Raw genomic sequence first — 144179 nt, 5'->3', positions numbered from 1 at the left:
GCTTTGAAAAGTTTTCGTTGATCATATTAATTTATGATTTTTTCTACTTATAAAATATTTATTGTAAATAAATTTCAAAAGTGTTGTTTTGCTTTTCTGCTCGTACTCTTCAACAGCTAGTGAAAGCGCCGACACTTATTAACTTACAAACATTTCCGCCTTCATGCAAAATCATAATATTGTTGTTAAATCTGTGCAAGCGACAACAAAATGAGTCAAAAATCAAATTTCCTTTTAGTCACAAAAAAACCCAGGAAGTGTATTATAAATACATAAAATTGTAGTTTTGATGCAATTAATGGCCAAAGTTGCAATTTTGCATACGAAGTTTTGTGATTCCGGCCTCTGTTTTTCTAGTTGAATTTCAGTGACTTATTAAATCAAACTCTAAAAATGCAGGAGTTTAGTGGTCAGGAACTAATGTTACTTTACATTCTCAAATATTTCATTTGCTCTAATTTGAGGTCCAGCGAAAATACCTTTTTTTCAAATTTTCTGAACTTTGCTGTGGCTTGGAATACCATATACCAGGGGTGGCCACAATAAGGCCCAAGGGCCAACTCCGGCCCTCAGCAACCTTTTATCCGGCCCGTCAGTTAATTTTAAAGATAATAAAAAAAACTATAAACATATATGATATTAATAAATTATATAATATTTAAATTTATAAACTAATAAGTTTGTAAAAAAAAACAATCGCTTTAAATAATTAAAAATATATTTAAAAAATCCTGCCGGCAATTAATCGCAGGATTAATTTCCGGCAATTACCATTTGCGTTTTTTAATTGTAAATGGCATCTTCAAAATCAAAACAACGAAAAATCGACGAGGAATGTCGTTTATTTAATGATGAATGACAAACTAAATACTTTTTTGTTGAATGTAATTCAGTGCTAGTATGTTTAATATGTAATGAATCGGTTGCAGTGTGCAAAGAATATAATTTAAGGAGGCACTATGATACAAAACATTCAAAAGCTTGTAATCAGTTTGTCAACGAGGTGCGGAAAGAAAAATCAATTAAATTGAAAAATAAGTTATTTGAACAACAAGATTTGTTAAAAAGGGGCAACACTGAAACAGAAAATGCTGCTATTGCAAGTTATGAAGTGAGTCTTCTTTTAGCTAAAAATTGTAAACCATTCAGTGATGGGGAAATAATTAAGGAATCTCTTGAAATTGTGTTCAAAAACATTTGTCCTGAAAAAATGAAAATTTTAAATAATATCTCCCTCCCAAGACAAACAATTACAAGAAGAACATGTGATAGTGCTGATGATTTGAGTGTCATTGGCTGAAAAAATAAAAGCATTTCAGTATTATTCAATAGCTATAGATGAATCAACTGATATATCACTAACTGCTCAATTAGCTATTTTTATTCGTGATATTGATAATGATTTTCTTATTACTGAAGAGCTACTTGACATCTGTCCTATGCAAGGCAAAACAACAGGAGAAGACATTTTTCTTGCCATGAAGAAAGTATTTAAAAAGTTCAACTTGAATTACAACAGATTAATTTCAATTACATCAGATGGTGACAGCTCAATGATTGGAAAAATAATGGGTTTGTTTCCAGACTGGAAAATGAAATGGCAGAAAACAACGTGTCATTAATTAAGCTGCATTGTATTATTCATCAGCAAAATTTAACAGCAAAGACTATGGATGTGGAAAATGTAATGTCTGTAGTAGTTAAAGCAATAAACAGCATTAAGTCCGGTGCATTACAAAGTAGGCAATTTGAGGCTTTTCTTACTGAAAATGACTCTGAATATGGTGTTCTGCTTTATTATACTGAGGTGAGATGGCTTTCTAGAGGTAATATGTTGAAAAGAACTTATGATTTAAGACAAAATATGTTGGATTTTTTCAAAATTATCAACAAAGATTATCCACCAGAGCTAGAAGAAATAGAGTTTATTGAAAAATTTGCATTTCTAGTAGACTTGACCCAACATTACAATATACTTAACAAAGAACTCCAAGGAAAAGATCAATTAATTGGAAAAATGTTCAACCTTATTCTAGCTTTTCAGTTGAAATTAACTTTGTGGGAGCAGCAGTTAAGAACTGGAAATTTCAGTCATTTTCCAACTTTGGGTGAGCTGAATCCTAGAAACACAGCAATATATGTTATCTGTATTGCTGAATTGAAAACGAGATTTTCAAAAATGTTTGCAGATGTTAAGAATCATGCAGACAAAATCCAATTGTTCACAGAGCCATTCTCTGCTGATATTGAAACTGTACCAGAAAAATTCCAAATGGAGTTAATTGATCTTCAATGCAGCGATGTTTTGAGAGAAGCATATAATAAACAAAATTTATTGTTATTTTACAAACATTTTGACCAGAATAAGTACACCAACTGAGTCAACTATGCAAAAATGATGGGTGTCTTGTTTGGTAGCACTTATTTGTGTGAAAGTGTTTTTTCTCGTATGAAATTTGCAAAATCCAAAACAAGATCTGTACTGACAGATACCAACTTGCAGAATACATTAAGAATCGCAACCAGTCAGTTGCCTATTGACATTAAAAATATTGTGAATAAAAAGGCAGGTTCGTGATTACCAATAAACTATAATTTGTGTTATACCTAACAGCCTTGTGACCAGCATATGTTGTTAGCTAGTAAATATGTGTGTTTAAGTGTTATTCCTTTGCAAATCAATATTTTTAAGTAAAATATTTAAAAAAAACTATATTATCAAAAATCTCCGGCCCCATTTAACAGTTGAAAAGCTAACTTTGGCCCTTATCAAAAAAGTTATGGCCACCCCTGTTTTACATGAATGTAGATCTTGCTTGATACGCGGTTCACACATTTTTTATCTCGGATGACAATAAAAGTGGCCTATATTGTTGGGCAGATAAGCAATGTCTAAAAAATAGAGAACCAGTAACAGCTGCCCTCTGATTTTTATTGTTTTGGCTCATCAAATTACACTGGGCGTCCAGATCGAGGAGAATCGCTTAGCTTAAATTGATTAATTTTCAATTGATTTGAGAGCTGTTCATTCAGCTATGAAGCCTTCTCTGAAAACGGAAAAGATGTTTCTGACGTCTTAAATAGCATTGGACTTTGCTTGATTGCGATCATACTCAAAAAGGTGTCGGAGATGTTAGTTTTTTCAGCTTGGAGTTCCGTAAATCTAGATCTATTAAAGAAATTTTTAACGAGCAGGAATATTAAGGTTTCAAAAAATATAAAAGAACAAAAGAAACGCTAAAAAATATTACTTCACTCCAATGATGATGATGATGATCATAATCATCATCATCATCATCAGCATTGTTATTAAACTTCAATAATAATATTCATTAAAATGATAACAATATTGATCTAACTTTTGTAGATGCCATATTGATCTAACTTTTGTAGATGCCACATAAGCCAAAGCGAGAAAAATAATAAGGAGATTCTTCAGGCACCTCTATATGTTTTTAAAGATAGAAAAACTATATCAGCTGTTGCTAATTGCATACAATGTCTTTGGCTTTTCTTATCTCAAAAGTGACGCATTAATTGACACTACCAGTTTCTGAAGGGTTTTCCTGAGCAAGAGTAGAAGAATTTGATGAATCTTGTTCAGGTATATCTTAATGATATGCGTCTATTTTATAATTAGTAAGATATCAACAATTTCCCCAATTAAACTTATGATTGTGATAAAGCTGGTCTGTCAGGTGCAAACGTTAACTGTTAAGGATTGTGGCACACTAACAACATACCTGGCCACTATCAATGCAGAAGGAAACAACTTACCACTTTTTTTTCATATTCAATGGAACGAAGATTCCTGGTGTTTCAAAATTTCCTTTAAATGTATAAGTTGAAATCAAACTATTTGTTCCGAGAAAAAAAAAATTAGTTTGAAAATTTTCTTCACTCAGCACAAAATATTGAAATGATAGCATGCAAAATTTTGCATTTTTATAGCATAAGTAATGTTTTTCTACATTAAATCATCACTCTATACTAAATTCAAGTTAATTAATTCACTTTAAGCATATTGTCATGAATTTCCAATGTTTATTTCTAAGAACGAATTAGTTACACTACAAAATTTAAAGCCTGGAATTCTTAAAAAAGTTTTCAGAGAGAAAGAAAACATAAATATAAAAGCTACAAATAAGAAAAAAGGTTCTGGTTTAAGGATAAATTGATCTGTTATTTTCTTTCAGAAAGGCAAAAAGACAAAACCGATTTTTCTGAATTCTACAAATGTTTGCTGTTGAAATTCACCAAGTATGACTCCAATTTTTCTCCGTATTCTGGGTGGTTGGTTGGCCTTTTAAATCTTTTCCACTGCGTGCTGAAGGAATGATGTAAGGACTCAGTAGCTTGCTTACTGTATCAACCAAGTGGCTCAAGCAACAGAAGCAACAAAATTTTGAATAAGATGAAGCACAGCATGTACTTTTGGAGTCACACTGACCGTTTGCAACTGAAGGAATGATCTCTGAAAGCTTGAAATCTTTTCATCATAGCCAAAATGACACAACAGATTCAAACTTTCTCAGTGTGTCAATGATTGAAACACTTCAAAAGCACAGTGGTTCTCAACAAACCTTTGCAAAACATCAATGTTTTTTAGGAACTTGTGACTTATTGCCAGCAAACTAACTGTCGTGAATAAAGTCTTCAAGATATAATTAGCGTGTGCGAAGGTGTTAATATTTTGTAGGTGCTAATGAGCGAAGGTGTTAATGTTTATAGGTGCTAGTTTATGTAGGTGTTAATGTATGTAATTGCTATTGCATTAAATGTGTGAAAATGATGCAATTGTAAAAGTGTATAAAAAGAGAGTGAAATGTATATATTTTGTAAAATGTATTGGTTCGCAGTCAGATGTAAAAAATATTATCAAGTTCAAAAAGTGACTCTTTAGTGTCTCAGGGAAAGTCTAAATAATTCCCCACACTATTTGGTGGCGACTACTGCCAAGACGAACGAAACCTACGAGTTAGCGAAAAATGGACCAAGAACGAACTTACCAGAGAAAAATCAACATGATAAGAATAAACATTAAAAGCATAGAACGCAACACGATTAATGGCAACAAATCAAGCATAATCTTGGCGTTGGACAAAATAACAAATTTATTGGGAAGATTTGAAATGGCAAAGGATGAGCTGACCAGAAAAATGCTTGACGACGGCGAAAACATCGATTCGGTAGAAGAATAGCTTTCGAAACCAGTAACGGAAGTAGAAACAGCGATTGAAATCAAAAACAAAATGGTGGACAAGTTGGATTCGATAAACAAAAACGAATGCGTCAGAAAATTCGAGTATGAAAAACAAATCATGGAACAGCAGTTAACGATTCAAAAAGAAGCAGAACAAGCCTCATTGAGAAAACTTCAGAGCGAAGAAGAATTGTATCTAAAGAAACTAAAAATGAAAGAAACATTGCGTAAATCACTTGGAAACGAAAACGAAGCTACTCAACAATCCGTCAAGCTTCAAAAATACACAATCACAAAATTTAATAGCGATTATAAAGACTGGTTACAATTTTGGAATCAATTCACGGTAGAAGTTGACAACTCAAACATAACAAACATCAGCAAATTCAACTACTTACTGGAACTCGTCGAAGGAAAGCTAAACCTAATTAACTAAGATACTATTCATAACAATCAAAACACCCAAAATCAACCATTAGTAATTTACACGCTATTTAACGAAAATGAAAAGATGCCATCGCCCAAAAACAAAGCAACAAATATAAAAACGAGAAACCCGAAGGGAGATGTGGAAAAAAAGAGGTGGAGAAAAGAAAAGAGAAGAGAAAAGGGAGAGGAGAAAGAACCTAAGAGATAAGTTACGAGAAGGTTCTGAGAAAGTTACGAAAATTGTTGAAAGTGGGGAAGACAAGTTATAGTCATAAGGGATATACGGGTGGGCATTTAGGATAGGGAGATTTATAGTTGGTTACATGATAAACGACACTACTATACATTGCCGATTCTGGGACATTGATACTTTTCTATACTTAAGGAATTCAAGATGGCGTCGTTTTTTAAATGTGTAATCATGTTCTGGCACATTGACAGTTTTCTCCATAGTTAATGAATTCAAGATGTTGTTATGTTTTTTTTTTTTTAAAATGTTATAAGATTTCCATCTCATTGTTAATATCATGTCGGAACCTGCAAAGATCTTAAAACTGTATCTTTTTTCGTAATTTATTCCATAATGTTAAAGAGTTTATCATAGTCCATAAAATTAAAACAAGGTCTTTTTTTGTAGTGTCCAATGGCCAAGGTGTGAATTCCGTCTTGCAAGATGTGTCTTTTGTCATCGTTAGCGCTGAGAGCGACTTTGTTGATTTCTTCGGTGTAAATGTTATGTTGATGTGATCGAATAACGTTCATGGTTGCAAGCTTTTCATTTCCACTTAATAAGCAGTCTTTATAATCTTGATGAGTGATGCGTTTTTGAATATTCTCCATGGTTTGTTATTTTTAAAAAAAATTTATTCTTTAAAAATTTTACCACAAGGTATTGATAACTTCTTGAAAGTCAAGACCTTCATTCAATTTTTTTAAAACGTAAAGACACAAATGACCGCAATAAGACGTATCACCAAACTGAACTCTTTCACTGTTGTAAAAGACTGGACTTTTTAAATAATCAATGAGCTCTACAAGAGGAGGTTGAGCATAAGAGTCAAAGCTGTATTTTTTGTCTCCATCTTTATACCAACAAACCCAATGAAACCCACCAGTGCTTGAATCTCCCGTATTCACGATTCCACATTTTTTTTTCATTGTCTTTTTTGATAAATCATCCCTCACAAAAACACCTCGAAAGTTTTTCAATTTTAACTGTTTAGCAGCCTTTATCAATTGAAAGTTAGTTAAAGCTTCATTAGGTAAAACAATTCCTTCTACGTCAATCCATTGAAAGTCGATCATTTTTTTAATTTCTTAAAAAGTTTATCCGAATTTTTTAACAAGCGATTTTCATAGAATAGCACCTAAAAAGGGTATGCTATTAAAGGGTGAGTTAGGTCCGAGTAATAATCCAGCTCCAACAGATTGATAACCTTTTCCAGTTTTAATGAAGAGTCCATCACCGCGAACATTTTTAGTCCATGGGGTGATAAACAATCCTTCTCCACCTAAAGTTTTTATCTTCATTCCTTTTCCATTTTTGCTCATGTAAAAAAGACCTCGCCCAGCGATTTCGTCAACCATAGCAGAGCCGGCAGAGGCTCCAACACCTGAAAGCAAACCAGTGGCAAGAGCAGGAACTACCTTTGTGGCAAGAGTGCTACCTATCATACCTAATAACGGTAAAAGAGCTCCGATGAAACCTCCTTCAACTTTAGAGTTGTGTGCAAGTTGTCTTTTACTCAATTTAAGAGTGACCCCTTTTCCAGCTTCATACGCTTTTTTAATTTTGTTCAATTGCGCATTAGTGATAGCGAGAACATGTTTACCGTTCAAGTCTTGATGAGAAAGCTTAATGCTAGTATCGGTTTTTTCATGCATGGCTTTTTTAATTTTATCAGATTGACTCTGCGAGATGTTAATTTTGATGTTTTGATAATTGCTCATTTTTTATGTATTAAAAAATTATTTATTTCACTTCTCGAATATGATATCGTATTGTAATATCCTCTCCACGAAAATCAACCAAATCTCCATTCTGATCAATGCTGCGAGTAACCATTGTTGAAATTTCAAACAGTTTAACAGGAAGATAAATCAAATGCATTGGTCTCTCGATGATTTTATAGCCTGGACTAACATTTGGATAAAAGGAGTAAATGCAATTTAATTGGGTTCCATTAATATAGGATGATCCGATAACGTTGTTAACGATTCTGATGGTGTTAATGCTTGAAATTCTAACGAAATGATCCGACTCGTATTCGGAATTGGAATTTAATTTTCTTTTAGTAAACCCTAAAACTGAAGAGATGCTATTCTCCACATTAAAGTCAATCAAATAATTCAAGCCAAGTTTAATGGTTGATTTTAAAGTATTAAGATTGATTCCAATTTGAAGGTTGCTTGGTGAGTAATTAATTTTATTTGCAATAATATAACTTCCACGTTGAGCTGATTTTATTGTGCTTAAAATAGACCTTTGCAAATACTCATTGATGTCTTTAATGTCATAGCTTCCTGATGGAATGATAATGTTCTCCCAATGAGCTCCATTGTTCATGCTGTATTTGAAAGAATTGTTTTTACTGTTTACATTTGGAATGCTGTTGTAAGTCTCAAGACCGAGAAAAGCCATTTCATAACTTTTTCCTTCGTTAAAAACGATTTTATCCAAAAAATCAGTGGTGATAACACTTGATTTTCCATCTACATCGATGATTATACCTGTCATTTTTAAAATAAGAATTATTTTTTAAATTGTTTTAGAAAAATAAAAAATCGTCAAATCCGCTTCTGTACTTTCCCTCGTTCTTTTTAGAAGAGAGATCAATGACGGCAAATCCGTGAGGTTCATTCCAGCAATGATTGCAAAAAGCTTTAAAATCTTCTATTTTCATATCGCAGGAAACGTGGTCTTGATAAATGTGATTAACGCTTTTTTGGTCTTGTTTAAAGAGGCAAATAAAGTTAGCATTTTCTCTGATGGTATGTCTTGGAATCTCGAAATAGTTTTGAGCGAGATAAAAGCAGTCGACGTTAGAATGTCTTCCTCGGATATAGTATTTTTCACACTTGTTTTGATTGGTTAATTGCAAATCGTCAAAGATCATCAAATTGTTTTTGGTTGAGTCTAAGGATTCAGGTTCAGGCACATCGTCCGCTGTTTCAAAGAATTGACACTCCATATCATCATTGTCGGAATATTTTTTTGAAATTTCCTCAATAACATCTTCAGGGTTTAAATTCAATTTTTCCATTTCATCTTGTACATCATCCGTTAACAAATCAACAATATCCTTTTTAGGAAGTTTATTTTCGAATGAGTTTTTTAATATTTTATATTCTGGTTGAAAAAGAGATTTTCCAAAGACTTGCAAATGATTATAGTCTAGCCATCCAGGTCTTAAAAGTAAATTTAAGAGTAACGTTGTTTTTCCGCAACCGGACTTTCCAACGATGATTCCTCGTATACTTCTTGGTAAAAGCGCGCTGTTGTTTCTTTTGGTTTTTCCAATTTTACACGACAATTTCATCACTTCCATTTTTTATATTTAAAAAGTTTTTATATATGTTAAAATGTACTGCGTTAAGTGTAGAAGAGAGACTGAAACCATTCACTTGAAAAACGAGATCACAAAAAACAACAGACCTATGTTGAAAGGGACTTGCAACTCTTGTGGGATAACAAAATGCAAGTTTGTTTCTTCGCATGCAGTCAATGGAGGAGACTTGGTGGAATCGATCAACAATTTTTCAAAAAAAATAAAGCTTCCATGGGCAAAGTTTCCAGGAGAAATGCACGTTCCAGGTATGAACTTTGCAGGACCTGGAACCAATTTAGACAAAAGACTCACTTCCACGGACATGTATCAAGAGTGGAGTAAACCGGTAGATAGAGTAGACAATACAGCATATCACCACGATTTAGCTTACAAGTATTTTAACGACAAGCAAAACAGAAATTTAGCAGATCAAATGATGCTTGAAGAAATGAACTCCATACAAAATCCGACTCAGAGAGAAATAAGCGAGCGAAAAATCATCGAGCCTATCATCAAAGCCAAAGCCAAATTCGGATTGGGTGTGAGTGATTTGAAATGGACGGATCAACTTGCAGAGGAGCTTCATAAACCGGTGATTCATCATTTTAAAAAAAGAAAAGTGTTTGTGAATGGCATTGATGAAATATGGGCTGCAGATTTGGTGGACATGCAATCGTTTTCAAAATTCAACAACGGCGTAAAATATTTGCTCATGGTGATCGACGTGTTTTCAAAGTATGGATGGATTGTTCCGTTAAAAAGCAAAACAGGTCTTGAAGTGGCAGAATCGTTGAAAAAGATTTTTGGTGAAAGAAAATGCATTAAATTGTGGGTAGACAAAGGAAAAGAGTTTTACAACAGACATGTGAGAGTGTTGGGTGTGCAATTATACTCCACTGAAAACGAGGAAAAAAGTTCTGTTGTCGAGCGATGGAACAGAACGATGAAAGAGAGAATGTTTAAATATTTTTCAGCCAACAATACCAATAAATATATTGACGTATTAGATGAGATGGTGAAAAATTACAACAACACAAAGCACTCTTCTATCAAAATGACTCCAGTGGAAGCTAGCGATGAAAAGAATAAAGGTAGGGTATGGTGGAATCTGTATGGAAAGGATCAAACATTACCAGCAAAACCAAAATTTTCCATAGGTGATCAAGTGAGGATCGTAAAAAAGAAGTCTCATTTTGAAAAAGGGTATACGCCGAGATGGACTGAGGAGGTTTTTACAGTGTCAAAAGTTCAGTATACGAATCCGCCTACGTATAAAATCTCTGACGCTAACGGTGAAGAAATTCAAGGCACCTTTTACGAGCAGGAGATGCAAAAGACGCATCAAGACATATTCAGAATTGAAAAAATCATTCGCAAAACCAAGAGCAAGTCGTTAGTCAAATGGCTAGGATATCCAGACTCGTTTAATTCATGGGTAGATAATAATGAATTGTTAAGTTTGCAAAAATGATCTAAAAATTTATTTTTAATATGTAAAATGCATGCTCCTCACAAGTTTTTTAGAAATGTTACCTCAGCAGAAGTCCACAGTTTGGATTTGCAATTAAAAATTTTGGAAGAGAGGGTTAGAGAGTTGGAGGAAAGAAGACCAAACAACATTATTATATCTACGAAAACGTTAGATCATCCACCTTATTTCAACGTTAATGAACAATATGAGATTTTTGCTCAGAAAGACATTAAATTTGCTGCTCTCTCACATACAATAATAGCTTTATCCATTGGGCTGAATTTAGAGAAAGGTGTTGCAGTGATAACATTAATGAATAAAATTACTGATCAATTGAATTATAGAAAAAACGAAGTTATTATTTCAGAGTCTATAGATGATGTTATTATGGACGTGAATAGCAACAGCAAAGAGGACGTGATTGTTAAAAAAGGAGAAAAACTTTGCAAGATTAACTACATTGATTTAAAATAGTTTTTTTATTAATAAAAAATGGAAATATTGAATGAAAAACTTTATCCAGTTCTTCCATCAGCTCCTGCAGATGAAGGAGGACATGTTTATAGGCTTCAGAAAATAAGCGAGATACAAAAAGAGATAGAGAGTGAAAAAGCAAAAAGAGTTCATCTAAGCAAAAAGTACCATCGCGTGTTCAGGATCATTTCTAATGTGGACAATACGATGCAAACCTTATGCATAGCACTGGGTGCGACTGGAATAGGTCTTTTATCAACCATCGCTGCTGCCCCTGTTGCGATTGCATGTGAAGGTATAGCTATTGGAATGGGGTTTTTATCCATTGTAGGAGTTAACAAAAGTTAACAAAAAACTAGCATTAAAAGCGGAAAAGCATGAAAAGATCAAAGTGTTGGCAGAGTCGAAATTGAATACGATTAGCGAGCACATTTCCAAAGCGTTGATAGACGGAAAAATAAGCGATTCAGAGTTTCAATTGATTCTTGATGAGCTTCAAAAATTTAAATCCTTGATGGAGGAAATACGAACCAAAACCAGAAAGGGGATTGATGAAGTGACTAAAGAAAACTTGATCCAAAAAGGACGAGAAGACGCGATTCAAACGTTTAACAATTTGTTTAAGAAAGGATCAACGTAGTCGTAAAACCAATTTATGTATTTTTTCCACAGATCAACGTAGTCGTAAAAACCAATTTATGTATTTTTTCCACAGATCAACGTAGTCGTAAAAACCAATTTATGTATTTTTTCCACAGATCAACGTAGTCGTAAAAACCAATTTATGTTTTTTTTCCACGTATTTTAAAAAGATGTTTTTCTTTAAAATACAAGACATGAATAAAAGGGATGAAATTGTGAAAGAAATTAATGACAGACGAAAGAGGATTTATCAGAACAGCGTGAATGACAACATTTCAGATATGAATTTTCAAGCTGATGTGAGCAAGCTATTTAAACCCATCATCGAGAGCAATGAAAAGATGATCAAAAGCCTGTCAGTCGATCAAAAAAAAGAAAAGACCTTTCGAAGTGAACAAAGTTGGAGATAAAATGTACATTGGAAAAATGGAGGTTGAAATAGATGGAGATGATATCATTGTCGGTGAAGAAAAGTATAATGGAACAAAAGGTCTTTGGGAACTGATGACTGAATTAACAATACCAAAGAACTATACCAATGAAGATTTGCAAAATTATGAAAAAATTTTAATGGACAGTGATGCTATAAGATCTGATTCGCAACCGCATAAACCGAAATCATCAAGAAGACCAAAGTATCAACAACTTATTGCTCCTATTTGGGAAAAAACGATGCGTATTGAAAAAGGTAAAAAAGGTCGCGGTGTCATTATTCTTCCGAGCGATCCTAATGCGTTGGTGGAAAAGCTTGAATTGAGTATTGCTGCATGGCATGCTGGGAATAAAGAGTCAAGAAATATGGCTGTTGCTATTTGCGATGAGCTGTTGAGACAAGGAGAGATTAATAAAGAGGAATATAAATCGTTAATGAGGGCTATTGATAAAATTATTTAAAAAAATTGTTTTTATTTAAAAAATGCTCATTGTGAACAAAAGAAGATATGTGAAAAAGAACGTTGTTGGTGGAGGTGGTATTGTAGACATGATTAAAAATTTCATAAAAAGAGCAGCTGCGTCAAGTGTGTCAAAAGCAACAGTGAATTTGCTTAAAAATGCTGCAACAAGCAAAATTGGACAAGAAGCAATTACAGCTGCAAAATCTGCTGGGACAGAGTTAGCCCTTTCAGCCATCTCCGCTGCTAGAGATGTGGCTATTGACAAAGGTAAAAAGACCATGGAGAAATTAAAGACTGGTTCATCTATTCAAAGTAAGAAAATGTCTAAAAAGAACGCGATTCGAATTCAAGACCTGGTGAAAATAGGGCAGGGTATGAAAATAGTATGAAGATAGCATTCTGTTGCGATGGCTTGTTATAAACTTGCGATGGCTTGCGATAAGAGACATTTAAATGAATTAAATAATTTTTTTATTATATAAAAAATGATAAGTACTGAGCGATTAAGAGTTACTGAGAACCCAGAGTATGATATTGGTATTGAAAAAGTTGATTTTTTTGAGTATCTTCCAACCAATCTCGATTTAAATTCTTCAGGCACGATTACTTTTGAGATTGACTGTCAATCGATTCAAACAGTACATCAGAGGCTTACATTCTTATTGAAGGAGTGTTGAAAAAGAGTGATGGAACCTTTTACGATGCTAAAGACAACATTGCACTGGTGAACAACGCTTTGATGTATTTGTTTAATGATGTGACTTATGACTTGTCGGGAGAGCAAGTGGAACGAGTGATGTATCCAGGTCCAGCCACCTCCATACTTGGATTGATGAAATATCCTGATGGATTTCAGTTTGCTGATGGATTAAAGCAAATGTGGTATATGGATACGTCAAATCTTGTTGAAAATGAAGGATTTAAAGTTAGACGAGACCATTTGTTTGCAGACACTACATCTGTTGGCGCTTTTTCGTTTAAAATTCCGTTGAAGCACATTTTTGGATTTTGCGAAACCTATGACAAAGTTGTTTATGGGTTTAGGCATACCATCACCTTTACAAAGAAAGAATGTGATGATGCGATTTATAGAGCGGAGAGCGTTAGTGCAGGAATGATCAACCTTAAAAAATTCAGACTTTATATGCCTCGCGTTGAATTAGATATTTCGAAAAAGACTGAATTCATGAATTTAATGGCTCAAAAAATTCCCATTCAAGTGGCTTATAAATCAAACAAATGTGAAAGACAGCTTATTCCAGCCGGTCAAACAGAATTTACCTGGTCGCTTGGAAGAGTCACTGACAAAAGCATTCCAAGATTTATCTTGTTCGGACTTCAGACAAACAGAAATTCCAGTCAAACAGTTAATCCATCACTATTCGACCATTGTGATGTTAGCAATTTTTACGTGACTGTTAATGGAATAAAGTATCCAAATTACAATTACGACTTGAATTTTGGAGAAAAGAGAGTGGTTATGGCTTATTCAGATGCGTTCTCTTTTGATGAAAAATATTACGGCACAAATGAACTTGTTTGTCAATCTGGGTTGAGCTTGCTTGAATATATAAAATTATATCCGTTGTTCTTTGTGGATATCAGCAAGCAAAAAGAAAGAGTGGTGTCGGAAACAGCTGAATTAGTGGTAAACCTTAAATTTCGAACTTCAACTATTGCAAATACCGTTATTTTTGCAGTGGTTATTTCTGACAAACTGCTTAAATTTGTTTCAGACGGAACCAACATGACTGCTGTTTATTAAGATGTCTTTTCAGGAAAAATTGAATTGACTTAAAAAAAATCTTGGTATAATAAAATGAGATATACAACATCGTATTTGAAAAATTTGTTGAATGAAAACGGCGTTAGTAAAACAGCAGATGATTTAATAACGTTGATGATGCTTGCGGTTGAAAATAATTTGATCAGTAAAGATGAGATTTTAGAAAGAGCAAAAGAAAAAAAAGTAAAGCCTCCTCCAAGAGAAAAAAAACCTGTTGATCCAAAATGGGAATGGCTTAGTTTAGTTAAGAAAAAGCCCATCACTGTGAGAATAACCAACATTGAAACGGGTGAGGTGACTGAATACAAATCTCTTTACAAAGCGGAGAAAGCAACTGGTCATGGATGGAGATATTTAGAGCGTCGAGATGGAAAGGTAGACAATGGAATCAAGATTGAATTTTTAAGATCTTTAAGAACCATGGAAAGCTTTTAAAAGAGAATTCTCTTTTTAAAAAAAATTTTCTTCCGTTAGTAAAATGAGATATACATCATCGTATTTGAAAAATTTGCTAAGGGAAAACGGAATCACCAAAACCTCAAACAAATTATTAGGTCTGATGATGCTTGCGATTGAAAATAACTTGATCAGTAAAGATGATCTTTTGGAAAGTGTGAAAGAGTGCAGACCAGTTGATAGTCAAAAATGGGAATGGCTTCGTTCAGCAAGAAAAAATCCAATCACTGTGAGATTGACCAACGTTGAAACGGGTGAGGTGACTGAATACAAGTCTATTTACAAGGCAGTGAAAGGAACTGGACATAAATGTGAATATTTTGCTTATGGAAATGGAAAGGTTGAAAATGGAATCAAGTTTGAAATTCTTTACCCTCGTTGATTTTTTAGCTTTTACCGTGTTAAAAAATCGCAGATTTTCCAGTGATTTAAAATTGAATTCGCTTAAAAAAATCACGGTATAAATAAAGATGGCTTTCATGCGAAAGGATGATTTATTGAATGCTCTTAACGGCATGTATGTGTCGACTCCTGATACGATGAAATCGAAAAGTTTGGATAAATTTTTAAAAAACGTTAGAAAGCTTCCAAAAGAACATCAAACGATTTTCAAGGAAATGGTTGAAGTTGCACCTTTGGAGGATGTGGTTAAGCTTATAAAAGAAGATATTGACCTTCGTAATAAATTCTTTATCGATACCAATTGGAAACTAAATGCAAGTGGTCGTAATCATTGCCGCAAAATCACTGAGCAGATTAGAGAGATTAAAAATAGGTATTCCTCTTAATTGCTTTTTGATTCTTTTTTAAGAATTGAAATCGGTTGCCATGGTTACCATCATACTGATTTTCTAAGAAGAGAATATGCCGACAGTGTACCGAGATTTTTAAAAAAAATTGAATTGACTTAAGTAAAGTCACGGCAGAAATAAAATGAGTTTCCAATCTTCAGAAAAACTTAAAGAGCGAAAAGATGAAAGCGTCGAAAATTTTTTTCTTCCGTTAATAAAAATGGAAGAAAAATCAAAAGTCTCAATGGCATCATTAAGAAGAGATGCTAAAGAAAGAGCTATAAAAGACTATATCAGAATGACTAGGGAAGAGCTTGTTGAAGCAATAAGAACAACAAAACCTGTCATTGGTCAAAAGTCTGTTAATGATCGAAAAGATCGAAATAAAATGACTGTAAAAGAATTAAGAGAGATGGCTAAAGATCGTGATGATATCAAAGGTATCTATAAAATGAAAAAAGCTGATCTCATTGCAGCTTTAAATATTACCATCCTTGGAAGTGGTCCTGCTCCTCAACCTGTAGCTCGTAGACGCACGACTGAGGCAAGACCGTTGCCTGTTAATGCTACTGTGGTTAGGTTTGTTAAGCCAGCTGTAAAAGTTTCTGTAAAACCTACAAAAGTTTCAATAAAGCCGACAAAAGTTTCAATAAAGCCGACAAAAGTAAGGTTTGTTGTTAGTCCTGAAAGACCTGTGCCTATCCTAAGACCTGTGCCTGCACCAAGACCTGTGCCTGCACCAAGACCAAGGTCTAGCGACTTGATTTCATTCGAACCTTCTACTCTCTTGCAAAATCAGGTTACAAGAGATGAACCCTCTATTCTTAACACACCGGTTGTCGATTCAACAAACGTTATTACACCTATGCCGGTTCCAGCACCAAGACCTGGTTTATTTTCAACTCTGACGAGAGTTACAAAAAGTGTAGCGTCCTATGTTAAAACTAAGTTTAATGATATTAAAGAATGGGTAGAACCCTACGTTCCTGAAGTAGTCAAGAATCAGGTAAGCGAATCAGCAAAACAAATCGATAAAATGATACAGTCAATCAAATCACTTGTATTAAAAACAGAGTATAAACAACCTGCACCAAAACCATTTACAGTAAAGTTTAAAATGACTGAACATTCAGCAGAGAGAGCTGTGAGACAATTTTCTTATAGACCTTCTTCTCGATATCAAGACATTGCATCCTTTTTTAATTTGGTGAGAGAGTCTGCCATTCAAACCATGGAAGGGGAAAGAAACACCAGAGTAAGAATTGTTTTAGCGTGTGAAATGAAATCTGTAAGCATCATCACTGGTGAAGAAGTGACTCGGGAAGCAACCTTTTCATCAAGATCAGAGATTATTATAGCAGCTACAGATGTAAGAGAGTTAATGGCTGAAATGGAAGAAAAAGTATTGGAAAATAGTGTTAAATACAATGCTTTAGGATCTAATAGTATCCTATCTAAGATTTTAAGAATGGACATTAACTTTACTGATTATGAGCCTATCAGCGGTTCTTCCTATATTGAACTGTCTAAAGAGCTGAAAGACAAAAAGGCAATCATCAACATGGAAAACGACGACAATCAATGCTTTAAATGGTCAGTCACTCGAGCGTTGAATCTTAAAAATACGCATAACGAAAGAATTGACAATGATCTTATTTTAAAATCGGAAGAGCTGAATTGGGATGGAATAGAGTTTCCTGTCAAGCTTAATAAAATCGATAAGTTTGAAAAGAACAATCCAGATATTAGCATTAACGTCTTTGGATATGAAAATGAAAAACTTTATCCTTTGCAAATATCTCAATTTAAAGATCGAAAGCACTGTGTTGATTTGTTGCTTATTTCAAACGAAGACACTGACCATTACTGTCTTATTAAAAGTTTGAGTCGGTTATTATCTTCACAAACATCAAAACATCAGCACAAAATGTATTATTGCAGAAATTGCTTGCAAGGCTATGACCAGGAAGAAAAGCTTCAACAGCATCAACTTTATTGTTATGACAACGATGCAGTAAGAATCGAACTTCCTAAAGAAGGAACGACCGTTCAGTTTAAAAACTATAACAAGTCTATGAGAGTTCCATACGTTGTATATGCAGACTTTGAAAGTTTCATCAAACCTCTTAACACTTGCACACCGAATTCGAAAGAGTCGTACACCAAACAATATCAAAAGCACGTTCCAAGCTCCTTCTGCTATTACATCAAATGCTTTGACGATAGCCTTTACAAGGGAAAACCAGTCATGTACACAGCTGAAAGCGAAGAGGATGACGTAGCTCAAAAGTTTATATCCATGCTTGAAGCTGACCTTATAAAGATTCTTGACAAGATTGATATAGTAAAAAAGAAAGTGGTAACGGATGAGGATGAAAAGAATTTTGAGACTGCAACTCTATGTCATATTTGTGAAAAAGATCTTAACGGTGACAAAGTGTGGGATCACTGTCATTTAACCGGAAAGTACCGTGGTGCTGCTCATAACAAATGCAACTTGGATTATCAAATTCCAAAATTTATTCCCATCATTTTACATAATTTGTCTGGTTATGATAGTCATTTGTTCATCAGGAAATTAGGTGGAAAATTAAAATGTATACCCAACAATGAAGAAAAATATATCAGCTTCACAAAAAGCATCAAAGTAAGAGAATTTACTGATAAGAAGGGTAAACTTCGTGAAGTATGGAAAGAATTGAGGTTTATTGACAGCTACAGGTTCATGGGTTTCAAGTTAGAAGATCTAGCTAAAAATCTGACTGATGACCAATGCAAAAACGTTGCTCAATATTACTCTGGAGAAAAGTTTGATTTATTAAGAAAAAAAGGTGTTTACCCTTATGACTGGGTAGACTCGATTGAAAAGTTCTCTGAAACGCAATTACCTCCTATTGAAGCATTCTATTCCAAACTGAATGATGAGGAAATAAGCTGTGAAGACTATGCGCATGCGCAAAACGTTTGGAATGTATTTGGATGTAAAACGTTTAAAGATTACCAAGAACTGTACAACAAGTCAGACGTGCTGATACTTGCTGATATCTTTGAAAATTTCAGAGACGTGTGTCGTACATATTACAAGCTTGATCCTGCTTGGTATTACACCTCACCTGGTTTGGGTTGGGATGCCATGTTAAAACTAACTGGAATTCGGTTAGAGCTTCTGTCTGATATTGATATGCTTAATATGATAGAAAAAGGGATACGCGGTGGAATTTGCATGATCAGCAAACGGTATGCAACTGCTAACAACAAATACATGAGTGATTATGATCCTTCACAACCTTCGAAATTCATTCAGTATTTAGACGCTAATAATTTATATGGATGGGCTATGTGTAAGCCTCTTCCTTTTAGAGGATTCAGATGGATGACTGAAGATGAACTTTTAAATTGGAAATCCATGCCTTGTATTCTCGAAGTGGACTTGAATTATCCTGAAAGCCTACACGATTTACACAACGACTATCCTTTAGCTCCTGAAAGACTAAAAATTAATAAAGTGGACAAGCTGGTTCCTAATTTAAACAACAAGGAAAAATATGCTATTCACCATGAAAGCCTAAAACTCTATGAACGACTTGGATTGATCACTACTAAAATTCATCGAGGTGTTACCTTTGAAGAAGAACCTTTTATGAAACAATACATTGATCTCAACACCGCATTAAGAGCAAAAGCTAAAAACGAGTTTGAAAAAGAATTTTTTAAACTCATGAATAACTCTGTCTTTGGAAAAAGTATGGAGAATATTCGAAAGCATGTTGATATTAAACTGGTCACCACTAAAAAAGAAGTCTTAAAATTGTCAAGAAAGTCTAATTATGATAGAAATACCATTTTTGATGAAAACCTTACTGCAGTTCACATGAAAAGAACAAAACTCTTTTACAACAAACCTGTTTACTTGGGACTGAGCGTTCTAGACATAAGCAAAATTCTCATGTTTGAACATCATTACGACTACATGAAACCTAAATACGGAGATCGTGCGAAATTACTCATGACCGATACTGACTCGCTCATCTATGAAATCGAAACGAAAGACTTTTATCAAGACATTTCTGGCGATATTGAAGCTAAATTTGACACGAGCGAATTTCATAAAGATCATCCTGCTGTTCAAAACTTTGGATTTGACGCTGGGTTTAAAAATAAAAAGGTTATAGGCAAGTTTAAGGATGAAGCTGCAGGTAAACAAATTAAAGAGTTTGTTGGACTCCGTCCTAAGCTCTACTCTTACAAAACCTATGAAAAAGAAGAGAAAAGATGCAAAGGGGTTAAAAAGAAAGTCGTTGATAAACGCATCACTCATCAAGATTATAAAGACTGCTTATTAAGTGGAAATGAAAAGCTTGCAACCATGAACGTTATTCGATCACATCAACATAACATTTACACCGAAGAAATCAACAAAGTCGCTCTCAGCGCTAACGATGACAAAAGACACATCTTGCAAGACGGAATTCACACCTTGGCCATTGGACACTACAAAAAAAGACCTTGTTTTAATTTTATGGACTATGATAAACTCTTTAACATTATGGAATAAATTACGAAAAAAGATACAGTTTTAAGATCTTTGCAGGTTCCGACATGATATTAACAATGAGATGGAAATCTTATAACATTTTAAAAAAAAAAAAACATAACAACATCTTGAATTCATTAACTATGGAGAAAACTGTCAATGTGCCAGAACATGATTACACATTTAAAAAACGACGCCATCTTGAATTCCTTAAGTATAGAAAAGTATCAATGTCCCAGAATCGGCAATGTATAGTAGTAACGACAAAAGAAGGAACAGAAGAATTAGTAAGAAAATTTTTTTTATATAGTGTAAAGTGGAGAATATTATTTGTTGATAACGAAAAAGATTTGTTATTCATAAAGAAAATAGGGAAGAACTATATCGCGCGCCAAGAATAGTACGCGCGTATTATAACACAAGTCAGAGTGCTACCATTACACCGAACCAAGATGCATCCATACATCTATACACCCTATCCTCCTAAAATACGAACCAATTAAACCCCATTCCTCGTAAAGAAAACCCCGACACACAAATATAGAAGCGATACCTTATATAAGAAAAACCCCGCCTCACAGTACAAACATTGAAAACTATGCAGAAACTACAAACGGCTCAATCATTCGTGTATTCATTGATGGATAAACCTGGACAAGTTCGTGAAATACTCACACAAAACGATGATGGATGGGAAGAATGGGGACTGGAGCAACTTGTAGAAAAGTTACAAAAGTACATTGAAAGGAATCCGTTGAACTCAACTTTTAACTCAAGTGACGAACAAACACAGGGCGATAAAAAAGAACGCTAACGTGCAGTCAAGGTCCTATGAACATCAAAGTACTACATTCAAACAAGACAATCGCGGTCTTTATGACAAAGAAATCATGGCAAGTAGTGGTAAGCATGGATGTTTCTACTGTGGGTAAAATCACAAAAGCGAAGATTGTACAAAAGTGCTAACTGTTGCAAGACGCAGGGAAATTTTAACAAGCAAAAGATTATGTTACAACTGCATTGGTTACGAACACTCTGCGGCAAATTGTAAATTAAGAGAATGCATAAAGTGCAACAAAAACATCACACGTCTATTTGTCAAGATGGGAACGCAACAATGAATGGTTAAATGGAAAATAAAAAAGAAACCATGGGAGCGGTGCTTAATGCAAGTACAACTATTCACCCAACAGCGAAATGGTGAAAAAGCAAGGATAATGTTGGATACGGGTACTGGAAGTTCCTATATATGTACGAACTTGATGACAAAACTGAAGCTGAAACCTACACGAAAGGAATGTAAAAGCATTGAACAGCTCTATGGAGCGGTGGACAAGCGTGTGGAAATATATAACGTTACGTTAGAATCTACAACGATACCGAAATTTCGAATTAAAGTCGAATGCACCAACGCAGAAAAAGAAACACTCACCTTTTTATCCAATCCGATGATTAAGGATGTTAAGAAGCATTTTGCAAAACTGAGGAGACTGAAATTTAGCAATGACGAAGGGAGTGACGAACTTCAACCTGTTCACATTATACTCGGTGCTGCTGATTATCAACGTATAAAAACCACAGAGCCGGTAGTTCTCGGAAAAAATCCGGATAAAGATCCAGGAGCCGAATTAACTACGTTGGGATGGACTCTTTCTGGGAGACAAACACAATTGAGTTCTGGTATTGAGAAAAGTTTCTTATTGAATACTGGTCGGGATGAGTTCGAGCAAATGTGTAGTTTAGAAGTACTTGGATTATCAGACAAAAACAGTGAGTCAATGTTCCACCAAGGCTTCAGCGAAAAACTGTATCAAACCGACGAAGGTTACTATGAAACCAGAATGCCGTGGGAAAAAGGTGTTGTTCAACTGCCAAACAACAGAAATCTGGCTCTTAAAAGATCGGGAAGTGTAACAACTCGATTGAAAAAACTTAAAAAACTAGATCAGTATAATGATATAATGATGGAACAGATCAATAAAGGAATATTGGAAATGGCACCAGAAAAACCTACTGGTTCCTCATCAAGCGGTAATCAAAGAAAATGCTGAGTCAACGAAAATGAAAATTGTTTACGATTGTTTAGCTACGAAAGACGCTCAATCACCTTCATTAAATGACTGTCTAGAAGTGGGACCATCGCACTATGCATCGCTAAGCGGAAATAGGATTTTGTACATATTTTTTAGTGATTTTTCATATTTAAACTTTTTAAGTTTTTTCTTTTTGCATTCAATTTTTAATTCTCTATAAAAAAAAATCATTTTTAGTTTTTTTAAACTTTTGACATCTTAAGGGTTTTTTTAAGGTTTTAAAAAACTCGCTTATTTGTTAAAATCCTTTCAAAATATATGATAAGTGTTGAATTTCTATATTATTTTTATGCGAAATTAAAATAATAATGTATTTAATTTAATGTAAAACAAGAAATAGAAAAAAAAGGTATTTGAATAGCATTTTTTTGCTGATTTTTTGATTTCTTAAACATTGATTAATTTAAGCATGTGGTCACAGAGGTCGCCTCGTTTTTTTTAAATAAAATATAGCTACTGCAAATCGACTTTACTGCCATGCAAAAAAATTGAGGCGACCTCTGTGACCTCATGCTTTAAAATCATTTTTACTACTGTGAGTTTTATTAAAAACCGACTAAATTCTGTGAAGTAAATGAAAATTCCGAAGTTCAATAACATACGGTAAGTTTTTATTTGATTCAGTTTTACCTTGCGATGGTTTTTATAAATTATCAAAATGGCTTGATTCACTCATCGTCAACTTTTAACACATACATTTCCAGAGCAGGTGAAATATTCAGAAACTGAAGTAAAATATAGTCTCTTCAGCATGATCAAACATTCAGTTTCTAGAGAGTTTGAGTATCTTTTGGAGTATGAAGATAATTCTATTAAAGTTTTAGCACAGGAGGAACGTGATAACATGTTATTTGCAAAGTGGGTGGTGATGGTCAGAGTGACCAATCTGAGTTTCAGAATGCAGTAACTATGAAGAAAGGTGTGGATGATTACACTGTGTATAGTAAAGTGTTTGTACTGTTGGAGATTAGAAGTGGAAAAAAGATACTATGGAAAAATTGTAATCCAAATAGTCCAGATGCAACCCGTCATCTTATGTTTTGTTTTTCCAAAGAGACTGCTAGTTTTATTCAAGAGAAGTTTGAACATTTACAAAATGAAATTTTGTCTTTAGAGAATATTAAAAGTAAACTTATACTTCATGACAATACTTTTGTTATAAATTCAAGTTTGTCAACTATTTATACCACAATAAATGATGGTAAAACACTTAATGCTGTGGTATCAAAAATGCTTTAAAAAATATTGCATCTCAGTGCTGTCATGTATGTCAAGCAAGTCCTAAGGAGTTTAATTTGGAAACCATTTGGAATAAAGATAAAAATGCAGACAAAAATATATTGAAACTTGGAATATATTGAAATCTTCAATTGTGGATATTCAGCATGGAGTTAGTTTTTTTTTAATACTGCTTGCAAACTTCCAGCAGTGAAACAAGGAAGAAAAATAGCAGCAAAAAATGGCCAAGAATTTATTGAAAACAAAAAAAAAACTCCAGCACTTATTCAAAATACAATTAAAAATAAGGGTATCTTTTGTCAGGAAGGGAAGTTGTACATCCAACACTGGCAATGTTGCACGAAAATTCTTTAATAATCCATCTGTGACTGGAAGAATACCACTGATGAAACTATTTAGGGACCTGCTCATTGATATGAATAGTACAACAGCAAGACCGGATGTGAAAATTTTCAAGCAGAAATCTGAATGTCTGTTTGGTCTCATTTCTAATGATCAGTTTTTAAAAACCATTCCAATGTCACAGTCTTTGCATAGAATGGTAGTTCATGGTGTTTCTTTTATTAAATATTTTAAGTATCCAATAGGTTCTTTGTCTGAGAGTGCCATTGAAGCCAGGAACAAAGCCAACAAAACTGCATGAGTACGTCATGCACGTTTAACTTCTTTTGCTGAAAATACTAGGGATACAGCTAATTATTTATTTATGACATCTGATATGTACCTATACTGTAAGAAAAACAAAATGCAAGAGGTATTAAGGCTATACTGCAAGAAGATTAAGCTGATAACTGTTCTTAAGGTAAATATTGGAGAAAGCTATGTATATCTTAAATTTAAATATTTAATGTTATCGTTTAATTTTATTAATAATACATTTTAGGTGCTGGTGGTAGCCAATCTGATATTTTTGAGATCTTTTCACATAATCAACACAGCATGTTTTTTTATGCTTGAAAAAAAAACAAAAAACTAATTGTTAGAAAAGTTGAAGCATAAGAATCCCAAACTTTTATGTTTGAGGAAAAGTTGCATCAATTGGCCTCAAATTGACTCAATTTTGCCATGTTTTTGTTTTCCTCAAAGATGTGTCTAAAGTCCTATTTCTACTTAGTGATGCATAGTGCAATTCTTGAAGGCTTGTTGTAGATATTAAATTTGCTCCACATAAAGATTGCTGAGACATGTTTAGAATGAAAATTTTAATTATATTTCAATTATATACATTTATTACAGTGAATACAGTTTTTTCTTGAATGTAAAATTGTTAAAATTAGAATTTGATAGATAATTTCTATAATAAATAGTTTATATCTTAAACTATACTATTTTTTACAATAACAAAACTTTTTAAAATTTTAGTGTTTGTTGTTAAATAATTTTAGGAAGTCAAAGAGTAATGGTTCATATTAAGAAAAGAAATCAAGGAAGCATCATTAAACCATGCAGCTGTAATTGATAAGCAACTTTTAAAAAAAGGCTATTCTCATAGCCACATATTGTTAAAAACCTATTTTAGCATCAGAACCTTTATTCTGCATTTGAGGGGAATGGAACTTCTGGAGTATTTGTTTCACTTTTATTTATAATAAAATAATTCTGCTATTTCCTTTTTTATTTAACATGAAAATATAAGTTGGAGACTAAAAATGCCTGTAACCCCTAAAAAAGATAAATTGATATATCAGATTTAGAGTTTAAAATATCAAAAACTATCGGTTTTATATCTTTTTAATCAAAAATCGAATTAGTCCGGATAAACCAACTAAAAAACCGGAATGAAACCGGTTTTAAAAAAGACCGGACTTTTTTTTATAAATATATGTATAAACAAACAATATCTCATAATTGATGCTTTGTTAAAAAAATTACTTCAAAATGTTAAATAGTTCTCTAGTTATAAGGCTATTTCCTTTTTTTCTATCAGCGCGACGCATAGTGCATCGCTGCAACCGTTAATATTTGACATACTCATACGAAATCGGATGAATAAACTCTGCGTTATAGCTGATGTAAAGAAGGCGTTTCTACAAATTAAAATACACGAAATGGATAGAGACGCACAACGCTTAAATTGGTATACTCTTTGGTGCCTAATAGAAGGGGGGGGGGGGGTTGGAAAATTTCGAGTTTTTTTAAATACTTAAAGCAATAACTAAGTAATGTTTTTGTTAATTATTAACATATATATTAGTGTCTGAAAACAAGTAAATATATAATAAAGAAGTACTAAAGTCCAAAGAAGAAATATCAACAGAAGTCCAGTTCAAATAAATTTCTCTCTTTACATATTTTGTAAAATATCAAATATGTTACCCTCGTCCTCTTGCTCTACGTCAGTATTATCATGAGCCTCTTTTATTCGTTTCTTGACGCTTTTTCGAGCCTCGTAAAAAGCTGGTTTCATTTTTTTTAGATGTGGCTTAAAAATAACACTAGTTTCATTTTCCTCAAACACCTTCTGCAGTGCATCTAAAAACGTTGCGTCCTTATTAATCAATGGATCATCTGAAACTTTTGTCAGTGATGGAAGGACATTGTCTTCTCCTGTGAACTTTCATTTCTGTGGAGGGGCATTTGGTCCCCATTTATAATAGGAGGATCAACCCCATATTTCTCGATAAAGAACTTTCGAACTGCCCAGACATTTTGGAGATAATCACGAAGTCTTATCAGAAGATCTTCTTTCTTGATTGAATAGCGTTTGTTTGGCTTTCTTAAGCTGACTCCGTATTCATTTTCCCAGGATTTAATCCATTTATTACTAAATTTGAGTTTCTCTTGTTCAGGAACTGAGTTTTGAATGAGCCATTTGCCATAAAGTTGCTGTGCTTTCAGCTTGAACAAACGTCGCGGCAAACGTCCCTTCAACGATTCTCTCACGTCTACGAACCAGTAAAATTATGCTACTCTTACTTCTGGGGCCTTCACTTTACGACCAGCACCAGCTCCTCGCAATTTTTTCGGTGGACAAGAGGAAGGATCTTGCACACTGCATTGGGTAACTAAGAACTAAAAGGTACATAGATTATGCATAAATATTATTTAATCGTAAAGTAAATATTTAATCGAAAGTATTGAATATTTTGTACCTTAGTATCAAAATAATTACTTTAATTGTCTGATTTTTTTAGAAATCATTTCATTTCTTTAAAGCCATTAAAACTTTGTTTCATAGTCTAGTTTTTCTTTCAAAACTCTATTTATTTTCTTTAATATTTCTGTGAGGAGGGAAAACTAAAATAAAAACGACGATCGATAGAAAAACATACACAAGATGATTCACCAACTCTTCACATAAATAAGTGATAAAGCGTTAGAAGAAAAGTTAAATACAACTTGTGGACAAACGTAAACACGAAGACGCGTAAATGATAAAGCGATAATAAGAAAAGCTAAAAAACAACGATCGGAAAAGACACATACAAGATGACTCGTCCACTATTCACATAAATAAATGATAAAGCAAAAAGAATTAAGTTAAAAACAACAACTGAGAAAAGACGTAAACGTGGAGACTCGTAAACGATAAAGCGACAATTAGAAAAGTCAAAAACAAAGATCAGAAAAGACTTATACACGATGATTCACCAATCTATCACGTAAGTAGACGATAAAACGGAAAGAAGAAAAGTTAAATACAACTGAGAAAAGACGTAAACACGAAGACTCATAAACCTGCCATATAAATAAATGAAAAGATATCGCAACAGGAAAACAAGCAAAAACTATAAAAGCTCAAAAAAAGAAGGACTCAAAGAGTTAAGTGGAGAGAGAGTTAAGAGAAGAAGAATTAGAGTTTTTAAGTGACGTTTTTGGGAGAAGAGAAAGAGTTTTTGAAGAAGAGATTTAAAAGAGAATTTTAAGAGAAAGAGTTTAAAGAGATTTAAAGAGGATTTTTAAAGAAGAAAAAGAATTTTGTGGTAAGAAGAGTATTTTGATGAATAAACAGTTTAGTAAGCAGTTGAATAAAAGAAGAAAAGAAGATTTTAATATTGATTGTTGGAGAATAACCAGAAGATTTAATTAAAGAAGAGATATTTGTAGTAAAAGAAGATATAAAAGAAAGAGGAGTAATTGAAATAAAAAGTATTGAACACTGCAAGAAGCGTAAGAGAATATTATTTGTATTATATAAAAGTTATAAGAGTAAGAGTGCTACCATTACACATTAATAGAACATTTGTTGATTTTTATTATATTATAGAATATACTGAGGACGGCGATTATAAGTTTAGCTCTTTTAGATTAAACCTTGCCCATTCCTAACCAAACTATCCCTAAACCTCGCCCTAACCTAACCAAGTACTTCCCAGACCACTAACCTCGTTCCCAACCTCCATATACCTAATCCAAACATAACACCAAACCCAAACTTCCCCTTCCCCTTCCCCTTTACTGCAACAGAAGAAAACAGAATTATAATAAAAATAATAATAAAAAAACCACCCTCACATTTCTGTAAAAAGCCTTATAAAATGTACATTGATCATCGCTAGGAGCTCCGATCGCCGCCATCTTGGGAGGCCAATTTTGGCTTCAATTTTTTTTGAAAAAGGCAATTGAATACGCTATCCAGTTATATTTTGAGATCAGTGGTTGGACATAATAATAGTAGTGTTAATTTATTTAATGTTATATTGCAAGTAATTTATTTTATTAACAAAAAAATGATATAAATTTAATTAAACAATGGTAAAAAATTAATATTTAATCACATGCCCCCGGTTTTTTATCACAGCTTTGCATCTATTTGGCATTGAGTTAATCAAATTTTGACAACGTTCTAAAGGAATGTTGTTCCAAGCATTCTGGACAACTTGCCGTAACTCCTGCTGATTTTTTGGTTTTTGACAATAAACTGCCTCTTTTACATCCGTCCAAAGGTTTTCGATCGGATTGAGATCCGGTGACTGTGCAGGCCATTCCATAACTGCAACCCTATTCTCGATGAACTAACTTTTTACCCTGCGACTGGTATGCTTTGGGTCGTTGTCCTGCATATAAACCCATCTTAGGGGCATATCTTCTTCTGCATAGGGCAACATGGTATTTTGTAATATTTGAAGGTATATGTCTTGGTCCATAACATCATCAATCTTATAGATTGGACCTACGCCATGATAAGAAAAACAACCCCAAATATTTATTTTTGCTCCGCCATGTTTTACAGTTTTTATGGTGTATTGCGGTTTGTATGCAGAGTTAGGTGGCCTCCTTACATACATCCTGCGTCCACTTGACCCAAATAAAACAATTTTGCTTTCATCAGACCACAAAATATTACGCCATTTTGAAACAGGCCAATCTCCATGCGTTTTTGCAAAATGTAATCTTGCTACCACATGCCTTTTTTTCAAAAGAGGAACTTTTCTTGGGCTTCTGGCGACTAACTTACTTTGTACTTACCGCCTACGTACTGTTCTCGAAGAAACGCTTAAATTTAAATCTTCTTTAATATGGCGGGAAGTTACAAAAGGATCGGCAACAGCAGCACGTTTTATCAATCTGTCTTCATGTTCAGTCGTTTTTTGTTTTCGACCCCTTGTTTCGCCTACATTTTTCCATTTTAGAGCATTTCTAATCATCATAGGAGAACAACTTAATGTCTAATAAATTTGTATGTTTTCCTTCTTGTTTTAATTTAATAATTATTTGTCTCTTTTCTGCACTACAATTCTTTGCACGACCCATAATTTCTATTTATAAAATAAATTTATACAATTGTTTTATATACTTCATTAAATTAACACTAAAATTAATCTTATCTTTAATTAGTCTTATTAAAACCAAATAAACAAAAAGCTAATATAAATAAATTGATGGGAAACAACAGATATGTTATTTTAACCTGCAAATCTAGATATGTTCGTATATAAAATTCGGGACTTCCCTAAAGTAATTTGAACACTGTTACCAACATTTTTTACTCCCATTTCATTATTCAGTGTTTGTATTACTGTTATGCCTAAATTTATTAATTCATATTTAAATTTACATAAAATTATTATCACAAATCATTGTTTTTCTAACCACTACTATTATTTTGTCCACAACTGTATACTACGGTCTTTCTCCTAAGAAGGTCTGACGCTTTGCATATAAATATGCTCTTGCCTGAAGCTGATTAATTCCCCAATCATGGATAGAGTTAAAAATTGCAGGGTGTGATTGTGTGCAGCATTCTTGATGAGACATCCAAAACTTTCTATTTGTTTTCCTCAACCAGCAAGTTTAGCCCGCTGCACTAGCTTTAATCAGCATAATATTAATTTGTTTTTTGACTACTTAAGTAATGTTTTGACAAGGTTGAAAGTGATCTCTAAGGATCTGCGTCTTTTTATTTTTTATTCGAAACGAGACGAGCATTAGTGACTACGGCTTTGGCGGTAAATGCAATTGGCAATGTGTGCCTCCATATAAATTTTCTGAAATATATCAAACAATTTGCCACTCACACGTTGCTCAAACAACCGTCTAGTTTTGATTGACAACTACAGCTCTCATCTTGATGCACCAGTTTTTGATTTTTGAAAAGAAAATAGGATCACGCTTTTATCCTTTACGTAAAGGCTATGGCTACATTACGTAAAGGCTTATGGCTACAGTGTGCTGTACAGCACACTGTAGCCATAAGCCATAACCAATTGATAGAAGTGTTTACGATCCTTTTAAAAAGTTTGTTAACTCAGCGTGTGATGCGTGGATAACTGTAAACAAACGACCTATGATTATCTTTAATGTATCTGGTATAGTAAGAACAGCACTTCCTAATGCTACAACTCCATGAAACATAACGAGTGGCTTCCAAGTAATGGGAGTTTACCCATTTAACAAAGATATTTTTTCAGGAAGTGACCTTTTGCTGTCGTATACATCAGATAGACCAGATCATGATGTTGGTGTTTCTCCACTGCAGATTACAACACTTCCAAAGAAACAAATCTCAATAAATCGATTGCCTCTCTGTCTACTTCAAAGGAAGAAAATTTTCCAGATTTAAATTAAATATTAGGTGCCACTCCTAACCCTTTAACTTTACCAACTCCTGTATTAGTAAGACCTTTTGAAAAAGCTAAGCCTAGAAAACAGAGAATAAATAGGCCTAAAAATCAGAAATGAGTTTCTGCTATATTAACAGATGCCCTGTTAAGAAAGCATTGGAATATGAACAGAAGATATCAATAGAAAGGGCTTTGAAACAAAATAAAACACATACTAAAAAACTAATCTCTACCAAAGTAAGTGATTCAAATAATTCTAAAACTAGCAAGATTCAATCTTGTCAAACTAAGAGAAAGAAACCGACAAGAAAGATGAGGAAGATGACATTGTAGGTGAAAATGAAGATGCTTTGTGTCTTACATGCCTCAAACCATTCTCAAACAGTCTTCCAGGTGCAGAGTAGATTCAGTATTCAATCTGCCATCAGTGGTTACATAAAAAAAAGAACTCAAGGGTCTATTTTATGACTGTTTATACTGTAATGATCTTTTAGTTCCATTAGATGAAGACAGCGACTAATCTGTGACCAAATATTATTAGATGAAGACAGCGACTAATCTGTGACCAAATCTATGTAACCATATTAAATGCCATAATAAAATAACAATTATTCACTTATATATATTTGTTTTCACTGTATACCCCTTTTTTTACCTCATAGTTAACTAGAAATTATTTTGAGGGCCGATCTGCCCCAATCCATGGGGCAACTTACCCCAAGAAAGGGGCACATTAGCCCAAAGAGTATCACCATAAATGGAGCATTTTAAAATTATTCACAAACTTATATAAGTTTTTGATAATACATCTTTTTCTTTTATATAGTTTTAGCAACCTTCTTCCATAAAGAAACAAAATAAAACACGAAATGCGAAAAAGTTAGAAATTAAAGAAAAAAAAGTGGGTCAACGTGCCCCGGTCTACCCTACTAATGACTCTGTAAAGTTTTAGTTCAAATGTGGTTTTATGCATGAATAGAAAAAAATAGCATATTTTTTCACTCCAATCAAGTGGGAAAAAAATTCAATCAAGTGGGACAAAAAACTGTAATTATTGTAAGAGATCTTAATATAAAAAAGCTTTTAACTTGCTTATTGCCGACTATGAGTTAACTCGTATATAGACGATAATTCGTCTGACTTTTTTTTCCCGTGAACTTTGGGAAGTCAGACGAGAAAACTTTGGTTTTTGCGCTAATGCAATTTTTCATCTACCGGAACAAATATGTTCCTGCGGCTTTTCTTTGATCTTAATGAAATCCCAGTGAAAAAGCGCACATGGGATACGCGTGGATTTTTCCATGTGTAACCCATGTGGGGATTATTATTTTGTCCCATGTGGATTTCGTATGGTAAATCCCACATGGGTTTTATATGGTAAATCCCACACGGGTTTTATATGGTAAATCCTACATGGGATATAGGTGGAAAATACTACATGTTATACATCTTAAATGCCACATATATTTTAATCCAAACGGTATAAAAGTAGTCAATACCCGATAAATGAAAGTCCGTATGCTTCTATGATAATTTTTAAAAATCCTTTAATTTAAAATTAATCATCAAAGCTTTCTAAAGCATATATATATATATATTAAGATAAATATATTAATATATATATATATATATATATATATAAATATATATATATAAATATATATATATATATATATATATATATATATATACATATATATATATATGTATATATATATATATATATATATATATATATATATATATATATATACATATATAAAACATTAAAACAATAAATTTGATACAAAATTTCACTTTAAAACGAATATCATTAAGATTGTGATAATAATAGCATAAGGAAACTAATATTTATGTATTATTATCATTATATTATAAATAAATAGTTATTTAAGTCATTTTATAAAATAATTTGTTTTTATAAAATGAATTAAAAAAACTGTTTTTATTATATTTTAGTTTTTTAATTCATTTTATATAATAAAAATATGGAAATAAATACAAATTATAAAAATCATGTAAGAATCATTTATTATTTCTAAATACTATATTAATGTTAGTCTACAAAGTTAAAATCAATTTAGAGCATCACTACGAGTTCTTTTGCGATTCGCACGTCCACCTCTGTCTCTCGAATTTATAAAATAGGTGGTCAAAGCTTGCTCAATCGATAGGTTCTCAGCATTACAATGCTTTTTTCTTACACTTTCTAAAGAGAAATATGACAGAATGATTACTTTTTTTACCTAAATCATAGGGTCATCTATGCATAATGATGTCAGATGACCCGGTTTATTGAACACCATCCCCCTTTATCAAACTCGGTCAATTTTTTACCATCTCCCATTGAAAATGATGTCAGTTTTTGTTATCATATTATGATGGTATATATGAATTTTTAATAAAAATGCTTATACAATCAATTTTTTTCTGGTTGAATTATACATTTATTCTCAAAAGTACTCAATTGAAGTAAAAAACAAGAGATAAATTGTTCTTTCAGATAAGCAAACTTATTTCTGAATTTAAATTGTTTTTCCAATGATCTTTTTTGTAGTTTTAATTAGCAAAAGCAGGAAGTTTTTATACCACATTGTTGATGTAAATAACTCTAAAACATGCGCATAGATAACATAAATTTAAATGTTGTACTTTTTTTTTTAATTCAATTTTTTAATTGACATTGTTTTTGTTTTAACATTCCCTCCCCATTGTCAATTATTTTCAAACTTTTTAGCTCACACTGCCCCTCTATTTACTGGCATCGATTATGGAGGACCCCACAGCCTAAATATTAGATATATATATATATTACTTTTACTTTATTTACGACACCTTTTGATATGCAACAAAACCTTACAAAGCTTACAATAATTCAGTTAAGATTCAATCTGAGTTATTGAAACGTAATAAATTTAACATCAAAAGAAAAGTAAAGCTGTCATCATTTAAAATGTAAAGGGTGTTGTCAAAATATGTTAAAAATATAATTAAGTTACCTTTCACTAGATCCTCAATCAAATTCATGGCCATTTTGCCATTTTTGTCAGATCTGTTTGTCTCTTTTGCCATTTCAGTATTTATTTCAATAACTGAGCCATTGTACCTATATATATATATATATATATATATATATATATATATATATATATATATATATATATATATATATATATATATATATATATATATATATATATATATATATATATATAGAGAGAGAGAGAGAGAGAGAGAGAGAGAGAGAGAGGGAGAGAGGGAGAGAGGGAGAGAGGGAGAGAGGGAGAGAGGAGAGAGAGAGAAAGTAAGTTATAAGTTAAGCTAATGTTTTTAAAAGTTTCAACTTACAAAGTTTTTTCTGATCTCAATGTCTTTTAATCTATCCACCAGCACTTCAAATTCCTCTCGAGACGAAATAACATTGAAAGTTATTTGATTTGAAATGGGCGTATTTCTTTCTTGAAGCAAACCTTTCACTTCCATCATAATATTTTTTAATTGTTTAATTTCATACTCAATACTTATTAGGCGGCGTTTAACATCATTGATTTCACTACTGGTATTGGTTGACACACATTTAACTAGATTACCTTAAAAAAAATTTTTCTGAAGAGTCTATTGTAAGTGATTTCTAATCACATATAATAATATATAAATATACAAATAATAAATAATTATAAATATATACATATATACCTTCTATTGCAGGATATGCATTGCATGATTTTTCTTGTGAATGTAGCTTAGAAATTTGATGGTTAGCGGATATAGAGCTTGAATTAGAACTGAAAATAATATTGTAAAAAATAAACAACAGAATAGATAATAATCAAAATAATTATTAAGAATTAATTACCTATTAAGATGTTTTAATGGAGGCAACGTTTTATTTGTTGTAAAAGGAAACTCTGTAATATAAAAACATAAACCATCATTATCATCATCATGATCATCATCATGATCATCATGATCATCATGATCATCATGATCATCATCATGATCATCATGATCATCATGATCATCATCATCATCATCATCATCATCATCATCATCATCATCATTTATTGTAATTTTTTTACCAGAGGTAACTTGAGAAAAGCTCAAAGAACTTTCATTAGAATCTAAATTGGAAAAGTTCAATTACATATCAAATATGTTGTTATGTCTACTTAACTGCCTAAATAAAATAAAAAATAAAACAGAAAATATTAAAAATTACTTGACATTTCTGATGAAATAGGGCAAAATAAACTATTGGCTTTATTTTTTTGTCCTTTTGAATTTTCTGAAGTCGATCCACTATAGTAAATTCGTATATTTTTAATTTTATTTAGTTCTCATTGTTTCAGTAAAAAAAATGTAAAATAGTATAAAATTATCTAGTAACTGAATGTAAAAGTAGTAAATATTTAAATGAAATTCTGTAATAATATATACCGGATTTAAAAACTAAAACTAAAAATATTGTATTACCATTCATAACGAGAAGTTAAAAATTTTTTTCTACTTTCTGGTGCTCTTTCCTCAAAAGAAGAAGAGTCTTCAGCCTGTTTGGCTCTTATTTTTGCTGTTTTTTCATTATCTAAATTTTTGAAATATAATTATAAAATAAAACATTACTAACAAATTGCAAAAAAAACTATTGACTACTTATTGTAAAAAACGATTGTTAAAAAATATAACGTCTATAATATATACAAATAAAAATTTAATTAAATTAATTACTGACCAACTGCTTCTCCAAGTATACGCACACCAACCAAGCTCCAATCATCACTGGGAATTTCACATTTGGTTCTCACCCTATTAATTTTTGTTCCTTTGTATGGGGGCCACCAACATCGTGTCTCTCCAACTAGCCAACTTTCGCACACATAATCTACACTGCCATCTTCCTCTATAAATTCCACTATGTAAAACGATGTCATCTTAAAAAATCTTTAATATTTTATTTTATCTATAATAGAATCATTTCATTTATTAACTTTATTTAATAAAATTTATTAACTGAGAAGTCTCTCAACTTCTAAATATTTATCAGGGCATTAGCCAGGAAAATATTTTATACTGCATTTTTGCGATATTGGGAATTTTTATTGTTATTGTTCCCCAAAACATTAGGAATTTTTATTGAAATTTTAAGTCATTGAGTTTTGGGAATTTTAAACCCATAGGGAATTCCGCGGTATATGTGGCACCATTGGGCTAGCTAACACCCTGTTTATGTAATTTTTTTAAATATATTGATAAATGTTAATAAATTTTATAAATATTGCTGTTTATAGAAATTTCAGGTTATTAAGTGATAAGATCAATAAAACAATTTTTTAAATACAAATAAATTGCTGCTGATATTAATAACAACATCAAATTTTATTATATATATTGAGGCATAAAACTAACCACAAGCTTATTTTCCAAAATAGTCAATTGATGGAAAAGGAAAGATTATTAAAGTATTGTCACACTGTGAAAAAGCAACACATTTCCGAATTACTTTAGATTTTATAACATGTCCTGTTGGTGGTAAATACACTCCAATATGTAACAAATTAAAAGATTGTGGATAAGAATAAAAATCTCTACATCTTTCCATTAAAAAACCAGCCCCAATCATTGTATTACTATCTAATGATTCAAGCTGCATAATTCCTTTTTCTGTTAAAAAAAATTGATCATTTGGATTTTTTGACCATGCTAACACTCTACAAGTTTGTGAATAATTCAAAATTCCAAGCTCATTAACTCGATTTATGGCCTGACTTAAAAGGTTTGAAGTGCCACGAAATCTTTTTCTTAAAACACCATAGTAACTTTCTGCCCAAAATGCAGACCAAAAGCCAAGATTGCCATACTTCTCGATATATTCAGGAATATGAAGAAGCACATGGACATTATAGACTAAATGATGCTGACCATATAAAGTTTTCATTCCAGAAACATAGCTAATTAATGCTTCATTACCAACATGTATCATACTCTTCCAATTATCACAAGAAAAAGCATAAATAGCTAAGTGTAAAAGCATAAAATGATGGTATTCTGTTGAAGGCAGTACAGATTTAAGGGCTACAGGACCTACAAACAAAAGGAAAATTCTAAATTCAACGGCTTTCCATAACCTTATTTCATCAATCGATCGTGGGCGCCTAGAAAATTCTGATGGCAGACATTTTCCTAAAATACAAATAAAATTAGACAGCAAATTTTTACTTGATGAGATCAGTCGACTTTTTCCTCTAATCTCGCAACACCAAATGAGTAACAATCGACGCACATTTCCAAGATATATCAGGTGCATTGGATCAGGTGGGAAACATGTTACCATTAGAACTAATGTGACTAAGGGAGACTCTCTCAGTTGGTGTCCGTTTTTTTCCAAATTTAAAAACTGTTGATCAGTTCGATGCACACCAATAGTTTCAGAAAAAACAACTTTTTTAAATTCGTTACAGTAAGAACCTTCATCTTGACAATAATCACAAGAAAAGTATCCTCCACATTGTTTTGTACCTTTACAAAAAGACCTGGCTGGTGCATCGCAAACAAAGAAAAGAATTTTAATTCTTATTTTTGGATAAATGGTTTTTATATTTTCAGACACTTGATTAAAATCAGTAAGGAATGGCAAAAAAAAAATCAACTAATGAATCTGGCTTTGAAGAACCAATGTGTATACCTGCAACAAATGGTGTTTGATCTAAGGATTCATTTATTTTACAAAGTATAGGCCACATTGATTTGTTTGTTGAGTTTTGAAGCTTAACACCATCTACATTTATTGCTAGTGATACAAGAGTTTCTCCACCATCAACATAAACTTCCTGTTTTAATTTTTTATACTGAGATCCTTCAGGAATAAATTCAGCATTTAGCCCAGCATTAATTCTATTTTCTATATTATCTTGTATTCCAAAATAGTGATACAATTTGTTTGCATTGGTATAACTTTTATTAGAACATTTGATCTTGCTAAGTAAAGTAGTAGCGCAAATGGGTAAATTATTATCAGGACCAATAATTTTTAACAATGCTGAAAATGCATTTTTTGATATGTTATATTGTATATACCATAAAATAAGTTTGTCTTGTAATGAAAGCTGTTCTAAGTTAGAAATTTTTAAGTTAGAATTTTGGTAATCATCTTGACCTAAATTGTCTAAACTTTGGAAAAAATCTTCATCATTTGAAAAAGTAAACTTTTCAGTATTTTCATAGTGAGTTGCCTCATTTGTAAAATCAACAGCGGAATCGTCAACTTGAGATGTAGTAGGTAAATCTGCAGAGCAGTCAAAAGGCATATTATCTTCACTTTTTCCGACTTTATTGACAAAATAATATTTCTTTTGTGACTCCTATAAAATATAATGTAAAATCTCACATTATTAAAAATAACTGACATTATTTAAGATCATTTAAAAAGAGTAAAAGAGAAAAAAGTATTCATTGCATCGTTTTTGTGTATGACATGTATTACATATCATGTTCAACAATAATAAACATTCTTACTGAGTAAGAATTAGTACTAATTAACAAATTTGAACAAATAAATAAAAAATAGTGAAAAAAACAATTAAAAAATAAGAAGTTTAATTTGAACTTTAACTAAAACTTGAATTTAAATTAATTGGTACTAATTTGTTCAAGCATAACCTTAAAAAACAAGTTTATATAATAAATTATATGTATGACTAGTTCTACATATAGCTAACTATCAGGATATCAGGTTATATGTATAACTATATGCATTTTGAATCATATTATTTTATTTATATATTACTTTAGATCATATTACTTTAAAAACTGGACCCAGTGTCTTTATTCCCAATAACACTGTGGCACTCCAGATTAAAAATAGAAAAGTTTCTATAAAAACTCTGTTTTTGTTCCTCAATGTAGTTCGTAAGTCCCTGAAGTCTTAAGGACCTTATTATATCTAAAGTTAAAAGTTTAAGAGCCTAAAAAAAGTTACAAAAACCCATCTCCCCCTATTTTTTTTCTTTTTTTTTAATAAAGAAAATTGGAAATTCTTTAACTTCCAAATCTGCATTTCTTTGTGGGACACTGCAGTATCCCATGCATGCATGCTTGGTTTTTGACAACTTTTAAACTTGCATCAATTAATTGTTAGCAGATAATATACTCAAGAACTATATTCAAATAACTATTATATTATCCTAATAATACGTTAATTTGCACAAATCTTAATCTTATTTCTATAAAGAAAGATAAACATTCGTGGTACTTACATACTTGCTTGCCATTCTCTAAAATAATATAAAATATCTTTACACAATAGAAATGCAACCTCGCCGCAATGTCGATTTTAAAACTAAAAATTTTTTTTTTAGTTTCTGGCTTTCAAATTATAATTTGAAAGGTTTCTTGTGGGTTTCTTGTTGGATTTAACGTGGGATTTAACATTTCTTGTGGGATTTAACGTTTCTTGTGAGATTTAACGTCCCTGGTATCGATTAACGTTTCTTGTGGGATATAACGTGGGTTTCTTGTGGGATTTACATGAGACTTATAATTCCCATGTTAATCCCACAAGAAACCCACGTGGGATTTCCCATGTGAGTAAATACCATATGATTCCCACATGTAACCCATGTGGGATTACCCACATGGGTTTAAAGTGACAAATTTCCATACGGATACCACACGGGAAAATCCGTCCCACGTAAATCCCATCAATCCCACACGAAACCCACACAGTACCCATGTGGGACGCGGTTTTTTTTTTCACTGGGATATCGTAAAGTTTCGGGGGGGGGGGTTAATCATTGGTTGCGCCAAAGTTTAGTTAATTAAATTATCAGTGCTATTCAGAAGCAGTATAACAAAAGAAAAAGATAATTTAAAGTATGGTTTTAAAATAGTTTGTGATTTATTTTTTATTAAGTCTTTAAAGGATTACCAAAAAGAAGCTTTAATAGCTCTCAGCAATAGCATAGATTGTTTTGTTTGCCAACCAACAGGCTGTGAAAAAAATTAATTTGAAAGTAAAAAATACGGGTTTACAAAATATGTTCAACGTATATTTATATTTGGCAAAATGGTTGATAATTGGTTGAAAATAGTTGATTTTTAAAAAGTTTATTACCCCCGTCCTTAAACATGTAAACCGTAATTATATTTCGCCATTATTCGTTTTTTTAAATAACCAAAGTTTTCTCGTCTGACTTCCCAAAGTTCACGGGAAAAAAAATCTATACCGAAGTTTGTTATTTGACGTCAGGTATGAGATAAGTAAAAGGATCAGAAAACCAAATACAATATAACTTGAATAATTAACAAAGCAATTAAAAATTATCTAGATTAAGTATTTTACTAATAGATATACATTTTGGAGTTTTATACTATTAACTTATAAAAATTAGTTAACAACTAAAAAAAGAAAACCAACGAAATTTTTATAACTTACAATTAACCTATTAAAATGTCGCTGGTAGCCAAACTCGACAAAATTTATTTCATATCATTTTTTTCAAAATCATTTATTAAAAAATTAATTTACCTACCTATCCTACCTATTTATTTATTTGTATTATTTATTTATCTATCGTTTGTTAAAAAATTAATTTACAAAACCGGATATCTGGTTTTATTATACAATTTTTATTTTATGCATCTTTTTATCCTACAGTACAAACTTCTATTTCTTCTTTAGTAGAGAAGTTTAGGGTTTAGGGCTTAAAGGTAAAGTAACTGCAGCCTCATTGTATGAGGCTGGTCTTCTTGAAGCTTTCTTACCCTAAAGTAGAATCTGCAGTTTATCCTCAATCTTAACCTTCTTCGCATTCTGCTAAATAAGCTTAACAGCACGTGATTACATGCTGTTAAGCTTACTTAGCAGAATGTCTTCTCTATTGCTTCAAACTGAGCCGCACCAGTCTAATAATCTAATCCAGGAACACCATGGAGATGTGCTTCTTCTTTGTGGTTTATAAAAAACAATCTACCTTTAGATTTATCTTTTGAACCTGTGTGATCTATGATGATTTTCCCATCAAAATACGCAATAATAGGATTACTTATCTCCCTGATTTTTGGTGTTAACATGGAGACTTTCTCTATGGAAGCTTAAAATAGACGTCAGCAAAACTAAGTTAACTGTCTGTTGTATCTGATATAAAGTCAAAGTTTAAAGTGGGTGATTTATACTTAACGCCAATTGTCATACTCTCCTGCTTTCGTTTTTCAGAACTCTCCACATCAGGTTCAAATCTTCCATCCAAAATGCAATTTTATACTTTATGGCATAGGAAAATGACAGATAAGAAAGCTTAGATAAGTCGTGTAATTGTGTTAAAGTAAATATTGACTTTTAAGGACTATCAGTTTGTTTACCATTCTCAACAAACAGTCAAAAATACCGTGAAAAGAACGAAATTTAAACTTTGCTATTAATTAAATTAATCGACGGGTATTTAAATTGATCTAAAAATATATATAATGCAAACCCTCGTTATATCAATTTAAAAATATAAAAACAACCCTGTCCATGAAAATGTATTACTGAAAATTTTGACATGAATGCAAAAATGGCTCGGGCTTATTTACACTTGATATACAACTTAACAACACCCCCGTATTCTACTGTTCTCCTTAATAATTAGAATTCACATAGCAACTACTATGTTTTTCAAAAGGGCAACCTCGATAAAATGAACACTTGGTTGAGTTGGTAAACGATATTCAGATTTAAAACAGAAAAAACTATTGTGCAAAGTATTAAAGAAAATGGCACTACCATTACTTCCTGGGCTGTCATTCGATCATAAAGTAAATATATAGTTGTTCTTTACTATATATAGTTTTCATTTTGAATAATTTTTTTGATTCTTTTGTAATTTAAATGTTTAAGTTACTTTTCATTTTTCTTATCATAATTTTTAAATTTAGCTAGGAAAAGATTGTTTTCGCAAATCTCATTGTTTTGACTACAAGGATGATGTTGCTTTACATTTGGCTGAATCAAAGTCTGGAATAGGTTGAGTTTAATTCTTTCATTTACTTAATATGTGATTTTACATTACTATTCTTTAAAAACTTTAAGATTGTTCCCCTCCTAATACTTTTAGAATTAGTTTAGCTTAACTCTTGAATTTTAATATTATAGGAAATTCTATTAACTAATAACTTTTCTTAGGTAAAATGGACGCATGTTTCCATGAAAGTTAACCATTGTACCAAGCAGCATTATAAATTCAATAGTTCTACATTTTTAAAATTTCTTCTGTAAATATTTTCAGCAGGTCTATGTAGCTTATCTCAAATAGCAAATAAATTTATTAGCAGATTTTGTCCTTTTTATCTTTTTATGGAAATAAAAGAGTAAGGTTATGAATTACTTATTTTTTATTTGATAAGCTTTTAAACAATCCTTTTTAATATTATTTGATAGTTGTAGTTTTTTTCCTCTTTTTGATAAACATCAATTAATAATACTTTTTATCTAAACAGAAATTGAACTTCATAAATTTACAATGGTAATAAACCAAAATGGTAAATTTACACTGCTATTAGGGTATTACCAAAATAAATTTGGATTTTCTTTGCTTGAAATGGTTTTAAATTTTTTTTTCAGTGGCTTTATTTTTAGCTAATTTAAAGTCAGTAAGCTAGAAGATTATCATGATACTTATTTACCCTTCCTTACAAGAAATTAGATAAATGCAGATTTCTATTCAACTTTTAAAAATCAAATTAAAATAGTATATCCATGAATTTTTTTGGGCTGAATTTGTAAAATGAATGATTTTTGTAAATATCAAAATTTTTCTTGGTAAACATCAAAATTTATTTTAAGAGTAATATACAAAATGAAGTCCAAGTATAAAATATTTTGAACTTTAAAGTATAGTTTTTTTTTACAAAACTTAGGAGAGTTTCACATGGTTATGCATTTACACATTTTAAAAATTTATTATCTTAAATTTTTAGGGGGAAATAATAAACAAAAGACAAAATACAGCATATATCCTAAAGGCTCTGTACCTTCTACTCCAGTGTGGGTTGCTTTTGATAAGCAAGTTCTTTGTTTTGATGCTTACTTTCAAGAAGTAGTTCATGAAAAACGAGAGGAGAAGTACCGTTTCAGAAAATGTAAAATATATTTTTACTTGGAAGATGATACAATACAAGTTATAGAATCAAAAATTGAAAATAGTGGTATTCCTCAAGGAACTTTGATAAGGCGTCATCGTATTCCATTGCCACCACCAAATAATGATACATTTTATACTGTTGAAAATTTTAACATTGGAAAAGAAGTTATGCTGTATTCTCGATTGTTTCATATAACAGTGAGTTTGTGTTCATTTTTCTGTTTCTCTTTTCACAAACAGAAAATCATGTATGATTATATTAAATAGTGTGATTATCTTAATGATGTTTTATGAAAAATGCTTAAAGTTTGTTTTAAATTAAAAGACATTTTGCCTAGATCTATATGCATTTTAATTAGTGGTTAATGCTTAACTTCTGCATGTACATGTATAATATGTATATATATTATGGTGTTAGCCAGAAAAGTTTAATTTTCTTAATTCTTAATTTTTAATAATAAAAGTTCTTAATTTTCTGGTTCCTACCTATCAAATAGTTTTCTACTAGTTATTTACACAACTTATTTGAAGGTATTTTAGAGGTCCCCCAAAGTATCTGAGCTTTAGCCTGCTAAATACCAGTATTTAAGAAACTACTGAAATTCCCATTTTCAACACAGAATTCAAATCATCAAAATTTTGCTTGGCTTTTGCTTTACTTATTTAAAAGTTATGATGTGAAGTTATATTTACTTATTTTACTGCAAAAATCATTATTTCTATTTCTTGTTTAGATTGTACTTATACTAGTAGACAATCTATTTCTTTCATCAAAAGTTTAGTTTTTGACTTAAAATAGAAGTTTAACCTTCTAAAGAAATTTAATGTTGTTTAATGTTGCTTACTGAGTTACTGACTAAGTAATTCAAATGGCTGTGAAGTTAGTTACTCAAACAAAGAGCCATGTATTATTGATTGGGCATCCATTTGAACATTTAACTATGGCTTGCCTGCCATCTGGAGATGATGTTATGCAAAACTTTTTAAATTATTATCTTTCATAAAGATGTACCATAAATGAGAAGGGTTTATGAATAGTTGCTGCTATTTTGACTGAAATCAAATTTTGCTACCTGCCAAAAGGTTCACATGATTAAGAAACTTACAGATCTGTATATGGAGTATACAAAGTTGATTAAACATAAAATGAAACAATCAAAAAGGTTTGGAAAATCATACAATTCAGTGAAAAGCTAGACATGCTGTTTGACATCAGTCATACAGTTACTGAACAGTTAATACATATTGAAAAAGATAACAGTTTTTGAAATGCAGACAGAATCTAGAAGTGATGTCATTGGAGTTGACAACAAGAAAGTAAATAGAAATAAAAGAATGTTTGAAAGAAAATACAGGGAAGTTGAACATGACTAACACAAAATAGACAGAGCAATTTAGTTACATTCAATGAAAAAGACATTTTCAAGAAGATAAATAAACTAAGACAGATAAGATGATGAAAAGTACTGTACAAAGGTCAATGAGCTTGGGAAGGCTAAGTGCAAAACAGTACTGGTACTCAACATAACAGCTACATTAGGCCATATTAGGCCATTATAAAGGTTGGCACAAAAGTTTCTACACAATAAAAAAATTTTAATTAATTTGGTTTTTATTTTTATTTTGCACTACCCTTTTGCATTTTTGTTAAATCTGTAAATCTTTTCTGTTTGATATTTATGCGATTTTGATGCAAGATGGATCAAATTGTCATGCATCAAAGACTGCATTGGCATGGATTAGCCCTTTCATGCTCCAATTATTTTCCCATAACTAACATAACCCATAAAAAATCATCTACAAAATGATAGTGGTACTATGAAATGTTAAAGTAGTCTTTTTCTACAGCCTTTTTCAACTCTCCTTTATAAAATAATATTGTTTTTAATTGGTTAGAATGCACTATTTGCATTGGGGAAGCTTAGTTTAATTTGTTGTTATAAAACAACCCAGCGCATGAAAGGATTAATGAGAACCTCACAAATGTTTGGACAAATAGGCCAGGAAACTCTCCAAACCTAAATCCTCTGGAAAATTGCTTGTCTTAATTAAAGGATAAAGGTATATAAAGAAACTATAGTTTGATCAAAGACCAGCTAATTTCCAGGATGAAAAATTAATGGGAAAACATACCTGCTCAATATATCCAAAATTTGTGTGCAAGTTTTTGTTGTAAAATTTTGGTCTACTTAATAAGTAGTGCCTATCATATAGGTTAATAATATACTTAAGACTTTGTTTTAGTATGATCATGAAAGCAGATCAAATTTTATTGCTTAAGAAAAAATTTTCTCAGTTTTTATTTCAAGACACAAGTATGTAGAAACTTTTGCATCACCCTGTATAAGTGTTTGAAAAGCAACAATAATGACATCTATGATAAATGAAGGAGTTAAAAGTTGCAAGTCTTTGCTTGTGTTAAAAAGTAGTATTCATTGCCCTCATCAACATTTTCAAAAGCTGTCAGCATAGAATACCAAACTTAACTCAACCACAATATAATCTGTTGTACCCTGAAAAGGAAAACGCATGCTAGGGGTTAGTGACAATGATGTCATCAAAGTTGATTATTTGCCAGTACTAACAATTTCAGCTGCAGATAGCTCAACTAGACCTCTTGGAGTTCTAGCATTACCATTAGGAACCAGATGAGACACATCACAGGCAGTTATCAACCAACTTCAGTCTTGGAATTGTGATTCACTGGTATCTTGAGTTGCTGGAACTGGCAGAATACATGGTGGGCTTACCTATTGAAACAGCAGTGCAAAGGCCAGCTGGATAGTAAAAGGACTTTATAAACTAAAAATCAAACTGCTATATTCTGGAAATGAAAAATAAATTAAACTTATATGATTCAAGCTTTCTGGCATTCAAAAATTTAACAGATTTTTCATTCAAAGTTTCCTGCAAAACTGATTCACATGCAAATCAGCCAAGAATGCACCAATAACAACCTGGAGTTGCTAGATAATTTGAAGCAGTATGTAGTCAAAGCAATTCAAACTACTGACAGACCTGCCCTCTGGTATTGCTAATTTACATATCTCTAGCATGCTCTTCAATACAGTAAGACTTGATGACAGTTTTCTGTCTGTATCTTGTAAGCAAACTCTGCTTGCAGTTAATAAGCTACTGAGTGTAATGTTGCTCTGATTGAGAATTACAATAATCTTGCCACTGACAAAACAAAGAAACGGTGGTTGAAAAACATTGTAAGAGACTTATCAAACTGACCACTGATGAACTACTAAATATATAGATAATGTGAAAAAAAAAAAACAGCTACAAAAACCTTTTCCATTTTGAATTTGCTAAATGTAGCAAAAATAGCATTTTTCTTGTACTTTGAATGCTTTTTTCTCCTCCTACAATTACTATCTAATAATGATGTGTACATAAATAGAAACAGTAATGGTGTGTTGTTCAGTGTTAACAGGCTTAGCTAGGTAATAGTAAATTCTGTATTTGAAATTTTGTATTGAAAATGGGGATTTCGATCATTTTTTAAACATTAGTATTTAGCTTTTTCTTGAAGACATATCAATTTTGAAAACTTTTATCCCATAATCACTCTTGTTAACGCAACCATGTCTTTTTATATTCCTACCTTATTCTTTTAAAGTAAGTTGATAATAGTGTTTTTTATATAAAATTTCTTGTTGAATAGTGTGTCATTTCTATAAAATATTGAATTTGATAAAAATGTTTTGGAAATTCCTTTAAATTATTGGTAATTCTTACTATGGCAAAAAAGTATAAAAAAGAATTATAATAAAAATATCATCTGCTACCACAAAATGTTTGATTATGTAAAAGTTTCATAAAATCACTTTTATTGATTTTCAGCATTAATAGATGTTGTTTTTGTTTAACAACATCTATTAATGCCAAAAAATGTTTATCTGTTTAGTAGATGAAGTAGTGTGATATCTATTTTGAATTATTACTTATTGCTAAGAAAGTTTATACAAATTTTATGGTCAAATATAACATTTTAAAATAAATGTCAGCTAAAGTTATTAACCAAATATTTAATTGGTCCTATTTTAAAGCTTAGCCCTGAGTTATTCACCTACTGGACACCCTGAGTTAGCCCTGAGTTATTCACCTACTTATGCAAAGCTTATCGTTTAATTTCAAGAAAGTACTTTTAATCCATTTTCATAAAAGATTATATTCAACTAAACTACAGAAAGATAAACAAGTAAAAAAAAAACATTTAGCATGTTACCTCCCTTACATCCAGTTAATAACTAGTGTTATTTAAATTTAGAGTTGTGATAATTTTACTTGCAACTTTTTACGCAAACTTGGAGTGCAAATTAAACCAAAAGATTCAACTCCTGAAGATCCCTACGAAAAACATCGTCAACAAATGCAAGCCAGTATGCAGCCATTAAGACCTTATGAAAAAGAAGACACCTTATTCAAGTTTTTAGAGAATGACAGTAGAGTTCTTCGCTTCTACTGTTTCTGGGATGATTCTAAGTCACTTTTCGGCGACCAAAGAGATTTTGTGCTCCACTATTTTTTAGCAGATGATACTGTAGAGATTAGGGAGATAGTTCCACCAAATTCTGGAAGAGATGCAGTTCCCTTGTTTTTAAGGCGCCAAAAGTTGCCTAAGGTTTTTAATAATTTTTTGATTTAAAATACAAAACTAATATTTTACATACACAATTCATACCATTTAATTAATTTATTCAATATATAATTATAGAATTTCATTCATTAGTTCATATAAAGTTTCATATTTGACTGGTAAATCCAAATTACTATCTAATTGCTATTTTCTAACTTATTTAAAGGTTCCAGTTGGTACACTTCAACCTGGACAAACAAATAAACGGACTGTGCTTAATGTTTTTGGCCCAATGGGTCAAGGTGGTCGATATATACTAGATAGTTTAAAAACAGGTGCTATACATGCAGACTATTATCATGACAGTGATCTAAAAATTGGAGTTGTGTTAAATGTTTGGGGAAGAAAGTTCATAATTCATGACTGTGATGAATTTACTCAAGAGTACTATAAGTTCAAGTATGGTATTAGTAAGTGATTTTATTCAATGTTATGAAAATATAAAACATATTTCTGAGATATTGGTTAATCAGGCATAAAGGATGTTTTCATAGGTGCTTAAAAAAAAACAATTTTTAGTTTAGACCATGTTAACATTGTACAATCCCTTAAAGGCATCATGCTTATGGAAATTTTTATCTAAAAATGGCACTTAAGCATTTTTAAATCTACATGAATCAAATTTACTTTATATTGTAGATGACTTCACTCCTCTAAACTGCAAATTTGAAAAGAAAGATTTAAAACACAGAGAGATCCCTTTATATAATGGGTTTGGTTCAGAAGAAGATTCATTGGCTAATTGTTTAACTTTGATTCCCCGACCACCCAAAAAAGATTTTATAAAATTTATGGAGAAAGACAGGTCAGAGATTTCAGAAATTCTCTGTAAAATTTCCTATTTCCTATATTAATCAAATTTTTCTGTCTTATTTTATATCTGATTAGTTAATACTTTTTATTATGTCTGTAAGGACATATAATGACAATTTTCTTAGATGAAGGTTGTCATATACATTTAATGCCTTTTTTCTTGGATGTAGGTCATCAACACATTATATGTTCATAAAGACATATAATGATAATTAATGTTGTAAAATAGGACTGGTATCTAAAAATTACAGTTATCTTAAAAGAAATTTTAAAATTAGAAAAAAGTAATTTATGGTATTTAAGATGATACAGTTTGGTTTTCTATAAAATTCAAAAAGAAATTAAATCATAAGGAGCATAACAAGGTTTATGCCATTAAACTTTGAGCCATATTCAGTAGTTGAAAGAACTGCTTTAAGACATATCATATTATTTGCAAATCTTCAAAATGCAAAACCTACCATGCAACATTTTTGCAAACATGTGTTTAAATTTTGAGCAAATATCATATAAAGTAAACATTTCTACGATAGCATTTATTTTCACAAAAGATTTTTAGAGCAAAAGAATGATTTAAAATTAATATTTTGGCCACTGTATTCTATGTCTGCAAACTTTGAATTACTTTCATTTGTGCTGAAAAATAAACAACTTTCAGGAGCTGATTCATAATTTGCAATACTCTAGATCAAGTGATGGTTGGTGTCTTCAAAGCAAGTGCCAATATTTTGTGTTCATTTTAATGGGAATAACATTAAATTGTGATCTGTGGTGATTGTTCTAAATGGCATGATGTTGGCTGCTTTTCTTATACACAGCAAATAAAAAATTTATGATGCCTTTAAAAACTCTGGTGGAATAAGATCTATGTTGCATAAATTTTGATGGTTGGCATTAAAATATTGTTACAAAGCTGTAGAGCAACTACATAATATGCAAAAAATCTCAAAATGCAAATGAAAATAGTTTAGTTTAATATTGCCCTACAAGATAGAGTTATAGATTATTTAAAATATTATTTATTACTATTAAAAGAAGAATCATTAATAGATATTGTTGCTAATTGAATTAACAGAAATTTGACAACCACTGAGTGTCATTTATCACATGAATTTGCAATTTTTCTAGAACCAAAATTTAAAATAGTGTTTTGATATTTTCTGTGCATGCTTTTGGATCCAAGATTTCAAAGATTATTTTTTGTTGCCAATAATCTTAAAGTAATTAGAGATTACTATAAGAGTATTGGCAATCAACCTTTTGCTGAGGAAATCAAAGTAAGAACATCAGATGAGTGTGAAATTGATTTGATTTCTAAACATGTCACAATGATACAGTCATTCTAAACAAAACATGGCAAGTATACAAAGATTATTATATTTCAACAACTTAATTTAACTCAGAACAACTTAACTTTATAAGTAAAAGTTTTGTTACAAAATCATTCATAAAATTCAAGACAATCTCTTATTATCTTTATCTGAGCCATTCAGTGCACAAATTGAACTCCACTTTTTGAAAAATCTTTAATTAAAATGTAAAGCATTTATTGTTGTCATAACTTTTTGTAACTCACCTGAATAAAAAATTTTTATTTTATGGAGTTAATCAATTTGTTCACTGAATGGCTCATCTGTTACAACCATTTTCTACCTCAAAATCTTGTATTTACAGCATTTATTTTTTCAAATTGTTTTGTATTAACAAAAATACGGATTTAATTTTTATTCACAATGAGGTTTTTTTCAAATTTTTTAAATTTAAACAGTATGGGAAAAAAGAATTTTTAAATTGATTGGTTCTAATATACCAAATAGATTTAAAAAAGCAATTTCAGTGGCAAAATGCTCTATTAACTAGAGAATGTTCATCATGTAAGTGAAAAGAAGAGATATTCTTAGAAGAATCTAAATTTGCATTTGAAAGGAATTGAATGTTTTGAAGATGTTAATCAGATATTAACATGAATATTTCGCAGATTTTTGATTTTTAACCTAATTTTTTTATAGCCAAGTTGACCGAAATGCTGGCTCAATTTTTTTTTTTTTTAATGTAATTAAGGCGCTCTGAAAGTTCCATTAAAATTAACCAATCAAAATTTAATTACCAAAGTTCTTTAAAAAAGCTCAAAAACAAAATCAAATCATAAACAAAATCAACTCATAAACAAAATCAACTTATAAACAATACAAAATTGAATCAAACTTAAAACAAATTTTAAAGCCACAATGGTCTAGTTTAATTATAAATGAATAAAAACCCTAATTGGTTAGAAAAGTTTATTTGTGTTATTCTAAGCAATCAAAAAGTTATCTCAACATGTGCTAGTTTCTGATTCTTTTTTAGACATGGACTGGAAAGTAATGTGCTACGCTTTGTGGCAAAGCTAGACACAAAACAAGCAATAGAAGCAGAAAGGCATTTTATTATTTCTTACTTTTTATCTGATGATACTTTTTTAATTTTTGAACCCCCTCAGAGAAACTCTGGAGTCATTGGGGGAAAATTCTTAGAAAGAGGAAGAGTTAAGAAGCCAAATAGTGAAGATTATTATTCTGCTAAGGTGCATTTTGCTTATTTATTTTGAAAGTTTGCTTCAGAGGTTTACAATTTTAATAGGCAAAAAAGTGATTTGATAAGCTTTTACATAAAGCCAGCAGTTTTTTTTTTAATGCAGTTTTTTATTCTAATGCTAATATTTCCATGATAAGTAATCAAGTGTTTAAAAAACTAAAACATGGTTTTGAATTAAATATGAATTTCTCTTTAAATGATAGGATTTATATATTGGAAATCAAATTGAGCTCTACAAGCGTGTCTTCATTATGATTGATGCTGATGAATATGCTCTTAAGTTCATGGAGCAACACACTAAAGAATTTCCTCAAGCTGACATTAGTCTTGTTATACCAAAAGTTTGTCAAATAGTTCAGCATGATATGAATGAGATGCAAGTGTTGTTAGAGAATGCTGATAAAATGAAGAAAGAGTTGCTCCCGTTTGATACTTTTAAGTATGTGTTTTTTATTCAAATCTTTAAAAGTAATTGTAGCTTCTTTGAATAAATAGGAGGAACAGCAGCACTCAGTTTTGTTTTTATTACAAATATGTTATAATTTTTATGCTGAAAAACTGATGCTAAAATTGCACTACTTTCAGATCAGTCTTAAGACAAATTTGTGGAGACAAAATAAGTGACCATGAAATTCTCACTTTGTGCAGGGTATTTTCAGAAAAAAAGGTATTTGACCAATTACAAATAGTTAGCAAAGTATTTTTCTTGTCTAAGTAAATTAAAATAATAATATTAGTGTTTTTTAAAATAGATTGCATAAAGTAACTTGATAATGATGTAGATGTAATCTAGTAAAATTTGATATTGATGTAAAACTAAACAATTTAACATTTAAAAAATTAGTATAAAATTTTCTACTTATAACTACATGTAGCTTGAGGAAACAAATTTGAATGATTTGATAGTTTCTATACAAGAACAACTGCGCAAAGTTAATTATGAGAGTTTTTCTTTGATGCATGACGCTTGCTCTTTCCAAGATGTAAACAATACAGGAAGAATTTCACTAGTTGAGCTTCGCAACATATGTAAATCATTCAAGTTACCAGTGAAGGATCATGTGTTGCAACAGCTGCTGCAGAAAGTTATTTCTGACATTAATGGACAAGTGGATTATCAGAAGTTCATTGAGTTCTTGAATTGGAAAAACTCCCCTGGTAGCTTTTTTTTTTACTTGTGCAATTTATTTTTCTTGCATAGTTGTTTTAGTTGTCATAGATTCTTTAATAATAATATAAAAATGATATTTCTTTCTTTATATAAGTTGAATATACTTATTAATTCTAATGAGTTCAATATTCCTTGGTTTTATTCTCAGTTAATGAAAATTTAAATAAAATTTATGAATACTAAATGATATTTAGAGGTTGCTTGATATCATTTGCTGTACTTTTTATGTTTTGAAAAGAAATTGACAAAATCTAATATTATTATTTAAAACAATTTAATGTTTTTTACAATATTCAGAAGACTTTAATGCTTGGCTTACTCATGTTAGGAATTTCTTAGCAATTTTCTTCTGAAACAAGTTTCACTTTTCTTTCTGCATTGTTATTGATAACCTTGCAGTTGTTAATTTCTTATACATTTTTGTAAACTGGTTTCTCTTGGATTTGATTTAAAGTGAATTTACAAGAGGTTTATCTTATACAGACTAGGAAATGTTTCAATCACTCAATACCAGATTATTGAATAGTAAAGAAAAACATAGACCAACACACAAAATAAATTAAAACAGAAAAATGCAGAAGTTGATTGTGATTAATGATGGTCTCCATAATGTGTTATTTTTGAAAAATTGATTGTATTTGTAAAAAGTTCACCGAAAATGTCCATTTCAATTTTTTTTTAAAAAAGTTTTTGAGCATTATTTTACACCTTTGATCACAAAATTGTTGAAATAGTATAATTTCAGGATTAGATGATGTAACAGGTTTTTTGTACACTGGACAACTTCAGGGATGTAATACCACCAGGCTAAATATAAGGGATATTCCTATCTAATTTTCAAATAAATTACGAATACCTTTATATATCCTCCTCATTGCTAGATATTGTGACAAAATATGCATCACAATATGATTAAAATAAAAATTTTAAATTACCCCATACATACATACATACATACATACATACATACATACATACATACATACATACATACATACATACATACATACATACATACATACATACATACATACACACATACATACATACATACATTCATCCATGCATGCATGCATGCATGCATGCATGCATGCATACATACATACATACATTTGTAAAAATTCCTAGCCTGCCTCAAACTTTTTGTCGGTAGTGTACATATATTAGTGTACATACATAACATTCATAACATTCATAGCATTCATAGCATTCATAACATTCATAACATACGTAACATACATACATACAACAACACATATTAGTGTACATACATAACATTCACATACATAAAACTCGACATTAAAAAAATTGAGGTGTATGGTAAAAATCAACGCCATGTTAATATTTGTTTTATGAACAGCTGTCACATAATGTTTTTTTATTTTTAGTAAAAAAACAAAAAACTTTGCCCAATTTCGGATATGACATTACAGCATCCAATCGGCGACGCCATCTTGCAACATTGAGTAATGTTTCGTATAATCTTGTTGTGAAAGCACTAAGATCTCATCAGCTATTGAAATCATAACTTATAAATTAATTTTTTAGTTGTAAATTATAAATTAATTGTAAAAATGTAAATTTTTGATTTTGAAAATTTTGAAAATCTTTTAGTATAAATAATTTTACAACCTTTAAATATACAGATCAATATATTAATATTTTTGTTTGTCACTTTTTTAATGTCTATTAAATTTAAAAATTAGCTCCAAAACGTCAAAAAAAGTTTGACTGAATAAGTATAACTCGGCGGAAATATCTTTCCGAAAGACAGTTTGAGGGCTGTATACCTCAAAATTTCTGAAAGTATTTGCTATTATTTATCGATCTTCGTTATTATTTATCGAATTGCCTTTAGTTGGTATTTAATGAGTCTTAAAGAACCTAGAAGGTTCAATACACTGTTATCAAAAAATCTTTCAAGTTTAATAGATCATGAAGACTTCCATTAAGTTCGTAGAAAATCTTGGAATCTCTCTTTATTTCAATTTAAAGAAATGCTCAAATGATCTGTGTAAAATGTTTGCTGTTTTTTGGATGTCGACTTGGCGATCAGGATTAAGCTTTGGCACCTTACGTTTTTTGTAGTCAGTGCACATATGATTTTCGTAACTTGTTTAATAGAAGGAAAGCATGATACGAGAAGGAGTGGTTTGTTACTCTGACGATTGCCATTTCTGCAAAGTATATAACAAAGAAATTTACTGCAAAGAACAAAAGCAAGATCTTCTATTCTAACCTGGAATTAAACCTTGACCATTAATGCAAGATAATATATTTATTCCCTTTTTCTTTCAAGAGATTTGACTTTTTTGTTCTCGGTTGAAGGATAGACATGTTACAGAGGGGTATCCAAGTATGTATGGTAAACGAAATCCAGATATTATCACAATCTCCGAAATAGATGACTCCCTTTATGACTGCATTGATAATGAAGCTCTTCTCAGAGACATTTCACAGGTCTATGTAGCGTTATAGTAGTGCTTGTTAATTGGCTGTTCAACCAAAGGTTTAAAGCAAGCTCTATTACACAATGACAACTTAAAACCATCTATTGCAGTTGCACACAGTACCTAAAGAAGACTTGTGATAGTATGCTACTGCCTATTTCAGCGTTTACAGCTAGTGACATCTGCAAAAGTCATAAAGGCTTCCTCTAATTAATTGGTATACAAGGTGGATTTACTAAACACTGCTCCTTTCTCTGCTTTTGGGATAGTCGTAATAATGAAGATTTTTAAGTAACTTTTGGATAATTTGTGAACCTGCGTCCACAAACTATAAAGACGGTGTGAAATTCTTTCGTTAACGAATGCAGTTGACATTTTACCACATTAAGCTCGGCTTAGCGAAATGAATGTATTAAACGAACTGAAAAGGTATTTTGGTATATGGCAGGGGTGGCCATAACTTTTTTGATAAGGGCCAAAGTTAGCTTTTCAACTGTTAAATGGGGCCGGAGATTTTTGATAATATAGTTTTTTTTAAATATTTTACTTAAAAATATTGATTTGCAAAGGAATAACACTTAAACACACATATTTACTAGCTAACAACATATGCTGGTCACAAGGCTGTTAGGTATAACACAAATTATAGTTTATTGGTAATCACGAACCTGCCTTTTTATTCACAATATTTTTAATGTCAATAGGCAACTGACTGGTTGCGATTCTTAATGTATTCTGCAAGTTGGTATCTGTCAGTACAGATCTTGTTTTGGATTTTGCAAATTTCATACGAGAAAAAACACTTTCACACAAATAAGTGCTACCAAACAAGACACCCATCATTTTTGCATAGTTGACTCAGTTGGTGTACTTATTCTGGTCAAAATGTTTGTAAAATAACAATAAATTTTGTTTATTATATGCTTCTCTCAAAACATCGCTGCATTGAAGATCAATTAACTCCATTTGGAATTTTTCTGGTACAGTTTCAATATCAGCAGAGAATGGCTCTGTGAACAATTGGATTTTGTCTGCATGATTCTTAACATCTGCAAACATTTTTGAAAATCTCGTTTTCAATTCAGCAATACAGATAACATATATTGCTGTGTTTCTAGGATTCAGCTCACCCAAAGTTGGAAAATGACTGAAATTTCCAGTTCTTAACTGCTGCTCCCACAAAGTTAATTTCAACTGAAAAGCTAGAATAAGGTTGAACATTTTTCCAATTAATTGATCTTTTCCTTGGAGTTCTTTGTTAAGTATATTGTAATGTTGGGTCAAGTCTACTAGAAATGCAAATTTTTCAATAAACTCTATTTCTTCTAGCTCTGGTGGATAATCTTTGTTGATAATTTTGAAAAAATCCAACATATTTTGTCTTAAATCATAAGTTCTTTTCAACATATTACCTCTAGAAAGCCATCTCACCTCAGTATAATAAAGCAGAACACCATATTCAGAGTCATTTTCAGTAAGAAAAGCCTCAAATTGCCTACTTTGTAATGCACCGGACTTAATGCTGTTTATTGCTTTAACTACTACAGACATTACATTTTCCACATCCATAGTCTTTGCTGTTAAATTTTGCTGATGAATAATACAATGCAGCTTAATTAATGACACGTTGTTTTCTGCCATTTCATTTTCCAGTCTGGAAACAAACCCATTATTTTTCCAATCATTGAGCTGTCACCATCTGATGTAATTGAAATTAATCTGTTGTAATTCAAGTTGAACTTTTTAAATACTTTCTTCATGGCAAGAAAAATGTCTTCTCCTGTTGTTTTGCCTTGCATAGGACAGATGTCAAGTAGCTCTTCAGTAATAAGAAAATCATTATCAATATCACGAATAAAAATAGCTAATTGAGCAGTTAGTGATATATCAGTTGATTCATCTATAGCTATTGAATAATACTGAAATGCTTTTATTTTTTCAGCCAATGACACTCAAATCATCAGCACTATCACATGTTCTTCTTGTAATTGTTTGTCTTGGGAGGGAGATATTATTTAAAATTTTCATTTTTTCAGGACAAATGTTTTTGAACACAATTTCAAGAGATTCCTTAATTATTTCCCCATCACTGAATGGTTTACAATTTTTAGCTAAAAGAAGACTCACTTCATAACTTGCAATAGCAGCATTTTCTGTTTCAGTGTTGCCCCTTTTTAACAAATCTTGTTGTTCAAATAACTTATTTTTCAATTTAATTGATTTTTCTTTCCGCACCTCGTTGACAAACTGATTACAAGCTTTTGAATGTTTTGTATCATAGTGCCTCCTTAAATTATATTCTTTGCACACTGCAACCGATTCATTACATATTAAACATACTAGCACTGAATTACATTCAACAAAAAAGTATTTAGTTTGTCATTCATCATTAAATAAACGACATTCCTCGTCGATTTTTCGTTGTTTTGATTTTGAAGATGCCATTTACAATTAAAAAACGCAAATGGTAATTGCCGGAAATTAATCCTGCGATTAATTGCCGGCAGGATTTTTTAAATATATTTTTAATTATTTAAAGCGATTGTTTTTTTTTACAAACTTATTAGTTTATAAATTTAAATATTATATAATTTATTAATATCATATATGTTTATAGTTTTTTTTATTATCTTTAAAATTAACTGACGGGCCGGATAAAAGGTTGCTGAGGGCCGGAGTTGGCCCTTGGGCCTTATTGTGGCCACCCCTGATGTAAAATAATATTCTGTGTATGGTGGAGAATGGAGGAGATCCTTAATTGGGAATTGCTTGATATAAACAAAACAATTAATGTGGAAGTCTATAGCCAACAGCCCAGACGACTAGTTGCAGCTTTCTAGCAAAAACGACTAAACCGTCCTTATGAACTGATCCTGCAACACGCAAGACCTCATGTTGAGGTCTGGCGTCTCAATCAATCTCACAAAAATCTCACAAAAACTGCCATCAAGGAAGGTCCTTCCGCATCCGCCTTACTCGTCCAACATCGCGCCTTAATATTTTCCATATATTTCGCTCACTTTCGAATGCTCTACGTGGTGTTAACTTTGAAAATAATGAAGAAGTGCATAGTTAGCTTAAAAATTAGTTTGGTTCTATGCTGCTTTTTATCGCCCCGGAATTAAGAAATTGATTTACATAACAGGTATTAAATCTGCTAATTATTCTTTATTAGCAGATATAATACATGTTATGTAAACAGTTTAGTATCTGTAAGTTTACATAAACCCATTAACTTTCAAACACAAGATAATAAACAACTTATAAATTGCAAATATTTACATTTATAGATATAGCATTACATTGTAGAACTACATCACGAATACGGGAAGCCGTCACAATCAAAAGTTAGTTGAAAACTCTCAAAGGTTTTTAAAATTGAGATAAAAAAGACAAACTCTTTATTAAAAACTTAAAAAGAGATTTACTATTTAAAATTCTCTTAGATATCAACTTTTCGTCTTTTAAAAACAATAGCGTTTCGTTTACTTTCACGAGTTTTTGACATCTCCATTCTTCGTTCGTTTCTGAAGGGAAAGAAAAAAATAAAAATAAAAAAATTAAAAAAGTTTTATCTAAGTTAAAAATAGTTACACAAACGCATAGTGACTCAGATTAAGTTAAAAGTGGCCAAAGTTACCTATAAGTATATATATTAAACATATTAGACATCAAAATAGGGTTTTTTAAGGTCAAGGAATTCAAATTTGGAACTTAAAATTATTTTCACATGCACTATATACCCGTATAACGTACATGTAGGGGTTCAAACACGCGTTAGGGGACTTTAAAGTTAGTAAAAACTTTTTTAATGGAAAATTTAGCTTTCTTAACCTAAAATATATTATCAATTTAATAATGCATAAACATACGCGTATGCAATTACTAAACGCGCGCAGATGCCTTACAAAGCCTTTATGAGACTCAACATTTTTCTGATTTTTGATCGAGTAAAATCCTTCTTTAAATTTACAGAAAGCTCCTCTTTTTCAGTTCTAGTATGAAACTTGTTTCGTTTTTCATTCTATAATCTGAATGTATAATGAACTCAATCTCTTAACCAGAAGTGCAAATTTGAAATACCTGATTTAAGGGCTCTCTCATTTACCGGGATTTTTGACTAAATCTTTTTGACTAAATCTTCATCAATTATTTATCTCCTTGGGATTAGAACCACACACACTTCAACTGAAATAACTTCGTAGCAGTAAATAAAATTTCTTTCGCGTCAAACATGATCATGTCAATTAACCATAATGGTCATTACAACACTAGTAAAATTAAAATCTATTTTAACTGATTAATTTGAGTTCGAAGGTCAATTTCTTCTTCTTTACAAGTCTGGGATCACTTATATTGCAGGTGTAATCTAGAACATTTAGAACTTTTGCTAAAGCCAATATTTTCAAATTAATATAGAAAAGGTTGTTGTGTTTTTAGCATTGTTCGATGTAGGCTGCAAATGTTTTGTCCAATACTGTATATGAACTGTCTCTTCCAAATGTGATCTTAGAAATTAAGTAAAATGCGTAGCTTTAAAGCAATATTGCAAATACTGGCGCATCGCAGATTGATTGTGCTAACAGGGTATCTACCTGCTTTATTAATTTGGGAACCTCATAGCTATCAAATTTTTGTTTACAACATTTTGAATTGAAGCTTCGTCAAGCTCAATATTTACATAAAATTTCGTTTATCTCAACTTTAAAATCTTCACTTAAATTAATCACATTTATGCTTAAAGTTACTGTATGATTTAACCATACATTTAATGAACATTTTAAGTTACTGTACTAATTTATTTGGTTAAAGTTAAGTGGTTTTTTTACACCAAAATTGAACGAGGAATAACGTTAAAATATTTTGTGATTAGTTTTTTTAAATAGCACTTATGTTAAAAATGGTTCATTAAAATTTTCATTTTCTAAAAAGAAACACACACACAGTTGGTTGCATAAATATAGTCACTACTTTTTTTATGCGAAATTTTGTTTTTTTCAAAAATTTCTTTGAAACCCACTAATTAATACGATTAAAAGCGTATTAAATGTGTTAATTAATTGATTCTCTATAGAATGGTATGTAACTCGAACTCGTTAGATTTACTAGTGTTGAGTAATTATCAATCCAATTAGAACATACCTGTATTTCTAATGTAGCAAAAATATAGAATCAGTTAAAATTTAACGACTTAAGTTGAAATATCTCAACAAAATATTATCCGAACGGTCTAAAATTTGGTGGTTGATTTCTTTCAAACGATATAAACGTTCTTGTGAAAATAAAATTAAGTTATCATTTTTATATCTTGAGTTATTCGCATTGGTAATTACTTGGTAAAGTAAAAAGACAAAAATGGGCAGAAAAGTTATTTCAGACAACTGATGACAGATTGTTGGTCTGTTAAAAGATAAAACAAAAAGCCAATAAGAAATAGCTGGAATGTGCAATTTTTCGCTCAAATGAGTACAAACAACGTTGAAAAACCAGGAGCTACATAATGATGTCAAAGATTTACCAAGGCTTGGTAGGATTTTAAAACTAACTTCAAGAGACCAAAGTTATCTGTATCGAAATGTTAGACAAGACCCTAAAATTTCTTACCGCGAACTTGCTGAAGGGTTCACAAATACACTGGTAACGTTAGTGTTAGTAGATGGACTGTACGAAGATGCCTAAATAAGAAACCCTTAGATTGCTATGTTGCTGCTCGAAAACTACTTTTGCGTGTCTCAGATTGTCTATAAAGATTAAAGTGGTGTAGAGAAAGACTTTACTGGTCTGTAGAAAACCGGCCAAATTAATTTTCAGCGACGAATCCAATTTTGAGGTGATAAATCGCAAATCAAGAGTTATCATCAAGAGGTTGGCTGGTGAAAAGTTCAAAGAGCTTTTTTGGGTACCAAGGATACTAGGCGGAAGAGGATCAGTCGGAATATGAAGGTGCTTCTCCCATAAAGGAACAGGGTCATAGAACATTTATAACGGCAGAATTAACCAGTACAACTACAAAGAAACCCTCGAAAGTAAACTTTTACCAACAACCAGAGCTTTTTACGGAAAACGACGACAATGGGTTTTTCAGCACGATGGCACAACGGCTCACACTGCGATCTCGGTTAAAGAGTGGCTTGATCAGAAAAACATTAGGCCATACCTTAGCCAGCTTGTTCTCCAGATCTCAATCCCATCGAGAACTTTTGGGCTTAGATAAACAAGAGATTGGTCAAAGAGAGCATAACCAGTGTTGCGCAATTACAGCTGGCCTTGGAAAAGGTTTGGAAAGTTGAATCTATGCCTAGACGTGTTCGTGCATGTGTGAAAGTTCGCGGTGCGCATACAAATTACTAAAATGCACCCCGACTCTATATTTTTACTCTGGTTTTTTTTGTTTATCTTTTTTTTAACAGTTGTATATATTTCTCATAAAAAGTATCTTATACTTTTTTTTTTGAAAAATTTTTTTTTCTTATTTTCTTTATAATATCGTTAATAAAACTTAAAACAATTTAAATTATTAACCTTTTTGTTTACTTTAAATTTAAAAAAAAAACAATTAAAAAATCATATTAAAAATAAACTGATTATATATTTATGCAACCCACTGTGTGTGTGTGTTTTTATGAAATTTATTTTAACTGTTTGTACTTTTCTTTTTAATGATCTAAGAACATTAGTGAAGTATACAAACCTTGATTTCGGCTGCTTTGTGATTTCTTTAACAGATATTTTATTTTGTTCTGTCGAGCTAGTGTTGAGACTTTTTAAAGAGAGCGTGCTTCCTGGAAAATAAACTTGTTTTAATTTTCCTGAGTGTGGTTTATAGGAAAGACCTTTTTCTAAAGAAGCTTGAAGGTCAAATTTGATAGGCATTTTTTTCAAACTGGGAGACCTGTGAAAAACAAATTAACAGATTTATATATTTTTATCCTATTAATTCAAAAGAATTAAGTAAATACAAACTTTTAAAAAGACACATACTCTGAATTTCCCAGAGTTGTATTTAAGCTAGTACCAGTTTTAGCTGATGTTGCTACACCTGTAAAGTGAACAGATTTTCTTCCCTTTAGCATAACTTTTTTCCCGTCAGTATGTACTTGGCTCAGACGAGGTGATGAACGCAGCAAATTTTTTCCGGGGGTAACCTTGTTATCAAATGTACAATTGGACAGCGGATAAATAGATTTGCTGCTCGTGGCTATACCCAATTTAGCGTTGCCATTCTAAAAAAAATATCAACACTTATCAAAGTTAACTTTATTAACACGAAAAAAAAATCAACAGTATAATGCAAAAAATAAAAGCAAAAAATTTTCTGTCATTCACTAAACCTTTTGTAAAGCAGTACTTTTGATCATATCAGCACGGTGACGTTTTTTCTCCATGTAAACATCGAGTGAATCCATTCTGAAAATAAATAAATTTGGTAAAAGGTAGCTACCATTAGTTACTCCTAAATGAAATGCATAATAGTTAAAACTGATTTACTTTTTAAACTGCGCTTTATGCTGAGTCAGAAATCTACCTAAACACAGTAGATACAAATTATATTTTATACATTTCGTTATGAGGTTTATCAAGATCTAAATAAATTGATCATTCAAGTAAAGAAAATAACTAGAACATAAACTAAAACTTTTAAAAAGTAAAGAATGTCAACTTTAAAATTGGGTCAGCACTTTTTATTAAAATTTTTTAGATAATAGACCATTGTTAGATAATAGACCAGTTATTACTCTTACTATGTACTTTTAGTTTTTTTATTCTTACTTTTTCCCTTAGATTTATCTAATTCGACCAAACGTTCCATATATAACCATCTGCTTGAGAGTTTTAATAGCTGTTAATAACTTATTTTTTGAAGATTTTATATCGGATGGAACTTTAATCTCTTTTTGCTCCTTGATAAATTCTTAGCTCTTTGAAGTTTCCCTTCAGAAGTATACTGCAGTTAGGCAGCCACATGAATTCTTGCCAAATTAGTTACTTCTTAACAAACTAGGTAAGTTTGATCAGGGTTTAGATAAGTTTCATTGCGTTGATTTATGCATCATTTACATTTAAGCTAGACTTCATTGTGCAGTTTCATTGCTGTTTTTTTGGAAATTTTCATGCAATGTATTGTATTTTGAAAATAAATCTCTTAAACCTAACTGTGGATTTCACTGTAAGGTCGATCTTCTTTATCAATTTTCTGCCATCAGGGTTCTTTCCAAACTTATTTTGGTTTATAAGATCCTTGTGCAACTGATGTTGATTTTTAACAAAATCATGCAAAAGAAATTTAGCATATTGGCTTGTTTCAAAAATAACTTAAAGATCAAATTTGTGAGCAATTAATGACCTAACCTTTAAATGAGCCTTATAATTGTGTTTTGATTTTAAAAAGAGTAATAAAATGTAAAAGTAAAACTAGATAAATAAAAAAAAGTTTAGTTTAAATTGCTTGAACCATTTTTTAAGTTGACAGTCCTTAAAAACAAAAGCTAATGCCTAAAGTTATTTTTAAACCTTTTATTGTAACTTTCATAATTTTAATAACTTAGAAAAGTTACAAATGTAAAAATAGATTAAAAACATCATACTTAAGTACCTGGAGACTTAAATTCATCATAATCTTTTACATGTGAAATTGTTGAAACTAATAAGTAAAAAATCATCATCTTTTACATATGGAATCATTGAAAGTAATAAGTAGAAAAATACTTTATTAGATGTCATTAGTAAAAATAATTTTTATAATTTTTTCTAAAAGTTAAACGAATAACATTTTTACAATCTTATAGCGATTCAATATTAAATAAGTTTTTGTTTCATCACTTAGAAGTGATGAAATGAAAAGTTGTTTGATGTTGAATCATTATAAGTTTTGCCACCTCTCCTCTGTTATATCAAAAACTCTCCAAAAACATGATAATGAACTAATGAACTCTTTATCTTCAGTTGTCAACATTCAATTTTTTTAAAGCCTTCATTATTAGTGAGCAAAAATAATGAAGAACCTCTCAACCCTCCATTTTTTTTAAAACTGTATGTTCTCTGCATCTTAACCCTGTGTCATTAGAATTGAATTAAAATGACCTGGCATGTTAATAACTTGCAATAACTTTATTGATGCACAATCAATGTTGCTGCTTGTCAGCTGATGTTTACATCTTGTTCTTTACATTTTTACTCACAAACCAGTTGTGCAGCCGCAGCATTAAAAGTTAGACATGTACAAGTTAGAAAAAGGTAAAACCCCATCACTGTATTCAACAAAATAATTTTGCACTATAAATACCGCTGTCTTTTATGATTAACTGGATCAAAGTTTTACAAATAAAGAAAATCAAAAGCAAAATTGACTTTATATTTGTAAAAGAGTCCAAGAATTCGTTGGTGAGCCTTCACAGGAGCCTCCTGCATAGATAACTAATGCTTGTTAAAGATGCCAAGTATATTCAGCAAAGACAATAAAACATTACATAGTTGCCACAAATGTTTGTCCAGAAAAAACCTTTTGTAGTAACTGTACTTACAACGATGTGTCCTCTTATTACCATAAAATTACTTGCGCCTACGACATGTGTGAATATTACAGCCTTTCTTTGTTGGACAGAACGCTTCTGTGAGGGTTCACTAAGGAATTCTCAGATTATTTACAAATATCGTGTTGTAATTGATTAAGTATTAAGATATGCTTTTCCAGATAAGAAAGATAAGAATATATTGATAAAAAACCGTAAACCATTTCAAAGTTTGACAAAAATCAGTAAATCCCATAAATAATTTAAAAGTATGATAAAAAGTAATGTAAATATAAGGATGTTGAATTTTATTGATTTTTTAACAGTTAAATAAGTATATAAAAAAGTTCTTATAATATTATTTTTTATTTTATTTCTAAATCCAAGGTATATTGAAGTTATTATATGTAATCGCCTACCATTTTCTTAAAATTCATTGAATCATCCAAAGTTAATACCCAAGTAGTATTGACCCACACCAATATTTATGTATCACTTTTCTACCTTAATGACGTCAGGTTAACGTTCATAAGGCTTTCCTTTTATAGCCCCTCCACATCCTTTGCTAAATTTTTCTAGATAAATCACCAGATCCTTCATCAACTGTCAATTCTATTATCAAACATCAGATCCATCACCAACCATCAGATTAATAAATCATCAGATCCATCAACCATTAAACCCATCTCAAATTGATTGATATATTTACACTCCCTCATTATCTTAATGCCATAAAAAATACATCCAGACTCTTATTGTAAGTTAAATAACTTTGAACCTTTCTTAATAGAGACTTATTAAGATTACCAGATTCATCTGAGTTCCATTGTAACTTGACAAAACTTCAACATTCAATGTCACTTATCAAAAAAGTATTTAAACATTCAATGTCACAAAAAAGCTCTCAACTTGTTATTTTTTTGAAAACTCACCTTCAGATTTTTTTAAATCTTTAGCACATGGAATCTTTGAAACTAAGTATAGAAATTAATAAAATTTTAGAATATGCCTAATATTGTGAATCAATCAATAACAAAATATTGATTATAGAGCAAGAAAGGTTAGCAAAGATTTATAAAACAGTTGTTTATTTATAAAAAAGGTTCTTAAACAATAGATAAAAACTAATTAGGCAGTAACCTTTGGGACTTTTTTTGAAACCCAAATGTGGTTTAAAAAACTGAAGATCATTACTTAATAAGTTTTAATCTACTATTCCAAAAAATCCAAGTATTGAAGGCTTTACCTTCATTATTTGGACAAATTTACATCTTATTAACTTAGGTTTATGATGTCAAGTTAAGTAAGTATTCATATAAGAAGACAAATCTTTTGTCTTCTTTTTTTTCAAATCAATATTGTGTGATATTCACATCATAATTGCTTAATCACTTAACATCATATATGCAATATGTCTAAAAAGGGTATCATCATTGCATCTAGTTTGTGGCATATTCACAAAGAATAACTTAGTGTAATATTCATTGGACATATATTATTTGTTTTCTGACACTTCTTTTATATATATTGTCTCTGCTGGGCATACCACAGAACAAGACACCCACTAAGCTAAAAAAAATTAAATTGATTTGAAATGCTCAAGAAATATTAAAACTCTTATAAAAAAAAGAGTTTAAAGACAGTAAGTTAATATCAGAATGAAATTATAAGACTGATAATTACAACAAATTATTATAATTCTTGGATTGAAACCAGAAGTAGATGCAGTAGAGTATGAAATCCTAAGAGGGCTGATAAAAAAACTACACATGATGGGAATTTAACCTAGAATAGCATTTGTTGAAAAGCTAAGCAGCAGTTGAAAATTTAAAGCATAGGCTAGGTAATTAAATTCATAAAATTTTTCTATTTTGTTTTAAGATTTATTTTTCATGAAAACTAGGTTATATAGTTTGTGTGTTTAAAAATAAATAAAAATTCATATGCTAAGACATCAATAATACTCAGATCCATATGCTGATGTTGTTAGCATGGATAAACTTATCAGTTTTGCTAAATTAGATCTATTTGAAGAAGTATCTTGTTTATATGATATTGTATACTAACATTCTTTTTTTTTTTAGAAATATTACATTTCTCTTCTATACAGTCAATATATAAATTGCAGATGTCACATTCCATATACGTGCACTTACTTAAACTGACATCAAAAATCAAATCAAAAAACAGGTTCAATCAAATAACTAGTATGCAATAAGCTAGATTATAAAAAATTAATAAAATAACTAAAAAATCTTTACCCTTTATTTCTGCTCTTTTATCAACTTCTTTTGCAATTTCTTTTTTCAGATTTTCCTTATTCATCTCAATATTGGATTCTGTTACCTCTATAAAAAAAAATAAAAAAATAGAATTTTCTAAATCTATATAGCATTACATATTTAATGAATGTTTAGAGGAAGCAAGAGAGCTTTGTAATGTTTTAATGAATGTTTAGAGGAAGCAAGAGAGATTGTAACAACTAGACAAGACAACAGCGTCATTTTTAGATTAGTTTCAAAAGATCCTAGACTAACTTACAAAGAAATCACCACTCCATTCAATACAAGGTGGAATATGTCAATTTCCAATAGCACTGCTCATAAAATTTTGATTAAATACAAAAATTTTTTTGAAAAATCATTGTTGAGCCCATATTATATATGAATATTACAGTTAAAAGAACGGCTCATGAGAAGTACTACTCTAGCTATATTAGACCAGCATCACAAAAAGGCAGAGGCTCTATTGGTATCTGGTCATTTTTTAATTACAAAAGTATTGGTATGTGTTAAACACATTCCAGTAGAATCAACTCTAGTTTACATGTACAGTGGGTGCAAAACGTATCCGACACAAAGGAAAAACTTTATTTAATTAAAGCCTATTCAACAAAATAACATAAACAAACACTATTCTAATGTAATTTTGCATGGGAAATACAAATATCATATCAAAACATCAATATCATTAAATGTTGACTTGTTAATTGCAATTTTGTAAAAGTTAAGGTTTAAAAAGTAACCCACACATCATAAAAAATTTACTCAATACTTCGTCATGTGACCTTTAGCAGCCAAAACTGCTTCTAAATGATTGGAATACTTGTTCACAAGATTAGCACATAGGCTAATAGGAATTTTAGCCCACTCTTTCTTGCATATTTATTTCAATTGGATAAGATTTCTTGGATATCTCTCTTGTACCCTCAATTTTAATTCCCACCACAGATTTTCAATTGCATTGAGGTCAGGTGATTGGCTTGGCCATTCCAATAAGTCAATTTCCCTCTCCTGAAACCATGCACAAGTTGCCCTAGCTATGTGCTTAGGGTCATTGTCTTGTTGGAATATACAACCTTGAGGAAGGTTCAATTTTTCAGCTGACTTCTTGAGACATCTCTCAAGAATGCCCCAATACATTTCAGAGTTCATCCTTCCTTCTATGATTTCCAATGCCCCAGGGCCTGCAGAAGAGAAACAACCTCAAAACATTATGCTGCCACCTCCAAACTTCACTGTTGGGACGGTATTCTTCGGGTGAAACGCAGAGTTCTTCCGTCTCCAAACACAACTGACACAATTCCGACCAAACAACTATATTTTAGTCTCCTCTGACAATAATATTTTATCCCAAAAGCTTGAAGGTTTACTCAAGTGCTCTTCAGCAAAGTTCCGGCGTTTCTTTACGTGAATTTCCTTCAAGAGAGAGGTTTTTCTTGGAGACGGAGAGTGGAATCCTCTCTTTCGAAGAACTGTCCTAATTGTAACCTTGCAAACATTTGTCCCAGATGATTGCAAGTCCTTTTGCAGTTCAGAGCGAGTCAGTCGAGGATTATTCTGTACTTTTCGAACTACGTTCCTAGCTGTACAGTCAGACATTTTTGTAGGACACCCTGAACGAGGCAGACTAGTCGAAAGATGGAAGGATTTCCACCTCCGAACAGTATCACCAACTGTCAAAATTGGGAATTTAACACAGATAAATTTTTTCTATATCCCAAACCATCTCTGTGCAGCTGAATAATTGAATTTCTAGTTGATTCAGATAATTCTGCAGTTTTAGGCATTGTTGAATAGTGTAAAATTTAGGCCACCTTCCAATGAAGATGTCAGGTAATGAATGACTGCAGTTACAAAGATTCTATGACATTCTTTTGCATTCTAGAATGTTCTAACGTTTTCTGATTCTAGAATATTCTCTCGAATATAACGGATGACAAATAATTGGCAAATCAAATTCTTTTTTTATGATGTGTTGGATACTTTTTGAACCTTAACTTTTACAAAATTGCAATTATCAAGTCAACATTTAATGATATTATTGTTTTGATATGATATTTGTATTTCCCATGTAAAATTACATTAGAATAGTGTTTGTTTATGTTATTTTGTTGAATAGGCTTTAACTAAATAAAGTTTTTCCTTTGTGTCGGATACTTTTTGCACCCACTGTAGATATCCTGGAAAACAAGTTCATTCCAACAAAAGAATCTTGAGCACTGAGATGAAGATCGGAAGTTTCAGTAAGATGGCACTACAGCTCATACTGCATATTTAACAAAGGAATGGTTTGAAGAAAAAAATATTGTAGCAATGACTTGGCCACCATACTCAACTGATTTGAACCCTATAGAGAACATCTGGGCATAGATAGACCATGAGTTGGTAAAAGTTCAAATTACCAGTCTAGAACAGCTTAAAGAATTGTTAAAGGAGATCTGATACAGAGTACCAGTTGACATGTGTAACCGTTTAGTTGAGTCTTTGGGAAGAAGAGCCTTAAGTTGTATTAAGGCTATAGGTGAACACACTAAATATTAATTTTTTGTTGGTTTTTTTTGTTAAATTTAAGGTGCGTCTAAACTTTAGAACATTTAAAGTATTTGCTTTTGCACATTTAAAATATTTGCTTTTGTTGTGGTAATATATTTCAACATTTTACAGATGCATTTTTAATCTTTTATAGTATTTTGTAATTTTTTTAAAATTTAATATCCTTATAAAACTTACTAATAAAAAACAAAAAAAACCTAAATTAAAATCTTTTTCTTTATCGAGTTATTAATAAAAATATTTTGAATACTTAAAAAAAAAAAGAGTCCATCTAAACTTTTGGAAACTACTGTATAAAGAAAATCCAGTATTTCCTTCTTTTTGCAGTCTGGAAAGTGATGCTGATGACCCTAAACCAGTTTAAATCAATTTTGCTTTTGATTTTCATTCTTTGCAAAAATGTTATTGTGTTGCTGGATGAAGGCAACTCCCCTTTGTGAATTGTTATTAATAACCTGCAGCTGTCAAACAGTTTTAAGGCCTGCATTGTTGATGTCTTGAGAATAACAAGAGGACTCTTGAGACAACTACAATATAGGCCTTAAACTGTTCTGAAAAAAATAAATTGCTAATTATTTAAAGCGTATAGCATTAGGAGAAATTTTTTTAAAAAAGTTAAATACCAGAAATTTATTACTTCATATTTGAAATTAAAAAATAAATAAAAATATATACAATTTGATTTAGCTTTCTAACAATGTGACTGTCCCATAAATATGCCATTTTTTACTAAATTTATGCTTAAAAAAAATATCCAATAAGGGAATGGATTAGAATAATTACAAAAAACTATTCTTTTTTACGCAAAACCAAGAATCTGCAGATTGATGAATTTACTTAGAGCATATAGATATTTATTTAGTAAGTAATGGCTTAATGTCTTGTAAGTAATAATGAAGTAGTAAGGAAGAAGTGAGTAATGATGAATTACAAAGAGTCATAAGTAACAACTCATTGTAAACCAATGTTTGCATAGTCTTTAGAGTAAGAAACTTATGCAAAACACTTAAATATTTAAAAGATTAAAAAAATTGGCTTTATAACTCTGTCATTTGAAAGATCATTAAGTGGAATTTAGAACAGGTTTTAATTGACAATTAAAATGATTGTTGCAAGATTTCTGTGCAGTACTTTGAAATAAAATTGTGTAATTCATCATTCAAAGTTAATCATGCATTTAAACTTATTTACTTTTTTTTACAGATAAATTTTCAGAAAACGTTATGAAACTGGAATTACCTAAAAATTGGCAGAACCTTCACCACAGTAACTGCAGACAGTGCAGAAAATGAAAGGGAACCAAAGAAAATGTTGAAATTATATTGTTTCTGTAAACATTTTTGGTTAAACTGTTATGTACTCAGTCTAACATTTTTGGTTAAAATGTTAAACTGAGCACAAAATGCTCATATAGTCTTGGTTTTGCATCAAAATGGTGCATCACAAAGTCATATGATTAAAATAGCATACCTTTTTTTTAAGAATAACAAAATAAAACTTTTACAAGCAGCAGAAAAATTCTTTTACTGATTTTATGTTGTTTTTTAATCTTTTAAATAATAAATAATACTGATTCTATGAGATGGGTAGCCCCTTAAACATATTAGTTATATGAAATATATTAGTTAAATGCTGTAAAACAAAAGCAAAAAACTTGATGATGATGATGATGATGATGATGATGATGATGATGATGATGATGATGATGATGATGATGATGATGATGATGATGATAATGATGGTGGTGGTGGTGGTTGTGGTGGTGGTGATGAAAACAACAACAACAACAGCAGCAAGAATAAAAAAAGCAATAGTTAGAAGAACAATAATAATAAAAGCAATAATAATAAGAACAATACGAAAAACAATACTAAAAATTAATATAACAACAACAACAAAAAACAACCTTTATTTTCTTTTTCATTTTTATCAATATGATCTGATGATTTTATCAATATATTCTGATCATTATGATCTAATGATGAAGCTATTTGGCATTGATTTTCTTTTAAAACACTTTCATGACCTAAAAATTTATCAAAACTTTAACCAGAACCTTTGCAGAAATTATTAAACAGTGGTTTATGATCATAGCTTTTATGATTAGTTTATAAAAGTTAAAATCAGTACTTTAGATAGTTAAGTAAAAGTGAATTATGTAAACCTTTTTTTTTTTAATATATTAGCTAGTAAACAACCAAAACATTTGTGCCACATAACCACCAAAAGAAGTTTATGACCATTAACATTTTAACAAATAAAGTTTTTATTAAAATTGAAAACAAATATTTATGCTGTTAACAAGTGCCAATAAAACAGATGTAAAAAACCTTAGTTAAAAATAAGTCTAAGAAATATTTTTTTTCAGACTAATATCAATTAGACTAATAATTGGGCATTTTACATCTATTCTCTTGCCAGATAGTAAATTGAAAAATCAAATTTTAGAGTTTTCATTAATGCTTATAATTATGTTCAATCAAATTTTAGAACTTTTATTCATATCATGCTCTAATTCTTTTTTTGATGCTCAAACTTAATCATTTGTCAAAAAATCATTAACAAAAACAGCTTACAGAAAGTTGAAAGTATAAAAAATACATTGGTGAAAAAAATTACAAAATTAAACATTTATTGCAATTAAGCAAAATTTGTACATAAATTTTATTGGCTAATTTTAACAGATTATCAATAACTGTTTGCTTTTTCTCAATAAATAAAAAATATCTATACAATTATAATTATCTTTAACATCATCAAGTTCAGAGGGCTGTTCTTTTAACAATCCCAGATTTTCTTGCAGAATCTAAGAATAAATATTTGGTGCAACAAACAAAATATCCTAAAAATAATATTAAAACTAGATAATTATTAAAAGATTTATTTTACTGTGCTAATTACTGCAAATTTAAGAAACTAGAAGGCTGATGTTATAGCAAAAATTGTTTAAGTGTAAACAACTAAAATTTTTACAAATAAAAAATTTAAAAACAATCTAAATCGTCAATTACTGACATTCACTAACAGGCTTGTTTTATTTGTCAATAAATATGCAGTTTTAAAAAACTTATTAACAAACCAACCTCTTCTTTTTTTTCTAGCTGCCCAAATATTTGAAACAAATCGTTTAATAGGTCACCACTCTAAAAAAAGGATTTTAAAAAAAAGAAGATGAAAATTGTTTATTAGCATTTACCAAATCTCTAAATAATCTATTATAAATTGATTTATGTTACATTTTAAAAATTTGTTGAATTTATTAAGATTTTTATTTTTACATTTTTTTAAGGTAAACATTTTAAATTAAATATAGGAGTGTTGTTGTTCATATGACATTCAACAATAGTAATATTTCATATTTTATAAATAACAACATATTAAATGAAATAAACATGTAAGTAGATTAACTACTTAAAAAGTCCTTATCAATTTTTACTTAAAACTGAGATAAAATATTTTAAAGAAATTAATTTACTCCTAAGGATATTTAATAATATTTCAAACTTTTGCTTGGGTGGTCCCCATAAGCTTGCACACAGCATTACATAACTATTTGATGCTACCTTGAAACAAATTTTTAAAACTTTCAATGAGGTTTTCCCTGCTCCTGGCTTTGGGTTTTATAAGGACGCTTTCCTAAAGTTTAGCCCAATTCGCTCTAAAGGATTTAGATCCACATTATTGCCTGACCACAAATCTTTGGGTAAGAAATCAGAAATTTCTGCATGCTAAAATTTTGACACTTTTGTAGTGTGGCCCATCCCCTCAAAAATCTAAGCAAAAGCAAAATATGTAAATCTCTGAAGAACATCTTAGCTTTATCAATCTTGATACTGCTTTTATTTTATCTTTAACATGTTTCTTTGTAGAATGACAGAATTGCCTTTATATAAAAGTTTGTATTTATGTTAACTTTTGCGGACATAAAACCCTGTTAACCCTCAATCATTTATCCCTCTAACTAACATTACTTTAAAACCATTTTTGGGTCTTTGTGAAAATGTAATTTTAGTTTTGTCAGGAGCCTCCATTTAAACATTTTGCCTATTTGGCACAGGGAAAAGCTCAATGGGTGACTCATCAGTCTATATTATGTGGCCCCTCTTTTTATGGTCATCCCATATTAAGAGGGCCCAAAATCTATGATTACGAGAAAACTACATCCTAAGTAGTAAAATTAACTAGTTTGTGAGACTACAATTATTTTTTACATAGATAAAGAATTTGCACCTTGACTTTTTATGCAAAAATCAACAGACAAAAATAATAACCTTTTTGTTTGCTTTTAAATTCAACTGTTTACAAAGCTTTTGCAACTGTCTGTATGTGAATGTTTCTAATTCTTCTTTCGTATACATTTTTTAATATCTAAAGATAATGCTTACCATAATATTAAAATACATACTTTTAATTATATGTGAACTTTTAGTTAAGCAAGAACAACTTGTATAATAAAGGAGAACAGATGCAATCGCAGTTAGGCATTTTCAAGATTACACATACTTTTTTAAATCTAACAAGTCATTTACAGTTTTGTAAAAATAAATCATTCATACTTCAGGCCAATCAAGAGTCTATTATTTCACTTTACAACATCATTATTTACATTTTTTTTTCCTTTTAAGTAACATAAATATAGTTGTTAAAATCTCAGATTATACTCGAAGATTTTTAAACTGATAGCTTGTTAGTGAAACACCATTTGTAGTTTCTTATAAACTTAAAATTGTTAAAAATATTGATAGTAAATGTGGATAGGTAAAGAAATTGTTTGAATTTTCTATTCAAAACCGCCAACATTAGTTCTTGAAATTTGATTGGTGTTTTTCTTTTATTGTTATTATTTTGAATTGTATTTAAGGGTCTGCGTATCGAAACATATCGTATTACGATACGATACGATAAGGTATCGGAATGTGCGTATCGTAAGTTTTTTTATATTACGATAATATCGTACCCAAAAAGTTTGCACGATAAAGTTTCGATATTTATCGGTCAATTACCTAAATATCGTAACTCATATCGTAACGATAACGATACTTATCGATTGATTACGATATTATTTTTTCCGACTAAAAAAAAAATTTTTTTAAAAACCTAAATACTGTCATAAAATTGCTGATAAGTGCACTATTTAATGTAAAAAAAAGAAATAAACAAAACTTTATTTGTAATTTTGATTTTTTAATTTATTCAAGACTTAAGTTGAAGCAAAAAACAGCTAAAAACAAAAAATAATTTTTTACTTGATAAATTGTTGACGTGACATGTTTAACACGTTAAGGTTTGTGCCTGTGACTTAATATAAGAAAAGGATTAAAATTTAATCTCAAAGTCAAGGTTTATTGAAATCACTGAATCACTACATGGGAAATTTTATAAACTTTAAGCAGTAAAATAAACCAATGACGCCACTAAGGCAATGAACCAATTTAAGTTAGTCATCCATTTCAACTGCTGATGTAAGAGTTGAAGTAGGAAGTCCCTGACTTGAAGCAGCTGAATTCTGAGAGTTATTGGTAGAAGCCTCTTCAAACAATTCTTCTTTTTCATCCCGACTGGTTAGAAGCCATCTTTTGATCTGGACCTTAGGGTAGTTTTGCTGAATGTACAACAATTTTTCAACTTGTTCAGGCTGCAATTTTGTTCTTTTATAAGAGACAACTCCACCACCGGCACTAAAAGCTCTTTCTGAAGATGCTGAGGAAGCAGGTACACATAGCCATTTTTTAGCAGCTTGAGCAAGGAGAGGAAATTTGCATTTATTTGCTCTCCAAAATTCCAGCACGTCCACACCAACAACCCCTGGGAGTTTTTGAAATATTTCCCATTCAGTGACAATGTCCGACTTTGGAGGTGGAGCCGGACCAGAATAGGAAGTCATAAGTGCAGGAGCTTCTTCCATTCCAACATTATAGAAAGGATCATCTTCCGAAACATGACTTTGGATTTCAGCATGTAACCGTTCATCAAATAATGTTGTTGCAGCAATTCATTCCTGATAAGCATTGGATTGAGTAATCAGTGCCTCATAGGCTTCATCAAATCCACCCAGTTTTTTCAGAGCTCTTCCCTTGTACAAGGGATTAAGCAAGTTGGCAACAGAGTAAAAAAGGTTTTGACAACCAATGTCCGGAAAACGAACATCCAAGTTTTCCACCAGCTATTGGTGAAACATTTGTGCTGTTGGTGATGCCGCACCAGCCTTGATGAAATCCAGGCATTTGTGCCTCAGTGTGTAAATGTTTGAGATAACGAGGTGAATGCTTACTTTGTCTGCAAAGAAACATTCTGAAATCTCAGCAACTCTCCTCAGAATAAGCAAAATTTCGTCATAAAGATTGAGTTCATCTTCTGAAGGAATGACTGGAGCTAGTTTGGTGTCATCTTTTCCAGGAATGTCTCTAATGGAGCTGAGGATACGACGCATTTTTACAATGCTTTCCAACATCATAAAAGTTGAATTCCAGCGTGTTTTCACAGGAGTGATGATTTTCACAAATTTCAACTTATCCTTGCTAACAACATCACTGTCATCAAGCAACAGCTTTAGCTAAAAATTAAAATAGAATTATAAGAAACATAACATAAAAGTTGATTAGTACTATTTACTATAATAAAAAACTGATATTAACTATGTTATGTTTTTACTTTTTAAATGTTAACATTTTATCAGTTGAAAAATTTTGTCACACAAAGTGTACTAAGAAGTTTATATTGCGCTTGTATTGTATTAAACTATAAACTAAATTACTATAAAAGCGAAAAAAGATGTTAAACTAGTTACCTCTTTTTTAATTCTTTGCTCAGACAAAGATGACTTGTGGCATCTTGAACTTAATTCAGTTGCTCTTTGGATTGCTTCGTGAAGATCCAAACTGTCAAAACCTTTTGTTTCTTTGACAGTTGCTTCAACTGCCAAATTCAAAAGATGATCAGCACACAAAAGAGATGCATCTACAAAATTGCACTTGTTAATTGCCGCCTTCATATTAGCGGCTGAATCATGGACACACACAACGGACGAAACTCCATTATTTCCGGCCAACTCTGAAACATTCCTGAAAAGCAAAGTAAAATTAGTTGTTTGCTTTTTGATGTTTTAAAATATAAACTAATACTTTCGTTGTTATTTTAGATATAAATAAAAGTATTAATTTGTGACATTAATTTTAAACTAAATGGCGGATTTTGCTTATCTAAATAATTCAAACGATTAACTTAATTTACAGAAATTTTAACCTAATAAAAATTAAATAATAAAACATACTTATCCAGACGAAGAGCAATGGCTTCAGCTGTATGTCGTCCGGAAAACGGAGAAACTCCAATCACAAACATCCTTAATCGGAAGTCTTCACTCACATAGTGCAATGTACTGGCTTCGTATGCATCATTGTTTCTACTTTGCCAGAGGTCAGTTGAGATTGCAAATCCAGCGGTCTTTGGCAATTCCTCCTTTAGAATGTCATCCACACAGATTTTCACATTTTTGTACCACAACGGCAACCTAAAATTAAAATAAAAAATTATTGGTATTTCTCGTTACATATCAATATGGTTACCTACTAAGATAACCCAAAAAAAAATTGGTGTGGATTGGTCTTAAAAAAGTAGCTTTTTAAAAAATTTAGTTCTCTTGGAACTCCCATTGAATTGACTCCCCACAATAAAATTTTATTTAAAACAATTAAAATTTTTCGTACTTGAACCGGGAGTATGTTGTTGCAGCCTTCACATTCACTTTTGGGTTGCAGTAGTGAACAAAATCTTTAAAAGCTTCATGTTCAACCAAAGAGAGTGGCAAATTTAAACGGGCCAAAAACTTGACAATTTCAATGTCTCCTCTGAGCTGTTCGTTGTCTTGTGGCTTGTATTTGACCCAATGCTTTAGATTTTGGACCTTTTCTGCTGATGGTCCGGAAAGTCTTCCTCGTTTAACTCTACTGCCCAACATTAATGGTGTCTTATCATCTCGGACCTGCTCATAAGCCTCGTCTTCATTGTAGGTCTAAAAATTAATATGAAACCCATTAAAATACCTAATATTGAAACATTCATCAGCATTTATCAAAAGTTATTGATATTTATCGTTAAATCTTGTTAAATCTTGGTATTGTAATAGTAATAATAACTAACACATATGAAAATAAAAGTTAATATTTAAATTAAAAAAGTAAAAACGTTTGTAAACTTTATTGCACCTGTTTTAACTCATCAAAAGCAACATGGCGATTTTCCTCCAGGGCTGCAAACTGAATAGGATGCTTCCTTGTCAAATAGGATCTCATGCCAGATGTGTTCCTGTCCGCCAACTTGCAAATTGCAAAACAAAACTTGCATTTTGCAGTAACAAGTCGCTCTTCATCTGGTGTAGCACTGACCTCTTCATCAAAGTGATTCCAAATTTCGCTCCTTGACCTTGGCATTCTTCAAAATGTTGTTCAATAACAAATTTAATACTAATTCAAACTAAAATTTTAATATCTTTTCTTATAAAAAAAAATTTATTTTAAGAGCCTAATTATGTACATCTAAGTAATTTAAAGAGTATCCCAAAAACTTTTTCCCAGAGAGTTTTTAAAAACGTTTTTATTACAATTAGCTAGTTAATTTCGGTTCAGTAGAACCGTAATTAAAACCGTAACCAAAACCGAAACCGAAGTTTGAGTGAAGCCGAAATCGAAACAATCTGAAACATGAAAGCCAAATCAATATCAAAATAACATGAAATAACTATTTTACTTAACAGTGTCTCATAACTCATTACAAAAACTTATATATTATTCAAATGCATCTATCTATCGATCGATATTGTAGTTTTCTCGCAACACATCGATGAGATGACAACAACATTCTCTTCAAAAAAAAAACTATCTTTACAAATTTAGTCCTTCTTTTATACCAGACAATATCCCTCAAAAACGTCATAAAAACCAACAAGATTACGGAATTAATAATTTTGATAGTTGTTACAAACAACTATCAAAATTATTAACATAACGTTCTAACAAATTTCGCAACGGAACAACTTATCTCTATATATATCTCTATAGAACAATCCAACTGTTTATTTTTTTAAATAAAAACATACCGTTGTGTGACCTAACAAAGTCCTATGCTTTAAGAAAGTCCAAAATTAAAAATTGACAAATTTTGAAGATTTTTGTTATTTTTATCAAATATATATATATATATATATATATATATATATATATATATATATATATATATATATATATATATGATAATAATAACAAAAATCTTCAAAAACTCCATACCTATGACATTTTTTTATCATTCAAATTTGTTTGAATAAATAAATATTTGAAAAAATAAAATAGATTTGTTTTTGTAATGATTTATGGGACATAAGGCATTTAAACGATCAGTATGTAACATGATTTGATAAAAAATAGAACATGTGAAAATATTTTAATATTTGATGATCGCTTAAAGAATGATTTGAGAATAGTAACTTGATTCAATTGTCACGTGATTTCAATTAATAATTACTTCAATTTTTGTAATTGATAATTGATTTACCCACAAACGATTAAAACATCAATATAATTAGGAAATCATCATGATCCCACACTAAATAAAAACAAGTTTTCTAAACTTAAAGAAAAAACCTCCCTATAAAAAGTTTTGGTTCATTACAGTAGTAGTTTGAACCGTAATTTTGCCCGAAACAGAATAAGTAAAAGGTTGTCGAAGCAGAAATTTTGAATTCGGTTTCGGCCGAAACCGGTAGCGAAAGTTTCCATTCGTTACAATTAGCGGCAACATTTCAGCTAGACGATATTTTAATCACATAAGTATTTTTTACTATTAAAAAAGCGGTCTTTAATAATGAGTTTTAATCGAATAAACCACAATTGTTACGAATATTTAAAGAAAAACTTTTTCTTTTTTAAAAAAATAAAAATATTTTGGAGCGCTTACCGTGGTGTGACCTAACAAAGTCCTATGCTTTAAGAAATTCCTAATTTAAGAAATGACAAGTTTCGTATACATAAAATAAACATTTAAAGAAAAAAATTTAGTTATTTTATCTAACTAGATATCTAGCTTAAACAACAGAATTATTTTCCGCAAATGATTCTTTTATATATACGAAATTTGTCAATTTTTAATTTAGGACTTTCTTAAAGCATAGGACTTTGTTAGGTCACACCACGGTATGTTTTTATTTAAAAAAATAAACAGTTGGATTGTTCTCCTAACTGCCTGAGCCGTTTTTAACAACTTAATCTAAAAAACGGCGTTAAAAAATAGGTGATTATTATTTTTTATCAATATTTTAATCAATAAATTGAGTAAATATATTGCAAAATATTTTAACTTAACATTTAGTTAAATCTAATACAAAATATTGTAAAATATCTAATATAAAACAACTTAACATTTAGTTATATCTAATACAAAATTTTGTAAAATATTGAAAAGTTTTGAAAACCAAACGATATTTTATCGGAACGTATCGTACATATCGAAACTCAAAAATATCGTTATACAATTTTTATTGATAAATTATGCGATATTTATCGCTAAAAGCGATAATGATATCGTGCATATCGAAACCCAAACGATATTTTATCGGAATCATATCGTAACATATCGGATATACCAATTCATATCGAAACCCATTATCGTAAAAAATATCGGTTAGTTTTGATATTTTGATAACGATACGCAGATGCTTAATTGTATTCCAATTGGCTTGGGATGAAATTTTTTAAAAAGCATTCAATTTCAAAATTAAGAGTTAACCCCATGTCTATTATTTCCTATATTAATATTTAAAATGGACCAAACTAACAACTTCAAAATTGAATGATGGATCTTAACTCAAATTAAAACTTTAAACTTGATTTTTTAAATTAAAAATATCTGTAACAAAAAGCAAGATTTAAAAAAATATTTAGTAAACTAAAACAAATAGATTAAAATTCCTAATCAAGACCGTTTTTTTTTTTTCATGGTGGTCCAAGTCCGATATTTCGAATTGTTTAAATTTAAAACAAAATTTAAACGAAAATCTTCAAATACAGAGTAAAGAATGTCCAGGTCCCCCTTGGAACCGAATAAGACCGACCCGAACGAGCACCGGACATAAATAATATTTTACCAGACCTCGATTACCCGAACGGTAATTACCCGATAACGTTGACAAGATCGGGTAGTTGAAAAACTAATACCCGAACGGTACTGTTGATTGCACGGTGATTCAATACTTATTAAAACTTGGGATTTTATTATGCGCATGCGTTAGCTGCAAATACATAAATATCATTATTTTAATTAAAAGTGTTATGCTTTCATTTTACAGTGCTTACTAGTTTGCCCGTTTGCTTATGTTTTTTTGTTGTTGGTAAACTTGATCTTGTAAATATAGCAAAACCGATCACAAATGAACTTGATTGAGTATTGTAATTATTAGAATTTGAAGTAGTAAAGTTGCTTTATTGGGATCAACAAAGCTTTGTTTTTAGCGAAATTAACACATTTTATTCATTTATATTTTAGAAGAACTGAAATTTTTGTAAGATTTTGGTAAGTTAATAACAATACTCCTTCTTTTTATCTTTTCAAAAAAAATAGTCCCTATTACCAGTCATTTTTTTATAAGAAAATATAATGTTTTTGAATAGGGAAGGTTTCACGAAAAAAACTCCGTAAAATATGGCGAGTAATCACCAACAAAAACTTTCCAGAGTGTGTAGAATATGTGGAAACCTTTTAGGAAAAGACAGTTTAAAAACTGACAGTAAAATAGATCGAATTTATAAAGCTTTTGGAATAAATGTATCAGAAGATTCTCAGTGTAGTCATCCAGAGAAAATGTGCATGAAGTGTTATACTTCTCTTAGAAACATCGAAAATAGAGGCAGTAAAGTTTTCAAAGCTCCAAAAATTTGGGTAAAATGTCCAACAGTTGAATGCAAATGTGTTTTTGGTATTCCTGGTCGAAAACCTCTATCTAATGTTGGGCGACCAAGAAAGGTTAAAAAATGGACAAAATTTCATATAAAATCATTTCTTGATTCATTGCCTATACAAGAAGATAAAGAAATTTTAACAGAACTAAACCATGAACTAAATCCACATATAGTTTTATGCATTTGTAAGATTTGTGGGGAAGTTATGAATCAGCCTGTCATGCTAAAGAACTGTCAACACTCATTCTGTAGCTTGTGCATTTTATCAAATGTTAAAGATAAATTAGAAAATGATTCAAATTGTCCATTATGTAAAACTAACATCACAATTGACAGCCTATCATATTCTGTCCATATATCTGAAATTATAAAACATTTAACTATTTGACAAAAAAGTATTTTTGAAAGACAAAAATTTTGAAAATCATGACTGCAGAAAAATATCAAATAGCACCATAAATGAAAACGACCAATTAGTTAGCATAAACAGTTTTTACCAAATCACTGACACAAGTGAAATCCCACGAGAAGCCAATGATGCTGTTTTACATATCATTAAAAAAAAGTTGAATCAGTCCAAAACATCTACAATAGAATTTTCATCCGGTGGGCCTAGGGTAAGAAATATGTTTTAACTTTATAGCAAGTTAAATAGTGTTTACTTTTCTATTATGCTAGATATAATTATAATTATTAGAATTGTAGTAGTATTTAAACTTTTATTACATCATTTTAATGCAATCTATATTTTAAGCAAGAGTAAACTAGTTTGATTTAGTTTTTTTAATATTAAATATAACTTATAAAAAAAATATAAAATATTATTTTATTTTCTATTTTAAGTAATGTTTTGTTTAATTTACAGCCACTTTGTTTTGTTTCTGCTCCCAAAGCTTATAAAGATAGCGCAAACTGTAGTAACAGCACTCTAAGAAAAAGACAAAAATATTTATTGGAACAATTCAACCATACAGCTGGTAGTTCTAAGGACTCTAAAATCTGTCAAACAGCTGTAATGTTAAAGTCATATGATAATGATGAAGCAAATGAAATTTTAACTAAAGCCAATATTGGAAGAGTGGATTTAAATGCAGAAGAAATGGTTGCTTTAAAAGCTGATATGGGTATTCCTTGGAATAAATTGAAAACTATGGCTAGGTAAATATAAATATGGAACTTAAAATACTTTTTGTAATTTCGTTTTTTATTTGAGAACTTGTAGTTCATTTTTACAATTGTTTATAATTGCAAAACTTATTGCTTGTATATTATTATTCTAGGTGGTTAAATTCGAAAAATATTAAAATTGGTTCAAACAACAAACAAAAAGTTGTTGCAAAGGAATGGGCTGGAAATGATTTAGTTGTTTTAGATGGACCATTTACATTTCAAAATGAGAATAATAATGCTGTTGTTGAAATTAAACTAGCTCCTTGGGCATATATCAACGACCTACCTCAAAATATAGAAAACCTACTAAATCTTATGGAAAAGTAATAACTCATTAATTTGAGATATTTTTAATAAACACTTAAATTTATAAATTACTAGAAAAATAAAAGTTAATCTTTATACTAATTTGTATAAGATAAGTATATATATATATATATATATATATATATATATATATATATATATATATATATATATATATATATATATATATATATATATATATATATATATATATATATAAATGCATATATGTGTATATACAACAAACTGTTTTATTCTATATAATAAAAAAGTGTATTGCATAAAATAATATATTTAATGCTCAATGCTAATAATGCCTTGATTTATGAATTGATTTGACTTTTTTTGATATTTTTTTATTTATAGCATCAACCATTGCTTGACTTATGCAATTCGATTCCAAAGCTAGTTGTAGACCTTGGATTTATAGATACTGGTGTTCACTTACAATCTATTGATGTGAGCCAGAAATTTAAAAAGTTATTTTCATATTATTCTAAGTGTCATAATATTATGAATAGTTCACACTATTTCAAAGATAATGATATTCAGGAGCTTGGTAAATATTTAACTGACTTTTTCGATTTTACTCTTGTAAATTTTTCTCTTGATTGTAAATTATAATACCTAAACTACCTCTTGTTATTTTTACAGTATGATATTATTGAGTATTATTTTTCTTTATGTATTGTATAATGGAAAATTTCGTCAATTTTTAGATTTAGCAATCAAAAAACTCATGGAATTTTATAGATTTACATGGCCAGATGCTTCTGTAACACCTAAAATGCATTTACTTGAAAACCATGTATATCAGTTTATTGAAAAATGGAGATTAGGAATCGGTGTGTATGGTGAACAAGGTGGTGAAAGTTTACACGCCGAATTCAACAATCTTAATAGATTATTCTGGCATATGAAGGGTTGTAGTCGGCTAGAAAGCACTGTTAAAGAACATTTTTTAAGAAATCATCCTAAAGCAAAAGATATAAAGCCAATTGTAAAAAAAAGAAAAATGAGTTAATAAAATTTTACAAATATTTTTGTAAAAGAATTTTAAAATTAGTTGAAAATTTGTTATAAATTTTAAAAGTTTAAAAGAAAAACAAATTCCTAATTTAAATTTCATTTTCAAATTGACCTTATTGATTTTAACCCTTAAGCATAAATAAGCTAACCTTACATTTTTTTCAGTCAAAAAAATAAAATAATTTTTGCCTAACGTTATATAAATTATCTCGATTTAAAAAAATGACTGGTGAAAATGATTAATATAAAATTTTTCCTTAGAGTATCGAGAATAAGAATAAGTTTTAATTTTTATCCAAAAAATTTTCAGTCGCAAGATATTCTATAAATAAGTGAGGGGATGCTGTTTTTTTTTCACCTAAAAACTTAATTATTTTAAACAAAAAAATCTCTTACTATACGACTTATTATTATTATTTTTTTTAATTTAATAAAGAGCTTATCAATTATATAACTTAAAAACTTTTTATTTTTTTGATTGCGAAGACTAAATAGACATTTAGAAAGGAAATCAATCACTAAAGTTTTTAGTTTTTACGGAAAAACTGCTCCGCCATTTTTTTTTATTTTTTATATAGTGTAATTTAATGCGCATGCTCACAATAACATCCTACGCTTAAATCACCGTGATTGGTAATCCGTGAAAAAAAAAAGTCCATTTTCTGCAAAAATAGATATTTCTAAAAAATTACCAAGGTTGGATTATAGCCGCAAGAATCCTATTTTCGCATAGCATTTTGGTACTTAAACAAAATTAAATATATCGCGAGGTTAGAATTATTTTGGGAGAAGGTTTTAATTTTTTTCTATGACATTTTTTTTTCCAACAAGTCTAGATAAGACGCCTGCCCATGAAAGTGAAGCTGAAAAACCAGGTGATACATTGCTACCCAGTGGGCAAAGCGACGTCGGAACAACGTCGGATCGATGTCGGAGCTGACGTCGGATCGATGTCGGATTTACGTTGGAAATGGAAAGGTTAGACGACGTCGAAAAAAGACATCGGGCGACGTCAGAATTCCGATGTTAAACCAACGTCGAGCGATGTTAAACCAACGTCGGAACGACGTCAGAATACTGACGTAAAGACGATGTCATTATGTGGTAGAGCGATGTTAAACCAAGGACCTTTAAGAGATGGACGTGCAACCTATTGTTTTGCATCAAAGAGGCCGCAGAAATCAGCGAGCCATGCGAGTTTCCGACAAACTCTAAATTTTCACCCGTCAACAAAAAAATCTATTAAAATGGCTGCTCACAGTTTTAAAACAAAAACTCTGATCACGTGGTATTAGTTTAAACTTTCATAACATTTTTTTAATAAGACTGTTCAGGATAAAGTAGCTACTTCACGCGTTGACAAATTACTAAACAACTTACACAAAGGTAAAGGAAATTAGTTATCGGCACGAACAGATTTTTATCATTTTTCCAAGATAAACATTTGTAAATTTGTGAACTTTTTTCATGTAAACAAAGTTCCGTCAATAATAAAATAGAGCTGTAAGGATAATTTTAAAATGAATAAAAAAAGTATAGCGAAATATAAAAAAGCTTAAATAAAATTTTTTGTCAAGGTCTGGTTTCATTCAACTCCTTGGTACTTCATTCACCAGGCTTAATTTTGTGTATTTTTTGAGTATTTTTTCCGATATGTTGCCATTTTTTGCCTCGACTACTCTATAAGCTCCATAATATATTTTCCACTATGCATTATTTTTTTTATAGGTGTATTTTCTAATGGGCTTTTTTGTATTTCATTTGATATAGCAAAACCTTTTAAAATTTATTCAAATTTATAATTACCTTGCAAAATGCGGCCAGATATTTCCTGTTTTCGTTTTTCATATTTCATATATTATTTCATTTGTCATAAAATGCACATAATAACCCATTTGTTTTTGTCAAATAAAAATTAGTTTATATATAGCTGGTAAATCATTTTATGTTAAAATTAAATACTTAGTTATTCTCGCGGTTTGCCATAAATTGGCTTTGCTAAATTTTTTAAAACTGTGACAAATTATTTTTTTCTATGTTGTATTTACATTAATTTTATGTATAAGTTTTTTATCCTTAAATGTATATATTTCTGTTGTTAAACATAAAAATGGAAAATTCTATAATATTCATAAACAAGACGTCTACAGCAATATAATAGATGGAGTAGTTCCCTGGACATGAAACCATTGTGCTTTAGGTAGCTACAAATCTATTTGATATTTTGTATTATTTATTATATCTCTAGTTATACATGTACTAAAGGAGTTAAGCAAATGATCTCAATTTCTATATTATTATCAGCGTTATTTCTTAAAATATTAAGAATATCGAGCTATATAAAATTAAGCTTAAAACCTGATTCTATTGCTGTTATCCTGAATAACTTTAAGGAAGTTGATGTGACTGGTAAGGCGAGACCAAACTTTTTCGACGAACCCGACAGACTTCAATATGATTTAATTTCTATTGTTTGAAACAAAAGATTTGTAACAATGCGCAAATTGCATGGTTCGCAAATAAAACAATAGGTTGCACGTCCATCTCTTATAGGTCCATGGTTAAACCAACATAATAAATACAATTAAAGAATAGCACATATTTTCTGGCGTAAAAGCATTCATTACAAAAAACAACTTTCTATTTTGCATCAGTATCTTTCTGGAGACGCCCACCAACCCCGCCAACAACTTTGCTAGGGCCTACCGCAATACCTTTTAAACTTCCGCTTTGATATCGAGTGCCATAACTTCGCTTCTTTTCGTCATGACACAAGCTAAAGAAAAGTTGAAAGTATAAAGGCATAAATATATAAAAACCAACTTTAATTAATTTAGAATTTCTAATCATATAAGTAAAGTTATTTCAGTTACAAAAAACAAGCAACTAATGAAACTTCAAAAAAATAATCCATTAACTACCCGACAAGAACAGCTTAAACTGACTGAAAACGTTAAAAACTTTCAGAAAAGTTAACCAATTTACCATCTTTACAGGTAAATAAAAAAAAAAATTTATATTAAGTCTGTTTTGTTACTTTAGGGTTTCGTCAATGTCGAAATCAGCTAAATTGTTGTCAACTTTAGTGCGGTAGTAGAATAGTTGTAAGAGCGCTCGCCTTGTATTCATGAGGTTTGCAGTTCAACCCTCTCATACGTCTCTGGAAGTACCGCACATAATTCTTTTTTCCGCGTAGAGACCAATTCATATTTCGAAGTTAAGAGTTGAGAGTTGAACAAAATGACACAACTCTCATAAGTGGCCACACATCTCTCATGAGATGTTGTCATTTCTCACAGATACAACAAAATCAACAAAATTTCTGTTCCCTAGTAATTATAGCCACTAAAACTGTTAACTCCCTAAAATTAGAAAAATGAAATCAACAATTTTCTCTTATTGACTTTTATGGAGACTAAAAAGATGCTGAGAAATTTTGAAGTATATTTTTAATGTTTTACAAATAGTTTTTTTTGAACTTTGCATCAGCAGATGTCATTTTTTTTACAAGGTTTGAAACTCTTAGTGGTTATCAAATATCTGGAGACATGAGTGTGCTACAGACAAGTATATGACACATTTGGTAATTGATCATGTCAATGTGATGTGTAAAAAAATTTGAGTACCTATTTCTCTTGCATCACCTTGTGCCAAATACTTTTTAAACTTTAGTCAAAAAAACTCAGCTTAATTAATCAATTCTTAAAAAGTGCAAATTTTGGTGCAAAGTGTTGCGACTGCCATAGAGGCTTAAAAAATTTTTTAGGCCTCTATGGCAGTCATTTTATTGGTTGTATCCATTTCATCATCAAAATATATTGATAAATAAATATTCTTAATTATCAAATATGCATGGAAACTTACATCAGTTCTCATGGTTTACCCAATATCTTCTTTAATAACAGTAATGGTCTGTCCCTGATTTCTGGTTCTCAAACGAAGTGTGTATTCATTTTCTGTATCAGACTCTGAAGTTGATTCTGAAAACAAAAGATTTTGTTTTTGGAATAAATATATTGATAAATAAATATTCTTAACTATCAAATATGCATGTCAGTAGCACACTCAGGTCTTCAAAATATTTGATAACTAGTGAGAACTTCTGACTTTTTTGAAATGTTTCTGCTGATGCAAGGTAAAAAAAATAATTTTTCAAAAATTCAAAACCTACTTTTAAATAACTCAAAAATAGCCATTTTTTTTAGTCTGCATAAAAGAAATTGTTAAAAAAATTAACACCATGAACTACACTAGCATAGACAAATAAAATTTTATAAACTTAAAAGTTACTCTACCATTAATACGCTTTGACAAATTTTTGTGTTTGTTATTAATTTAGTGTTTACTCAGTGCTATCGGTCCCCACAAAAGCATCATAATATTACCTTTCTAATATGTTGTTAATATTTTCTTTTAATTTAATCCCACCATCTCTTGAAAGACGGGCAACCTAAAAGAAAAGCATTAAGATACTATTGATATTATGTTTTACTTTTTATCTTATTGCTTGTTTTACTGTAAATAGTATAAAAACAGATATTTTTATTGTACAATTTGTTAATAACTTTAAACTATACTAACAAGACAGAGTTTTTATGTCTATTCACCCTAATTTTTAAACCCTAGTTTTTATGGTTGTTGTGATGTTGATTTGATATGATTTGAGGGATGTATTGAATTATTTTTTTATTAGGATGACTAATAACTTAACAAAACAAAATTAATAACACATAACATAATTCTTAAATATTTTAATATGTATTCTTAAGTCTACCCTCTTATTTACAAAGTCATTCACAAACTTAGATCCCTCAACTGTACCAACTGGTTATTATTTTATCATTATTAATGTATTAGGGTGAATGACCCTAATACAATAATAATGATATTTATTAATAATAATAAATAATGATCAATTACTACTTTTAGCTGACTCAGAACGAAGAGATTCAACTTCATTGTTAACAAATTGTAGATTGTCATCAGAATCATTTTGCAGAGAATCATTAATTAGATTATTGATTTCTTGATTCTGTGCTCTCCAATTATTAATGTAAGACATCTAAAGAATAATGTTAAAAAGCTGTTGAAAAAGTTTTAGATTGTGATACCAATCCATTTAAATGCATTTTTGAATATTCATGATTATCCCACTGTCTGCCTATCCAAAAAAATTAACATGGAAATAAGAAAGTGGGACGAGATCATGGAAACTACAGAGACAAGATCTGCAAAGCATGATGAAACAGTTAATACATCTAACAAAGTGTATATTGGTGTAACCACAAACATTTATTCACAAAAAGCTCATATACTCAACAACTCTAAGTATTTGTTGGAGATGAAAGAAAAAATCACCACATTCCATTATGAAACAAGTTCCCTCATTTAACTATTTAGAAATAGTTTTTAACAGAAAAGCATAACGTACTTTTTACCTGATGATTGCAATAAGCATGAAACTTAAAGTAGTAAAAATTATGTAGTTTTATTTTAAATTTATCACATAAAATAAAATATATAACTCTGGCTTTATTTATTGAGCACTCTTGTTGAATTTACATACACAAATAAACTTAAAAACATTGCAGTAATGAATTAATAAGATAAATCAGATAAATATTTTTTACTAATTTATATACATACATACATACATACATACATACATACATACATACATACATACATACATACATACATACATACATTCATAAATACATATATATATATATATATATATATATATATATATATATATATATATATATATATATATATATATATATATATATATATATATATATATATATATATATATATATATATATATATATATATATATATATATATGTTTTAAAGAATCACAATTAATTAAAAATCAAGTAAAAAAATAAACTAACTTTTGCTTGCCGTAAAAAGCATACGTCTTATGGTTTGTTAATGGCTGTCAATAAAGTCTTATGAATTAAATTTAAATCTTCCCGTTAAATAAACTTTTTCAATAATAATAATTTTTATTATTATTAAATAACTTTTTTTTTCCATTAAGATATTTATTTTCCGGTATTCAAACTTCCAGTTCAAAAAAAATATAATAAAATTACCGTGGTGTGACCTACCGTGGTATGCAAATTTTATTTATTAATAAATGAAATTGTCGATTTACGTCGTATTTATGTCAAAAGACATCGCACGATGTCTAGTGATCGACCGGAACAGATATTTTGCCGGAACCGGAACCAAACCGGTAATAGATTCTAAATGTTCCTAACCAGAACCGGAACCGAAAATAAATCCAAACCGGAACAGGAACCGAAACCGGAACCGAAAATAAGTAACATATTTTTAAAAAGTTAGTTCTAATTTAAACAAAAATTAATGTAGTAAAAATAACTAAAATTTTACATTTTTTTTTAAAGTTTTTCCGAAACCCAAGGCATAGAGAAGCAGACAATCCAAAAAAATCATTTAACACCTAAATTATTTTTTGGATTGTCAAAATGCACATTAATCGTTTTCCCCTGTTCGAAGTTGCGCAATAATTTTTACAATGTGCGAAAAAGATGAGCTGCAGGAGCCAAATTCATCTTTAGGAGGTTCAAAATTGTCCATTTGGATCATGACAATATGTTTAAGAAAATGAGCTGGTAAGAATCAGAATGGTGTAACTTCAGCTCAAATAATAGCGATAAAAACATTACAAGATATGAATATTAATTTAAAGTTAATTTAAACAAGAAAATTAATTAGTTTTCAAACAAAGCCAAATTTTATTAACATTAATTCTCAAGCTTAACAACTAATTTAAAAATTTTTTTAATCATTTTTATCAAAATGATCATAACGGTATTATGCTAAATAAAGCTTTATAATATATATTTTCGGTAGCATTTTGAACCGGAAATCCGGCCGGAACCGGAATCTTAAATATACCCGGAACAGGAATCGGAATTTCGGTTCCGGTCGTAATTTGGCCGGAAACCGGATCCGAACCAAATTCCGGTCGATCACTAACGATGTCAGAACAACGTTGGTAAGACAACGTCGTTTTGACGTCGTTATCGCGATGTTATAACAACGTTGTAACAAGTCGGTTGACATCGCCGATGAAAACCCAACGTAAATCCGACGTCGGTTTGACATCGGGTGCCCGCTGGGTAATTAATTTAATTTATTTTTTTAGCGCTTGTAAATTTTACACAGGGTGCTAATTGCCTTCAAGGATTGCTTAAAGTTTCAAAGAATCAGGAAAAAACGGGGAGCATTCAGAGTTTTGTTTAAAATTAATTTTGATTAGTTGGTCTAACTTTTATTAAATATATTATTTTTAATGACTACCCAAGACTAAAACTCATTTCGCAGTATTTATGAGAACCAAATGGTTTTAAAAACGGAGCTCATCAACTGTCGGGGAAGTTCATCTGCTGCAAATTTTGAACATAGAGATCTTTAAAAATAATTTGATAATTTTCGAGACTTAAACTGTGATAAAGACAAAAACCGAACAGGTACAGTTTTTCGGATATTAAAAAATTAAATACCCAAACGTGTACGCGGTAATTTATCGGTTCCTTAACTGTCTTCGCCCGTTAACCCGTTCAGTCATTGTTTCGGATGCTCGGGCTATCTGGTATTTAACGGGCCTATACAACCGAACGGGTTCGGGGCTCGAAAAAATTTTTGAAATTACCCATTCGGCGGCCGAGTGCGACCCCCTGCCATTCCCTATTACAGAACACAACAATAATTTTTTAACAACTGTAAATAACTATACGATTAGTTTTAACCCTTTATTTCACGGGATCCAAATGGATACCATCAGTGTTATTTTCGTTAACGAAAACGAAATAAAAACGAAAATCAAACATTTTTGTTCAATGAAAGCGAAATAAAAGCGAATTTGCAGTAATTTTAGCGAAACCTAAACAAAACATTTCAAAGACATAAGTTAGGCCAGTAGAAAATCACGTTTAAAAAAAGAAAAAAGAGAAAACCACAAGAGACAGCAACAAAATGCCACATCCAGGAATTCTTAGTAAGAATGTGGCATTTTGTTGCCTTGCCTCTTGTGGTTTTCTCTTTTTTACTTTTTTTTTTTAACCGTGATTTTCTACTGGCCCTAAATATAAGTCTTCGTTTGTATTCATCTTAAGTATTAATTTTTTTATAAGGTTGGTGCTTCTAATTATAGTGGAATGAAAAGGGAAAGCAGCATTCATAAATTTTACACTTATTTGCCACAGAAATGTAAAAGTATGTGTATTATGGGCAATAAAAAACTGAAAGTTATTGGGAAAATGTAACAATTTTAATTACTCACCTTAGAAATGATCATCCAGATGTTTATAAAAATTTTTAATGATGATGAAAGGAGAAATAACAACTTGGCAAAGAAACAGGAACTAAATTATCAAGTTCATGGAGGTGCGAAAGTACATACATTATGGGAGTTTATTGACAAGAGAGGCGGTAAATGGTCTGCAGATTTTGTAGACTATATTGACTGAATTTTTCCAGTTTTTATGCATGGATTACAGCATCTGGCTGTCTGATGCAGTATGTGAATAATCCTGAATTTAAAAATATGCTTTCTGCCTATGACAAGAAATCTCTAGTTTGAGGTGAAGAGCATTAACGCTATTTGATTTTGTGTAAAGCTGTAAAATTAGATATAAGTATAAAGCAGTATAATAAAAAACAAAGTAACAACGCAAAATACAATTTCTTCAAAAAGATAAGAAAAGTAGGGTAATTTTTTTTTTTTGAATCATATTTTCATAAATTACCCTAGCAACGCACATAGCAACAAATGTTTTTTCTGCTTTTTTTTTGAGTATAAATAAACTTATAGAGCAGGGATTATCTAATTTGTTTTTATTTCAGTTTTGTGATCTGGTTACATTAGACTCAAATGCATCTATTTATTGCACTCTTTTTAACAGCTCTTCAGTCCAAATAAAAACTTTATGTTTTATAAAGGTTTTTTTTTTCATTTTTATAAAAAAAAATTATTTTTAATCATGGAAAATAAAAAACGGTTAAGCAAAGAACAAGAACTGTTGAAAAGAAAAAAGTTTTATTTCTAACTAACATTTTTCATTTATTTGTTTTTTTTTTTCTTTTTCTTTCTTTTTTTATCCGAAATTGAAATTTGAAGAAAAACACTTTTGAAACTTCCAGACCAGTTTTTTTTCGCGACCATAGCAATTTTATTATTATCAACACAAACTCTGGCAAATAAACATTCGCCTTTATACTTACAATTTTTTTAAAATGTTAAATGCCTCTGCTGAAAATTGAAAAAAAACAATTTAAAAAAATGCTATCGGAAAAGAATATTTATTCAGAAGTTTAGATAAACAACTATACTACCGTATAACGGTATACCTTATAAAAGTCTGAATGTATATTGCTAATTCTATCATTTATCGAATTTCTAAGATGATTTTTATGATTCAGAGTAACTCATATCTCGTTTCCAAAATGTTTTGTATTTACACGCTGCTATTGAGTCAGGTGCAAAATTCAAGAAAATTTTTTCTTCTCTTTTAGTAGTTTTTACATAGTCTGCACTCATAATCTTCGTTTGATTTGGAATATTGCTTGTTTGTACACCTAATAGATAGTAATTTCCTAACCCTTTATAAATAGGAAGAGGACGCCACAAAGGAACGGCACTATTTGTTGATAATAAAAATATTTCGGAAGTGTCTAGACTTTTTAATTTGTTAACTTTAATCAAACTTTCATTTTTAAATTTTTCAACAACCCAAGAATGGTCGAACCTTTCTGCTTCAACTACAGAATGCATTTCAGATTTGTTTGGTTGTTTGTTCTGAAATTCAACTACTTCCTCGTCATCTTCGCCACAAGACTTGATATCAATTTCAGTTTCGTCCTGCAACAGCGTTTCTATAGGAGCGCATACAAACGATAAAAATAAAGATTCTTCCTTAATAGAAGGAGTTAAACATTTTTCACGAGCATCTGTTTCATAAAAACGTGTAGAAGGGATAACACTAGAATTTCTCTTCCCCATCTTGACTGTAATTCTATCAAGATAAGATAGTGAAGATGTGAAACTAACATTAACCACACATTTACTTTCCAATTTGTGCTCATCTATATAGTCACTCGTACCAGTTGCAGTACTTTTGTGAGTAGCTATAAACAAATGTAAGTCACAAATTTAAATTAACATCAACAAAATTTTAACACACTTTTACATATTAAAAATTATTCAAGAACACATTGAAACATGTTGCATTATGGTTGCGTGTGAGCATAAACGTAACATGTTAGAAATAATTGAACCACTAATAAAAAGAAAGGCCACTACTATAATCTACTGACTAATAGCGTGTCGGACCACAGTAACACTATGCTTAAAAGGTTTTTATAATGCGTTTTTCCATTCGTTTTTGGTGAAGTAAACTTTTATTAGCTCATCACGTGACCTTTTTATTTAACATCTTTTTATTTTACGAAAGCTAATGTTTTTTTAAGATGTCTTTGTAATGCAATTGTGCTTTGTAATGTAATTTATCTTTTTTAAAAACTGTTCGTATTGTTACTAAGATAATAATTAGATTTAAGTATATAGTTAGGTTTAGTATATAGATTAGATTTTAAGTATTTAGTTAGGTTAGTTTTGTTTAGTTAAAAAATAAATGGTACATAAACTAATATACAAAATATACAACAAACTTAAAACGCAACCAATAATTTTAAAATAATATTAGTCACATAATAAATAATAATATTAGTGATATTAAATGATAGACACTTTAATTAGACAAAGTACCCCAGAATTTTTTTTAATTGAAGCAATGAAAATGAAGGAATGATCCGTTTAACTGTGCAGATTCATCTAAAACTTGTTCGACAAACGACTACATGATCACAGTAAATACAAATAAGTTAAATTTTGAAAAGGTCTTTTTTATGGCATGCACTTACTTAACTAACATACAGTAGTAGTACTGAGGCTATACAAATAGGTTTATTAAAAAATTTGGTTTCTGCAACTCATGAAGGTTATGAACAGTTTAAAAGTTAATTAGTTTGTTTTGCCAAACAGTGCTCAACATTGAAAAGAAAGATACCTGATATGCAGGAGACAAGCCAAACCTTAATTTTAGCAACGACAATTTTCTTATACCGATTGGTATAAAAAAATTGCATCAGTTTTCTGATGTGGAACATGCAAGAAATGAGCCGCTTGCAATTATAACCTCTTAACGAAGTATATCTCGAGGATAATTTCTTTTGTACCTTTTCCAAATCGATAAAAACTGAAGGTTCTGCGGCTGTTCTTCAAAGAACCTAAAGGTTCTTAGAGTCGACTTAAAGAACCCGTGGGTTCTTCACGTACCTAAATGGTTCTTTGTAGAACCGCCTACTTTTTTAATGCAAGTTTAAAGAACCTTTAAGGTTCTTTGCATTAATTGTTAGAACAAATTGTTAAAAAAGGTTCTTCAGAAACTTTTTTCATCTTTTTTAAGACGCCATTTTGTTTTTTTACTCAGCGTGTTAGTTGATTATAACGTGGAATCTTATAAACTTGACTAAACATGAATTCTGAAAAAAAAAAGTAATATACTGCCAATGGTTAATAGCTGCCATACGATTTTATTTTATCAATTAGTAAAATTAATTTAGGATACAATATGAATTTCAGATTCTACACAATGATCCCAATATTATATTTAAAACGTAATTTAGAATAATAGTAATCATTTGCATCATATTGTCGTATAAGTTAGATCAAATTTAAAACTACAATTATTTTTGAATTTTCAGTTCAAATTTGGAATGTAAAATATATGTAAATGTATGTATGTATGTTATATGTATATAATGTATGTATATAATATACGTATATATAAATCTTAATGCTTATGTCAAATAAATTTACTTGTAATGGCAGCCTACGCTATTGGAAAGTCTAAAAAATAAGTTCAAGAAGGAAAGAGCCTTTTTAATTAATGTTGAGACTGTTGCTATCCATAAAAGCAAATTTGGGAATCCAGCTAGAGAATGCAAGTGCACAGAAGATTGTCTTGAGAATGACCAAGCTTCTAGTAGGACAGATGAAGACTTGGTAAAAATTAAGCTTATCTGTTTTGGGATAAAATAGTAAAAAAAAGATTTAATAATTATTGAAAAATAAATTTCTTTAGCCACATTCTCTGCCTATTGGTGAGGATGATGCAGCTGTAGCAAAACATCATCAGGATATGATAATTGAATACCGTAATCTTTGTCCAGATATGAATATGCTGATTGATTGTCAGCAACATAGTTTGTTTATGTGAGCAAAGGATTTCGATTACGTCTTTGCACAATTGATCTAAAAGCTAAATACCCATTGCTCTGCTCTGCTCAATTGGTAGGCTTTTAACTATTCTCTTGATTTTATTTTTTGTGTGTTCCAACTTAAAAATAATCTTTATAATAATGATGTTAAAGCTTCTTAGTGAAAATGAAACTGAGATTTGGAAAAGATCTCGATAAAGAACTTCATCAACAGATGAAGGGTATGGAAGATAAAATCTTAAGCTTGGTTAAATTAAAGTGTAAAGACGATTTTATTTCTGAAATTTTTGCTGAAATTGAGTGTGAAATTAATGAAAGCACTAAGAGAGGTAATAAATTTTGTGTAATACAAGAGATTTCTGTTTTTCAAAAAATTATTGCTAAAAATTTTTATGTTTTTTTCTGTTAAATATTGTTTTATACTTTAATTCTGTTTTATGTTTCTATTGTATTTTTTTTTTTACTATTACAGATGCTACATTCAATAGAGCAATTCTTTTATTTCCACAGCTATTCAAAGAATCTGTTGAAACCTTGGTTACATTTGATGACACTCCAAAACAGAATACACCAACCATTGCAATCCCTCAAGCTCAAAGGTGGACATCAAAATTTTGTAGAGTTATTATTAGATAGCCAAGAAATAGTTGAACATTATAATAATGTTGATATCTCATTAGCGGTGACTTGTATATTTGCCTCTTATTTTATTTACGATATACAGTAAATAAAATAAGAGTCCTGTTCAGTTGAAAAACACATTATTTTTTTGAACACATCATATTTGGTGTATCAAATAAAGAAGTCCCTGTAACAATTCACAGGATGGTAAATACTTTGTGCAAGGTTATTGATTTATTTTAAACTTATTTTATATCGAAATCTTAACTTCAACTGCATAACATAATTTTCAAATTGTAACATTTATAAAGCAAGAGAGAGAGATTTACTAGAAAATGAGTAAAATTTCACCTTTTATATACCGTCTATTGTTTGTTTAGGTTTAGCTAATTCTACGAAGGGAGGTAATAGAAACGTTTAAAATAAAGCAACTTTTAAATTTATTTTGTCCAAAAGTCTTGTAATTTTTTATTGCTTATAATACATGCTTTTTGTTAATCTATTCGTTTTTTAATTCATCATTTTGCATAACAAGTAAATGGTAAAACGTTAAATCATTTTTATCACTTGATATAAACTTTTTGGAAGAACATGGATTAATTTGTTTGAAAAAATAATAAGTTTTAATAAAATTGTTAGGCTAAAAAATTATCCGAAAATTCAATAATAATTATTATGGTTTTTTTTTTAAAAAAAAATTATTCAAAGATTTGTCTAGTGAACATTTTTTCAGTCAGATGTCTTGAATCTGAAATAGTTCTTCAAAAACAGTTCTTTGAAGAACCTTTACAAATAGTTTTTCTTTTAAAAAAAGGTTCTCTTTAGGGTTCTTTGAAGAACCTATCCGGATGATTTATCGGAACTATCAAGAACTCTTAGGTTCTTCGAAAAACGGTTTAGGGTTCTTTAAAGAACCTTATCGTAAGGTTCTTCCGAAGAACCCGTACAAAGGGTTCTTTGAAGAACCTCTACGGGTGCTCCCTCAGCACCAACGTCAAGAACCCTCAAAGGTTCTTCAGAGAACCATTCGGCTTTAGAGTGTGCACGGAAATAGTCATTTTGGGAAAACCTCGTCACAACAAGATTAATATTTTGATAAAGAGCTTTATAGTGTTCAATTACTTTTTAATAAAGATTTAGTTTTTAATCATAATAGTTATTTTACACTTAAGTTTGTAATCACTGACTTACACTCTAAAAACAATCCGTTAGAAAAAGTAACGGATTGCGTGTCTCCGTTAAATTAACGAAGTAATAGACCTTTTCATAAAGCATTCCGTGGAAACGAGGCAGTGTTTGTAACAATCAAAACAAATCAACGATATTTAAAAATGGCAATATCATCTGGGTTGCAATGTGCTTCATATGAATGTTTTTCATATAGCTATGATTTTGTAGATGGATTTAGAGTTCCAACAAATATTAGTTTTTTCACATTTCCAGCCGAAACTGGAGATAATATTTGGTGCAACTTGATAAAAAGACAAGAAAATAAAGATAATTTCAAAATAACAAAATCTACTCGATTATGTCAAAAGCATTTCTTACAAGAAATGATCCATAGAACCCCTGGTGGTACACGGATAAGACTTATAAAAGGTGCAAGGCCAATATTGCACTCATGGAATAACTTTTCAGTAGCAGATACATCTAGAAAACCACCAAGTTTCAGTCAATATTTAAAGAAAATATGCAGGCCTCAACTTCAAAGTTTCGATGACGATTCGTCTGCATCAACATTATTGTTACCGCCGCTAAATGAAGTAAATTCCTCTTTATCAACATCATTTTTAATGCTAGTAATAGAAGAAGATTCTTCTTTATTGCTCATATATGAACTGGAAAAGGAGAACCACATATTAAAGATTGATTTAGAAAGGAGTAATGAATTTCTAGGTGTACGTTGCATTTGTTTCACTGATCATATTATGGAAAATGATGAAAGTTGTAATCATTATACTGGTTTTCCATCAATTAACATTCTAAAAGTTGTTTTAGAATTTTTAGACCCTGGTGAAAATGGAAGAAACATAATTTTATACAACAACCGAAAAACAAAAATAAGTTCGTCCACCAGACATCCAAGAGCATAAAAGCCACTTGATGCATTTATTTTAATATGGTCTCAAATACTGTAAATACATGGATAAATTTTATGTATTGGCTTGGATCAGTCTGCATATGGCCTAGTATGGAGCAAGTTACGAAAACAATACTGCAATCAATGAAGGAAAAGTTCCCAACTGTGATGTGTATCATTGATTGTGTAGAGTTTAAGGTGGAAACACCATCTAAATTATTTATGCACAAAATTATGTATTCAGATTACAAAAGTCACACAGCAGTTAAAGTTTTAGTAGGAATTGCTCCTGGGGGAGGATTTACATTTATTTCAAATGCCTACCCAGGGAGTATTTCTGATAAAGAAATTGTTATTAAAAGTGGATTTTTAAGTCAAGCATTATGGAATCCAGGTGAAAGTGTAATGAGTAACCATGGCTTTACATAAGCAGAATACCTCAGACTACTTGGTGCTAATCTTGTTTTACCATCATTTTTAAGGGGTAGAGAACAATTTACTATTGAGTAAACAGTTTTAAGTCAACAAATTGCAGATGAAAAAATCCATGTGGAGAGAATGATACATAGGTTAAAGTGTTATCATATATTTGATTATGTTATCCCTATGAGTATAATGGGTTCTTTAAATCAAATTATTTCAGTAGCTGCTTTATTGTCAAATTTTCAAGATCCAATTATCAAAAATTAAACTGAACAGCTAAGCTAATTTAAAAGCATTTAAAATTGTCACAGTTAAGTAAATCAAAAATCTTTAATAACTCATATACTTTATTAAAGTCTATATATATATATATATATATATATATATATATATATATATATATATATATATATATATATATACACACACACACATATATATATATATATATATATATACACATATATATAGGAAGTATAAGAGAGCTGACATGTAAAGTAAAGGGAAGAAACATAAAGATGCTGCATACTACCTTTAGAGCGATTTTGCTAAGAATTTAGAAAAAAGAGAAAACACTTAAAAATATCTTAGATATCAAAAAATAACTCCTGATGTTGAAAGAGTTTTAAATACTTTGTCTGATTTAGGGCTTCAGCTCATACAGCACACTCAATCAAAGAATATTTTTTGAAAAAAAAGTTCAATTTGATGCCCTGGTGCCTTAGATCACCAGATCTCAACCCAATCGAAAATATTTGGTCTTTGATCGACAATCAACTGACATACCATGAAATTCAATCAACTCAGCATTTAAAGCAACTTTTGAATGAGTACTGGCTGAAGGTACCTCGCGTGATGTGCATGAAACTAGTTGAATCAATGCATAAACGAGTTTATCTTTGCTATAAAAGCAAAGGAGGACACTTCAAATATTAATTTCGCTTTTTTTTTTAATTTTTTGTTCGAATGTTGCAATTCGCTTAAACTTTTGTGCTTCTTATTTTTCCTATAAGATTTTTTGTAATAGCTTTTTTCTAACTAAATATTAAAATTTTTATAACATGTTCATATTCATTTTAAAGCTAATTACTTTTTCTTTAATAAATAAAAAAAATTAAGTCGATATCATTTTACAGTTTTTCTTTATTAAACAAAAACCAAACATACTTGATAAATATTCTGCAATCGTTTAAACTTTCGTGAATAGCTGTAGTAGCAATACGCAGATTTCAACGGGTTTCAGATGAAATGGTCGTGAATTCCGATCGAAATGAATTTTATAGTAGTGACCTCAGCTCGCTTTATAACAATTTTGGCATTAAAAAACTGAGGGTGAATTATTTGCTTATGACTCAAAAGCTACAAGTACTCATAGTTTTTTAAAACGGAAATACCGCAAAAAACAAATGTTTACCAAACGCAACAAAATTGTCTCATATCGTCCTAAAACGCAAAAGTGAAACACAAGGACGACACGAAAGTTTGTGTCACCTGAATAATGATTATTTTATACAGGCAGTAAGATTTGAAATCAAATGATTTAAAATCAAGAAATGTGATTTTTTATTTTTATTTTTATTTGTTATCATATCTTGGGGCATTTAAGGGTTAGTAATATTTCTTCTTCTTTCTTTTAGTTAGAGTATTGGATTAGAGGTTTTATAGTGTAACTTAAGATACAGAAAAAAGTATTTCTTAATATTTAAATCGAACACAGGCCAGCAAATTTGACATTCAAAAAAGAAAAATCAACAACAGCAAATAACAAAAACAAACGAAGTTTTAACGACAACAAAGGCAAAAATCAAATTTAGACTAAACTGTCACATCCAACTAGTTATAGCCGAATCAGAGTAATATTGACGATTCGATTATATACTGCATTATTGATTCCATGTTACCATTAGGCACAGTTGATAAACATACATTTGTAACACTTATAGGGGGTCTAGATCCGGAAGTTAAAGTAGTGCCACTGAAAGTAGCATTAGAGAAGCATTACTGGCTGCTGTGCCACACCCAGGTTTTAAGTAGGTTTAGCCAACTTCTCGTAAAAGTATAACTCAGCTGTTGATTAGTTCTGCAGCAACATTGGCAAATAACTTGAACAAGACATCTGAACAAGAAAGAGACAGGCCAGGAATACCAACTGTTAACGATAATGGCTATGGTTATGACACAGCAACAGCTTCACCTGTCAACAACTCCATACAGGTGCAGATACCATCTACTCAATAATAACTGACTTCTGTAACTAAATACTCAATAGTCATGAACTGATGTCTTTGGTTATTATGTTGTTATTCCAGATCCTGTCCTACTTGTCGAGTGTAAACTAAACCACCTCAATAGCAATTCTTACATGTATAATGCAACATTTCCTTTATGGTGCAGGCTTGAGACACCCAGGCAAAACAAACTAATGCAAACTTTGAAAAGTTGACCATGACAAAACTAAATCAAGGCTTTTTTTAACTACTAGTTCAAATATTGATTATTGCTTTGAACCTTCATACAGTTTGATACATGCTGATTTGATTTTTTACTAAATAAGGAATATTGTAATATGGATTGACTTTATATTTGAAAGCAGTTTATTATTGGTTACAGAACTGAAGCAATTATTTTATGATTTAAAATCACTACAAGTTTTTAAATATATAAATATTTTGATTTAAAATCGCTTTTTATATTCAGGATTTTAATTTTGATTTCAAACTATAAAATAAAAGATTTTACCCAACATTGGATACAGGTCATCAAAATATTTATGAATTAAAAAATATTCAAAAGAAGATTTTCCTAATTCATACATATCTTGATGACAGGATATTAAGAAAAAGGAAAAGCAGTAAAAGAGAGAAATGCATTCTTTGAAAATTAAAAACAGAAAAATTAAAACTAAAAAAAAAAACCAACACCCTGTAAAAGTTTTTTGCAAAAGGAATTTCTGCATAAGAAAATAAAAAATATTAAAAAACATGGAATTTGACATTGATGAATTTATTGAAAATAAAAAAAAACAAACGAAACCAAAAAAAAAAAAAGAAACAATAAAAGCTAGAGAAAATGTAAAAATGATTATTTAATTATACATACAATAAAAAAAAAGAAAAAAAAAAAAAAAGCAAATTAAAAGAGAAACAATAAAGGTTAGAGAAAATGTAAAAATGATTATCCAGTTATGCATACAAATGTAAAAATGATTATCTAATTACGCAACACTCTTTTACTATAAAAAAAACAACAACATAATCTTCACAGCTACAACATTTTTGCAGCTGTGAAGATTAAGGGTGGAATGCAAGAACCGAACTTAAGTCAAGTTCGACTTGAAATCTCAAGTTCGACTTTATCAAGTCAGATTTGAAAATTTGACTTGAGCGAATGCGTAAACGAGATTTGAAAAATTCAAGTTCGTGCTTGAGAAAGTCGAACTTAAAAAATAGTCGAGGCGTTGAATTCAGGGCGCTAATCGGAAAATGCACTTCGCAACCAATAGCGGCAATGGATATTTTTTACGGGAAAAGCCACTTACTGAAACAAATTCGTGTAATGATATTTGTATAATATAGAATTAAATAAAATGTTAATAACAGCAAAAAAAAAAAGAAAAAACAAAACGGTCTTGCTATGTATTTTTCATTAGAAAAATAAATTCGTCTCGGCACTTTCAGTTCCAAATCCTAAGTTGTAGGTAAACAACGGTTGGTCGTATGCACCACTTAAGTGATCAAGACAATATCTCTTGATTTCTCCATTTTAACAGATTCCATTTGAATTAAAATACATGGAAATGTTCTAGAAAATACAGAATCTTATTTTGACGCCTTTTGGGGATGGTACTATACCAGAATGTATTTTTATTTATCTTTTTTCTAATACTTTAATGAAAATAATGTTTTTTTTTTTTTAACAAATACTGAGAAAACTATTTTAAACAAAAGTAGTTTTCTCAATGCTAATACTACATAATACTATATATATATATATATATATATATATATATATATATATATATATATATATATATATATATATATATATATATATATATATATATATATATATATATATATATATATATATATATATATATATATATATTAGGGTACAGTGAGATTTATATGTTTTTGAAAAAAATAAATTTCAAGCTTAAGAAAAGGTGTATTCCTATGTAAAATTAAATTTCAAGGTAGGTTTGTTATAGACCACTTTTTGATAAGAAAACGTCTTGATACCCAAATTTTCATATTTACAGATTATTAAAATGAAAAAAACTTAAATTATTATAAAGTAAACAAAATCCGTTTTTATGTAATAAACTCTCCTAATAAGCGCAGCGCCGAATTAATTTTAAAAGATATTTTTACTTGGCTCTCCGCTGTATAAAAGCTTTATACAAGATCGAAGTTTGTTACTATTTTATTCATTATTAGTTATTTAATTGAGATATTCATAAATGTCAAAAGTTAAGACTAGATCATCCACCACTGCAATTTCAGATTTTATTGGACCTGGAAAAGATTTTATTCCTAGTGAGCTGCCTACAAACAGAGCAGTTATTCAAAAAGGGATTTTACTAAAAGAACAAAAAAGCATGACATGCAATCTACACCATAATAAATATTCTAACAAAGATCTTGCTAGCGATCTGATTCCATTTGTTCTTGCTCAATGGAGAAAAGCAAATGTTAAGTTTCAACAGCCAGTTATTATTGGTGAGAAATCACTTTATTATAGAATTAAAACCCTTTGGGAGAAAGTAGAAAACGTTGCATGGGGAAGAACTAAGGCAAAAGTAAAAGAAGAACTTATATTGAAGTTAGATAAGCTAATGGACCTCATAACATGTCCTCATAAGATTCTTCTGTGTGAACATGATATGTCTGGGTGTTCTTCCCCCCAAAATTGTAAAAGTAAAGCACATATAAATTGCACCTGTATTTTTTCTAAAAAAATTCCAACTATGGAGCTCAGGTGGTTATACAGTCAAAGAAATAAGACAGGTGAAAAGTCTGACATGCAAATGGGACATGCTGATAAAATTGAGACAACGAAACTTAGAAAAAAATATAAGAGAAAAATCAGTGACGAAAAAGCTTATGAGAAAAGAATGAAAAAACTACAAGATGATCAAGCATCCTTTGAGGTAAATATAATTTCATAATAGTAAATATTTTCTTTGTTTATATAGCAAATTACACACACACACACACACACACACACACACACACACACACACACACACACACACACACACACACACACACACACACACACACACACACACACACACACACACACACACACACACACACACACACACACACACACACACACACACACACACACACACACACACACACACACACACACACACACACACACACACACACACACACACACACACACACACACACACACACACACACACACACACACACACACACATAAAACAAAAATAATATTTGTAAAAGTTTGGTTTTAGGTCACAGAAAAACAAGATATAGAATTATATGAAGAATATCAAAAAAATATTTCTCCTGATATTTCTCTCAATGACAACTATAATCCAGTTAATTGTAACTTTACTTTAAAACAAGACAATGAAATTAAATTGTTGGTTGAAAGGCTTCTAAAGGATAAATTAGGTGTCTATGTATTCCTTGTAACACGATTTTTAGAAAAGAAGTCAAGAAAAAACACTATGTCAATAAAAAACACAGCAATGGCTAGTATAAGGTAATCATATAGATTATTATTTTGTTGAGCAGCAAAAGTTTGGATGCTGAATTAATAAAAATAAATATAAACTAGTTTTATTTTATAGGTTTGGGATTTCACCTGCCGCAACTGCAGCAATTGCTACAAGTTATCTGCAAGATTTAATTAAAGCAGGATTTCTCACCCCTGAATACTCTTACCTTGCTTGTGATCCTTCTAAGTTGACGAGAGCAAGAAAAAAAATCATTGTAATAGCAAAGAATAATGACAATTTTAATCTTCCAAAAGCAGATAATATTGGCATTTACTTTGGAAGAAAAGATTCAACAAGAGCGATGATAAATGATTCAAATGGACAACTACATCCTATTATTATCAAAGAGCAACACATTACTGTGACTATAGAACCTGGTGGTCGATATCTTGGTCATTTTACTCCAAATGCACATACTCATTCAGATAAGCCAGCTAAAAAGATTGCTGAAGGTGTTTATAATTTGCTGCAACAATATAATCTTACTGAATCATGTTTAGTACTTGGAGCTGATAGTACTTCAATTAACACTGGCTGGAAAGGTGGTGCTATAACACATCTTGAAAAGATGTTAGGTCACAAATGCCACTGGGCCATATGCATGCTTCATTCAAATGAGTTATTTTTGCGTCACCTAATAGAAGGAATTGATGGACTAACATCATGTAGTACTGGCTTTGTAGGTCCTGTGGGAAAATGTCTTGCTGATGTTAATAAAATGGAGTACAATCCTCAATTTAAAGCTCTTCCAGAGGGAGAGAGCTTTGTTGACATTCCAGAAACAATACTAAAAAATATGTCAACAGATCAAAAACAAACCTACAAGTTATGTAAAGCAGTTAAGATCGGTGTATTGCCACCTAATCTTAGAGAAATTCAATGTGGCCCCTTAAGTCATGCCAGATGGCTCACTACTGGCATGAGAATAGTCTTTATGTGTACAAGGAAACATGACTTAACTGATCAGAATTTGAAAAATCTTGAGTTACTTGTATTATTTTGTTTACAATTTTACTTTAAACTTTTTTTTGACATTAAAGTTAAAGACAGACTTGAAGATGCTTCCAATCACATTCTGACTCAATTGAGAATTCTTAGAAATCAACCTGTTATAGTAAGAGAAATTGTGACTCCCTACATCCAGTTAGGCGCTTGGTATGCGAACCATGAAAGTTTATTAATCTCTTTATTATCTAGTAATAATGCAGAAGACCGCAACTTTGCAGTTGACCGAATTTTGGAACAAAGGGGTAATAATATCCTTGGAGACATGCGAATCAGACCAAGAAAAATACCTAAACTGAACTTTGAAGCAACTACTCTTCAAGAGCTAGTCAAATGGGAAAATGGTGTAGTACAAGAACCGGTTTTTACTTGTTCGCTCACTAAAGATAAGTTGGTATTGCTAAGATTGACACCTCTAATAACTCCTTCTGCTAAAATTCATACTCAAAATACCGAGCGTGCTGTAAAACAAGTGACAGTAGCATCCATGTCAGTAGTTGGACCAGATGCAAGAGATGGATATATTAGAGCTAGAGCTCAACATAGAGAGTTGCTACCTGTTTTTAAAACAAAGAAAGAAATTTTAATAAATTTTCAATGTCAATAGATTTGAAAGATATGTTGTTTTATTTATTGTTTTTTTAATAGTGTTATAGTAGTGTTATCAAATTATTATTTGATTAAGATGGGATAGACCTCCTGTTTTTTGGGGAAACCACATCACTGGCACCACCTTTGTTTCTAATGAAACAAAAAAAACAACTGTTATAAGCAAATTTGTTAATCATTGAAACCTCATTGAAAATTGAAGACCCTCTCCCCTGAAATGTCCAGAATCTGCATTGCTGGTAGGATTCATGCAAGATAATGACTTTGAAACAAGTATCAAAAAAGCTTGCAATTGGTCTAGAAACATTATTTGCATTTAATATTTCATCGCAATGAAAAAGAAGGACATGTAAAGCATGATAAAGGACAAATATGACAAATAAGATTTTACTAAATTTTGCAATTTCTAAAAGTGAAAATTTGGGTATCAAAACTTTTTCCGATCAAAGATTTTTTTAAGGAAACCCTATTTAAAATTTGATTTTACATAAGAATACACCTTTTCTTAAGCTTTTAGAAGATAAAAAAATTCTCGCTGTACCCTAATATATATATATATATATATATATATATATACCTACATATATATGTACCTACATATATATATACACTATTTATATATGTAGGTATTCCAAAGGAGTCTATGGAGATCACATAGGGACAGGCTTCTGAAATTATTGGGACACTTATAGAAACAGAAAAGAAAACTTTTAAGAAACCATTGATAGCATCTTGCTCATTAACACATGAAAAAGAACAACTTTTAAAACAAAAATCTCTTAACAAAAAAAAATGCAAAAAATCAATATAATGAAATAATGATCTTGATAAAGAACTAATGCAAAAACAAATAGAAATAGCTAATATAAAAAAAACTTACTCCAGAAAAAGCAACAATACAAAAAAAAAAAGAACATGAAATTTAAATGGAAATTTACCCAAAAAAAATTTCACAGCTATAAGTTTAAAAAAAACAACACAACAGAATTATTCTATTTGAGGATTATTTTTTTCAAACGAAATTAGATCTAGTTTATTTTTTTTTGGAATGTTTTAATTTATAACTTTATTTCTTAGTGAAGTTGTTTTTTTATATATAATACTAATTTGAAATGTAAAATGTATTTTTTTGAAATAATACGCAGTATAAACATCTGCAAATATTATTTTTGTCATAAGACTTTTATCTATAATCAGACACACAAAAAAGATTTTTTAAAAAAATTGATCCACAATTTGATTTCTCTTTGTTTCTCCAAAAATATCTCTTGTGAATGTTTCAGCACCATCTTCTTGATTGCTATTTTGTATTTCATTGTCTTCCCCATGATCATTTTCTAGAAGGGCAATGTTGTGAAGCACAAGATAGGATATTACTATGGCTATGGAATTTTGCAGTTTTGTTCATAAGGGAATGTTAAGACAAGGGTATAGTTTTTTTGATATGCCAAAACAATATTCAACAACAACATTCAACATGGTGTACTTCTCAAGCTTTAAATTATCTGATTTCACTTTCATTTTTAGGTTAGAAAAAGGTGTCATTAAATATTGTTTACAAGGATAGCCAGAATCACCTAAAACATGAACATGTTGGCGAGCTTTTAAAACTTGTTTAATAGCTGAGTTAGCAAAAACATATGAATCCTAAACACTTCCAGGCCATTGAACACAAGCAGATAAAATTTCATTTGAAGCACCTGCAATGACCTGGCAATTCAAAGAAAAAAATCCATTTCTGTTTTGATATATTTCTGGGCCTTCTCCACCAGGATTTATTATAGGAATATATGTTTCATCAATTGCTCTTAAACATCTTGGGATCTTTGAATTTGTAAATTCTAAATAATGGTTGATAAATATAAATATTTTCTTTATCAAGAAAAGTTCAAAGTTGTATGAAATAGCAAAATCAGACATATGAAAATTTATAATCACTTTTGCTGAATTATCAAAGAATCAGCTTCTGTTGGAAACTTTATGTAATGATATCTTTTGTTAGCCATTTGAATTGAAATGTTCTTAACCACTCAACAAACAGTTGACTGATTAACTTTAAGCTCCTCCAAATCTCTTATTACTCTCTAAAAGAGTTCATTTATTGTTACTTGATTATATTAACATTTGTTGGTATAAAATGTTGTTATTTAAAAACATAATATAAAATGTACAATAAGAAGGTACCATTTTCTGATACCGTTTCTTGAATATCTACTCACTTGGAATGAACCAGTAGCATAAAACCAAAATGCAATAGGGTTATTCCATATAAAATTACCTAAATTCTTCAAAAGTGCTCCAGGGTACCACCTCCAATTTACTTCAAATTTTGACCACCCACAGCTTTTGTGGAAAAAACACAACTCTGAAAATTTCAGCTTGGTTCACCTAACCGTTCAAAAGTTATAATTCAAACAATATAGACCGAAATCCGCAAAATTTGTGTATCTGGAGCTTACCGTAGATTTTTTTGATTTTTGACAGATTATAACTTTTTAAATAAAATAGATGATACCTGAATACCTGAAACTTTCTATGGTAATAGTTTATCACCCAAATTATCTATTTTTGAAGGTGTTTCGGACTGGTTTTAAACAATTTTTGAGTTCTTGTACCTCAAAGTTGCTAATTAGCTCAATATTAGACAAAGTTTTGGAAACTTTAATGCACTACAGTTCAATACCAACAGACCAGCTGTGACAATTTTTTGTTACTTTTGTGTACTTAGAGTAACCACTTGCAGAAAAATTTAAAATTATGTGTTGAAATATGTTCTAGCACTTGCAGCAGCCTGTTAAAATATAACTTTTTTCAAAAAATACGATAAATTACATTCACTTCGTAGGCATAGAAAGTAGCGTAGACAGTTAAAATAAATTATGAAACTTTTTACTGGCAGGGTTCCATATATAGACAATCACCAAAAAAAGTTTAAAGACCTATACTCTATCTTATGACATGATTGTAGCCCTATGACTTAGGTGTATAATTTTGATTTTTCCCTGAATAAATATAATCAGTTTTCCGTAAAATAACATTATCAGTGTCTTAAATTATTTGATATGATTTTTTAATATATATTTGTTTAATTTTATACATGTAATATAATTATAATGATATAATTTACTTCAAGAGTTTGTAGTAAAATCTAAATCTGCACAGTATTTATTGGATTTTATTATTTTAGTTTTTAATACTGCAAGAACCAAAAACTAAAAAGTTTTGCGTATGCAGAAATAGTGATATGTATAAATAGTTTATTGGTTGCATTTAAGACAGTTTTAATCACATTTGTACTTGAGAGTTCATTTTTACTGATTTTATTACTGGAAAAATATAACAAAGTTATAATTAACCCTCAATTTTAATATTTTTAGATTAGTTAAAAATGTCAGAGAAATGTTGTGTGAGAAGAGTTTTAAATGAAGATTGTGATAAAATGTCATATTGTAGAATAGTAGGAAGAATAAGACTAAAAGATACTGATATAGAAGTTTTAATTCAAAGGATAGGATACACTTTTGAACCAAATGAGGAGATATGTTTTCATCATGAAAAAGCCTATTTTTCTAGATATGAAGCACTTCAAAAATACTGTTGTGATCCATTTAAAGTCTACAAGAAAAAAATTATCAAGGGATTGTGTAAAGTCAAAATATCAATGGCAAATCAGCTTAGGATCAAACCTGGTCAAAAAGTTTGTACTAACTGTTTGAATGACTTCAAACTTGAAAAAATTACAGAAATTAGTCAAGATGAAGCTGCTTAAGAAGATTTTAGTTGTTCAGACCTTGATAAGACAGTTCTTAATAAGAGTGTGTTTTTATTAGAAATATCTCCACTCAAAAATGTAAGTAGGCACGACAAATTAGGATATGGAAGACAAAAGGTTAAAAAAATTGCAACAAGTATGACAAACCTAGTAGCATCAGCATTGGATATAGACCCAAAAGATATAGAATTGGAAAAAGAGCTAAAATGTATAAAATGTAATGATTTAGACAAACTGTTAGATGCAATAAAAAACAAAATGAAAAAAAGTTTGAAGGAAGAAAAAGTTCAACTACTAACACTAACTCCTGATAGTTGGTCAATTGAAAAAACTTGCAAAATATTTTCAGTTTCAGAACATCTTGCTAAGAAAGCTCGAAAGTTGAAAAATGAAAAAGAAATACTTGCTAAACCTGAGGCTAAAATAGGACAGCCATTGGAAGATATTGTTAAACAAAAACTTATTCAAATTTATGAATCTGAAGAGTTTACAAGACAATGTCCAGGAAAAAAAGACTTTGTTTCAGTGCGTATAAATAATGCAAAAGTTTATAAACAAAAATGCTTAATATTAGTTCGATTAAAAGAACTTTATCTTGAGTTTAAAAAGCTATACCCTACACACAAAGTTGGATTCAGCAAGTTCTGCGAACTAAGGCCAAAGTGGTGCATCACAGTTGACAGTAGAGAAAGTCACTCAGTTTGCGTATGTTCTTATCATCAAAATGTTAAGTTGATGTGCACTGCTTTACCTAAGGGCCGTTTAATATACTACAAAGATTTGATGAAAGTATGTGTTTGTAATATATAGTCGAAGCTGCATGTTTCATCTATGTTCTAACTGCCCCGGTAAAGTAAATTTAGAGAGTTACTTGGAAAATGTGTTTGAAAATAATAATTTTGATTTTGACGATCAGATCACATACAAACAATGGGTGTCAACTGATCGAACTGCGCTTGCCACAGTCCAAACAAGCATTATTGAGTTTATTGAAACTCTAAATGAAACTTTGTATGACCTTTGTCATCACCACTTTGTCAAAGAAGCACAATCCTCCTACTTATCAGAGGCAAAAAAAACATTAGATCAACACACTTGTCTTATTCTTATGGATTTTGCAGAGAACTATAGTTTTCTTGTGCAGGATGCTGTACAAGGGTTTTACTGGCAAGCCGATCAAGCTACCTTACATCCGTTTACTGTTTATTACAAAGATGAAAAAAATCAAATCAAATGTGAATGCTATTGTAAAATATCTGACCATCTTCGCCATGACCAAACAACAGTTCATTGTTTTCTCACAAAGTTACTACCAATGATCAAAATCAAACTACCCACAATCAATAAAGTAAAATACTTCAGTGATGGTGCTGTATCACAGTACAAAAATTACAAACGCCTGTTAAACTTAATGTACCATCTTGAAGATCACAATATAAATGGTGAACATCACTTCTTTGCTACATCCCATGGCAAAAGTCCATGTGATGGAATAGGAGGAACTATAAAAAGAGAAGCAGCAAAAGCAAGTCTACGAGCAGCAAATGCAAACCAGATTCTTACACCAAATGAACTGTTTAAATGGGCTGAAAAAAACATTAAAGGTGTTAACATATTTTACATTTCAAGTGATGATATCAATAACCATGAAACTTATTTTAACCTAAAGAAACAATATGAAGAGATGAGCACAATCCCAGGCACAAGAAGCTATCACTAGGCACAAGAAGCTATGTACCAGGTGGAGACAAGTTATTTTTACGGAGAATCTCTAGCGATACTGTCTTTGATACCCATTTGCTGAATGATATTAACTTGGCAAAAAAAAAAATCCTTTAAACTTTCAACCTGGTAAATACATTGCATGTTTTTACGATGATGAATGGTACATAGGGCTTGTGCTTGAGATTTGTAATGAAAACCAAGATGTTAATGTAAAATTTATGCATAAAAACAAATTAAATTTAAGATGGACTAATGATGCACGATCAAGTCAGTGTTGGGTCCCATTTGACAAAGTAATATGTCAAATAAATGCTCCAGCCATTAAGGGTAGAAGTGCTCGTAACTACAAACTTGTTAATAATGATTATGAAAGTATCATGATTATTGTAAATCAGAGATAAAGAAATTAGTGTACTTGTGTTTCATGTGTATAAACACTTCTACTTTCAGCATTTTTGATTTTGATTTTTTTTTTGGAAACGTAATATAACTTGTGCTATTAGGTATCCTTTTAAACTAAAAAAGCATTGCACTCAAAATGCTAAAATTATGTTATAAGATAGAGTATAGGTCTTTAAACTTTTTTTGGTGATTGTCTATATATGAAACCCTGCCAGTAAAAAGTTTCATAATTTATTTTAACTGTCTATGCTACTTTCTATGCCTACGAAGTGAATGTAATTTATCGTATTTTTTGAAAAAAGTTATATTTTAACAGGCTGCTGCAAGTGCTAGAACAAATTTCAACACATAATTTTAAATTTTTCTGCAAGTGGTTACTCTAAGTACACAAAAGTAACAAAAAATTGTCACAGCTGGTCTGTTGGTATTGAACTGTAGCGCATTAAAGTTTCCAAAACTTTGTCTAATATTGAGCTAATTAGCAACTTTGAGGTACAAGAACTCAAAAATTGTTTAAAACCAGTCCGAAACACCTTCAAAAATAGATAATTTGGGTGATAAACTATTACCATAGAAAGTTTCAGGTGATCATCTATTTTATTTAAAAAGTTATAATCTGTCAAAAATTACACAAAATCTACGGTAAGCTCCAGATACTCAAATTTTGCGGATTTCGGTCTATATTGATTGAATTATAACTTTTGAACGGTTAGGTGAATCAAGCTGAAATTTTGAGGTTTGTATTTTTTTCATAAATACTGTGGGTGGTCAAAATTTGAAGCAAATTTGAGGTGGTACCCTGGGGACCATTAGGTGATTTGATATGGAATGACCTAATAGCCAGTTATTGTACAGATGAAAGAGGGCACCCTCGATTGTTAACATTGTTGTTAATAATGTCATTAGCTAATATTAAAAAGGTTTCTTTGGAAAATCTGTAGCGCCTTTTAAATTCTATATCATTATAAACTTCTAAAGGATTGGCTCTGTCAATAATAAACCTTGGTATGTGATTTGGCATACTTCTTCTTCTTCTTCTTCTTCTTCTATAAATCAGCTCACACCGATTCATTTTTGAACATTTTTAAAAAAGTTTTTTTAATACTTCATACTATTGTAACTACTTCTCATGAACTCTCTTTTACTCCTTTTACACGTATCACTTTGTATAACTGGAACTGTTTAGTATCACATAAACGTGCTTTAATCAACAGCCTTGTGAAATTGGCATATTAGAATACAATTAGGCAACAAGGCTGTTTATTATCTTAAAAGTGTAAGGTCTTCATTAGTTGTTAGGATTTTAGTTGTTAGTTTTTAGGATTTTATAATGCTAGGACGTTCGACATTTCAAAATGCTAATAAGCATTTTTAATGGGATCAAAATATGACATGTTGGATCATTACCAGATCATTATTCCAGTTACAGGATGTTTTAAAAGACACACATTTTTACAATGTTGGTATTCAGTTTTCTGTAATGAATTAATTGACAAATATACTTTCACAATCTAACCTTCTAAATTAATTATGTCAATATACCCAAGTAACTACTTTTGCTTGGTAAGTATTTATTTTCATATTTGCAAAGGTTGTAATAAGTTATATAGTAATAGTCAAGTTTTGTTACGCATCAGCAAAATGATAATGGCAGTTTGTTTGTTTTTTGTTTTTTTTTCAAGTTTAGTTTCAAGATTGGTCTGGAGCACACTTGAAAAATTGACTTGAAAATTCAAAAATTCTCGTTTTTCAAGTCTGACTTCAATTCATGTTCGATCCTTGCATTTCATTCAAGTCAGACTTGAGATTTGAAGTCTGACTTGAAATTTCAAGTGGCTTCTTGCATTCGGAAAGAATTTTTGCTCTCTCAAGTCTGGTTTGAAGTCAGACTTGAAAACTGTCTATTTTTAGCATTTTTCAATCCTGACTTGAGTTGAAGTTCGCTTTATGCATTTTCTCAAGTCGCACTTCAGGTTTGAAATTCGACTTTAAATTTGAAGTTTGCTTCTTGCATTCCACGCTTAGTTTAAACATTAAAACGCTCATGGAGATGAGGGAAGTTGGCTTTTTTGAAAATGTTTTTAGAGATTGTTTGCATACAATAGAATAGGAAAAAAAAAGTGATACTTTAGTTTTTTCAACACTTAAAAATGGATGGGTCTAATAAGTGGTATTTAAAAAAAAAAATCACTCCATATGTAAATAAATGTCAAAACTCATCCGATATGTAAATTTTGATTAACTTTTTTCTTTAACAATTTGAGATAATTTTTTAGTATAATATAGCCATTAAAATGTAGCTGTTATTTGCCTAACATTTTAATTGTTTTTGTTTAATAAAACAAAAATTAATGAAATAAATTTTGTTATAAAATCAAAAAATATATTTAAAAAAAGGTAAAAACAAAAAAACTAGGAATATAAAATTATGATAAAAAAAATTATATACAAGTATGGATAAACAAGATCAAGTAGGCATACAGCCCATAAATTACAGACACTCAAATGCTTATTTAAATAAAAATTTAATGATTCAAGTTGGCAAATTATGTAAAAATTGTGAAAATTTTACCAGAAGCATTTTCATTTCTAGTTAAACTTTTTGAACTTCTCCATTCTTTTAATGCCTTTGTAAAAGATTGCGCACTAGATTCTTTGTCATAACTTCCATTCAATATCAAGTCAGATAATGAATTTTTAGAAACAGCCTCCAGCTGCTGATCTTTTGTAGTGCCAAAAGCAATATTATTTGTACTTAATGTTAAATTCATAGAGCCACTTTTTGAGAACTGCTAAACACAAACACAAGGAATTTTTTCACAAAAGAAAAAATAGCGTTATTCATTTAACATGTCATAGGTCAAAAGTTAATAGTAAATCAATAATAATAAAATGTCAAAACTTAAACAAAATATTTTTTTTTTGTGCTTATCTTAATCTTAAAAACTGAACACAATAATAAATACATATGCATACAGCTAGAATCAAAATTATTCATATTCAGTTCAAACTTTTAATTCTCAAATAGGTATCTTCTGATAAGAACTGATGCAAAAAGGTTTATTTTATAACATTCTTTATGCTTTTGATAATTTCATAAAATATTTTGCATTATTTTAAATGATCCTAGTGCTTTAAAGCCTGTTCTAGATTGACTCTAATTGACTGTAACTATAAAACCTGTTCCAGAGCATTCTAATCGACTATAAAAAGGAAAGTTTTTTTACCAATTATTTTCTTGTTAACTTGGTTATTTTCAGGAAATGGTATGAATAACTGTGGACATAAAATTTAAAAATCTACAAAAGAATTGCAAAAAGTTTTGCTTTTTTTACATATCTGCATACTATGTATTTAAGAGTATCATATATAAGTAGAGTACATCCAATATAAACCTATAAACATTTTCACCTCTTCCAATACATCCCAATTGTGTTTCCTCAATGTTCCTTTACTATGTCTACTTTTGAAGCACATTGAACAATAACCTTTAATGCATTCATTGCAATTCTTTAACATAAACATGTATTAAAATTATTTATGGCTATTCAGATATTGCTCAAAACTATAAAGCAATACAAATATTATTCTAACAAAGTTTGAAGTTAAAATTTAAAGAAATTCAATAAAGAATATAAAACATACCACTTTTTTTGCCTTTAATTTACACAACTCACAATAATCAGTTTTGGAAGTGATTGATTTGAATGGCTTTTTATCTAGTAAGAGGAGCAAATTTATAAGCAGACATGCAATTCATAAGTTAACTGATGAAATAGAAATGGAAAACTATTCTCATCCTAATATTATCTTTTTATTTAAAAATATCAATAAATAGTTGCTTTGGTTTTATTTATAAATTTATATTTTAATTTACAAAACTTCAATATACATTAGCTCAAAATTTTCTTTAGAAGAATTTAAACTTACCTAAAGGTTTATTAGAATGACTCTGAAGCATTCCAATTGGATTCTGAAATAAGAAAGTTGTATTTTTCAGAAGTAAGAAGATAAATGAGATTTATTGCCTTGTATAAAACTATAGAAATAAAAAACATTTGTAACTTACACATATATGCAAGGACTTTTTAGGAACTATTTTACTTGATTGCCAAATTGTTGTACCCATTTTCCTGAAAAAAATTTAAAACTAATACTATCTTTACTTTCTTTAAGGGTAATTCCATGTGAAAACATCCAATTTTTTTGGAAAATGCAACCCTAAGTCTCAGATTTTGCTGATTTTTAAACCACTTACAGATTTTAGTAAATTATGAACATCCTGAAAATTTTATCATCTAATTTCAATTGGTTCCTAAGATATAGCTATTTAAAGTTTGCCTCTAACCAATAAAAAAAGCCCATTTTTAAAAATGGTTTTGGTCCTTGTTTCTGTTATATGTGTGTTGGAAAGCTGAAAATTTTTACCTTTACATATTTTGCCTATGCCATCACAAGTGGATTTTCCATGGCTGGTTGCAAAAAACACCCATTCAGCTGTAATCTTGAAATCTTCCTTATGGTGGCATAGATTTATAAAGTTTTTATAGTTTTTATAACGAGCAGAACATCCATCAGAAAAATAATAAGTTTTATTGATACCAACTAAATGTTCTTTAATGTACTCTACAATTTTCTTTTGAAATTTAAACACAAAGCATGTATCATGATCATTGTCATCACTTAAAAAACAGAACAACTTATGCTGAATATTTGTTTCAGAAATTTCCTTTAAATATATAACAACAGGATGTAGTGTACATTGTTGTTTATTCCAATGATAACTTTGTATTTCATCCTGTATAACAAAATTGATAGTTTTCTGCAAAATCTGGCTGTATAATACATCCATTGTTAACTAAATTATTTTTTAGCTCCTTCAAATAGTGAGTTTGGCATTTAGCAATACATGAATGTGAAGTTAGTTAATGTGAGAAACAACAATTACAGCTTTTTGTTCTCGTTTAATTTATCAAAATACCTGTTTTTAAGCACTAAATTTAAGTAGATTTGATCATGTTTTTATTTCTGTTTTAGAAAAGACCACTCTCCAATTCTTTGTAATAACTATAACTTAACTATTCAGAACAAATTCTAAAAAAATTTAAAAAAAAAAAATTGAGCTACATCGGCATTTTTGTGGTTGGACTCGCCTCAGTAAAATTGTGGTAAACATTTAAATTTTAGGTGTTATGTTCATTTTTAAATATTTTAAATTGTTTCATTGGATTTGTGGGCCCAAAATATGTAAAGGTAAAAATTTTCAGTTTTCCAACACACATATATCAGAAACAAGGACCAAAACCATTTTTAAAAATGGGGGTTTTTTATTGGTTGGAGGCAAACTTTAAATAGCTATATCTTAGGAACCAATTGAAATTAGATGATAAAATTTTCAGGATGTTCATAATTTACTAAAATCTGTAAGTGGTTTAAATATTAGCAAAATCTGAGACTTAGGGTTGCATGCCCTGGATGTTTTCACACGGAATCACCCTTAATCCAAATGAAAGTAGTTTTTTTTTTTAAAAAAAAGGGGCTTTGGTAATTTTTTCATTTTTTATAGCTTTAGTAATTTTTGCTTCATTGCAAAATCTCAAGTTATAAATATTCCAAATTCCATCATCTCTAATTACAATATCCTCTAGATACATGCTCATATTAATTTTATTTAGTCATTTTAACATTTTGTTCTCTCTCTTCAATTCTGATTGTACTAGAAAACTAAAAACAATAATTGTTTAGATTTTCAAGTGATATTAACTCAGCAAATTTTTAAAAAAATTTTTAACTGTATCTTTGATTTTGTTGAAATTTGGTACATTTAAAGAGATTTGGACACGCAATTCAAAGTGGTTTTCCAGATATACAACTTTTAAATATCCTATTTAAGGCCAATTTAAATAAACTAACTAAAAAAAAAAAAAAAACTGTAAAATCTTTAGATAAAATTATCCAAAAGTAATAAAATTATGAATTTAGAACTAGTATTTCATGGAGGAGATTTTTTAAACTTTTTTCTAAATTAGCTTTGGTACTAAAAAAAATACCATCACATTTATACTTTAGTAGTAAAAAATTGTGATGATATTTATACTTTGCAATAAAATATTCAACTTTTAGTAATAGTACTTTTCCACAATTTCATTCTTATTAAAACCAATACATCAGTGAATATAAAATTAAACTTTAAGGAGATAATTAGTAAAACATTCATGTGTTTAAGGAAGTAATTTATTGAATGTAATGACAAAAGATTACAAAATTAATTTAAATTTAGATGAGAAAGTAAGTTTATAAAGGTCTTTTAAACTAGATAGATATCTAGAAGATTATTCAATTGCAGTTAATGATTGTTCAATTGCAAGTTCATGCTTTGTAACTTCTTACACAAAGGGAAAGAAGGAGTTAGTTAACTATTAGTTAAGGATTAGTAATGATACCAAATAATTACTGAGTTAGAGAACTGGAATAAAACAAGAAAAACTGGAAACAGCATAAGATTATTTATCTGAGAAAAAGATTTGAAAAATGACATGCATGCATGCATACATCCATACATCCGTCCGCCTGTCCATCCGCCCGTCCGTCCATCCATCCATCTATCCATCCATCCATCCATCCATCCATCCATCCATCCATCCATCCATCCATCCATCCATCCATCCATCCATCCATCCATCCATCCATCCATCCATCCATCCATCCATCCATAGATCCATACATACATACATACATACATACATACATACATACATACATACATACATACATACATACATACATACATACATACATACATACATACATACATACATACATACATATATACATACATACATACATACCTACATACATACATACGTACATACATACATACATACATACATACATACATACATATATACATACATACATACATACATACATACATACATACATACATACATACATACATACATACATACATACATACATACATACATACATACATACATACATACATACATACATACATACATACATACATACATACTAACATACATACATACATACATACTAATATACATACTAACATACATACTAACATACAAACATTTCTCAGCAATAATTTGTCTTTAGTCAACCTTGAGGTTTTCATTTGTGGTGGGTCTAAATAAAACCTTTACAAACATAAGAGAGAAATTTTTAAAATCTTTCCCTCAAATTCCATTTAATCTTTTTTTATTTGTGATATGATAACTACATTAGATTGTGTATAAAACACAAGGTGCTAGATTAATACTGACAAACCTTGTTTCTCATAAGACAATGAAAAATAAATATCAAGCACTCTTCAAAATGTGATATATAGGAATGAGATGATAGTATTAAGCAGATTATTTCATTGCAAAAGTAAGAAATCATAATATTAAATACTAGTTAACCATTTTTTCCCCATTTATTGATCACTTTAAATAATTAATTGTATTAAATCTCACAATAAAGTTTTGCTAAATTTCATTCTTTCATCCAGCTTCTCATTGTTAATTTTTAGAAAACACCTTGGAAAACTTTTGAAAGTTGACAAAGGCTGATATGCAAGGTTATATAATGACTATGGTGGTTCAGACTGATGGCAGGGCCAATACACCTAATTTTAACGCAGTTAAAAAAACAATCTTTAACTGTATTTTGTTTTAGAAAGAAAACATCTTACTACCTTATGTTTATCTATAAATTTTTATTTCCAAAGCTCAAATAAGTTATTATCTCCTAACTTGTTAGAGTCAAAGGTTAAGACGGAGCCTATGCTTGGGGTAATGAAAAGTGAAAAAATAAAAATATCAGGATAAATATACACCAAGGTCAATCTACAGCCTTTTTGTATTATAGGCAAATGACAAATACTCTTTAGAAGTCAGAACACTTATTTTGGCTCAAATTAGGATAATCTACTATGCTTTTCCTATTTTTTCTGTGCAAAGTTTGAATTTTGAAAAAAAAAAAAAAAAGGAAACAAAGTGAATAAACAGTGTTTTGGACTTTTGAGTCACTCAAGAAAGTCACTCAGTGTTTGTTTGCTTTAAGGAAACATTCCCCTTCTCAATACAGACTGGCAAAGATGCAAGTAAATAACTAAAATGTTGTAAATTACAACATAATAAAAGTTAAGTTAAATCAACCAGTAATCTTCACCTTCTGTTAAGAAATTTTGAAGTTGCATATCGAAAAAGTCATAAAGGTGGTTACATGTTTTTAATGATTAATGCCCGTGATTGGTAAAAAATGCTGTATCACTAGACAGCATTCTACTATTTATCAAATTTATCTCCAGTTACTTTAGAAATGGTAATAAACTTGAAAAACAAAGGTAGATTTCAGCTATATATACATGTAAAAAAGCATTTGAAAATAGTTTCAATGTAAGCATATGATATTTAGTAAGTATTAATTTGTATTTAAGAATTTGCTTTTTATAAAGTGATAAAGGATAACAGCAATTTATTTTTACATTCTTAAACATTAAATTTCTTTTCTCTCAAGAAAACAGTAGTAATTTGTATATACAAGATTGTTTTTAAATTGATATACATTATCTCTTTTAAAAAAAACAACTTACAAACGCTCATGTTTTTGTTTTTCCATTTTCTCTTTTAAAAAATTGATTCTCTTTTCAGCAAGTTTGTTTTCTTCATTCATTTGAAATGATTTTTCTTGAATCTTTTTGATGTTTCTAATGTTAAAATTGTAAAGAAATAAGTAAATTATTTTAGTTATAAATTTTTATATTTAAATAAAAGAAATTATGATTTTCACAATAAAAACAAAAATCTTACTGACTTCAATAGTACTAGATGAAAAACAAAATCCAAAATGTAATTAAATCACTTGTAAAAGTAGTCAAAACACCTTTTGACAATTAAAATATTAAACTAACTACTTAGTTAAACTTAAAAGTCTACTTTGCTTTACAATTTATTATTCATAAAACAATAGTATGTAAGATCTTAAGAAACATTACCTTTTACCTAGTGCCAGAACTAATGAGTGATAGCATGTATTTATTATAAATAATTATATAAAAAATTATTCATATACAAATAATTTTTTTAATAATTGTTAAATAATGTTAAAGAGTGATTTACAAACTCATTCTTAGTTTACAGAGTGGGAGGAGAAAATCATTGATGATAATGAATAACATAAAAAACAAATGACTTTTTTCATCCACAGGTAGTTCACAAATTGTATTGGATGGCTAAAATTTTGTTTGATTAAAATAATCCTTTTGCGGCACCACTGTTTAAGAAAGTAATTTTATGAACTTGCATAAATGTTGTACTATTATGCTGAATGACTAGTTTATTACCTCTTGATGCTGCACAGTGCAGAATCAGGTAGTCAAAAATCCTAAGTCACATTATTCAATAAGAAAAATTCAAAATATGAAAGTTCTAAGTTCCTCTGGAGATATCTAGTGATGAAGTCAAAATTTTTGAAAAAAAAGCGTAAATCATACTCTTGAAGACTTTTTTTTTAAAAGCATTTGTATGGTAAAGAATGAAACTTTCCCAAAACAGCTATATATTGTTAGAAACAAAGTTAAATGTAGTTTTTGATAATCACTTAAAAAAAAAATTATCTACTAAATTCCCTCATTAAATTAAATTTTAAGAAAGAATATCTTAAATCTCAGTTTTTTTGGACATTTAAAAACTTGTGTTGAATAGTTTAATTGAGATATTTGGCACAATTAAAATCATATCATGTATGTTTTTGAGAAAGTCTCAGGTTCTTTAGTACCAGGTACAAACATGCCAGGTATATGTAATATATATATATATATATATATATATGTATATATATATATATATATATATATATATATATATATATATATATATATATATATATATATATATATATATATCAAGCTGCAGGTGGAAAAGCTTTTCTTTTTTTTTAATGCTTTATCAGGTACAAAAGTATTTATCAACAAGCTTTCTCTGATCCAAAGAAATTAGGTGAAGTTTTAGAAATACAAGAAGACCTGATTCTTCAATTCAAAAAATGTGGATATAAATTAACTACCAGCAGGAAATCATGTAGGAGAAGTTGGATTCATATTACATAGAGACTTTTTTATTTTTTGATTTGTATGGTTCTTAGTTTATGATTCCATCTTAAGCGCATAAAGTATTAGCACATATTGCTGAAATTCTGTTGCAATTGCCTGTTCCACTAAAAGTAATGGGTGAAGAAGCTGCTGAAACAAGAAATATATTACACAGGAAGTATCATGAACTCCACACTCAAAAAATAAGTATGGAAGCAAATTAAAGGACATTTTTGTACAGACTATAGTATCATCTGGTGCTCTCATTAGCTCTATCAACTTATAAACCCAGTTTAAACAAAATCTTAAGACTGCCATTGAACCTCTGCATTTTGTAAAAGACTTTTTAATCTTTGATAATTCAGACAGCAGGTGAATGTGAAATCACCCCTGAAAAGTTGAAATTGGATGAAAAATTTGAAGATAACAAAGATTTTGGTGAAAGGTTCAACTCAGAATATGTTTAGTAATAAGACAATTATGTTATTTTAATGATATTAAATATTATACTAAATTTTATATTAAAATTAATTCTTTTTAAGTAAATCTGGAGTTTTGTTTTCATTTTTCTCAAAATTTGCCTAAATTTCTCGCAAACTATTAAAACTGGAAGAACAAAAATTTCACTGAGGATAAACTATATAATTAAAAAAATGCCATAAACTTTTTACTCAAAGTGGTTTTCAATTTTGACCACTACATTGTCCTTTAGTTCCACACTGTGTGCTGCATGAGAAGAATTCTGTCTTTATAACCTATTGAAGTGCAATTAAGTTGATAATCAAATATCTTACAGATCATTTATGCAAATTTTAAAGGCAAAAATTTGAAAAAACTTATACATACCCATATGTGTAAAATAAAAAACACATCTTAAAAAAGTGCATTTTAAAAAGGTTTATTAAATAGAAAAAACATTTTTTTTTAAAAAAAAAAAGACAAAAATATATAACGAGCCTCAATTAAAGATTATAAAAGTTGAGGTTCTTTTATATTTATCTGGTGTTACACAAAAGTTTTCTTAACAATATGGAACATGGAATTTTGTTTATATACTATCACACTTTTTATGGAACTTATTTATGATACAAGCTGTAATTTTAACAGGTTTTACAAAAAAAAGGAAGGCACATTTAAAATTTTTAAACATCTCACTCAATTTTAGTATCACTGGTCTACTTTTTTTAAAAGAAGATTTGTCATTATTTTTCTAAATTTTTTCCTTTTCATTAATGCTTTTCTTTATTCCTAGAGGTACAAAATAATCTACTTGTCTAACACACACACTTTTCCAACATTTTGTCAAATAAAATTTGATTTTGATGCAAAGTTCAATTTCCCATATAATATTTTCTTTGATCATCCCTTACCCTAGTTTATTTGGTGAAAAAAAAAAGTCTGCAGAGTTTAGTAGTCTGTGGATTATGTTATTTACAGCTGAAATAATTGTCTTTACACCATTTCTGAGAAAGCCAATGGGTGTGAGTAATTGCACTATCTTGCTGAAACATCTAATTGTCACTAAACACATGGTTGCTGTTTTAGAGCTACTGGCAAAAGATTTTTGATAAGAAATTTATGGTTGATTCTTCCTTTGTCCAAAGCATTATTACTTTTTAATACACAGCTAACCACACCATGACTTTTGTAGAAACTTATTTTTAATTTGATTCATTTGTTTTGTGCATTTCACAGATCATTATTAACAAACATCTTTTTATCAAAAAATGAAATTCATGTTTCTTTTTAGAAATTGTTTGTACCCAATTTGCAAACTTAATTCCTTTGGACTTTTAACCATCAGTAAGTAGCAGTTCCATCCTTTTAACTTACAACAAATAATGTTAATCACTATTAAGTAATCAAATTCTTTGAAGTTAAAATCTCTTAAGCTAGTCTATCTTCTGAGGAACTTTTTCTTTCAACTTAAAAGAGTTTTCACTTTGTTAATGTTCATTTTTGTGCATGCAATCTGTGGTCAACCAGCTGACATAGTTCAATAACACTTTTTTCCTTGATCATTTTGCACCAAGGTTGAACTATACATAGACCAACTGAATCATTTAAATCATTGAAAATCTTTGATGGCCTGTCACCTTCAAATATTTTCAATTACTTAGTTCTTTTCAAAGATTTTCAATATTTATTGTATTAAAATTGAAAATCTTTGAAAAGAACTAAGAATTAAAATTTTTCAACCTTAATAGTGAAAAAAAAAAAAAAAAAAAAAAAAAAAAATTCTTTTAATGAAAAAATTGCCCAAACACATATTAATTGAATAAGCAAATTAAACTAAAAAACTAAAATATAACATTCTCTTTATGACACCTGTTATAATCATTTTAAAAATCACAATTAGAGTAAATAAATGAGACTTAGAGCAACATTTTCTTTAAATAAACTTAACAACATTATGAAGAGTAACTATTTTTAAAATACACAGCAGTTTGCTTTAAATTTTTTAACTTATAGTAGCAGATGGATCCAGCATTAGCCAATAACAACAACTACTTATTTTAGGAAAGATAGCAGTAGTAAGTGGAACAGCATTAAATGACATTAGACTTTCAAAAGCATCCATTAATAGAGAAAGATCAGCAAATTGGATTCTACCTGAATTTTTAAAGTTCATAAGTATGGAAAGTGAGGAACTGGAAAAAAAGAAGAACAACTTGCTGTTTTTACAATTACTTATTCAACTTTGTACTGTCTTGTGAGGGATTGAAATCATCCTAGATTCTTATTTAAAATTTTTAGATAAAATCTCATCAATGGTAAAAAAATACCATAAATTTTTTTTTTTAAAAAAAAGTTAAAAATGGACCACCCTATTGATATGATTTAGATTTTTCATATTCTAGTAATAACCGAACAAAATATTATCAAAACTTCAGATGATGAGTTTCAAAATTAGTTATTTTGTACTACTTTTACATGGAATGTACTTACATGATATTTGTACACTCACCTTGATTTTACTAAAGAAAAGGTAATTTTGGTCTCATCCATAAGTTTTGTAGATAGCATAAAACTAAAGACTATTAAATTTTATATATCTATATCAAACTCCATGACTCCATGAACTACATATTAGACATAAAATTTATATAAAAACTTTACATCTGTTTTTTTTACTGTCATGATGAATTACATGTTTTTTTTTTTATAAGCATAACGCTTATAAGCATATAGAGGCTCAGATTTGGAAAAAAAATAAGCATATGTAAGCATATTCCTGAGCCTCGATAAACTATTTTAAAAATTTAAATTTTATTTAATTAAAAACTTTAAATATATATATTTCTAAATTTAAACCAACAAAAACAACAAAAATCGAAGTTTATATTTTGCAATGCAACGACTTTATGAAGTAATGAAGTCATTGTGTTGCAAAACCTAAACCTCAATACTTAAACATAAAAACATAAAGTTTAAGAGTCGCTCTGAAGTGTTTTATTTCTCTCTTTTTTTTCTTTCTCTCTCACTTTTAATGTGTAGTTTATTTAACATCATATTTAAAATGTTTATTTTATTTCTAAGTTCTATCTTTGATTTAATTGATAACATTTGTATATAGTATGTATGTTTTATTTTTTATTATTATACTATAACATTAATTCAGCTACATTAAAACCAAGGCAAATACAGAGCTTAAGTCAATTTTTTACTTTTCTTATACCCATTAACCTTTAGTAACGCGCACACTTTAAAAAAGTATTGAAATAAGCATATTTTATTAGAAATATGCTTAAGCTTAAGCATATTTTTGAGCCTCTTTTAACTTTTTGCTTAAGCATACCCGAGCCTGTTTAAAAAATTTCATATGCTTATAAAAAAAAAAACATGTATTTGAAGAATAAATTCATGTAATTGTAATCTACGAAATATTTTTCTAGTAGTAAAGTATAAATGTAAATATTATTAAGTCTTGTGGTTATAACAACAAAACAAAAATCTGAATCCACGTAATAAAACACGAAATTAGTCCTGCAGTTAAAAAAAAAAAAAAATGTATCATTTTAGAACTTTTGGCCCTTTAAGTTTAATTTTTTCAAATTTATGGTACTATAATTAACATTTACAATAATATTTTTATACAATAAATTTGAGCCATCTTTCAGCTAAGCGATCACCCTTTGATCTTCAAGTGAATTTTGCTGCCACTCCGCGATAAAGAGGGTTCCAAATTATAAGCACTTATACCCCATTCACACCAAAAATAAAACTTGTTTTAATCGTGGTTATTTAAACTAGTGACGCATTTTTTCCGTTCACACTACTTTTTTAAACCGTGTTTCAAATAAATGAGTTAAAAAAAGCGGTGGCTAAATAAAACACCGTTTTAAAAGCGAGTGTTATTAAAACTCGGTTTTGTTGGTGTGAATGGGGTATTAGAAGGGAACTTAAAACAGCAACATATTATGAAGAATAACTTAACTTAGTTATCCAATAACGGGCCGATATATTTACACAGATGGCACGACAGAGCTGGCTAGCCACAACTGGACCACTGCTCTAAAACATAACTGAATAGCGTTTATGGCAATTTTTTGAAGCAAGTTACGAACTCTCAAGATGGCAACGGAATCAACGAACGCTTATGCAAAAATTATAAAACTGATTATAATGAAGTTTTACATCATCTTGAGTTCAAATATTGATAAATATATAAGTTTAAAATAAAGAAACTGTTTTTTTTTTGTTTATCATAACATTTTTTTCGCAAAAATATTTACATAAATTTCAAATATAAATATATATTTTTTGGTTAACAAAACATATTCTTACAATAATTTGTTGCATGTTACCTTTTCTTTTTTTCGTTTTTTAGAATAACTATGATAAAATAAGGGGCGCTACTCGACTTTCTCCCCCCCCCCCCCTTTTATAATTAATTATGATAGATAATTTTATGCTGATTCAGAAAAATATAAAAACATGGACCTGAAAATCAACGGAAAGTGCTCTAATTCGAAGTCAAAGTTGTAAAAAATCCCACTAAAAACCCGAGCATTCGCCATTTTGAGAATAATAAGTTAATGATCTTTTAGCTTACAAAAGCAATACATTTGTAGCATGGTTTTTACGTTAAAATAGTCGTTAAACTATGTTTGTCTTGCACAACTTTTTGTGCTATGAAAATAGCCGTTTTTTTGATTTATTAGAGAATAAACTGTAATGCAAGTAATGTACTTTCGTAATATATTTTAAAAAAGAATTCAACAGTTTTGTTTCCTAAAAGAAGAACTTTTGAAATTTAGTTCATAGTTGTTTTATCACATGTGAAATTTATATAAAATGTAACCCTCATGGTAGCGAAAAAGAATGAATTTGCACTTGATTTACATCAGAAGGCGAAGACTTCAATAATGATGTTAACATAGTAAATGCATTTTTTTTATTTGACACATATTTTTCAAATATCTTTACACTCTCATCATCCACATTGTCGAAGATGTATAATGTTTTTTCATTTTCTAAATAGTGATATATTTTTCTACAAATTATTTTAATATCGAACGGATCGCCTTGAGAATCTTTTACGGTTAATCCTAGTTGGAGACAGAGATTAGTTACAGAAACTTGTATTTTGTCAAATGCTGCATCCACCCACAAAATACTTTTAAAATGGTCGTTGTAAACGGTCGTTGTATTTTGAAACTTGTATTTTGAAAGTATGCAGCAATTTACAACCACCAAAATGGTGGTTGTAATTTGCTGCATACTTTCTAGCAATCTGAGTCTTTTCGTATTCCAGACATTCCAGTTAAAACCGTGATTGATTAATCCGAATCGTTTGTTTGGCACACGTATTTATGAATTTGATTAAGTTCATCGTCACGTGAACAGAAGGCTTTTGTCGGAGGTAGAACTCCGAAAACGAAGTGTCGGTATCCTTCCTCCAACAAAAGCCTTCTATATGACACTAAAAGCCTTCTTATATGACACCATTACGTCCCATTTTTCGTTTTCCGCAGTCATTTTGAGTTGTCAAAGCATAAAAACTTGTATTTAAGTAAAAACACTCAGCGTCACAACTTAAACCTTTTGAAAACATGTGAAAAGTCCCAAACAAGTTGTTGACGAAGAGTTGTTGACATAATGACTTAAATCAGCACGATATGACAAACGTACCAATCAGAAATCTAAAAGGTTTTGTTAACCCAAAGTAAATCAAATATTAATTTATCTTTTTATTTGTTGATAACAACGCGATGGACTTTGATTGGTCAAACAAAGCCCACAATACATATTTGAAGGTTTGCAGCTAAATATAAAGCATAAATCAAAAACAACCCTCCAGTTTCGGGTGACATATTTTATCAATCTGCAAAGCAATCTTTATCGCGTTTAAGTTAAATTATGTAATGAAACTTTGTGTTTAATAAAACTTTATTTGATTGGTTAATATGCGCTCCTATTGCTATATTCTTAACGTCCGTAAAAACGTGTGACAATAAGTAAGATGAAAACTTCATTTTTTTAAAACGATTTGTTCAAGGCTCTCTCATCTGGATGAAACAATGTCACTTAAAAAAAAAAAAGAAAAAAAAAAAAAGAATTATTGCTCATTTTACTCGATGAACTATTTCTATTATCATTTTATCAGTGAAGTTAGAACTGAGTTTCTGGTTGTTTTTAAAGCAGTGTTAAACTTTAACGCTGCCCGGTGTTTTACGTTTCATTCAACTGTACATGCAACATGTCCATTAAGTGTTTTGGCTGCCTCGCACTTTTCCTCGAACGAATACTTTGAGTAAAGGTTAAAGATGTTTATAATTTCTTTCTTTTTCACCCTCACACCAGATGATTCCAACAAAAATATAAATTGTGATGAAGCTCGCTTCATAGCCAATCCTTTAAGTGATACATTGTTTAGAACTTAGAGCTTTAAAAATTCGTAGGGGGTTTCTAAAAACTATAACGAAAACTATTGATCGATTGATCACGATGAAACCCAGCTCACTTTATTTGTTAATTACTCGAAATTAACTTAAAAGATTTTTTTAATTTTTGCACAACGAAGCTAAAATGTTGTCGCCTGATTGTATTGGTGTTAAACGTGGGTTGTCATAGTTATCAGATTAAAATGAGTAAACAAATGATAGTGAAAAAGTTTTAAAAAATCTTTCTTCAAAGTCTTTTTTTTTTCACAAGTTGATATGTCAAAATTGACTGGTGCTGCTCTTCAGTTGGATTTATTTTACGGCAGCCAAGCTTTGATCGGGAGGATTATTTAAATCTCAAGAATATAAAGCATGTCATAAAAAGAAAACTTCAAAGGCGATTTTTTGATGGAGAAATTAAATCAGTTCGTCATTCAAAAAAGCTATTTTAACTTTTAAGCCGAGAAAAGTTAAGTAAAACTGAAGACAACAAAGCTTATTGCAAAAAAAACTTTTTAAAATTGCTAGTCAGCAATATTTTAATTAGTCGAAAGGTAGATATATCGCCAGCAAATTCAAGTGTTTTCAAAATGAGAAATTTACTCCCGAGTTGCTTGCTTGGCGAGCAACTCGGGAGTAAATTTCATCAAACACGAGACTAAAACCTTTTACTTCTAAAAAAACAAATACTATCTTTAAATTCTGTTTAAACATTTCTATGCAAGTTTAGTGTTTATTTCATGATTGGATCAACAAGTAAATCTTTGAATTGGAAGTCAAGGTGTTTTTCATCATCCTTAAGGTGGTACCTGACCTGGAATTTTGAAAAAAATCAAAAAAATTATTATTATCGTTTTTAATGAAAAATTTTATGAGGAACACAATTTTTAAAACTATTTTTTTTAGTATTAATAACATAAATTGTGATTTAAACAGCTTTTTAGAAGACTTATAAATATTTCGGACGTAGCAAAGTCCTTAGCAACCATCTTCTTACCTACTCTGCCTTTAGAAAACTATTTTACCACTCATGTAGTTTAAGGCCAGTCTCCGTAAATTTCGGGTTTGTTTTGTTTATCTGAGGGTGACGTAAAATTGTGCCGTTCAGATCACGCGGGATTATTCTAAACGTTTATAATAAAGCGGTGACTAAAAAAAGTCCCACAAGAAGTTTTCTAATTTTTTGAGTATATATTATGAGTTCATAACATGTTATGAATTAGTATATAATACAATGATTTATAACTAACCACATTATTTATTATTCAAATCTTGAATACTTATTATTTGCAATAGATTTTTTAAATTGGATGTAAATTGTGTTAGTGTATTTTACAAAATTAGTGCTCAATGTTCAAAACAGAACATAGAAAATAAAAAGTGCTCAATGTTCTTAAAGAACAAGAAAATAGAAAGACTTCTTGACGATTCTGAAAAAAGAGCAGCGTATATATATATATATATATATATATATATATATATATATATATATATATATATATATATATATATATATATATATATATATATATATATATATATATGTATGTATGTATGTATATATATATATATATATATATATATATATATATATATATATATATATATATATATATATATATATAAATATCTAAACAATATCTAGATAATATCTAAACAAACAAAAAATCAATAAATCAATTAACTGGATGATTATTGTTAAATTAAAATGAATAAAAAATTATGATAAATTAAATAATGATAATCAAATCCTATTTAACTAAAATTAATTACTAGAATTTAAACTATTACTTCAATAATATTTCAAAGGATGTTTTCAAAACTAATCGCAAAGGTTTTTCCAATTCATTTTGATGTATATAAACATTTGACAATTACCATAATCTTTAAACTTATTTAGCTGTTTTTAATAAATATTACTTGTTAATTCAACAAATGTCCATGCATTTGTTGTCATTGATTTATAATGTATTTTGAATAATAAAAATTTTACTACAAAAGAATTTAGTAAATCGATTTCTATTTCTTCCAAACAAATCGGTTAAATTCGTTTTGTCAACAGTCTACTAAAGACTACTGCTGATTTTGTTAATTTATTTATTTTCAATCTAAATCTTTTTCTTTCTTGCAATATTTTCATTCTTGTTAAATAAACGTTTTCTTTTTCTTCATTTTCTCCAGTTTTATTTATCTATACTATACAAATTAAACATGCTATCAGTCAAATTTTAATGTATTTTACAATGCATATACAACTTTTAGTTTAGTTTTTTCTGTAGTTATTTCTTTATATGTTATATTTCCTTGCATTTTTCTTTATATGTTTACATATACCCTTTCACTTACCATATCATAAGTAAAAGTGTATACATATGACATGAATGTAAGTGTATTCATATGGCATATGAAGATAGTACATATGTATTATAATAGCTATTCATATGGTGAGTGAAAGGGTATACCAGGGTTACCACTCCTCAAACTTTGATTAAAGTTAATATAGGGTATACTCTATGTTCCTTCTATATTTTTATAATCAAATAGTTATGATTTTGTGTTAGCAACCGGACTACTCATTGGCGGAACATCAGAAAACATGTTTGTGCAATCTCACAATCTGTTGATGAAGATGAATGGGTTGAGGAGCACTTAAATGATAAAAACCAAGAGTTAAACAAAAATTACTATTTAAAAAATTCACAGTTTTTTCCTGAGCATCAATCAGAAAGTGATTCTAGTCATGACTCGTTTCCAGAAAATAGTTCTGCTGAATCTTATGATAACAATTGCTTGTCTGAGATAAAAGATTTTCCTTTAAGTAATGATAATGGTGATTATGATACTTCTACTGAATGCCAGATCTCTACTTCTACTGATATTAGTTCTGACCAATTGTTGTCTGAACACATTCGTATTTGGGCTCTGCAACACCAATGCACTCAAGCTTGTGTCAATGATTTGTTAAAGATTTTAAGATCTTCTGGTCATCAACTACCAAAAGATTCACGAACCATCCTGGGCACATTAGATAAAGTCCAAACCATTGCATTAAATGCTGGAGAATATTACTACCGCGGTATAAAAAAAGGTCTTGAAGATATATTAAAGAATAATATTTATGTTAATAAAGAAATTAAACTTCTGTTTAATGTAGATGGTCTTCCAATTTTCAAGTCATCTGGATACCAGTTATGGATAATAACATCCCAATTTTCTACATTCAATCCATTTACAATTGCATTGTATGGTGGGCATGAAAAGCCAACTGCAATTAATTTTCTGCATGATTTTTCAAAAGAACTTCAGGAATTTCATAATAAAACTGTTAGTTTATGTGGAAAGAGTTATAATATTTCAATATTTGCAATTCCATGTGACTCACCCGCTAGAAGTCTTTTAAAGGGAACTGTGCAACATAGTAGTTACAATGCATGTGAGCGTTGTGATGATTATGGCGTCTCTGTTCAAGGTCGGATAGTATATGATACAACAAATCGTAATTTAATTTCATCACGAACTGATAATGGGCTACGGACTCACCAATATTCTGAAAGAAATAATGATAACAGTTGTCATCATCACATTGTGACACCATTGTATGAAATACATACTCTAGATCTTGTTAGACAATTTCCTTTAGATTATATGCATCTGGTTTGTTTAGGTACAATGCGTCGGATTTTACATTATTTCAAAGGCTCGTATCCACGTATTTATTCGGGAAGATTATCTGCTGCAAACTTAATAAAAATTTCTACTCGTCTAAGTCAAATTAAAGGAAAGTTACCTTCAGAATTTGCAAGACAGCCTCGTGAATTGACTGAGGTTTATCGTTGGAAGGCAACTGAATTTAGGACATTTCTTTTATATACTGGTATTGTTGTTCTTAAGAATGTTTTAGATCCTAAAACATACAAACATTTCTTAAGTTTTTGCTTGCCATTCGTATGTTATGCGAAGAAAGTAATAACTTGAGGCAGATTTATTTAAATTCTGCACGTGAGTTAATTAACTATTTTGTAACCAATGCCCATGAACATTATGGTAATACTTTCACCGTTTACTGTATTTATCTGAATCATCTTCCTGATGATGTTGAATATTTTCAATTGCCTCTTGATGCTTATTCTTGTTTTCAATTCGAAAATTATTTACAAATTATAAAGCGTCTAGTGCGTGGTAAAAGAAATCCATTAAAAGAAATTATAAAACGACTTGATGAGTTAAAGGGTACATTACAACAAAATCCAACTCATATTACAAAACTTGATTGTGCTCAAAACTCTTGGTTTCTTACGGAAAATTATGTGTGCTTTATAAAAGAAATTTTACCAAATGGTAGACTGGTTTACAATGCCTTTAAAAAGGCTGAGCTAGATAATTTTTTCACAGATTTTATTGATTCTATTAAACTAAACATATTCGTCATAAAAAAAAACAATCATTTATTGTTTGTTTGATGCATGAAGATGATCAAGTTGTTATACCATTATTAAATTGTGCAAATTTTAAATGACAATAATATTGTTTGTTTGTTTTCACAGCTTGTTTTATATCTCAGTTCCTAGGTTATAATTTTTGGAGCTGTTTGTCCAGCTCTAAAAGTTTGTTAAATCACTAACCTCAAGTAAAAATACATATACTTGGAGTTTGATTCTGTTTTGACATTTCAGTATTGTTCTGAGCTACATTTTTGTAATAGAATTAATTGTTTAAAAATTTATTGTTTTGTTTTAAAATTGTTTTTTGAGCGTGGTAGAAAAATAACATACTAATTCTTTAAAAGTTTGAATAAATATACAATTTTAATAAATATTTTATCTTTAGACTATTCAGCACTATTGTGATAATTGAAAAAAACCAACCAAAACAGTAGTTCCAGCTCACTGGGTTGACTCTGGTAGTTCTGTTGTATATTTTCCCCCAAAAGGGTACAAGACAGTTGGTATGTATATTGCAGAATGGGCTGTACCCGAACCAGGATGGCAGGAATTTGAGTTTGTTGAGTACATATTAGATTCTGGAACATTAGAAACATGTAACCAGATGTTACATTTTCAAACAGAAGATGAGGCTGAAAATTTATGTAATTATTTTAACGTTTTTGTTAATGTTTTCCAGAACATATAAATGTAAAATTTAAACATAACATTTTTGTTATTTAGCAATAAAAAAAATTAAAAATAATAAAGCTGTAAGTCCAGTGATAGATTTCACTTCCACACCTATATCATCTTCTCAACGTTTTACACCTGATGATATTTTGGAAACACCTACAAAGTCTTCAAAATTCAATATTGCATCAGCGTTCAAACAAGATCATACTTGTAAAACCACAAATTTGGTTGAAAAGCCTTTAAAAGTGGGTGATGGCGGTTCCTCATTTAAAGAAATGTCAAATAAACGTAAGTTAAAGGTTACCAGCAAAAAAACTGTTTATTGAGTTGTAATACATTCTTTTTTTTATATGACATTTATTGCTAGTATTAGTAGTCTGTTCATAGTGACAATAAAAGATTTTTTAAATACTTTAAAATTGTAACTTTAAAAAGATAAAACATTTTTGTAAAATTGTTTTGTTAGTATAAATCAACCTTTCTAACTGTATACTTGCTATTTTTTGTGTACTTGTTTTATTACATTTAAAATAAAACATGTTTTATTGTCAGTATGAATGAGGTATTGGTCGTTACTTTAATATACATTTTAAAACATATTCCATAATAAAATGTATTATTTAGTATTTTAAAAAAATTAAAGTTTTCAAAAATAAAATGTTACAATAATTAAATGATTATTAGAATTTCAGTTTGCAATATTCGAAGAGTTGGCTAATGAATTTACGCTGATCAAGGAAAATCAAAAAAAGATTATTGACCGCTTGGATTTACTAGAAAGTAATTTTGTTTGCATAACAGGAGTATCAAATGATACAATTGAAGCAGACATAATTATGAAGCCTATTGGCTCATTGGAGGAGTTCGATGAAGAGGAAAATAGGTTAAACCTTAGTAAAGTAGTAAGGTTGCAGAAGGTATTTTTAAGTTTTATTTTAATAGATTCTTAAAATACTGTTTCTTATTTTAAAATAGTTTTTTCTACATAGTGTTTTCTTCTTTAAGCTCTGTAGTTTGTGTCATATCTCTTTAAGCTCTGTAATTTGTGTTATCAATGTAATTTGTGGATAGTTTAATTTTCTGATTGTAATTAGGTGAAGATACCATGTCTATTCAATTTTATTAGGGAGGAATAAAAAACATTTAAAATGAAGACATTTTATATAATTAATTACTGTTTACATATTACTTTTTTGTATAGATTCGTCAGATTAGAAGTGTGGGTGGACCAAATCCAAGAAGAATAATCAAGAACTTGTTAGATTGTTTAATAGAGCGTAGAGTGCAAAATTGTTTCAGCAAAGATGGGTTAAAAGGAAAGCGAAAATTTCTAAGTACAGCACTTTACAAATGTTTAAAGAGTAAGTGTCACATTAATTTCATCCTTAATATTTAGGCATTTAAAATATTTTACAATTATATATATATATATATATATATATATATATATATATATATATATATATATATATATATATATATATATATATATATATATATATATATATATATAAACATACATACATAATTATAAGTTTGATATTTTTTTTTACGTTTTAGCTGCACTTATTTCTGACAAAGGTGGTTTCGAAGGGCGCCATATAGAAAGTCTCGTTGGTGATTTGTTAAAACGCGCGGTACCGAAGTCACAAAAAGAAGAAAATTGCCAAGATTCTTCATTAACAATTGTAACAGAAGATACTTAGTTTTTTTATTACTTATTGTAAAAGATGCTTTAACAATAAATGGAATTTATTTTAATTGTATCTTTTTTTGTCTAAAAGTTTCCGTTTCTTAAAACCGCTCCTTATTTAAACCCTAACTACTTGTTTTTTGCGAAAATTCTTGTATCGCATTGACGTAAGAGCGTAAGAGCGTAAACGTTTTTTTGGTTTAATATGGAACATTCTACGGACGTTTACAAGACGTCCAAGGACGTCTTATAAACGTCCGTAGACCTAAAATATTCGTCCAACTTCAGTCTGCAACAGACGTCCATTAAGGTCTAAAATGAACGGACGAAACATGTTGCATTTGGACTTAATTTAGACGTCTGAGGACGTCCGTTCGTCAGAAATAGACATCCATTGTACGTCTAGTGGACGTCCAAATGTTTACTGGGTTATATATACTTTAGAAAAATATGGGAAAGCGTAGATATAATTAGGTTTACGATAAATAATATTTTATTACTATATATGAAGGATAGGTAAAACGAAATATTTGTATCCAGTTCTCTGTTTATCTAAATAAATTGTTTATAAAGTTAATTTTTTAAATAGAAGCGCTGCAATGTCCTTTTTTTGAACATAATAAAGCTTTTCATTCATAAAAAGTTATTAACTGAAATTTTTTTTCCTAAGTCATTGTCTTCAAAAACTTAACGTAACAAAACAGAAAACGGTTAAAATTAGTGCGCTTAAATTTGGCGCCAATACAGTCTTGAACGTATTTGAATAGATCTGCTTAAAAAAAATTTAGGTTTTTTCTGAAAATATCATTTTTAACCATTTTATATCTGAGGATTTTCGTTTAGAGAGTTTTTAATTTAAAAAAGGTGTAAACCTAAAGAAAATGACAACTAATGTTGAAGAAAACCTCGTTCGTACTGAGAAAGTAAAAGATTTTATATACGATAAAATAAATCAGCCACTTAGTTTTCAGTTTGTTATGACAATATTTGATAAAATAAGAACTGACAGTTTAAATTGCGATATCATTGAATCAGCGCCAATCAAACCTCACGCAGGAGAAATTTACATCTATAAACAGAAAAGTGAACTTGATGATGATTATTTATGCGATCATTATCGATTTCGAAACACTGGGAGAATGAAAAACCAACAACTTGGTATAACAAAAACTTATTATAAAAATCAAATTGGCAAAACTAGGGATTGCAATCCCGCACACTTTTCAATCCTGCGGGATCCGCGCGGAATTTTTTAACTTTTGTGCGGATCCCGCGGAATCCCGCGCGGGATTAGTAGGTTTCTTATGCTCATTATAAAAGGCAAAATAACAATTGTATTTTTCTTTCAAGTATTTCAGAAAAATTATACTCAACTTATTAAATTGATAAGATAAGGTAAATAAAGCCAAAAAACGCAATTCATTTGTAAGTCAATATAATTCTTAACATTTAATGAACAAAAAGATAAGCCAAAGTACATAGGACATCTATTGGCTTTACGCAGAACGTCTATTAGCTTTACTCTTTTTTTTAAATATCAAAATGAGAAAATCATTGTAAGAAATGCGCTCTTAAGAAACAGACCCTACTTAAAGTATTATCACTTAATGTACTCCTCAAAGGACTGCATATGTAACCAGCAGCTGAAAAAGCTCGCTAGGCCTCTACGCTTGTTGGTGGTATGGTCATCAAGTAACTATGCGTTATATCTAGAAACTTGCCTTTTTCAGCGATAGAATTGTAGGAGTAAGCATTTGGGAATTGTTAATAGAATCTAAAGCTTCTTTTTCTTCGTCTTCATTTCCTTCAATTGTATAAACTCTTATCAATGTTTTTTTTATTTCTTGACGCATAACGGTTCTTTTTTGGCATTGAAAAAGTGTCTTCATTTTTTTTAATTTCTTGTTCATATTTTTTAGGATTTTGTAAGTAAACTAGTAGTCCATTCTTATTACGACGTTATGTAAACCACTCACGAAGTGCCGCGGCTTAATCTATGCTCAAAAGTGATGATTGTATTTGCAATTTATTTAGCATAAATTGAAAAGTTATTTCCGCAGTGACAAGGTTCGATTCTCTCCAGCATAAAAGTTCGAGACCAAGTTTTAGTGGTGCCAGGCAAATAATTAAGTCATTTATTTGGGAGCACTCTTCTTGGGTGAAACGAATTTCTGACCCAACATCAATTAAGGCTTTTTTAATACACACTTTTAGTCTATGAAATCTTTCTAACATATCGAACATGTTCTCCCACCTAGTTTTACAATCAAGATTTAACTTAAGCTTTTTCCCATGTTCTTGTTAGAGTTGTTAGTGGGTTAAGAAAATTGAACCCAACCCAACCCAACCCACTGCCACATGAACCCAACCCAACCCATGGGTTGACCCACGGAGTGCATGCAAACATGTATAATTATACCGTTAAATTGGCGACATTTTAATACATTCTAGCCTATACAACCATATTAGATACAAATAATATGTTGTTACTCAGTTACTGTCACTATATGTGTTAGTAAGCAAACTAACAAAGAACAGCTTTAACATAAATGAGCACTATATTAGTGAAACATGTCCTTTCGCATTCCCCAGCGTACTAATTCGATAGCTTCTACGTTAGCCAGTGATAGTTGCGACCTTGTGTCTGTAATGGAGTGCCCAACAGAAGAAAAGTCTCTTTCTGACTGCACAGAGCTTGCTGATATGCAGTATAGTCTGCGAGATGTTGCTGCTAGAATGGGATAATCGGCTGCGTTGTCCTTCCAGAAGGTTACGGGATTCTTGCACGCAGCAGTAACACGAAGACTCTTGTAGCTAGACAGTTCATGTTGGCAAGTCTCCTGTAGCACTGTTGCTTCATTATGTAATTGCGCGTCTTGCGTCTGTGGCCGATCTCGCGTTGACTGCATTGTTCGCAGCTCATCAAACGGGTCCGTTCTTCTCTTCTTTGCTGGCGCTTCCAATTAGAGTTGGACACCAATTTCCATCAATTCTTCTGCTGCTGCTTTCCTGGCAATTTGTATAGCAGCGGGCTGCATTTCAGCCAGAAGCCACTGATCGACGTCATTGAGCAAGTCACGCTTAACTCTTTTGTCAGCCGCCGTCACATTAGGTATAAATGCAAAATTTCTGAAAGAGGGATCTAGGAAACAAGATAGCCAATGCATTGCTTTAATAGATGTCCAAAACTTTAAACCTAAGTATTTAATGAGTTTTTGCCGAAATGTTGCTGCTGCTGTTGTCAATCCTGGTGCATCCATGTCAATCCTGGTCAATCCATTAGGTATAAATGCAAAATTTCTGAAAGAGGGATCTAGGAAACAAGATAGCCAATGCATTGCTTTAATAGATGTCCAAAACTTTAAATCTAAGTATTTAATGAGTTTTTGCCGAAATGTTGCTGCTGCTGTTGTCAATCCTGGTGCAGGTTGAAGCCGCTTAATCAGTAGGTAGTAAGACGGAACTACTAGTTGCATAGTTGGTTCAGTAACCTTCTCCATACCTTCAAATATATCTTTTATGCCGTCAGTCACATCACGAATTTCGACGGTTGGCTTTAATAAAACTGCGTCATTCGATAGCAAATCCGTTAAATCTTAAGCGCAAATAATGAAATAAACATAACGGTGAAACGGCGAAAATACAATGAAAATGCAGTTAAGGCGTGGGTTATCAGTGGGTTATACTTCCTCAACCCAACCCAACCCAACCCAACCCAACCCATGGGTTAACCCAACCCACTAACAACTCTGGTTCTTGTAGGATATATTTCTGTAAATATGTATCATTTTTGACAGGAGAGTTTTTTAATATTTTTACAACATTTCTCACTTTTTTCATGAGATCTTTATAATTGCTAACCAATTCAGCAGATGGTCGGTCCAAAATCATTGTCAAACCACATTCTTTATTTATAACTTCATCATCCTCAGTGTTACCATATTCATCTTCTTCTTCACAATTTTCATACGTAGTAAACGATTCTTCGACTTCTCCGTTATTTTTCTTGTATAAGATATCAATAACTGCAAGTTGTATTCCATGAGCATAACATAGTTGTTGATAGCAAGACATCATTTTACCGACTTTCACCATCACACTCGCGTTATCAGTTGTCATGGCGATAATGTCTTTTTGGAGGTCAATATCAAGGCTATTTAGCCTTTCTGCAACTAACTTGACGCAATATTCTGCATTACACGATCCATGAATTCGAATCAATCCAAAATTAAAGTGTTTCGCCTCCATATGTACATTTAAGTTTAAGTATCTCTGACCATTTTGTGATGTCCATTCGTCACACGTTATTGAAAACTTTTGACTTTGCTTTTTTAATGATGTGAATTTTTGCATTATATCGGCTTTTACAGAATCTGAGAATTTAACTACCATCAACCTTATAGTACTAGGTGAAGTAGGGAGCCGGAAACCACTCTTTGAAAACAAGTACCGTAAATCTGAAGATGTGCAAAAACTATTAAATGTAAAGCCATCTTTTGCAACCATTCGCGATACCATTTTTTCCATAGAAATTTCCTTTACGAAAAACTAGTCAATTGTTCTGACCTTTTTCGATGGAATTACTTCTTTGTCTTCGCAGTCGATGTATATTTTAAGCTCTAGTTCAACTGATTCATGCTGTTTTGAAATTGAAGCTCCGTCTTGTTGTAAAACGTTTGATTTTAAATCGGTGCCACGTTCAGTTTTTAAATGGATTAATAACCCTTTAGTTGATCTTTGACTAATTTTTAAAATAGCCGAACATAACATGCACTTCGCATTTTTTTCTTTATCACTTTTTTTAAAATAATTCCATATAGTTTTAATTTGCGACATGCTTAGTACTTTTGTTTTAAAATCTTGATGTATATAACTTTTAAAGACTTTTTAAAAAGTAGTTTTTAAAAATATATTTTTTATAATTATGCACGCACGTTTTTAATTTCACGTTTTCAACATACTCATTAACAAAAATTTTAACATACTCATTAGCGAAAATTTCAACATAATCATTAATTAAACAAAAAAAAATTTGAACGAGTTCGACTAATGTTTTGCTAAATAATTGTTTATTTTTGAATGATTTTTTTATATTTGTAGCTAAGAAAATTATTTTAATAGCTGAAGATAAATTTTTAAATGGATTTGTTTCGCAAAACATTAAACACTTTTTATTTATTTTTATTTTTTGTCTTTTTAGTTTAAAAGAATTGACTTTTTTTTGTTTAAAAGAAAGTTTCAAAATCCCGCAAATCCCGCGGATCCCGCAGTAGTTTTTGCGGGATCTTGCATGCGCTTAATTAATGCGGGATTGCAATCCCTAGGCAAAACAAATGAATACAACAACGATTTTCAAAAAAATGCTTATGGTTATATTTATACAAATGCATTTAATTGTATTTATATTAATAAAAATATATTTATTTGGCTACTTTAATCATAAGAGTTTTATATTTATATATATTTAAATATCTTACAACTTGTGTTTATCTTATATTTAATTGATATTTAATGTAAAATAAATTAAAATTAACGGGGAAAGATGATACAAAAATCGTCTTCTGCTTGCTCCAGTCGATTTGTTACGTTAACGATTTTGTAAAAAAAAAATTATATTGACGAAAAAGGTTATATATTTATCTATATCTATCTAACATTCCGCAGGTGTGAAAATGCATTGCTGCTGTTGTAAAAACGGTTTTTATGCACTTTGATCGGGTTTTTGTTTAATAACTCAGCAGGTATTGGTCGGGCGACATTCCGCGTGTCGCCATTCGACTCAGAATTCAATTCTACATAAGAAAAAGTCTATCCGCGGGTGTGATATTCAATTTTAAAAAATCTCTGCATTTTAGGGACTACCATTTTTTAATATAAAGTTCACTTTATTATTGGAATTATCTCCACTTAAATAACATCGCATAAAGAAGCAGTTCGACTATATACAGTAATAATAATATACTGTCTGTGTGTCTATTTGATTATTCCACTCTCTAATGGAATATGATGAAATAGGCAATCAGTCAGAATACATTCACATATTAATCATCATTCAGAATACATTACATATTAAATGACTATAAAGGCATAAACCAATGCATGCAAACAAATATTTATATAGTAATTGTTAAAATATTATAATTCAATATTTTATTCAACACCTTTGTATAATATTCACTGATAAATATATTGTTATTGTTGTTAATGTTAATAAAAACTTTCATACATAATTTAAAATTTAAAATATGCCGTAAAAAAACTGGCCTCTTAATTTTTTCCGGAAAATGCAACAAATCAGGCCGTATAATTACAGTAGGCCATGATACAGCTTAATATTTGTTTCATCTATATTTTATTGTACGTTTATCTTATATTTTATCTTGCCTTTTTGAGTTTTGTATTTTGTATTGTCAAGCTACTTAATCTAAACTTAAAAGAGGAAAACTACGCTAACTTTTCTTTGAAAAAGTATTAAAAAACTACCTTAAACATAAGCTAGATTTAAAGAGGAAAACTGCGCTATCTTTTCTTTGAAAAAATATTCAAAAAGTACCTTAAACATATGCTAGATTTAAAAGAGGAAAGCCACGTTAACTTTTCTTTGAAAAAATATTCAAAAAGTACCTCAATCGATAAAGCTAGCACACGAGTTAATAAAGTTGTATCTAGTTATCCATTTCTTCTTCATCAAAGCAGCAAGGCCTTTAATGCACATTTACTGTCTAATTTATCTCTATTTACGCAAATGGCTTGTGTTTATTTCAATGTAAACATTTACAAAAGAATATTTTGTTAAAGATTATGCTGCAGTAGCTGCGTAAAAAAACTTCTGGTGCCCTTTCCTTAAGAAAAAAGTAACTAAGAGACATGTGCGCTTAAGAAAATCCAAATCGCAAATCACTAAATCAAAAGACAAAAAGAACGAGCTTTAAAAGCTCTTTATACATAACAGTTATGATGTTAGGCAATGGAGTTTTTATTTTTATGATATTTTATTTTAAGTTTGTCTTATTTTATTGCCTTTTTGAGTTTTGTAATGTCAAGCTACATAAGCTGATCTTAAAAGAAGAAAACTACACTAACCTTTCTTTGAAAAAAATGTTCAAAAAAAACGAAAAGGAATAAAAAAACGATAAAAAGTATCTTAAACGAAAGAGATAGCACACGAATTTAAAAAGTTGTCTCTAACCGTGCATTTTTTTTTCCAGCTAAACAATGAGGCTTATCATTTTGTCTTACTTTCTAATTTATCTATTTTATGTAAATGTTTCATGTACTTTAATGTAAAAATATACAACAGGATTTTTGTTGAAGATTAAGCTACAGGAGCTGCCTAAAAGACCCCGATTACCTTTACTTAAAAAAAACTTAGCAACTAAGAAATAATTGCGCCTAAAAAACCCAGCGACGTTGCAAGTGCAATGGTGCAAGTGCAAAACTGTGATGCTTGGTTTCTTGATTAGATTGAAGAAGCTTACTCATCGCCATTATTTTTCCTAGCTGTCCGTTATGTTTTGCAATTCAGTGATTCTGTTTTGCAATTCAGTGAAGCTGTTTGTTTAAGTATCATCGATGATGGTGTCGTGCATGCAAATCTTCCGAAAGTCTGATGCTTGTTTTTCTTGAATGGAGAGATGAGCTTATACTTTAGGTGACTTTTAAAACTGCGGTAATTAGTGCCTTGAATGAAAAGACGAACTAATTCATTACAGACCAAGGTTATTCCTGGCCATCCGTTAACATATCAGGTAGCAGTACAGCGAAGCTGTTTGTTTAGGTTTTATTTAGCTGGTGTGTTTTCAAAGTTTGTATTTTAACTACGTAGTCTCATCAAATTAAAAGAAATCATTTTTAAACGGATTTTCTTCTTTCAAATGTGCACTCTATAGAGAAGAATGTGCACTCTGTAGTGATTTCTCAAAACAACAAAAGCTCATAAACGCTTAGATCTAAGCGTTTATAAGCTTTTGTTGTTTGGAGAAATCACTACATTAAGCATTCAATGGTGATACACGACTAATGGCCAGGTTCTGATTTTCAAGTGAAAAGAAGAGTCGCATCCGGCCACCGGTCGGCTTTCGACGCAAAACAGCTGTACACTCGTCCAACGTCTGATGATGTGTATACAGAGTATGAAAACGTGCACTTGAGGCGGTCCCTGCATTCTGATTGGTTCAAATTCATCACGTGATCATGACGTTCCAATCACAGCATCGATGACGTCATCATGTCGTCACGTTCATGAATTTCACCAATCACGTTGAGTCGTCGTGCAAGCACGACTTCTCAACGTGATTGGTGAAATTCATGAACGTGACGACATGATGACGTCATCGATGCTGTGATTGGAACGTCATGATCACGTGATGAATTTGAACCAATCAGAATGCAGGGACCGCCTCAAGTGCACATTTTCATCCTCTGTATACAAATGTATGAATAGAGAATAGCTGAAAAATAAAAATACATCAGAAACAGCTTCCATTATAGAAAAAATGAAAAAAATGAATAAAATATGCATTTAACAAATATATGTATAAA

The 144179-nt window shown here is 30.1% G+C and overlaps 10 protein-coding genes, 2 long non-coding RNA genes and 6 pseudogenes across 36 annotated transcripts in view; 12 read left to right on the top strand and 6 right to left on the bottom strand.

The window, feature by feature from the left end:
* LOC145191093 (26S proteasome regulatory subunit 6B) overlaps positions 1–84 on the top strand; it is an 11941-nt gene extending 11857 nt beyond the window's left edge. Inside the window, exon 9 of the mRNA XM_090066960.1 lies at positions 1–84. This exon is cut by the window's left edge and continues 131 nt beyond it. The gene's annotated coding sequence lies outside the window, so the exon portion shown is untranslated.
* A 1513-nt stretch (positions 85–1597) lies between these two features.
* On the top strand, positions 1598–2380 carry LOC149881947 (general transcription factor II-I repeat domain-containing protein 2B pseudogene; annotated as a pseudogene).
* Positions 2381–15800: 13420 nt separating this feature from the next.
* Positions 15801–27195, top strand: LOC149881946 (uncharacterized). The gene is made up of 2 exons (XM_090066660.1): positions 15801–20517; positions 25979–27195. The coding sequence occupies exon 1, from the start codon at positions 15839–15841 to the stop codon at positions 20249–20251; it is 4413 nt and encodes a 1470-aa protein (XP_089922786.1). The 5' UTR covers positions 15801–15838; the 3' UTR covers positions 20252–20517; positions 25979–27195.
* On the top strand, positions 22761–24826 carry LOC145192462 (uncharacterized). The gene is made up of 2 exons (XR_016445245.1): positions 22761–24364; positions 24446–24826. It is a non-coding gene; the product is annotated as an uncharacterized LOC145192462 (long non-coding RNA).
* A 125-nt stretch (positions 27196–27320) lies between the features above and the next one.
* LOC145190866 (EF-hand domain-containing family member C2-like) lies at positions 27321–53538 on the top strand. 5 transcript variants are annotated; one of them, XR_016444954.1, is made up of 12 exons: positions 27321–27672; positions 41222–41354; positions 41475–41562; positions 42516–42877; positions 46956–47309; positions 47491–47723; positions 47964–48129; positions 50484–50700; positions 50915–51150; positions 51297–51378; positions 51587–51869; positions 53271–53538. XR_016444954.1 is itself a non-coding variant. In XM_090066662.1 (12 exons), exons 2-12 carry the CDS (start codon positions 41313–41315, stop codon positions 53408–53410), a joined length of 2214 nt encoding a protein of 737 aa, XP_089922788.1. In that variant the 5' UTR covers positions 27321–27672; positions 41222–41312; the 3' UTR covers positions 53411–53538. The 5 variants fall into 5 exon arrangements, 4 of the variants coding, with proteins under 4 accessions (XP_089922788.1, XP_089922789.1, XP_089922787.1 ...); XM_090066662.1 differs by having other exon boundaries at positions 47491–47734; XM_090066663.1 differs by lacking the exon at positions 27321–27672 and adding an exon at positions 39763–39807 and having other exon boundaries at positions 47491–47734.
* Positions 32581–35638, bottom strand: LOC149881945 (uncharacterized). Of its 4 annotated transcripts, XM_090067215.1 has the most exons (9): positions 35296–35638; positions 35040–35148; positions 34786–34865; positions 34646–34687; positions 34423–34474; positions 34263–34351; positions 33915–34156; positions 33566–33672; positions 32581–32775 (listed from the first exon to the last, which is right to left on the bottom strand). In XM_090067215.1, the coding sequence occupies exons 1-8, from the start codon at positions 35492–35494 to the stop codon at positions 33652–33654; spliced, it is 834 nt and encodes a 277-aa protein (XP_089923341.1). In that variant the 5' UTR covers positions 35495–35638; the 3' UTR covers positions 32581–32775; positions 33566–33651. The 4 variants fall into 4 exon arrangements, with proteins under 4 accessions (XP_089923341.1, XP_089923340.1, XP_089923343.1 ...); XM_090067214.1 differs by having other exon boundaries at positions 34423–34687; XM_090067217.1 differs by lacking the exon at positions 34423–34474 and having other exon boundaries at positions 35296–35569.
* LOC149881944 (uncharacterized) lies at positions 35924–39285 on the bottom strand (annotated as a pseudogene). Its single transcript, XR_016445123.1, has 2 exons — positions 38816–39285; positions 35924–37921 (listed from the first exon to the last, which is right to left on the bottom strand). The product of XR_016445123.1 is annotated as an uncharacterized LOC149881944 (transcript).
* A 1652-nt stretch (positions 53539–55190) lies between the features above and the next one.
* On the bottom strand, positions 55191–55973 carry LOC149881943 (general transcription factor II-I repeat domain-containing protein 2B pseudogene; annotated as a pseudogene).
* A 1623-nt stretch (positions 55974–57596) lies between these two features.
* Positions 57597–73491, bottom strand: LOC145191348 (uncharacterized). Of its 3 annotated transcripts, XM_090067098.1 has the most exons (12): positions 72948–73491; positions 71760–71819; positions 71410–71482; positions 70583–70702; positions 66103–66189; positions 64774–64815; positions 62926–62973; positions 61821–61857; positions 61664–61739; positions 61314–61555; positions 61024–61224; positions 57597–57859 (listed from the first exon to the last, which is right to left on the bottom strand). In XM_090067098.1, the coding sequence occupies exons 1-12, from the start codon at positions 73032–73034 to the stop codon at positions 57775–57777; spliced, it is 1158 nt and encodes a 385-aa protein (XP_089923224.1). In that variant the 5' UTR covers positions 73035–73491; the 3' UTR covers positions 57597–57774. The 3 variants fall into 3 exon arrangements, with proteins under 3 accessions (XP_089923224.1, XP_089923225.1, XP_089923227.1); XM_090067099.1 differs by lacking the exon at positions 64774–64815; XM_090067101.1 differs by lacking the exons at positions 62926–62973; positions 64774–64815.
* A 6537-nt stretch (positions 73492–80028) lies between these two features.
* LOC149881942 (uncharacterized) lies at positions 80029–82556 on the top strand (annotated as a pseudogene). Its single transcript, XR_016445152.1, has 5 exons — positions 80029–80235; positions 80334–81238; positions 81487–81779; positions 81902–82114; positions 82464–82556. The product of XR_016445152.1 is annotated as an uncharacterized LOC149881942 (transcript).
* Positions 82557–85710: 3154 nt separating this feature from the next.
* Positions 85711–89305, bottom strand: LOC149881941 (uncharacterized). 6 transcript variants are annotated; one of them, XR_016445180.1, is made up of 5 exons: positions 89027–89303; positions 88047–88188; positions 87512–87576; positions 86991–87106; positions 85711–85902 (listed from the first exon to the last, which is right to left on the bottom strand). It is a non-coding gene; the product is annotated as an uncharacterized LOC149881941 (long non-coding RNA). The 6 variants fall into 6 exon arrangements; XR_016445181.1 differs by having other exon boundaries at positions 85711–87106; positions 88050–88188; positions 89027–89305; XR_016445179.1 differs by having other exon boundaries at positions 85711–87106.
* A 3146-nt stretch (positions 89306–92451) lies between these two features.
* LOC145199211 (uncharacterized) lies at positions 92452–142351 on the bottom strand. Of its 6 annotated transcripts, XR_016445201.1 has the most exons (10): positions 125790–125913; positions 124910–125091; positions 120445–120558; positions 115912–115975; positions 115773–115815; positions 115488–115561; positions 115254–115352; positions 114415–114634; positions 99736–102369; positions 93151–93290 (listed from the first exon to the last, which is right to left on the bottom strand). XR_016445201.1 is itself a non-coding variant. In XM_090067478.1 (9 exons), the coding sequence occupies exons 2-9, from the start codon at positions 124966–124968 to the stop codon at positions 92575–92577; spliced, it is 1386 nt and encodes a 461-aa protein (XP_089923604.1). In that variant the 5' UTR covers positions 124969–125091; positions 125790–125914; the 3' UTR covers positions 92452–92574. The 6 variants fall into 6 exon arrangements, 5 of the variants coding, with proteins under 5 accessions (XP_089923604.1, XP_089923603.1, XP_089923607.1 ...); XM_090067478.1 differs by lacking the exon at positions 99736–102369 and having other exon boundaries at positions 92452–93290; positions 114415–114631; positions 125790–125914; XM_090067477.1 differs by lacking the exon at positions 99736–102369 and having other exon boundaries at positions 92452–93290.
* LOC149881940 (uncharacterized) lies at positions 95236–98878 on the top strand. Of its 3 annotated transcripts, none has more exons than XR_016445203.1 (4): positions 95236–95517; positions 95598–95773; positions 95917–96272; positions 96446–96563. XR_016445203.1 is itself a non-coding variant. In XM_090067483.1 (3 exons), exon 3 carries the CDS (start codon positions 97397–97399, stop codon positions 98156–98158), a length of 762 nt encoding a protein of 253 aa, XP_089923609.1. In that variant the 5' UTR covers positions 95236–95517; positions 95598–95773; positions 95917–97396; the 3' UTR covers positions 98159–98878. The 3 variants fall into 3 exon arrangements, 1 of the variants encoding a protein (XP_089923609.1); XR_016445202.1 differs by having other exon boundaries at positions 95917–96290; XM_090067483.1 differs by having other exon boundaries at positions 95917–98878.
* LOC149881939 (uncharacterized) lies at positions 102784–105283 on the top strand (annotated as a pseudogene). Its single transcript, XR_016445199.1, has 3 exons — positions 102784–103720; positions 104060–104313; positions 104402–105283. The product of XR_016445199.1 is annotated as an uncharacterized LOC149881939 (transcript).
* On the top strand, positions 109332–109712 carry LOC149881938 (ARL14 effector protein-like). The gene has a single exon (XM_090067485.1). The coding sequence runs from the start codon at positions 109332–109334 to the stop codon at positions 109710–109712; it is 381 nt and encodes a 126-aa protein (XP_089923611.1).
* Positions 109854–110525, top strand: LOC149881937 (uncharacterized). Its single transcript, XM_090067484.1, has one exon. The coding sequence runs from the start codon at positions 109854–109856 to the stop codon at positions 110523–110525; it is 672 nt and encodes a 223-aa protein (XP_089923610.1).
* Positions 131382–133369, top strand: LOC145183350 (uncharacterized; annotated as a pseudogene).
* Positions 133651–135706, top strand: LOC149881936 (uncharacterized). Its single transcript, XM_090067482.1, has 5 exons — positions 133651–133914; positions 133994–134233; positions 134630–134862; positions 135147–135306; positions 135506–135706. The coding sequence occupies exons 1-5, from the start codon at positions 133776–133778 to the stop codon at positions 135649–135651; spliced, it is 918 nt and encodes a 305-aa protein (XP_089923608.1). The 5' UTR covers positions 133651–133775; the 3' UTR covers positions 135652–135706.
* Positions 142352–144179: the final 1828 nt, after the last annotated feature.

This window comes from Hydra viridissima, unplaced genomic scaffold, assembly GCF_058129835.1.
Source record: "Hydra viridissima isolate aposymbiotic clone 2 unplaced genomic scaffold, HvirCarnegie_v1 scaffold_11, whole genome shotgun sequence".
Lineage (NCBI taxonomy): Eukaryota > Metazoa > Cnidaria > Hydrozoa > Anthoathecata > Hydridae > Hydra > Hydra viridissima.
This window is presented reverse-complemented; position numbering and strand designations above follow the sequence as displayed.

Coding starts and splice junctions, on each gene's coding strand:
- LOC145190866 (XM_090066662.1), top strand. CDS start 41,313: ATGGCACTACCATTACTTCCTGGGCTGTCATTCGATCATAAA. Junction 47,735..47,963: donor TAAGTTCAAGTATGGTATTA/GTAAGTGATTTT, acceptor TTTATATTGTAG/ATGACTTCACTCCTCTAAAC. Junction 48,130..50,483: donor AAATTTATGGAGAAAGACAG/GTCAGAGATTTC, acceptor ATTCTTTTTTAG/ACATGGACTGGAAAGTAATG.
- LOC149881937 (XM_090067484.1), top strand. CDS start 109,854: ATGACAAACCTAGTAGCATCAGCATTGGATATAGACCCAAAAGATATA.
- LOC149881938 (XM_090067485.1), top strand. CDS start 109,332: ATGTCAGAGAAATGTTGTGTGAGAAGAGTTTTAAATGAAGATTGTGAT.
- LOC145191348 (XM_090067098.1), bottom strand. CDS start 73,034: ATGTATACGAAAGAAGAATTAGAAACATTCACATACAGACAGTTGCAA. Junction 62,974..64,773: donor AGATTTAAAAAAATCTGAAG/GTGAGTTTTCAA, acceptor TTTACTTATTAG/TTTCAACAATTTCACATGTA. Junction 61,858..62,925: donor TGATGAATTTAAGTCTCCAG/GTACTTAAGTAT, acceptor TACTGTGTTTAG/GTAGATTTCTGACTCAGCAT.
- LOC149881936 (XM_090067482.1), top strand. CDS start 133,776: ATGTATATTGCAGAATGGGCTGTACCCGAACCAGGATGGCAGGAATTT. Junction 133,915..133,993: donor AGATGAGGCTGAAAATTTAT/GTAATTATTTTA, acceptor TTTGTTATTTAG/CAATAAAAAAAATTAAAAAT. Junction 134,234..134,629: donor TAAAGAAATGTCAAATAAAC/GTAAGTTAAAGG, acceptor AATGATTATTAG/AATTTCAGTTTGCAATATTC.
- LOC149881940 (XM_090067483.1), top strand. CDS start 97,397: ATGGCAATATCATCTGGGTTGCAATGTGCTTCATATGAATGTTTTTCA.
- LOC149881946 (XM_090066660.1), top strand. CDS start 15,839: ATGAGTTTCCAATCTTCAGAAAAACTTAAAGAGCGAAAAGATGAAAGC.
- LOC149881945 (XM_090067214.1), bottom strand. CDS start 35,494: ATGACATCGTTTTACATAGTGGAATTTATAGAGGAAGATGGCAGTGTA. Junction 34,352..34,422: donor CCATTAAAACATCTTAATAG/GTAATTAATTCT, acceptor TATTATTTTCAG/TTCTAATTCAAGCTCTATAT. Junction 34,157..34,262: donor TGCATATCCTGCAATAGAAG/GTATATATGTAT, acceptor ATTTTTTTTAAG/GTAATCTAGTTAAATGTGTG.
- LOC145199211 (XM_090067477.1), bottom strand. CDS start 124,968: ATGCTATCTACAAAACTTATGGATGAGACCAAAATTACCTTTTCTTTA. Junction 115,816..115,911: donor AAAAGTCCTTGCATATATGT/GTAAGTTACAAA, acceptor TTCTTATTTCAG/AATCCAATTGGAATGCTTCA. Junction 93,291..114,414: donor TAGAAATGAAAATGCTTCTG/GTAAAATTTTCA, acceptor ATTTGTTTATAG/CTACTCACAAAAGTACTGCA.